We start from the raw sequence: 144,179 nt of genomic DNA on the forward strand, positions 1-144,179 counted from the left end.
TGGGTAACTGACTGCTAGTTAACAGGGAACAAATCAGTTACTAATATGAGTTAACCAGAGATTTAGTAAAGTAACTTCTAGTTAATCTAAGAACAAATTAATCTGCTAGCTAATGAGGGACTGAGTGTATAACTAGCTGCTAGTCAACCTGGCAAAGTAACAAGGGATGAGAAACTCACAGCTATTTAACCAGGGAACAAATGAGTAACTGTGAATTAACCACTGAAGAATGGGTAACTAACTGCAAGTTAATCTGGAAAAAAATAGTAACTAACTGTAAATTAACCAGAGAACAAATTAGTAAGTTGCCTGCTAGTTACCTGCTAGTCAACAAGGGACCAAATGAATTACTGACCGCTGGTTAAACTACAGCAGATTGGCAAAGTTACTAAAGAATGAGTTAATCAAAAGCTAGTTATCCAGGAATCACATGAATAACTATCACCTAGTTAAGCTTTACCAAATTGGAAATGTAACTTGGTAAGAAATGAGAAACTAACTGGTAGTTAATCTGGAAAAAAACAAGCAACTAACTGCTAGTTAATCTATGAAAGAAATGAGCAACTAACTGGTAGTTAACCTATCCTAAATTGACATAATTACCAGGTTACCAATGGGTAGCTATCTGCTAGCTAACCTACACCAAATGAGCATAGTACAAGAGAACAAAGGAGTTACTGATTGCTAGCTAACAAGGGAACAGGAGGAGTAACTAAGAGCTAGTTAACCAGGGTGGAAAAGTAAGAAACTGCTAGTTGTGCTATACCAAACTGGCAAGTTACAAAGTTAGAAATGAGTAACCAACAGCTTGTTTATCTGGGGAAAATGTGTAATTAATTGCAAGTAAACCTACTCCAAATGGGCAAAATTACTAGGTAACATGTGAGTAACTTAGGCCCCGTCCACACGGAAACGAATTCAGGAGTATACACAAAAGTTTTTTGTCCTATCAGTGTTCCACACGGAAATGGCGTTTCGGGTGACTGTAAACGATACTCCGGCCAAAACAATAATGGCCAACTACAGCGTTGTGTTCTTGGTGCAGAAGGTACTGAGCTTATTATGGCTTTTACAGCAAAATCTGATGCTCTTTTACCACCACTGTGAAACACACACACCATATGCTCTTAAATCCAACGTGGAGAACAACCAGAAGGGCAACTAGAAGAAAGTTTGTGTCAATTTTCTGTAATCTTCTTCTCTCTTTTGGTGCATTTCCATGGCAGCAATACACCGCCAAGTACAGGCTTGGCATATGCACTACGTTTTCAGTCGTTTTCAGTGGTTCAGTGTTAACTCAGATATTTCCTGAAACGATTCCGTCTTTATGGAAAACTTTTTCAAAACAAAAAGGCAGTATACCGTTTTTGTCTCTGTCTTCCCATAAGTAAGGCCCTGTGTGGACAGGGCCTTAAGGGAATTAGTGACTAACTGACTGCTCTTTTGCCCTTAACAAATTGGCATAGTTTTTAGGTAACAAATGAGTGACTAGCTCAGTCTTAACCTAAAACAAATGGGCAACATTACTAGGGAATGAATGAGTAACTAACTTATTGTGAACCAGGCAATGAATCAGTATCTAACCACTAGTTGACCTATATCAAATGAATTTACCTCAAGTTAATCAACACCAAACAGGCATAAATACTGGGGAGTTAGTGACTTCTTGCTAACCAGGGGACGAATGAGTAACAAACTGCTGGTTAACCAACACCAAATGAGTATTGGGGTTATTCACTTTACATTCAACACATAAATAACTAGTAATAAATCTGAGTACCCTTAGTTATCTATTCAGTAATCAATATCAACCCCAAAAATCAAATAAAGACTAGCTATCCATCTGCATGTTAACTAGCCTTACGGCTAACTAGCAGTCAAGCATGGATCTGCTTCCTGGCTGTTTCTTATTTATTTATTGGTCAACTAGCAGTTATTGACAATCCTTACTTGGTAACTGATACTTCTTGTGTACTTTATTGTGAAGTGACAGGATAGAAAGAATGTTTTAAGCTATATTGAAATTTTAAATGTTTCCAAAGGGCTCCAAAATGACAAAGAATTACTTTTTTATAGCACCAATGCACTGCAAAATATTCTTATTCTTAACTGAATGTGGTTGCATAACTGTAGGAATATGGAGAGTAAACCCACACCGAGCAGCCATCTCCACTGGTTATGCATTATATATTAAGCTGGCCCAGTGCTGCACCTCCCACCCAGCACTACTGTCAAAGCTTCTCTCCGCTCTCCTTTTCCTCTCACTTTACTCTCTGACAGAATAAGCCTTGACTGAGGAAAACACCAACATGGAGCATGTTTGCAGGTATTTTAAAAACAACTTTGTGTTCCAGTTATTGAGTGCACATCCTCTGTTTCCTGAGGGAGAGAGAGTTAACGCTTGAGTCTGCCCTCAGGCCGCTGACAGTGAGGAGATTTGTTTTGTGGATTGATGGATTGTTTGCGTTCGTGCAGCCACGGGATGCAGGGGTGGCAGAAAGTCAACGCTTTCTTGTTCTGCTGCATTGCAAGAGGGGAAAACGGGGCTAAAACAACAGGTAGATAGCTCACTTTAAATTTGCATGAATGAAGTTCCACTTTTTGAAATGCAGCAACTTTAAGAACTGGTCAGGATCATATTGAAGCATTGAATGACATGGTTATCCTGTGTAAGCACATTAAGTCAGCAATGTAGATCATGTTACACTGCCATTCAGTGTTATGTAATGCCAACTCTCTTGTGACAGAGCCCCTGTTTGCACACTGGCTCTGTTGTTGTCGTCTGTGTGTTTCCCATTCCCTCTTTTCTTCCTCAGCATCAGCAGCAGATGTGTTGAAAGATGCAGCTAATAGCAGTATCTTTTTCTACAGTGACCACAGTTTGATGCTGAAATCCTCTACGTTCATGAGATGGCAACAGGAAGCAGATTACTGAGGGATTAAACACAAACACACGGAGAGGAGCACAGTTCCAGGATTTGTCCGCTGTCCAACTGTGGATCTCACGCTGAATGAACTCGTCTGACTGATTGAGACTCTCTCTCCGGTATCATGGAAGAAGAGGAGGAGCCCACAGAGCTTCATTGAATTTAAACTCACATAACCCCACCTCCTCCTCCTCTTCCTGCTCCTCCACTGGCTCACTATCGAAGGCTCCGACTGGTCGATGAGGATTACGGACTTATGACAAACACAGCTGAGCGTGCAGAGAATGAGCGAGAGGAGCACAGTCCGTCTGCTGCTGCTGCTGTCCCATGATGCATTTACACATGTAAGACCAGGATCAGCCACACAGAGGGCTGTTTCTATGGATACTCCTGCCCTGGTTGTATTAAAAAGACCCACTGATATTCTCACTTTTTGTGCATGAAGAAGATACAGTGAGAGATAGGAGGTGCATCCCTGCTGCAGCAGCCTCAAATAACATCAATGGAGCAGAGAGATATCATCAAGTGTCAAGAGGAACAGAAATAGTTATTTTTAAACACATGAGAAGCTTTACCACTTATTTAAACCTGCAGCAGCAGCATCACTGACTCAACCATTCTTTCAAGATTTTCTACATTTTAATCCAATTTTTAGAAGTTCCTTCTCTTAATAACCATACATGTTATGTTCAGGAGCACATGTTGGTTTAGTAAAAGGATGATTCGATCAGAATCAGCCCACGCAGGAAGAGACGAGGAGGAGAAGATGATGCACAAAGAAACTTATTTTGCCTGAAGGTACAGTCTCAGTTTCTAACCTTCCTGCAGTGAAAAATTCTGCATCCAGTTTGTGCACAGAATGAACTTTTTCTGGGCTTCTTGACCTGCCAACACCAGAATATTTCTGGTACTTAATTCTGGCCTTATATACATAAGAACTGAAATCTTCATCACCAGCTAGCCAGAGAAAAACAGTTAGATTTCTGCACTTACCAGCACAATGTAACATCCTGCAACTAAAACAATAAAAAGAAGGATATATAAAGCTGCAGGAATCAATTTATCAGCCTTCTAGAGTGAGCTATCATGGCAAAACCCCTCTTTCCTCACGGCTTTGACCTAGGCGGACACTTTGTAGACCTCAGACCTCTCGGCATGGGCGTCACAGGCCTGGTGCTCTCAGCCGTGGACCAGCGCACTGGGCAGCGGGTGGCGATTAAAAAGCTGGTGATGCGTGATTCCGTGACGGTGAAACACGCACTGAGAGAGGTGAAAATCACCCGGCGACTGCACCATGAAAATGTGGTGAGGGTTCACGAGGTTTTGGCGCCATATGGACGACCCCTACCTAGAGACCCCACCCAGCTGAGCGCCCTGTACATCGTGCAGGAGTGCATGGAGACCGATCTGGCACGACTGCTGGAGCAAGGACCGCTGCAAACAGGTCAGAAAAACAAGAGCTCAAATTGTGTCTAAAACCATGATACAATATACATATTTTTTTTCTGTGTAAATCAGGGCTTTACTACCACATGGCAACGTTTACTGCTATGTGGTTGGCTGTGCTTTTGGCTCTGTTTACACAGTGATTCACTGGATTTAGTAGCATCCTTTTGAAAAAGTTTACTGAGACATCATCCACAACTCACACATTGAGTTACATTTGACATTTATGCCTTTGCTCTTTTGTTTCCTCTTTAAAATGTGATTTTGGTTTTGTCAATCTAACATGTCCAAATAGTGACTCAGTTTTTTCATCATCTAAAAAATGTCATAAGCCACTTAATAACCACAACATTTTCTGGGGCTTGCATATTTGCAACACTCAAATGTTTCAGGTCATAAAAGAATTTTGATTATTAGGCAAAGATAACCAAAGCAAATAAAACGTGCAGTTTTTGAATGATAGTGTCATTTAGTTAGGAGACAAAACTATGCAATCCTACCTTGGCCCTATGTGAGAAAGTTATTGCCCTTTTGTTAAATCCTGAATTAACTGGGATTAACCATATTTTTTTGGAAGGCTGAGTTCAGCTTCACTAGCCACACCCAAGTCTGATTACTGCCAGACCTGCTGAATCAAGAAATCCTTAAAATAGAAGCTGTCCTACAAAGTGAAGTTGGCTAAAAGATCTCAAAAAGCAACACATCATGGCACCATCTATAGAAATTCAAGATCAGATGTGAAACAAATTCCTTAAGATCTATCAGTCTGGAAAGAGTTACAAAGCTGTTTTTAAGGCTTTGGGACTCCAGCGAACCATGGTGTGAGCCATTATCCACAAATGTAGAGAACTTGGAACAGTGGTGAACCTTCCCAGGAGTGATTGGTCCACCAAAATTACTCCAAGAGCACATCAATGACTCGATGACACATCGGTCACAAAAAAACCCAGAACAACATCTAAAGACCTGCAGGCCTCACTAGATTCAGTTAAGGTCCATGTTCATGATTCAACTACGAAAGAGACTGGGCAAAAATGACATCCATGGGTGAGTTCCAAGGCGAAACCCAGTGCTGACCAAAGTGAACACAAATGCTTGAGTCACATTTGACCAAAAAAAAAACAAAACATCTTGATGATGCCCAGGATTTTTGGGAAAATATTCTGTGGACATACGAGACAAAAATTTAACTTTTTTTGGAGGTGTGTGTGCTGCTACCTATACCAACAGTCAAACATGTGATAGTCTAGGGCTGCTTTGCTGCTTCAGGACCTGATGTCTTGTTGTAATTGATGGAACAATGTGTTCCGCTCGCTACCAGAAAATTCTGAAGGAGAATGTCCGGCCATCAGTTCGTGACTTGAAGCTCAAGTGTACTTGGGTTGGAGTGGCCTAGTCAAAGTTCGGACTTGAGCATGACCAGGCTGTTCATGCTCGAAAACCCTCCGATGTGGCTGAATTAAAACAGTTCTGCAGAGAAGAGTGGGACAAAATTCCTCCACAGCGGTGCAAAAGACTCTTTGTCAGCTATTGCAAATGCTTACATTTACCAACAAGTTATTAGGTTTAGGGGGCAATTACTTCTTCACATCAGATGGCTTTTTCCCTTAATAAATGAAATCATAATTTAAACTGCTTATTTTTATTTACTTGGGTTATCTTTATCTCAGATTAAAATCAGTTTGATGATTTGAAACATTTAAATGTGACAAATGTGCAAAAAATAAGCAATTAGGACGAGGGCAAAGGTGCTTTTTTCATAGCATTGTATATCTATTTAATAAATCGAAAATAAACTGTTCAGGGTATATCTGTATCCTGCTCAATGAAAGCTGCCCAAAATGGCATAGAGGGATGGATTAAGGGATAAATCGAAACCATTTTTGATAATGGGTCAATGAAATATAATACTTAAGGAATGACTGCATTAAACTATCACTTTGAGCTTTACTCGAGTACACATAATTATTATAGCCATAATACAGCATATACTGTACTTCTGTCAGGATTTCAATGAAATCAAACAAAAGTAGGACCCAAACGCAAGGCACATATGCAAAAAAAAGTTTACCCAAAAAAGGCAAAAATACAACAAAACTAATCCAAAATCAAAATGCACTAAAGGTTATAAAATAATAACCCTAAAGCTCACCAAAATAAAACTCGAGGGAACACCGGAGCAAAATCACGATGTGTTTTCAAGCTGGGGATTCACGGGCAGGATACACAGACGAACTGACAAAGACACAGGGAAAACACAGAAACTAAATACACAGGGACTGATTAGTCACAGGAAGACAGTTAAGGACAGTGAGACACAGGTGAGGGCAATCGAGACACAGGTGAAGGCAATCAGGGTGGAGGGAAAAACACAAGGGAAGGAAGAAAGCCAGAGAACACACATAAAGAGAAGAAAACTATAAAATAAAATAGGAAACACTGAACAGGAGAACAAGGAACACATGGGGGGATGAGGATTACAAAATGACACACAACTAGAAACTTAACTGGAAAACACAAGGACTAGAGAACACAGGAGGTAGAAAATCAAACACAAGGAGCACAAGAAACCTAAGAAAGTAAAAATTAACACAACAAAACCCAAAACCATGACAACTTTATTATTGCTGAATTTTACAAGTTGCTTTGGTGCCAATGATGGGACATGGTCAGAAAAAATTAAGCTAAGCACAGAAAAATATGTCACGTGAAACAGCAACAGAAACTACCCCTTCGAGCCATGAAAGCTTCATTACAAGTTGTGAGATAGTTTCTGGTGCTCACGAGAAAGAATTGCATGTGCATGGGAAAGGTTTCTTGAGACCACTAGAAAGTTTCTGCCCTTCTGTGTTATAGGATTAGCTTTATGGTCTTTGGACATCTGTGTGAGCTTGGAGTTTTACTTTATCACAAGTACACCAAACTTACTCATGGGAATGTAAATCTTTCTTGTGAGTACAAAAAAAAAATTGTGAACTAATAGTACATTAAACCTCCTTGGGGGTACATATAATTGCTCATTACTACACAGAACTGCTGTTGATCTGTTAAACTGGTAGTGAGCACACAGCATTTTTTCATAGGCGTGTAAATCTTAATCATGATGATACAAAACTTAAGAGAGCCTCTTGTGATCATGTAAATTTCAAGCATGTAAAAATGCTCACATAACTTCCTCATGAGCATATAATGATATATATCAGTCTTTCTGGTACGCACACGAAACCTTCTACCCACAAGGATGAAGTAGTTTATGTAGTTTGTGAACAGGCCGGTTCAAAAAGCTCTAATGGATCTTACATGTAAACAATGGGAACGGAATCCTGTTTGAGAGTCATGTTTTAGTTGTTGTTGATGTAGATTGACAGAATAGAGATGATCTTTTCTCCACACTGCTAAACCACAGCCATACCGCACACCAAAGACTCATGCTTGATGGTGTAACTTTAATGTTTTACATCAGCAAAGGGGGGGGGTTTTATCTGGCCTACAAAAGATTTTGGGGGGAAAGGATTTTTCAGAAAATAACTCATTGACGTTTTCATTCATTAAAAAAATATACACTATTTGAGTGAAATGCCAGCGCATATATCATAGATCAAAACATTGTTAATTTGACTGATCTAATGAAGCCAAAAACTGAGCTTATAGCATTAGTTAAGGCAGGCCACAGTGGCAAGTGCTGCCATTTCATTGTAATCAGCTGATCTCAATAAAAGTCCTCATTGGCTGATTGCCAGCTTATTCACATTAAGCTTCCTATTGGCTAAATGCACTCATGCAGCCATATTTAAGCAGCTCTGGCCTGCCTGCTCCCTTTGCAAGCTGCTTTTACAACCCTCCTCCACCCCAGCTTCTCCATTATGCCAGATCTGACTTAATCAGTTCTGTTGCAACTGATGCCTGCTCTGCACTGGGTTTTTGCTGCTTCTCTCGCTGCCTCAGGCTTTTTTTTTTGTACAGGAAGGGAAGGAACATGTGCTGTTCCTGCTGGCAGTGGGATCCCAGAACAGCTTTACTGCCAAATATATATTATGGTAAATGCATGATAATAGCTGCAAATAAAATTAGAATAATAATAACTGCAAACTATATGTTTCTTTAATGCAGTGCCTATAAAAAGTATTCACCCCCTTGGATATTTTACCCTCTTATTTATTTTATAAATCAATCATGGTTAATATAATTTGTCTTTTGTGGAAAAAAACATATTTATGTCCAAGTGAAAACAGATTTCTACAACATGTCAATTAAACAAAAATATGCAATGTGAAATAGTTCTGCCTAGATCAGGTCGCCTTCACAAACTGTAGGATATTCCGTTCTCAAGTGGAAGAAAGTTCTTTGGTCTGATGAAACCAAAATGATGCTTTTTGGCCATCAGACAAGATGTGATGTTTAGCAGACATCAAACACTCTGCATCACTACAAACACACCATCCCCACTGTAAAGCATGGTGGTGGCAGCATTATGCTATGGGTATGCTTTTGGCAGCTGGCCCCAGAAGGCTTGTAAAGATGGGAGGTAAAATTAATGGAAAATCCTAAAGACAATCTTATTCAGTCTGCAAGAGAAGATTTATTTTCTAGGAAGACAATTACCCAAAGCATACAGCAAGAGCGACACAGAAATGGTTTAAAGACAGCTAGATGAGTGTTCAAAACCTCATGAAATCTTTCTTGTGAGCACAGAAGACCTTCATGTATGAGTACAAGATATTTTCTTGTGCACATAGGTTATTCATTGGTGCCCATTAGAAACGTCTTTATTAATGTTTCTGTCCTTTTCCCATCAGGGTGTGCATGAATTGCTGGTTTAGGATTGAGCTTGTTTTTACAGTAAACAGATCCATTCACAGTGAGTGGGATCTGAAGCAGTGTGATGTTCCCTGATATGAATAATTCGACCTTGAACAGGTCATGCCACTCTGCTGTTCTACCAGCTGCTGAGGGGACTGAAGTTCATCCACTCAGCCAACGTCCTGCACAGAGACCTGAAGCCGGCCAACATTTTCGTCAACACTGACCAACTGCTGCTTAAGATTGGAGACTTTGGGCTGGCCAGGATAGTTGACCCTCACTACTCTCATAAGGTAAGAGTGCAACACAGAGCAACTTCTAGAAACATTACTATTCGAAAATAGATATGAACTAAAAAAATCAAATGATTTGAAATGCTCATGTACAAGAATGACTTAAAAAATTGAACTTTTCAAGCATAAAACCAAACATTTTAAGTTTACCTAATAACACCTTTTCAGGGCATGTGCAAATGTGCCAGATGTTCTTTTAAGCAGAGGCCAAAATATGCCTGTGATCATCATTCTCTCCATGATGATGTTGATTAATAACAAGTTTTATATGAATTTTATAATTCACAATCATCAGAGGACGAGCCAGCATAAAGTTTTAGATCTCTGTCTGCCAAGCATGGGCTGCCCTGATTTAGTCTTCTTTGATTCTTGCTCTATAAAGATTAATCAAACCATAAATATTCAAGTCAGCAGAGAAGAGGAGGCTTTTTCCATTGCTCTGACTCAGCGTGGGCTGGTCTGCTGCTGATGGATGAATCTAGGGAGAGTATTGTAATATTAAACATTATCTCTGCTCCCTCCCTTTGAGGCAGAGCTGTTATCAGGGAGGAGACAGCAACTCCTCGAGCCCTGACCCTGTGTGGTTAGCAGACGGCAGAGCATAGACCTTTGAGCTGCAGGAGAAATGGATACACTGTAGGATAGGATCATCAAAGAATCATCCTGTAGTTAATCAGGAGGTTTGCTCATACATAATCTGCTTTACAGCTGGAGCATGGATTAATTTTCTCTCTCTGGCCATTTCCCTTTGAATGCTTTACCTGAGATGAAATCTTAGAAGTTGTGAGTGTTGAAGAAACCTGCAAATGAATCGAATGCAAAAGTTCAAAAAGCTGGAGTTCCTCAAGTGTCCGTTTGAGAATGAATGCAAAAATAATAGAAATTCCATTAGGCCGGTAATTAATATAGACATTTCACAGCACAATTAAACATGTCTGTTGCAAGCCGTACCATGCACAAGCATGCTTGACCACCAGTTCACTAGTGCAAGAGCTTCACAGTGCCCTGTGCACGGGACACTTCTTGACCCCGCACTGACAGTTGTGGTGGGCATCAGCATGCTTTGGTTGCTCATGCACTTTGACAACTGGATCTTCAGCTGTCATTGCTCTATGACTAAACCCCTACACAACCCACATTAACACTCATTCCCCTCTGTCTACTCACCCATTCACTTATCATTTGCATCACCATTTAATCTCCCCTAGTATATTCGCTTAGTCTGAGCCAAGCTGAGTGAGGAGAACCATCAGAGAATAGTAGCTATGTTTACATGGACCACTTGTAATCAGAATAAATGCGTGATCTGAATAAAAATGCTTCATATGAACACTTCATTCATAATAAAATCCTCAGATTCAGCTCATTTGGAAAGAAATCTAATTCCGATGAAGAGGGGTGGTTTATGCCGGTAGCTGTTCGGATCAGCGGCCATGAAAACACCCAGTCTGATCACCTCTCTCTGTTTGGGGTGATTTTTTTCTTACTGTGCATGTCTGTGCATGCATGTCACACAAAATAGTAGAACAATCCATTATTTTGCGCAACCAGAGGTTAAAACAAATGAGTGGGTGCGATTTATTTACAACAAAGGTGAAGAAGAATTTCTCCTTCTATGCCAAATGGTTGGTAGATTTGACAGGTGGGGAAATGCTGTGCCTGTCAGAGCAGTCTTATTCAGATCAAATATATGATGCATGAAGATGCAAATCTGAATCAGATTGCATCTTTTAGCATCCATGTGAACAGAAGTTTAAATCTCCAATCATAATAAATTCAGTCAGATTATGAAAAAAATGCTCATGTAACCCCAGCTACTGTGTCTGTGTGGGAGCAGCAAACTCACAAAAACAAAGTGAGGTTGTTCAAACCCTTCCACGTTTCACCCTAACGCTAGCACCCACCTTCTTGTCACTTGAATTCCACAAAAACCTCTGAAAATCCTGACATGGATCCCAAACTTACTGTACTGGAGAATGATGGGCTGACTGACTCTGAGAAAAACAACAGAAAGGTTTTTGGCTGCAGTGAAGTTTAAATTTCATTACTTTTGGAAACATTTTTTATTTATTAAACTGAAGTTAACCAAACCAAACCGTATTTTTCCCATGTTAACAATTTCCCCTTCTTGTGTCAAAATGTAAAGACACAATAAGTGGTGGCAATACCTGTAGAGCACCCACTGATGCACAGGGAGAACATGCAAACTCTGCACAGAAAGGCCCTGAACGAGGATCCTTCTTGCTGTGAGGCAACAGCGTGCCACTGTGCAGCCCTACTGACCATGATTAACTTATAAAATCAATAAAAGGTAAAACTTCCAAGGGGTTGAATACTTTATATAAGAACTGTATGAACCATGCTCTGTTGTACACCCCTGGTCAAATAAGCCTTAATCCTATACTTATCATCTCTCTTACTGATAAGATAACTTAGTGTCAAGTGATGCTCATGTCATTCCTGGTTTTACAGACTTTTACCTCTCACACAAGGCCTCCTCTCACTATCACAAGCCAAGCTGACGTTTTTAACTCTTCTTACTAAGCCTGGTTTCAAATTTTGTGCTAATCAAACCTGTTATTAGCTCATCTATTGTATCTGAAAGCTTTAAAAGATGAATGTGACAATTTACTGCTTCATTGTGCTGCTCTATTATGCATGAAGATCCCACAGCATTACTGTAACACAAGCTGGGCAGGACACACTGCATGTGTGTGTTTGTGTCCGTCCGTGCTCGCGGAGAGGAGCTGTGGTGAAAGGCGATCTTTGTCAGGCAGAACACGGGACCGGGGATCAGCTGGGTGCAGACACAGGAGGTGCGCTCGCAGAGGTGGGGGAGGAGGGGATGATGAGAGGGGGAGGCAGAAAACAGATGAGAAGAAAGAGGGAGAGGTGAAAAGAACAAAGGCAGAGGAGGGGATAAAAGAAGGACAGAGAGCTGAAGTCTGAGAGGGGAAACAGAGAGAGGGAAGGAGGGAAGGTCAAACAGAGAGAGAGAGAGGGAGAGATGAAGGAAGTTTGGATTGTGCAGGAGAGCAGAAACAAGGTTTACTTCTTTCTCACTTGTGTCTGTGTGTGAGTTTGCTGCTCTTACACTGTGAGAGAGTGCAATATTCATGTTGTAACTACTCAACTGTGCTGCACTTTCACAGAATATAGATAGATAGAAACTAATCAGAATTGAAAGTGCAGATAACTCATGAGACAAAACAATGCAATATGATAGAGTAACACATGATGAGATCAAATATGTTATGAAACTACATGACATAATACAGTAGATCAAGATTCAATATGACACAATATGACACGAAAAAATACGATACAATGTAATACAATACAATGTGATACGATACAGTACAGTACAGTACGATATGATATGAAATTCTCATATGGAACCCCACAACACTACAATACAACACGATACCATATGAAACAACATGCTTAAATGCGATATCAGATACCTGGCTCAATATCATGAAAATTTTAAAAACATACAAAACTAGAAGATATGATACAATTTAACATGACATTTGCAGATTGCTCATGATATGATCCCATATGACAGAACAGGATACTATACGACACGATGCAGCACCGTGCAACACAATATAATACAATAAGACACAACATAACGAGACACGACACGATACGATAAGATGCAATGTGATATGATACAATACAATAAATGGTTGAATGCAGTATCAGATGCCTGGTCAACTTCATAAAAATATCATAACATACAAAACAAGACGATATGACACAAATTGACATGACATTTGCATCTTACTCATGATTTGATACAGTAAAACATAATAAGACACGATACCTTGCGCCACAATGCGCCATGATACGATACCATGATATATGGTATGATATAATATAATATAATATGATACAACATGATACAATACGATACAGTACAACATTATATATTACAATACAAAACAATGCAACATGATGCAACAAGATACAATACGATAAGACATGATTTCATACCATAACAACATACCATACAATATGATTCAATGCAATATTTGATGCTTGGTCCAACATCATAAAGATATCAAAACAAGAAAATATGACAAAGTTTGACATAAAATTTGTAGGTTTCACACATTATGATACAATTCTATACGAAAAGATCCTGATTCAATACAGTTAGATACAACATTTTACAATATGATGCAATACGATGAGATATAACACGATACAACGTAATGCAATACAATATGACACGATACAATGTGATACAGTATGACACGATACAATGCGATACAATATGACATGATACGATGCAATACAATATGACATTATACGAAAAAATACAATATGACACGATACAATGCGATGCATTATGACATGATACGATACAATATTACATGATACAATGCAATAAAATATGACATTATACGATGCAATACAATGACATGATACAATGCGATGCAATATGACATTATACGATGCAATACGATATGACACGATACAATGTGATACAATATGACATGAAACAATACAATACGACATGATACAATACAATACAATATGACATGATACGATGCAATACAATATGACAATATGATTCAATGCGATAGGATACAATGTGATGCAATATGACACAATACGATGTGATAAGATAAAACATGATACGATGAGATACCATATGATACGATACCATATTACACAATATCATATGATACATTTGAAAACAATATCAGATGCCCTGTCCAACACCGTAAGGATATCAAAGCATATGAAACAAGAAAAAATGATACAATTTGACATGACATTTTCAGATTATTCATGATACAACACAATACAGCAGTAGTCAAGCTCAGTGGCATCTTTTTTTGTCCAGTTCTTTCCCCCCATGGTTATACACCCAGAGGCTGCCGCCTGTTTTAGGGACCTTGGGACATCCGCAGCACAACCAGGGGCTCATGGCAACTCTTCTATCCAGGCTATGCTTACTTGTCACATCCACCCCTTACTCTGCCCTAAAGGTGTGGATTTCACAATTTTCTTCAACAGATCATTTTCCCACGCCCCTGATAAAATGCAAGGCCATCTAGAGCATGGCAGGCGTTGTGTTAATCCTCATTCCCACCTGATGGTGCCCTCTGGTAGCTAATTGGCCACATCTATTGCCTTACTGCAGCCTCAGTTTTTGCCTTAAAGTTCTGCACATTACTGAACATTTGGAATGATATGAACAATACAATACTTGGCCAATACATACACAAATTCTGTGAATGCCTTTCTGATTTAAAATACCTTAAATCCTGAAGCTAAATGTCTTGGATCTTTTTGTTACTGGTCAATTTAAACTCTGAGATGGCGTGGTAGACTTCTATGCTCCCAAGTCTCCCACAGTCAACCCTCCATCAACAATCACAATAATTTTTACCGCTGTTTTAAATTTGACCAACAGATAAATTTAATTGTCAAGCTTGTTTCAGCTGCAATTCCTGGTAAAGGCCTTTCTTCCTCCACCCAAATCTGAGGGAGCCATCCACATATTTATAGATATTTTTAGATCATCATAACTCCTTGTATTTTAGTGTGGATCAGTCTCAGCTGATCCAGAGTCGACTGCAGTCATTCAACCAAGAGGAGTTGATGTGATCCTATCTCACCTGTAGTGGCTTCCTGTCCACTCCAGGATCCAGTTTAAGATTTTATTAAGTGTTTTTAAAAACTTGCATGGACTGGCAACACAACACTCATTTAAGTCTTCGCAACAGCATTCTCCAATCAGAGATGGATAATGCTGCGTTGATATTTTCTACCACCTCTGGTGATACAATACGATACAATATGGTTGAAAGTACTCCTCAGCTCTGTGTAAAGGTGTCTCATATGTTCATATATCATGCCATTACACGTGTTTTTTTCATGTGATGACATTGTTGGTTTATGGGGTAATGAATACCACAAAAATGTCTGCATCATAGCTCCCACATGTCGTATTTTCCCTGCATTGTTGCTGCAGCAAGAGCCCCTTCCTCTCTCAGAGACTCACAGCTTTGATAGCAGGGCTGCATTAATAACCAATAAGAGTGCTGGCTGCACATTACACTCCTACTCTTTCAACTGACAACCGATCGTTGGTCGTCTGTCCCGGCTAATGTGTGTGTGTTAGCCTGCAGAACATTACGTTGTCATCGTTCATTACCATAAAATCGTGTTACCAGGGTTATATGTGTGTGTAAAGATGAGTGTGTGAAGTTGATGCTGGGCTTTTTGCAGTGTTGACACCAAAGCAGATGCCTGCAGTGAATGTGCTAGCATTATCTCTCTTATTTAATAATGCAGAGCCAAAGAGCTGCTTTTTCCAACGTTTTGTGGTAATGGACGTGGGCTGCATTGGACTCAGCTGAGAGGGAAATTCACTGATGATATCAACCCTTACATTTAGTCTTAAAGCAGTCCTGTGCCTCTGTTTCTTGTTGCCTTTTCCTCTGTTTATTACGCTCAAACAGAGAGATGCATGCAGGAGCGGGTCTAGACTTCTGGGACTGGGGTAGACAATAAGAGGCACCAACAAATACAGTGGTGGAATGAAGTTTGTGTGCACACATGCAAGAATGATAGCTTTTATTTGCCACTTCTATCTCTCTTTATGATACCTACTTTTACTCCGACATCATTATCATTAAAGTACCTAAAATATGTTACATGCTGCTGTGCTAGGTAACAGGACTGACTGGCAGCATATAAATCTTCTAACTTAATTCTTTAAAAGCCATGAAAGATTATGCACATTCAAAGAGCCAATCTTAAGTGCTTAGCATAGCTAATTATGAGCATTTTCAAACATGCATGCTGGAAATTTCTACAAAATTTCCAGATGGCTTGCCCCAGAAAACCTGTTTTTGTACAGTCCTGTAAAAAAAAGTATTTTCCCCTTCCTTATTACTTTTTTGGTGTGTATTTTTTTGAACTTGAGTATTTCTGATCATCAAATAATTACTAATGTTAGACAAAGATAACCCAAGCAAATACAAATGCAATTTTTCTGAAAAAATGATCTCATTCATTGAGGGGAAAAAAAAGCCATCCAAACCTACCTGGCCCTATGTGAAAAAGTGATTCCCCCCACTTGTTAAATTAAGGACTAACTGTGATTACCCACATTTTTGGAAGGCTTAGTTCAATTTCACTAGCCACACCCAAGTCTGATTACTGTTAAATCAAGAAATCACATCATTAGAACCTGTCTGACAAAGTGAAGTAGGCTTACAGATCTCAAAAAGCAAAACATCATGCTTTAGAACAGATGAGAAGATGAGATGAGCCTCACTAGACTCAGTGAAGGTCAGTGCTCATGATCCAACTAAGAAAGAGACTGGGCAAAAATGTCATCCATGGGAGAGTTCCAAGGACGAATCCACTGCTGACCAAAGAGAACACACGTTTGTCTCACATTTGACAAAAAACATCTTGATGATCCCAAAGATTTTTGGGAAAATATTCTGTGACTGACAAGACAAAAGTTGAACTTTTTTGGAAGGTGTGTGTCCCGCTACATCATTGTATAAATAACACCACATTTCATAAAAGGAGCATGATACCAACAGTCAAACATGTTGGTGGTAGTGTGATGGTCTGGGGCTGCTTTGCTGCTTCAGGACCTGGACTACTTGATGTAATTGAAGGAACCGTGAACACTACCAGAAAATCCTGAAGGAGAATGTATGGCCATTAGATCATGACCTGAAGCACAAATGCACTTGGGTTATGCAGAAAGACAATGATCTGAAACACACTGGCAAGTCCACCTCTGAATGGGTTAAAAAATAATTGAATTAAAAGTTTTGGAGTGGCCTAGTCAATGTTTGGACTTAAATCTGATTGAGATGCTGTGGCGTGGCCTTAAACAGGTTGTTCCGCTCGAAAGCCCGCCAATGTGGCTAATTTAATACAAATCTACATAGAAGAGTGGGATAAAATTCCTCCACAGTGATGTGAAAGCATCACTGCCAGTTATTGCGAATACTTGCTGGCAGTTGTTGCTGCCAAGGGCGGCACAACAAGTTATTAGGTTAAGGAGGCACATTTTCACACAGGGTCAGATTGGTTTGGGTGCCTTTTTTCCTTTAATAAGTGGAATCATCATTTCAAAATGCATTTTGTATTCATCCAGGTTTGTCTAATTTTAAAATATGTTTGATGGTCTGAAACATTTAAGTATGACAAATATGCAAAACAAAACGAAATCAGGAAGGGGCAAATACTTAGGTAAGTAATAATAAGTTCAGGATTTTGGGGTAGCAAATTCATTTTAAGGGTGCAGCTATACTCCTGCTTGCAACATAATTCACTTAAATCAGATTATTTTTTATGTTGTATGTTGTATTTATGTTTCTCACCACTTATAGTTATCTCCTTCCTCACTTTTTCAGTATTTTACATGATCCATGTTGTTTTTCAGCCCACTCTGACTTCTCTACATCAACATGAGGCTGTTTGAGGAGCTGACAGCATGTGCTCCTCCGACTGCACCTCTAAACATTTACTTAAGAGACGACAAAAAGGGAAACAGAGGCCACAAAAACATTATTTGTGATGTTGTTTACGGCCTACAGAGGGAACTCTGAGTTTCTTTCAGTGTGTATGACTGCATGTCACCTGCAGAGGCAGAGCAGAATCTGCTCAGGAATTATTCATGACCTGGATGAAGGACAGAGGGGGAAAAGGAGACGAAAGGTGGATAAGGAGCAAAGAAAAAAGGATGAGAAAGAAGTAAAGAAGCTGATAGAGCACACAGGTGAGACTGAAACTGGAAAGAAAAGAAAGAGGGATGAAGAAGTGAGAAAGGAGGTGAAGCGAGCAGAAGGGGAGAGACAGATGGGTCGAAGTGTGAAGAAAAGATGAGAGGGAAACAGTCTTACTATAGCTGGTGTTGTGTTGAGAAACAGAGGTGAGCTGAGAATAAGGAAGGAAGAATGGAATGAGGAGTAGATGGAGAAAAGGGAGAAAAGGGAGAGAGTTAGAGGAAATTGGCAGTAAAAGGTAAAAGAAAAGTTCAGCTTGATTAACCAACTGGCTACACTGACAGTTGATAACATGAATGTTTACCTCTTAAAGTTGCATTAGAGCATTCCTACTATGTTATAAGCTTTATTGAAGTCAGCTGTTTCAATCAGACCAATTGCCACATGTGTATAAAATCAAGCACCTAGCCATGCAGTCTTCATTTGCAAACATTTGTGAAACAAAATGTGTCATTCTGAAGAGCTCAGTGACCTCAAGTGTGGTACTGTAATGGATGCCACCTTTGCAATTAAGACAGCTTGTGGAATTTCATCCCTGCTGGATATTCCACAGTCAACTGTAAGTGATATTATGAGAAAGTGGAAGCATTTAGAAACAACAGCAACTCACCCACAAAGCGGAAGGCCATGTAAAATTACAGGTGAGGGTCGCCTGCTAAGGCACATGGTGTGTTAAAGTCCCCAACACTCTGCTGATTCCATAGTTGAAGAGTTCCAAATTTCAACTGGTATTAATGTAAGCATAACTGGGAGCTTCAGTGAATGGGTTTCCATGGCTGAGCAGCTACATGAAAGCCTCATATCATCAAGTCTAATGCCAAGCAACGAATTGAGTGGTGTAAAGCACATCAACACTGGAATGTAAAGCAGTGAAAATGTCTTCTATAGAGTGACAAGTCACGCTTCTCTGTTTGGCAGCCAGATGGGTAAGTCTGTGTTTGGCAGATGCCAAGAGATCGTTACCTGTCTGGATTGTGCCAACTGTGAAGTTTGTTGGTGGAGGGAGAATGGTATGGGGCTGTTTTTCAGGGTTTGGGCTAGGCCAGTCTTAATGCTTCAGCATAGCAAGACTTTTTGGACAATGCTATGCTTCCAACTTTGTGGCAACAGTTTCAGGAAGGTATAGTGTTTTTTTTTATTACTGACATTGTATATATTTGATACATTATATTAGTTATAACAAATGATGAGACAACTTAAAGCTGTATGTGTGTGCTGAAGTTCTGTTGAAATAAGTGACATCTGCCATGAACTTCTAGATTGAGACCGTTGTTGTAACGAGATACTGTAACCATGGCCCTTTTAAAGTATAACAGGACTGTTGAAACCGTTGAAAAAAAGCTGGTCGCTCTGTATTGCAACCTCAGTTCATCTATAATGATCAATAAACCTTGACCCTGCTAGGCTGAAATTTTGGCACAGGTCTCTTATTTTCAAAACTATTTCCAGAACAACATAAATGGCATTGTTGGCAGGATTGGAAATCCAATGGGCTTCTCCATGCAGGTTTTTATTCTGCCAACAACACTATTTCTGTAGTTTCAGAAATAGTTGCAAAAAATAAGTCTCAGCACACACATACAGCTGTCAGTTGTCTATCACAACATGCATCTCATCATTTGTTAGAACTAATATAATTTGTCAAATATATACACAATGTAAATATTAAAACTCACCACAAAAACCCTTGTCTATTCCAACATGGCTGTGCCTCAGTGCACAAAGCAAGGACTATAAAGACATGGTTTGATGGGTTCGGTGTGGAAGAACTTGACTGACCAGGAGAGCCCTGACCTCAACCCCATTAAGCACCTTTGGGATGGACTGGAGCAGAGATTACAAGCCAGGCCTTCTTGTCCAACACCAGTGCCTGACCTCAGAAATGCTCCACAAAATGAATGAGTACAAACTCCCACAAAAACACTCCAAAATCTTGTGGAAAGCCTTCCAAGAAGAGTGGAGGCTATTATACCTGCAAAAGCAGGAAAATCTCTATATTATTATACATGAATCTGACATTTACACAGTCATGACAGTCCCTTTCTCTGTAATAGTCAGGCGGTCGAATTCTTATGTCCATATAGTGTAAGTCTTCAAACAAAAGTTGCATCCTGTCTTCTATTAACTGTCAGATACATTGAGAATATTTGCTGTTAAAAATGTGAAAAGGTCCTTTCTGGCAACTTGCTGTTCGTAACTATTTGTCCTAACCCCCTCAAATGGTTTCAAACATTACAAATAACATAATAGAACTAGTCCATCTTTAATATGATGTCATGTTTTATTCTAAAGGTCATAAAGATGCATTAGCTTTGACTTAAGCCATCAAAAAAGCTCACAGGAGCTTTAACTTCAAAAAGTGTACATGAGGGATTGTCTGGTGTAAGATGAGGTGAGTGTTTGTTGGTCAGATCATCAGTGAGCACTCAGCATCAGTTTCTGCTTCGTCATCTGCTGACATACAGGGAAGAACACGGAGGATATACTGTATAGTCGATGTGTGGGGGACAGACTGTGAGGTGCAGAGAGGCAGAAGTGATTTAATGTGTGAAAGAAACCTGCCATTGCATCATTTTGTAATAATTTCATCCAGGCTAATTTCTATGTAAGGGCACAGAGCTGGAAGTGATGTTCTGTATAAGTGGGAACTTTGTCGTGGGTGGCCTACAATTGAAAAAGACTCTGAGTCATGTCCTGAACCAGTTGATCAGCACAGTACTCACTGTAAAAAATACTCAACCATCTTAAAATAAGAAGGAAGGACTTGCTTTTCAGTGGATAAAAAGAATGTAAAATCAGTGTGAGCAAGGCCTAGATAATCACAGGGTGGTCCACACCACCTCTACTGGTGTCAAAATGGTCTCACACTGAAAATGGCACCAATTTAGGGTGTGAAAACTCCCCTGTGCTACAGTGAAACCCATGCTCTCTGTAGGGATTAAGCATGTATTGAGGAAGTAAGAGATATAAAGGGACACAGACCAGTTTATCACCATAAAAATCAGTGTGCCGTTAAGGAAAAATTAGATCCACAGTCTCCCGATGAGGCAATTTGCAGCAGTCAAATGGCAGTGCATTGCAACAATCTAACATCATGACTGTCAAGAAGTTCACCCGCCTTGGGGAGAAAAATAAAGCCCAGGGGAGATACAAGGCTAGGAAAAGAAAAGAAATATGATGAAGTAAAGCAGCATAGTGAAGCGATTATGGAGAATGAGATGTGGAAGTGTCATAAAAATAGGGAATAAGAAAATGAATGAAGGCAACAGACAGATAGGTCTCATTTCACATAAATCTGGTTTGTATGCTAATACACATGTCTGTGGCTCGGTGTCATCAGTGTTATTCTCAAGGTGAGAATTTGCAAAAGTGAAAACAGACTTGTAGGAGCAAACCTAACAAGAAGATGTTTGTTGTTACACAACGGAGCATCAAAGACTTGAAGAAACTCTGGGAATATTTTCACTGCAGCGTGTTTCCAGAAGTCAGTTTCTCTCCATCCCCCCAAATAAACCATGAAAAAAGTCTTTTTGGTGTAAACCAAAACAAAAAACAACCACCTATGAGCTCAAGTTTCTTTTTAATAGCTGACATATCTGAATTCACGATACATTCAACTCACTGCCAAGTAGAATGTAATGAATATAAGCAGCCTGTTTACCTCATAAATATGCAAGTGCATGCAGATTTTCGAGTCCATAGCTTATTGTTGACAACAGGCCAATCTGTTGCATGCTCTTCAGTAATAAAACTTAATTTTTATTATCCTAAAACTCCTCTTTAACCTAGCTTTTCATGCTTTTTCTCCCTCTCCTTCTCCTCCTCCTCCAGGGCTATCTATCTGAGGGTCTGGTAACTAAGTGGTACTGTTCCCCCCGTTTGCTCCTGTCCCCCAACAACTACACCAAGGCCATTGACATGTGGGCCGCTGGCTGTATACTGGCTGAGATGCTCACCGGACGCATACCATTTGCAGGTAAACCCCAAACTCTCTGTCATACAATCTCTGCTGATATACTGTTAATTTGTTCTCAGTGTCGAGCAGGAACTGATATTACCAATCATATATTCCTTAATAAAATGGAAAATGATCAGATCATTAGTATTCAGCGGAAATGTCTTGTTACTTAAAGTTCTGCATGATCTTTCTGGGAAATGTTTCCTAAGAGCTGGCAGTTTTTCCAGTCAGTTTCTGGCAGTTTTGCTGATTTGTTTTGGCTCAGATGAAGGACAAAGCATGTTCAAAATATGATAAGGATTTAACTCATTGTTATTGTGATGTGACAATAAAGACTAAGATGCAACGTATTTAAGGATAAACGTAGTAGTCTTTCACATAGACTCACTGGTCACTTCATTAGGTACACCTGTGTAACAATTCAGCAATGCAAAAATCCACTTAGCCAATCATAATGCAGCAATTTAGGGATGTAGATATGGTCATTATGATCTGTTGAAATGAGAGCATCTGAATGGAGAAAACGATTTAAGTGATTTTAAACATGCCATTGTTGTTGGTGCCAGCCTGAGAATTTTTCACAGTATTGATCCACCGGGATTTTCACCCACAACCATCTCTAGGGTTTGCAGAGAATGATCTGATAAAGAGAAAATATCCAATGAGCGACAGTTGTCTGGGCTAAAATACCTGTCTGATGGCAGAGGAGAAACAAGACAAGTTGAAGCTGAAAGTAATGCAAATATCTCAAACAACACCTCATTACAACTGAGGTAAGCAGAAGAGCATCCCTGAATGCATCACATGTCAAACCTTGAAGCAGATGGGCTACAGCAGCAGAAGATCACATAACAGGAAACTGAGGCTACAGTTCACACAGGCTCACCAAAATTGGACAATAGAAGATTGGAAAACATCGCCTGGTCTAATGAGTCTTGATATCTGATGCAACATCCGAATAGGATGCATTTGTTGCTGTTGTTTGATTGGCTGATTAGATGTTTATCTTAAGGCCTGTCCAAGCCCATTTTTTGTGTTGGCAGCACTCATTTTCAAACTAAAGCTGATGTTGTCTAGTGGTTTCAGCGCATATATCACCCAGGGGTAGGATTGGATGGTAGTCAGCGGAACAAATTTACCTCGGTATACAGTATTGCTGCCAAATGTTTGTTTAAAAACAACATTATACAGGTTGAACAAGCAGTTGCTGGCATGCATGTGCAAGTACATTCAGAGTGTGCCACTGCACTTCATTTACTCCTTTAAAAAATTCTTAGAGTCTGAAAAAATTGAAGTGATTTATATTTGCAGGCTTGCAGCACTGTTTTCAGGCTACACAGGTAGTCCTTTTTTTCTTCTCTATGCATAATGCCATATAGCGCTCAGTCTGTATTTGTATAGCACCAATTCATAACCAAAGTTTTCTGATGACACTTCAGAAAGAGGGCAGGTCTACGTAGACTGTAGTCTCTGATGTGTTCTTATAAGACCCAATGCTAATCACCATGAGCTCAGCACTAGCTTTGTTACAGTGATGAAGAAAACAAGAAAATATGAATAAATGGATACTACAAAGGAAAACAAGTCAATTTTTGTAACTTAGCAACAATAAACCCCAGTGAGAAGTGCTATAAAACTGAAGTTGTGAGTGCTGTGGACACAGACCCTTAATGAGCAGCTAAACAGGTATACCTAATGAAGTGGTTGATGAATTTATGTAGGTGTAGGTCTAACATTGGAAACAGGCTTCTTTGAAGGCCTGTTTATACCTTGCATTAGCATTCCTTTTGGGTGTTCTGCTAACAAAAGATTAGCTTTAATGGTAGATGTCAACACATTCTACTGCTTTCTAAAGACAGACTAAGATCTGAGAGCCCAGACCACATACAGAGCTGATCTAGGGGTGCATTCACATCAGACAATAAGTACTTTGCCCAGCACATTTGACCCCAATAGTCTGGCTTGTTTGACCAGTGTGAGTACTATGTATTGCATGGTACACTTACTTAGCTCTGGAACAAATGGAAGAGGTGGACTTCAGCACAATACAAACTTAGCAGTACAAGTGCATAACGTGAATGTGATGTTTGTGTCTCTCAACAATCATTTTTAAGAATGATTGCATGTTAGAGGGCTGTATCTGACCATAACAACTAGAGTACAGCTGCTGTCGTGTTGTCTGTGTATTTCTCTGTCCTGCTGACTCCATTTGGCTGTGTATCTTGTGACTGAGTGTAGCTTCTCTATATGTGATGATGCATCCTTACTCAGGCTCGGTTGGATTTGTAGCGATGTGAGTGCAGGCCAGCAGGGAACTGGGGAAGGGGTCACAAGTGTGGTTGAGAATGATACAGGGCATCAGCCTTCACCTACACTGGTTCTGGAAGAATTAAACCTCATCCCGGGCAGCAACAAAGACCACCCCTCTTAACTGGGAGAGCAATGCTGTCTTCTGCCTGGTGTAGAGGATGTTGCATCCAGTCTCTCCAAACCTTATTTACTTATTTGTATGTGAGGCAGGGACATGAATTTTTGATTTCAAGTAGCAATGAAGATGCATTGTTAATGCAAAGTGTAGATGCTTGTATTCATGTACTGTCCATTTGCTACCAGATCACTCAAAATGAATGTAAGGCATAAACATCCCTGACTGGCCAAGTCAGAACAATTATCCAATAAATTAAATCAGATTAATCCAAACATTTTAGTGTTGTTTGTTTATGCAAAGTTCTGTCCTGCAGATATGCAAAACAGGTGCTTAAAGTCTCCATCACAAGGTGACATCATCTGAAAGCAGAGGAGAGCTCACGTTGCAGTGTCCTCCTCCAAGCATCCTTTATTCTCTTTCTGCGGGCTACTTCTTTGCCTGACCAGAATAACAATGATGAAAGAGAGAATCTTGCTGTCTGAAGCTGATGTAGTAGTTCCTGACAGGCCTGATATGACCTCCACCAGTCCTCCACACCACAGGAGACGAGATTCTGTAAACTCCTGGCGTTATCCGTTCCCTGGTGTTCCTCTCTGCCAGACTTTCACACGTCTGCTTTTAGAGATGCTTGTCTTGCTTTTCACTTTGCAGACAGAGTTACATGCTGCATCATATCTTTGTTTACTGAAGTGGAAGCAGTTCAGCCTCATCACAACACACTCCACTTCTCACTGCTGTCTCAGCTGAATTTGGTTATAAAGCGCCATCTGCTGGTAGATAGAGGAATGAGGGAAATGATTAAAGGAGAATTCTACACTAGGTTGTGAAAATGCTGCATTTCTACTGCTGTCTTCTATTCAGGTATGCTGATATTCTAGTTGTAGCACATGCATGGAATGCATTGAAATATTTTTTTCCTCGTCGTAACTAAAATGCAGAGTTTAGCTTGGCAGCTTCTCATTTAGGGCTGTGCAAAACTCACAACTTGATCATTATTGCAATACATGCATGTGCCCTAAACTCACTCACATTATTTTATGTAAAAAAAAAAAAAAAAGAGCATTTCTCGCTAGGAATACGTAGATTTGGCTACTGGATATAAAGAGTATATTTTCACACTATTTCAATGGTGTCATATAAAGCTCCAAGTGATTATCTGCTGCCCTCAACTAGTGCAAATATGACACAAAGGATCTCTGGGTTTATTTCTGCACAAACAGTGTAAAATACAAAGAACAGCAGAAAGACATTCATCATTCTTCATCATTGCATATCCATCATGTCATCAATTCATCGAAAGTTATTCTACATTGCATGTTTTTTTTTTTTTTTTGCTTGCATCTTATGTCTCTCGAGTAAGGTTGTCAAAACTTTTTTTAAAAGTCTTTGTTATTGTAATAACGTGTAGTATACAAAAATGCCTGAACTTAAAACTTTTCTACATAGACAGCTGGGTAGAAATGGAATAAATCTATGAAACTATTGCAGACAAACTCCTGCATGCTGTCCAAACTGCATCAAAACAATGGTGCTGAAACTTTGCCAATGTGTTTTCGTGCAATGCAGACAGTGTGCAGGAGTTTGCCTGCAATTTTTGATAACTAAAAATAAAATAGTACCCATTGAGCATATAGAAATTCATTTTGTGTGGCCTTGCAGCCTTCATCTGACTCGCCAGATAGACTTTTTTTTTCATATACCCATTGCATGGATATAGTTCACTTTCATCTTGGAAACCTCCCATAGAAAGCATTTGGGAAGGGCAGGACTTTTCAAATAATTTTCAGAAGGAGATTGGACAAACGTTCTTTCCGTCACATTCATGACAGGCCAATCAGAGCAACAAGACAAAATGAGGATGTAGACATTTGAAGCCCCAACCCTGAGCTCTACAGGCTAATACTGCTGTAGTGTGTGAACAGAACAATTCACAAACTCATGCCAGTCAGGAGATGTGCAAAAACATCTTCTCTGACAGGACACGCTTCCTATGTGGCCCTTTAGTCTTGTTTTAATAAAGACTGTTTTCCAGTTCTGCTGCTATACTGCTATACCAAACTGCTGCTATACTACAGCCACATCTGAGCTCATAGCTTCCATGGCAGCAGCCACTGGATATACCCATAATTATTGAAATTTCCCTCGGGATTAATAAAGTATTTATCTATCTATCATGATCACAAAGTCATGCTAAATCTGGCTGGATGAAGAGCGAAAACATCTTTTCCATCATGAAAAGCTTTCAATGTAGTTTTTTTTATCTTGTTTTAATGAAGAAGTGTTTCCACCAAACTGCCTCCGTGGCTACATCTGAGCAAATCACTCTACCAGCAGCCATTGTTCCCATACAACTTCCCCCTTCCCATATCACTAACTCAAGAAGAGCAAAAACATCTTTTCCTTCATGGGAAGCTTTTGTTTTTACTATTTGCATCAAACAATATGTGGTCTGGTTTTGATAAAACCGCTGCTTTACTAAAGCTACATCCAAGCTAATTGCTGCACTAGCAGCAGCAGCCATTGTTATCGGTGTTCAGTACAACTAAACCGCGCCGGTAGCTATTGCCCCGTTCTCCTCCAATGATGCTGATTTTCTAGTGTAGACGTTGTAGATGACAGGCTGTCAAATCCATATGCTTTGCAAGGCTAGTGTAGCCTTTCCCACAGATTGAAGCTGCCCTGCGTTGTTCTTTATGTTTAATTTTTCATCGTTCTACTATTTTGACAGGATTCATCAACAGTATGTTTTATAAAGATGCTCATACAACATCACTCACCTTTTGAAATATTTGGATATTTGGTAATCAAAGCTGGTTCAGATGCATGTAAAGGCTTGATGACGAAGAGGAAGCTCATTGCACCCTGGCAGAATAATATTGGCAGCAAGGAGCAGCAAATGCTGAAATGACTACATGAGTCATCACACTTCAATTAGTACATTTACATGAGGAAATGTCAGGCTGATATCTCTTTCATGCATACAGATGGTGAATATATGCATTTAAAAATATAATGGTAGATATTTACTGTATATTTAAACCAGTAAATCTACCTCTATGGCCCACCCAAGTATATTTTATGTGGGGAAAACACTGCCATGTTTGTGAAGTATGTTTCAATATTATTTTCTTTTGTTAGAATCATATTGAAAATCAAAATTCTGCTATTGTGACAGCCCTACCTTCTCTGCCCAACTCTGACCAAAAATGCTGCAGTTTTCCTGTGGTTTAAAATTCAGTTTGTGCTGCAGTTATACTAGGTGTATGTTTAAATATGTTGGCTATTTTGCGGTCATTCCTGCTCATACTTTTCTGATGAAAATCTGCAGAATAGCAGCAGAATATTTTTGATCCCCCTTAACTGTGCTACTTCTTTCACTTGACAGCTCAAACCTCCTAGGTATTCCTATTTGACTCTAATTGGTCACCTCTTCCTCTACTTATGTAACCAATTCTCTGCCTGTCCTCTGCTCGTCTCCGATTGGTTGCTTTCCTCTCCCAGGAGCCCATGAGCTGGAGCAGATGCAGCTGATTCTGAATACGGTGCCTGTGCTGAGAGAAGAGGACAGACAGGATCTGCTACAGGTGATGCTTCAGTGTATATGGAGCAGGCTATTGCTGTCATATTCTCTTTGCTGCTTTAGACCAGAGAAGTGTTGTCAGTAGACAAGGTTAAACGTGAACACAACTCTTTTAAATGAAGCCCCTGTCTGTTGCTTTAACCACAATCTTATTTAAAGCAGGAATCCACTAAGGTATATGTTTTAACCCCACTGTTATCCTCTCCCAGGTGATGCCTTCATATGTCAGTCATGGATGGAGAGTAAGGAAACCATTTTCTGAATTGCTGCCTGAAGTGGACGCTCAGGGTGAGCAGTGGGAACTGAGTAAAGGGAGGGGGAGGAAGGTCAAGAAGTTTAAGATAAAATGTGGACAAATGGGATTAATTTTAGAGAAGCCCTAAGAGGATATCCAACCATACAGTACATTTTATCACACCTCCATGCTGGGAGTAGACAAGGCAGTATGAATTTGTCCATCTGTCCGGGGCATTCTTCTGAATACATTCTTCTGCAGGTCTAGCACCTATAGCTGATGTTTAAAAAAAGATGAAAGAGAATATATTTATTGAGGATCACATTTTTATGGACATGGGCCCTGTTCTCTTCTCAGCTGTGGACTTCCTCGAGCGCATCCTGACGTTTAACCCCATGGACCGGCTGACAGCAGAAGCAGCGCTGTCTCATCCCTTCCTCCAGCAGTACTCATGTCCGGAGGATGAGCCCACCTCGTTACATCCGTTCCGAATAGAGGACGAGCTGGAGGACAGCCTCGTCACTGAACAGAGCCTCAGCAACAGCAACAGTCAGGCCTCCAGCATCCACTGGGACAGGTGTGTAAAAAAAGCAGGTTTCTGTTAATTTTGGTTTACACCGCAGTTTTTCTCCAAACAAGCAGTCCAAGTGAACAAGAGGGCAAGCGCTGATAAAAAGTACCACATTACAGGAAAGGCCTCTATGTGTATCACTCTACTTCTGCCTGGTATTTTGTATGCTGTTAAAAATGATTAGTAGTGATTAATTAAAGCTGGTACCTCTGAACCACACAACATACTCTTATCTCCCTATTTGCATGGTAAGTTAAAAGATACTGATACATGTACTTAAACTCTCTGGTCTATGGTTACCATGGAAACAAACACAGTAGCAAGAGTGCAGTACAATGTTTCAGTTGCTTATCAATAATCTGGTTTCAGTTAAGCTGAACTAGTAGAGTTGGTTGAGTAAAATATAAACTGTTGCTGTTCAGATATGACCAGTTAGACAAACCCTGGTCTTTTTCATGGTCAAATGTATGAGAAAATGATGATGCCACAAGTAGTCATGAACAAAACATTGGTACCGTCTCCTAAATTGTTATTGTAAAGATTGGTAATCCATCACAAGTTTGCTGTCAAAGTCTTAATTTGATTAGAACATAAAATATTCAGTTAAAAATAAAAATTGTGCAGACCAAGATGCTGGCTTATTTTTAAAAATAATGAACAGAAGCCAAAAGGCTCCCAGTAAACAGTTCTGAAATCGAATTTCAAGCAAAGACCCAGCTAAACAGAAACATTTTAAACAAAACAATCTGGTACAGGAGACGAGACTTAACACACACTGAGTAGTGAGATACAGATGAGACTTACTAGACACAGTGGAAAAACAATAGAGCTGGGCAAACAATCACAATGGAGGACAAAAATACACAAATCCAGATGAATCCAAGTGATTTCTTCCTTTCCAAAATTCACTTTTTAGTCTATTTTACAGTAAGATTACATTTCCCGGTGTTGAGCTCTTCATTATTCACTACAAAATGATTGGAAAACATGAAAGTAGAAGATAAGATCTAACTAGAACAATGCAATGAAGCTTAGCGTTAGTTCATGTAGGACACGCTAGTCATATGCCCAGCTGATCCTAGCTATCACCTCCCAGCTCCTACAGCTAATCACAGTGTTTCCTCTTAACACAGCTGTGTATTTAGATATGACATACTTCTCACTAATGCTTGTATTAATGCTGCTGTTGCTGCTGGCAAAGCTTAACCTCCACCACCCCAGCCTCCTCCTTTATAGCATAAAGCTTATTGCACTCTCATATTGAGATGCTACTATGGATTAATTGCTGAACCAATTCAATTGTATTCAGTATAGATTGTCATTAATGTATCCATCATATGGGGTTTCTAGCCATGCCCTCCCTGAAAATTCAAAACATGCTGCTTGACTAACCCAGGGAGCATCTTTAGAGCAGAGCCTTCCCCGCCAAGTAAAACCCCTATCTATTTAGCAATAAAATGGTAAAATGTATGACGAGGGTTCCTGACTGAAACATAAGCAACTGAGAGAGATTGCTGTGGCTAAACATTCCCCTCTGAAGTTTCTGCCCAGCGCTTGTATTAAACATTCAACTTTCTGCCCTTGCACAGGTACGAGAACAGTTTATCAACAGACGTGTCCTGGCAGCAGTCAGGTGGGAGGTGTCGCTGCATGCCTCCCAGTCACAACACCTCTGATATGGGAGACACCACGGAGGAGGAGGAGGTGCAGAGAGACCCACGGGCCAGTTCCACCTCACAGCTGGAGGAGGCACAGGTTAGATTTGTATTGTCAGTTTCCCCAAACACAGTATCCATGTTATCCTGATGCAGCAAAAAAGCTAATTACACTAAAGGTGCCATGACAGTCAATCAGTTCATGCATGAGGTATTTTGTAGCCTCACTTTCAAAGCAATGCTGCTATTAACGATGCTACATGTGAAATGTAACTACATTTCTTATAAATCATGCTGTTTTATAACTAAAGTGGACTGGTCTTCTTTGCACCTGTTAGTTTCTTTCCATGCACCTTTATTCTAACTCTGCTTCTGAGAAAGTTATTGCAAAAATTGCATATTTCTTGCATCATTAACTCACTGAATATGCTCCATAGTTGTCTTTAATAGTGGCTTGAACTTCATGTAATATATATTTTTATATCAGTTTCATCACCTGTTTTTTTTTGCTTGTGCCAAACTGAAAAAGGTTGTATAGATATAGATAAGGGACAGTCAGCATAGTTGACCCATAATTCAACCCAAGTAAATGTTCTACTTTCCTTCCTTCCCCATTTATCACCTACTCCCTCCATGATTTTTCCACTTATCTAGGTTGATCCACGAAAATATTCCCACAGCAGCTCAGCTGAACGCTTCCTGGAAAACTCCCACTCCTCCCTGGATCGGGCCTGTGGTTTAGGGTACGGGGATCTGGACTGTGGGCGCTCCTGTGACTACAAAGTGGGCTCTCCTTCTTATTTGGATAAAATAGCCTGGAGGGAGGGGAAGCCTCAGCACTACTCAGAACCAAAGCTGATCCTGGATCTGTCTCACTGGAAGCGTAACACTAACAGCCTCCAGGTGCCGGCTGGGCCGATTGGAGGCAGCGTGGAGGATCTGGGAGACATGAACGGAGAGGAGGCAGAACAGGAGGAAGAAGAGGAAACGGGGGATTTGTTCAAAGAGATTTCTCGTTGGGTGGAGAGCACCCAGTCTCGTCTGCACTCACCCAGTCCCAGCCCATCTTTAGAGCATAACTCCCCCTCCTGTTACACCTCCTCTCCCCCTCTTCCCCTGTCCCCGTCTGACCTCCCTACTCCTGTCTTCCGCTACACTGAAGTCCTACAGCAGCCTTCAACGGATTATGATAGAGATGCACTAAGCCCGCTTCCACCTGCGTTGTCTTCCTCTCTTCCATCACTTCTCCCCTCCTCTCCCACTTCTCTGCTCCCCTCTCAGTCACCTCAAACAGCATCTCCCCCCATCTCACCCCTTATTCCTCCCACAGACTCTCAACCTCTATCGTCGACTTCTTCTGTCACTCAGCCAGTAAATGATGACTGCGTGGAGTCACTCCCTGTCAAACAAAAAGATCGCCTGTTTGATCTGGACATGTTCATATCCCGAGCTCTGAAACTGTGCCGGCAGAATAGGGACAAAGCAGACGGGAGGAAGGGGAAAGATGCCGGATGGAGGGAGGAAAGCAAACAGCAGAACATTAACAGAAAGGTGCCCAGACTTCCAGAGCACAGGACTCCTCCACCTCCACAGACACCCAACTCGTGATGCTGAATGTCAGCTACATGTCCACCTCAGAGCAACATCATAAAGGAGAGCACCTCCTTATGCTCATAGTGCTTTACATAGTGACAGATGTCCATGGTTATATACCAGTATGCTGCTTTGACATTAGACCTCAGTGTGAGCAGCTGTTGTCCTTCCCATGCGATGACATGCTGTTGCTCAAGCTAGCACTTAAACAAGCAATCCTGCAGCTTTGTCAAGAGGTGTTCTCAGGCAATAAGAGGTCAGAAAGCAGTTTGGTTAAACACAAATAGCTATGCTTAGCTTTGCAAATATAGCAAGTTTTTGCTCTGAATGAAACTATTTAAAAGCGATGTATAAGTGATTGTACGGTTTAGGGTCAAATTTCCATTTGGTAGTGTCTTTACTGACATCTAAAAGGAGAGAACAGTCAGCTTGGTCACAACACCTATCCATGCTATTTACTGAAGACTGCAAAGTGGCTATTTTCTCCTAACATCATGCCCAAGGTTGGAAGCTGCAAAATTGATGTCCTGCTCCTTTCACTTACAAAAACATGCATTTTAATCACAATAAAGAGGCAAAAGTTCCTCAGGTCAGCACAGTCCACAACAGAACAGATTCTTGATTTAAGTCCAGAAGGCGTTCATCGTCACCATGAAAACATTTTTTTCTGTTTTCTTAATGACAGGCTATCAGAGATTTTTATTCTCTTGACATTTTTGACTGCTAACTTCATTTTTCTGTACAAGAGTCATGTGATGTCTTGTCAGCTGTCCAGTAACTTATTGAGGACAGCTTCCCAGGTATGGGGCAGTGTTAATTTCGTTGACTAAAACTATGACTAACTGTTTCTCGACAGCCTTTTTTTCCATCACTATTTACTGTTTTTCCATCACTGTTTAGTTTTCGTCAACATGACTAAAACTAGACTAAAATGTAATTTAGTTTTCGTTGGACATTAAAAATCCATGATATTTCTGCACTGTGGGTAAATCTGTTAAAAAAACAGTGCATCTTTATCTCTTTTGCCTCTTAGCAGTAGAAAGCAGGGACCCCATTTTGGCAGGGTGCAAAGAACACACAACCATGACTTGGTACCAGATTTAGGCAAGAGAATAAATGCTTGGACTAACAGTAAAGACTAATATATGAGGACTTTCAATAGACAAAAACTAGACTAAAATGTGAGGACTTTTATGGACTAAAACTAGACTAAAAGGCTAGAAATGACTCAAATGTGACTAAAACTAAGACATGTAATCACAAGACTAAGACTAAAATTAAAAATAGCTGTCAAAATTAACACTGGTATGGGGCATTATGTAAACCCCCTCATCCCTGTTCACAGCCTAATGGAACCATTTCTGGATCTCAATGACCTACCTGATCCATTGGCTGTACTTGTTGCTCTCTGAACGAACCACCTTGGTGAAAAATTGTCTAATAAAAGGTGAAAGCCTAGCCTGTCAATAAGAATTAAAGGAAATAGGCAGGTTCTAGTGTCTGATTGTGACTCGCAGTTAAAGAAAATTCAATGACGCTTGCGTTAGTGTTAATTTGTGTCCTCTGCTAATCTGTTGCACACAGCAGGACGGGAGCCTCACTGGTCAGCTGAGCTGTCAATAATGATGATACATCCGTTCCTAGAGCACTGAATTACCAATTGAAACAAAGCTTCTTCGAAAGGTGAATAACATTTTAGACAGGAATCAGCATGGTACAACTCTGATGACAGAAACCAAATTTGAAAAAATACTTTTAAATCTATTCTGATTTTACAATTTGACCATCTGTTATCCAAGGCTGGCCACACACATGATTTTAAGCCTGATTCTAGACCAAATTGGCCTCCCTGACGATCATGGGAGCATGTGCAGATTGAAGGCTCATTGCAAATGATAATCCTCAGATGTGTTGACACGACCTTGAATTGTAAATATTGAGGGACACTGAGCCTTATTTCAAGTAAAAAGAACTTTAAAACCTCTTCGGTCACATTTAGACAGCTAGGGCTTGCGCTGGACATACAGTAGATTCCTTGCTAATATTACCATGGGGAAGCTAGTTATTGGCTCGGCGTTTAAGGACTCACTAAATGCTGAAATAATCTCTCAGGTAATTGCTATCTGCCGTGGCTATTATTGGTTATGGCTAATGTTAGCTGATGTCCTACAGAAGGAAATGGATGATGAAATCTATTATTTTAGCTTCAAACAAAGCATATGTCTCTCCAGGTGTCACGGTTAGTTTTCTTTTTAGTTTCTGATCAATTATGAAGCATTACTGTAACGATTGGGCAGAAACCCACAAATAAACTTCACCCAAGCTTCTCACATCACACATGGGTTTAGAGGAAAATAGCTTCTGTGAATTGAAAGGGATCACTTCTTTCAAATTTGCTTTATATAACAGATCATTCGAGATATATCAGTTAGCCTGTAATTTTCCACAATGCCAGATAGTCTTCCAGTGGTGATCTGAAGAAAATGGTGTATACAATGATATTTTCCTAGCCTATCTGAATGTATTCACGGGAAAATACTGCATCAAATGATGCTACAGGATGACCCAAAAGGATCTGTTTTAGTGCTGTTTGAACACACAGTGACTTAATGAGCTCTGTCACTGCTACCTGCCTTGTAAACTTGTATAAAACAGTTGTCATATTTAATTCTATAGTACATTTCTCAAGATTGTGTTAATAATATTCTTGTGTCTAAAATATTCTATGTTGAAAGCTAGAGCGTGCTATTATGTTAATTTGCGTTTTGTTTAAATGTGGAATGCTCTGTTGTAATAATTTATGATTCTCCTGAATACTTTACTCTAGGTTGATCACAAAAAGTTTTATATTCTGTCGGCTTGATGCACCTAACCAGCGCAAAATCTGCTGAATGCTCACTGAAAATGCTCTGTCCCATCTGTGCAAGAACAACACTGAATCTCTTACCATTTCACCCACTTAAATATTAGCTACAGAGAGCTGTAATGCAGACAGCTAAAGCCAACATTTTGGAGAATGTGGATTCACTGCAACTGAAAAGATTTGTATGCAGAATGCTTAAATGCTGCCCAATAACTATAATAGTATATATAAAACAAAACAACCAAAATACAGCTTGTTAGACAGTAGTAGATCATTAGCATGTACTGTAGTTTACTCTGATATCTTATACCTCCCATTCAAGCTAACAACTCAGTTAAAAGACAGTGTTGTTGAAGTAATTAACTTATGAAAGCTGTTGGATTTGGCTTTATTCAAGAAATGCAAGAAATCAGAGATGTCAGAGATGTCTAATATTTACACAACATATCAAAATATTCAGGTAACTGTGAGCATGTGGTAACAGCAAAATTACTCTGTTACAGCTCAGACACAACAAAACTGCAAAAAAACTGAAATCCTAGCAAGTGTATTTGGCTAATTTCAGATTTATATCTCATTATAGTTTGGATCGTTGGTGCACTTACCCCTATTTTTACTGATGTTAATTGAAAGGCAAGAGCTTTAATGCTACACTACAATACTTAATAATTATACTAAATGCTATAATTCTTGATTTTTATTTTAAAACTAGTCTCATTATGCTGCTTGTTGAAATAAGAGGGCTGGTGATGAAATGTGAATGGCTGGTAGATTTTTGAATCTTTTTGGCAAAGTGGCAGGTAGGCCAAAAAGTTATCTCTCACCCTGCTTGGTATTATTATGTTCTGTGTGCATAAATTGTATAAAAGCAATATCACACCGAGGGTCAAAATGTTCTGGATTTCATCACTGCTGTAATTATCTTCAGCACTGAACCATGCACTCAGCACAGCAGTGATAATACTCAGAACAACATCACATCCTCTCAAATGTTATTACTTAAGTCATGTGACGAAACCAGATACAACTTATTTTAAGATATTAAAAGCAAAAGAGACCTGAATTTATGAGGTAATAGGTTAAATGTCTGCCAATGCTGAAAGCGATATCTTAAATTTAAATATTATGCATTATACCTTGACTTTTCCCATGAGTGTAACTCTAAATAAGTTTAATTACATATTTCTCATTGTAAATTTGACAGATACACTTGCAAAGGTTTGGAGTTTTGCAGTGAATGTAGGAAAAGATTAACCTTGCAAAGCAGATGGATATGCCCGTTTTTGTGTTTCTCACTGGATGTGAGAAACAAATCCATCTGGCGTGCCAGGTTAGGAAAAGATCCATCCCTGACTCTACTGTTTGATATTCAATACTTTGCTGGCTGGATGGGCGAATGCACTTATAGGCACAATAGTGAAATGCTTAAAAATACTGCCAGCACAGCTAAAACAGAGAATAATTCAATTTAATTCAACTTTATTTGTATAGCACATTTCATACAGGTGTAAACTCAATGTGCTTTACAGAAGATTAAAAACAAACAGAAAAGCAGTCAGCAATTCAAGCGAACCCCCCCACCCCCACCATAAACACATACACAAAGACACACACACATATATGTACAGTATATATATAATAATTTATCTGTGGCTAAATGCACCTTCAGCTGGTTTGCATTTAACTTTAGGCACATTTAGAAGGCCCATACCTGAAGATCTGAGCAACCTGGTTGGGTGATAGTGAGTGAGCATGTCAGAAATGTACTGGGGTGCCATACCATTCAGTGATTTATAAACAAGAAGTAGCACTTTAAAATCAATTCTCTATTGGATGGGAAGCCACTGAAGATTTTTCAGGATGAGTGTGATGTGTTCTCTTTTCTTTGTTCCTGTTAGAAAGCGGGCTGCAGCATTTTGGATGAGTTGGAGGCGATTTATTGTCTTTTTTGGAAGTCCAGCATAGAGAGCGTTACAGTAATCTAATCTGTTGGATATGAATGCATGGACCAGTTTTCTGAATCAGACTGAGACATGAATGATTGAAGTTTGGAAATATCTTTTAAATGGTAGAAGGCTGTTTTGGTGATGGCAGTTATATGTTGTTGAAAGTTTAAGTTTGTATCGATGATAACTCTAGGATTTCTGACATGCTCACTGTACTTCAAAGGAAATGAAGATGAAAGCAAAATGAATAAGACATGCTTTATCACTGACCTTCTGTGAACGTTCTTACTTTTCATCAGTAAGCAAAAAGTCTTTATGGCATCTTGCATTTTCAGTGTAACTCGCACTACACAACCCATACGGAGAAACTCTTTGTGAATTGCATAGGGAGATATTTTTTTAGGTTACATCTAACAGACTTTTACCTTTTCTTTGTGTTTTAAAGTTGGCAAAACTGATTGGGCACTTTAAGTTGGTCAAAATATGTCCAATTTGTGAATATCTCAGCTTCTCTGTAGACATAATAGAAAGGTACAAAGCAAATAATCACTAGCACAACATACAGTATAACCAGCCATACGTGACAATTGCTGACAGTACAACCTACAATACAGCAAAGCCAGGTACATTCTGTCATATTCACAATAGACATGGAGCACATTTAGAGTCAATAGCACATCTGAAATATGGATTTTCCTCAACAGCAAATGAAATAATATCAGCTCAACAATACTATAACTCTGAAGCTTTCATTTCCAGTGACATGTATCAGCTGATTTCAGTAGATTAAAGCTGTGCTTCAGTGAATCATATCAAAAAAAGTAGCTTTAACCTATCAAGGTCCTTTGATTGTATTAGGCTTCATACCATTTCTCTGCTCATTACCTTCTCCAGCAATACCATTAGTTAAATAATACGAGAACACCTTAACAAGTGTGGTTACTGAGCTTTCATTCCTTTTCCAAGTGTGTGAAGCAGTGTACAAAATGTGCCTCATTACACTTAAATGCTTCCAGCTTGCTGAATGTAACATATCCTGTCTCTACTGCATGGCTTTCACAACTAAATCCTAGTTTTGTTGTTTTATTTGATGTCACTTTGTTGAAAAAGTCAGATATCTGTGGGCTCTGATGTCTTTTGTATACTCATGCTGCAACAAGGCCTCAGCTTTTCATTTTAGAACAGCTGAGAAGTTTTTAAATGCTCAATGATGATTGATAGTATCTTTCTGCAGCTTATGTTTTTGCTGAATATTTAATAAAACAATACTGAAAGTTTTATTTGGTCTCGTGTTTACAGCTGTCGGGGCATACTCAGATAAAACTAGCTCTGTATGAGGTTTCAAGGGTGTTTTGTATGAGAACATTATTTTTATATTCACACAGAATTTGTCAGACCAGAGCATCATGGCTAAAGATAGTTTAGCAATGCTTTCTTCTCAAAGGGCCATGGCACATACAACTAATATAGAAAAAGTGCAGAAAATATATTAAAGTTAAGTAAGAACCATTTATGCTCGAGGTTGAAACATAAGGAAGTTTAACTTATATAGCAATAATATAACAAACTAATATCGCAATAACCTAAATAAAAATATGTAACACGTACATTTTAATTAAAATTACTAAAGCTACCCCAAAGGTTTTGAAACCTTGTCCAATTCAAACCAAAGTTCTACTGCCCTCTGCTGAACACCTGGAAATGTGTTAAATGCAACAAGATGCTCTTTCCTTGTGCTGCTTTCTCTTTTGCACACAGCATATGTAAGTAAATGAAAGATGAAAGTAAAAGATGGCAGTCTTCTAGTTTGTTAAAAGGGAAAAACAAGGTCTACAATATAATTTACTCCGAAATCTTTTATATGCCAACTGAATTGATAACTTACAAAAAAACATACTAAATGAATTATTGTTTCCTCAAGGGTAAAAAGCCTTAAAACCATGGAAAAACATAAATATCAAAGCTATTCAAAACCTTAGAATTTATCCTCCTTTAAAACTAACATACTTAAAGCGAAATACCTTTATTTTATTTTAACTACGACTGGTAGATATCTCTTTAAAACTCCTGCGCATGTTGCAGTTATTACGGTAACCAAGAAGGGAATCCCCACATGTGATTGGCTGAACGGTCAATCTTCTACAGCGCGTGAGAGCGCCCTGTCCTCTGCTCACCAGTACTTTACTGCATCTGTGGCTGCCGTGAAGGGACAAACCAAGAGGTCAGGCGGCACTTTTTTAATATAAACCTTGAAGAAAAATGCTTAATAGGCATTGAACTGTCAAACGGAACGAACAGTGAGGGTATAATATTCAAGAGCAGGTAAGAAGAGACGTTAATCTCTTTGAAATTGAAAGTCTGTGTCATTTAAGAACTTCTCGTGTCTGTGCCAGCAGTAAGCGAGTGAAGGGGGGACTGAATGAATGACAGCATGTAACTCATCAGGCTAAAAACTGCCGCCTTGGAGTCTTGTATCAGCTAAATGTACATTTGAAAACACTTGCTCTACGTTGAGTTTTTTTGTCGTTGACATTTTCGCTGAAACAGGTGCTCCAGTACCGGTAGAGCTCTGCCTGTTGTAGTTGTAGCTAGCCAGTGTTAGCTTGTAGCAGCAGGTAGCTGCGTTATGTTTATGGTTGTGTGTCAGAATGCTAGGCTAACTAATTAGCTTACCACTACAGCCAGTTGCAGTGATAAGATTTTAACCTATTTTGCCATGTGTATATAGTGGCGGTATATAGATTCCTCCTGTCTTCTCCTATATAGAAACTGAAGATGGAGGCAGAAATGCTGAGGGGTAAATGTCATTTTATAAGGAAATGTGGCTTAAAGACATTGGTTTTACTGCTCTTTCCTTCTCTTGTCATTTCTACATTTAAAGCATTGTATTCAAATGGCAACAAGTCCTGTAACATTTCTCCACCAAATGCCTTCTCCAGAAAACCCTACATTCCGCCTTGATATTTCTAATAGTTTGTTACAGTTGCTGATAAAGAAAAAAGATGGTCCAGTTTGTTTTCTCAGAGATAAGGAGAATAAAACACCTGTCACAACAGCCACACCTAGACGTTCACACTATGTATGACATGTGCCTGTGCTTACATTTAAGGCAACATTAAAATCAGGGATGCATCAGTTTGACAGAAGTATTGGCTGATATCGCCCCCTTTTAACCAATATGGGTCATCGGGAAAAATATGTGCCATTGACAGATATTGGTTACTAATATTTATCTGCTGGCATCTGGTTTTAAGTTGCTGGATTAAATGAGATTTTTTACAGAGCAGAAGAAATTACCAGCTAAAAACTGATCTGATTTCACAGCAAAATGTAAGAGAAAATGTTGGCGTACTTAAAATCTTACACCAAAAGAAGTCATGAAAACAGCATCAGCATCAACTAAAGTATGTCATGGCGCTAATATTGATAATCAGTGCAACTCAAATTATAATATTAATCTCTGTTTATTTGTTTATTTAATCTGGATCCCCATTAGCTGTACTGTGGAGCACAGCTAGTCTCCCAGGGGTCCAGTACTTGACTTTGTTTTACCTTTGTACTAGTGCACTCTGATCCCTGGAAAATTCATCTCAAACACCATGAGAAGTAGAAGCATGAAAGCATGTGTGTGCATCATCATGGGTGTGGTTTGTTTGAGTTGGAGTGATTGAGTCCATGTTATACTAACAGAGGATACATGGTGCAGCCTTCATAAAAGAGCACTGGTGCTCTGCTTTCCAGAGTGAAACCTTTTGTTATTGCATTATTTCCTCTCAGTCAGTGTAATCACTGTTTAAACAAATAGTACTTCCAGACCTGGTAATACAAGATTTAAGTGTACAACTAGACTATTCTGTGTTTCAAGTATGCCTGCTTTTTTAGACCTAAAACCTTACTATGTAAAAACAACTTATGTCAAGGGACTTTTCCAGTTTCATTTTGTGTAGAGGTATAATTTGCACAGCAGTTGCCATTAAACCTCAAGTGTATCCAGTGAGTTTCAGTGCATATTATTTAGAGTCCAACCTTTGTAAATTACTGCATTTGTGCAGAGAAGTTAAGTGCATTCTAAGAATAAGCAGGAAGCTATCATTTTGTTGAGAAATTCACCCAAAACAATCATTTCTAGGGGATGTGTTTACTGCTTAGGGTTTTTACGTCTGTTATAGTCCTGCCTAGTTTCTTTTAGTTGAAAATGCCCACATTGTAGTTCCAACACTGCTAACATGCTTGCATGTTGAGATTTCTATGCTGGGATTACTTTGCTACTTGGCTGACTTAAAAATTAAACAAGATGCATACATGACATAGTGAAACATAACAGTTTAAAATCTCAACTATGCCATTTGATATCCTCATCAGGCTTTTTATGTTCTTGAAAGAGGTGAGAAGCAATTGAAGAAGTAGAAGACTAGACTACAGTTGTGCAACATGATGACAGGAAGTCAGAGAGGCTGCATCAAAGCCGTGTCCCCTCTAAGTATCAGAGCATTAAAATGTCTGCTCATTATTTGTGCTGCTCACACAGCCTGTCACTTTGGCCCTGGATTAAAGGCTGCTTTCTAGGCAGTGTTTCCTGGATGGTTATGTCGTAAATCAAGACTTTGCCAGCTGGCTATGCTTGTAATTTCTCTCATCAGATATTATGTATGAAGATAAGGGCTGGTGTTCTTCTTCTTGGCCTGTTTTTTTAACAAGTAAGAGCTAATGGGAAAAATCACATCCTGAATAAACACAGCAACTGTTTTAAGGTAAGACTTAGCCTGATCTGAAGGCATGTTATTGAAAGGGTATATTTTGGTTTGTGGGTCATTATTACTATGAAACCACAGGCAGACAAGCAAGAATGGTTAGGGTAGGAATGGAGAAGGACAGGAAAGTGTTGACAGCAAAGATTAGTGCTAGTTTATCCCATAAAATGGCTTTATGTTTGTTCTTTTGCCACCTGAGCTCTGTTGCATGTTCTAGGCTATGCAATCATTCAGGAGTTGGATCCTTTACTAAGCTGTTTTCTGTGTAATAAGCACAGATGTTTCTGTTATACCGTCAAATAGGCTTTGCTTTTAATATCTATGTAGCAACAGACTACATTTCAATTCAGTTTCCTTATTTTATCTTGTATTTTTGAAGGAGTACTACTTTTAGAAGCCTCGTGTAGTAACTAAACAGGAAACTAAAATAGATTCTGCGTGCAATAATGCTCACGTTTCAGCCTGTTAAACACAAAACTTGCTTACAAGTCAGCTTGCATTTCCTCTTGGCCAGGTCTTAACATCAGGAAAGGTCATAATGAATTTGGTATTGATTAAAAAAAAAGAGAAAAATATGAAAGAGGTGATTTAAATTAAGAAATAATTACTAAATATAGTAGTTTGTTTGAGAAATTATGTTAGCTGCTTCATCTTTGTTTCACCATGATGTTTCAGCAATGTTCTATTAACTTGATAAGCTCCTAAAACTACTTCTGAGGCAATTTTAAGTTCTTTCTGCACATTGACTCTGCAAGTTTGGTGTAAATGTAGCGTAAGTTATACTTTGCAGATTACTTTTTGCTAGAATGATTATCACAAGAAGGGACGGTGCTACTTTTAATTTTATTTAGCTCACAATGGAATCAGAGTGGATTTAACTGGCCTCTTTTCTGTAATTGCCACAACACAGCATAACACAATATAGCAGTGAATCACAGGTCACATGCATGACATAGCTCTTACAATGAAGATACTATTCCTGGCTGCCAACAGCAGCTGAAAGTAGGGTAGGGGCCCTTGTGAAAGTGAGTGTGCAGGATGGGTCGTCAATGTTGCATCAATTCAGGAAACTCAGTCTTAGAATTAGGATTTTTGCACATCTGTGAGATTCTTTCATTCTCTTTACTGGAGAGCAGTCGTTGTCTGACTCTCAGACTGTGACTTCCCATCTTTTTTTATCCGTAGGCTGATGTCACCATGATGTAGCTGGCTCTTTGTCTTCATGTGGTGCTTATTGCAAAAAGGATTAGGACCATCTTTCAAAGCTTTTTTTTTTTTTTTTTTTTTTTAAACTCTCAGATTGCACACTAAATCACTTCTCTCCAGCTCTAGATTAATGAGAAACCCCTGCTGTCGACATCTGTGATCCTTGAATGTGTAACAATCCTTTAACATCATGTGATTGAATGTGTGTCAGAAGACTGTCATACCAAAGTGCATAAAGGGTCTGCTGTTGTCATGATTTAGTAGGTTGGCATTGCTTTGAAATAATACCAAGTACGGTATCCAAAATGTTTTACAAGCATGACTCCAAGCACTTAGGCTTGGTCTCTGCACCTATACTGGTATCATACTGGTAAACTGATATCAGTGCATCCCTAATTTCTAATTTACAAAATGGAGGCATACTCGGGTACACTGTCCAAATAACAAAATTGCATTGTTAATGTTTTGGTGCCAGTGTTGCCAGCGTATTTTTGCAATTGAAACAGCATGCAGGAAATTTCTATGCAGCCTGCAGTTTTTAAAGATTTATTATTTGGGTCTTCTATGCCTTTTTTTTGAGAGATAGGACAGTGAATAGAGTTGGAAACTGGGCAAAGAGAGTAGGGAATGGCATGCAAAAAAGGAGCCACAGGTGGGACTATTACCATACACTGTTTAACATGTCCGCTACATGGAATATATTTCACATCTATCAATGCATCAGGTCAAAGTGTGGTTTTGGAAATGGCAGAACCTTTTAAGAAAATCTTAGAGGGTGATTGAACAGAAGTTTTGTCTGCCATTGTCATTTATTTTGGTCAAGTTAGAGCGGCAAAACATTCTATGGAGTGAGCAGGAGTAAAGTACATAACTGGAGCCAGCTGGTGAGATGTAGCAACAGTGACGCTACTTTCTTCACTGGTTGCCATTGTATACTAGCTTACAGTGAACTGAACCCCACCTGTAGGTACAGCCTCGTTCTCCTCAAATGAAGCATTGCAAGATGGATGTGTCTGATGACAGACATGGAATCTTGCCAACCCATTGGCTTTGCAAGCTTAGCTTACGTTGAAGACAGCAGTGTTTGTACATGAGGTGTGTGGACATAACCACAAAGCCACCCCTTGCCTGCAAATTTTGATGCATTCATTTTTTCTCCAGTGCATCTTTATCATGAATCAGAAGCTTTAGTTCTTTTTTGTTACTGCCAATTATTAAAATAATGTCAATTAATTTAAATAAAGTATGCAGTATCTGAAAGTATGAGAGTGTTGAACATTTGGACAACCTTTTCACCAGCCTTTCCTTGCTAGAGCAAAGTTTTGCAAATTGAACGATTTCCTCAAAAGCAAGAAGATGATGATGTTTTTCTTGTCTTCTGTTGCAGCTTTCCATCCGTCCAACCAGTGAGCGTCCACCATGTTGTCCCGGTTGAGAGCAACCTGGTCCTTGAGACCCTGCATCTCTGTTTGCAGATGGGCACACACGAAAGAGAAAGGAAAGCCCCTCATGCTCAACCCTCGCACCAACAAAGTAAGTGGATTACAGACGTTGTGTGTATGTGTTAGCATTTTAAATGGCTCAGTGGTTTACCAGATGGTAGCATTATTAACATGTGTTTCAGCATGTCAGCTTATTTGTGCTGGAGCCATGCCAGTTATATCAGATTATAAAGTGGGCCAATTGGCGTTAGCATTTTGTGCATCTGGGTGAAATATGTAATGCATGTCTGAAATTCTCTGATTTTCTCTAGTTTGTATGAAGTTTTACACAGTATAATTCTCTATGGATTTTGCTGTTACAAATAGCTATTTTTCTTTATAATCATTCCTTAAAATTTGACCTATATCCCCAGAGTAATTTGGTTACCCTTAGAGTCAAATATGAGACTTGTAACTTGTTTTTATTCCCTGATATTCAGTCGTGCAACAGCATTTAGACATTACAGTCACAGACAGATTGTTACCTCATACAATACTGCAACATGTAAAAGTGAAGGGCTGCATCAGTTAGTTCTAAGGTTGGACAACTGATCAGTACCACTAAGAACTCATCTATCAGGGTTTTCCTGGAGCTGGTTGGTGGGAATGTTAGTTTTATTTGCAGTTTCTCTAACAACACTTGGTATAAATCAAGTCCCTAATGTGATGAATTTCAAGTAAAACAAGGGAATGTTTTTATTAAACAACAAATAAGTAAAACAAATAAAGCTGCCTCTTAACTCAGGAAATAATAATTAAGATAAATCGTATCATGGTATATCTTTTAAAGTTCAGTTGAGGATTGCCTTTCGTGCAGCTTCAGAGAATCAGTTTTTTTATGAGTTGCTGAATTGTTTGGATTGGTTCCAGTCTGTTAGGATTCTGTCCGCACCCAGGATCAGGTATTTTGTTGTTTAACATCGATGTTAAGTCACAGGCAAATATTTTGATAAGGTTTATTTGCTTTTTTATTAAGTTTGGGCTTACCTATCCATGCTCTGTACTTTCATCATCCCTCTCTGTCTCAGGTCAATCTGCTCTTTATTCCTTCTCACTTGCCCTTGCCCCACTTGCTGTCATGACGTTGAATGCCTTGTGTTGAGCACTTTGAACTCTCACGTTTAAAAGGTGCTTTACACGTCAGTATGTATTACCCCGACATGCACGTGTACCACACCCAAACAGTGCTGACACTTACAGCAAAAAGGCAGAGACTTCAAGTGACAGAAAAGGATTAAATAACAAAACCAACCATATTTTTCATATTGTGCAGGTTTTGCTACATACCAGAATCAGACTTCATGGTTGGTATGAAGAGGGCATTGTTCACTCTACAGATTGTGGAGCTGTAAAATTTGTTAAAAAACACTATCTACCAGAGGTTTGTCAAGGCTTTCAGATACTCTCAAAAGTCCCAACCCTGGCAGTGTGTATTCAGGCTGTGATTCATCATTTGGGTGTTTCTTGTTTGGTTTCTGTAGCTACTGCAAGTCACAATTGACATTTGAAACACGAAGCTTTGGCTTCTTGAAGTGACCTGATCTAACTTTGTGCCGTTTGTACTAAACTTAGCTTAGACTGCATATGTTGTGCTAAACATAGATATTGTAACCTACAGTGAATGTAAACAGGTCACAGGCCAGCTGGCGGATGAAAACACTGTATGTGAAGCAGCTACATTGCCTTGCTCTCCTAGTCTGACTCCTCTTTGTGTTAAATGTTCTGGCCTTATTTAGACACTCATTCCAGGATTGAAACCCACTGAGGCTGAAAGCTTTTAATCCTCTTCTCAGGTGGGCAGTGTTGCCCTCTCATTGTTTTGCTTATGCTGACATGTCAGTTTAACTGTAGCATAGGATCTTAAACTTTAAATCAGTTCACAAAGCAAGCAGAAGACTGCAGCATTCTGCCTCCTCATCGTGGCTTACATAAGCATCATCATAATCATGATTCTCATGACCGATCATCAACAGTCAAGCTCATAATATTGCAGGCATGCATTGCTTATTATATTACACTGCCAGAAAGATTAAATTAAGTAGTGGAAATAAATATGATCTGATAAAAACATGATGCTCTTGGCTCTGGGATTGCACTTTCGCCTTCTCCAACAGTCTCTGTTAAATTACATTAAAGTGTTGAACAAATTCACATAATACAGAGCCAGTTTTTAAAGATTGAATTAATTAGCAGTATGGGTAATAATTTTAGCCCATTAAAAGTTAAATAGACATTTTTAATAATCAACCTAAAAGAAACAGTAACCAACAACGTTCTGTACAGCTTAACTGTACAATCTCAAAATAATAGTTTCAGATGATAATTCATTGTATAAAATCTAAACATTGTATATAAAAGTCATAGGAAACAGACATGTACTTCCAATTTCTCAAAGAAGATTTTAAGTGATATATGAATAAATATACACAAATGGTTATATATTACATGAGCATTTCAGGATGTACATTTCTTAGCCTTTTTTGCTTTAAATTATTTTATCAGACCACTTTGTTTCATGCAATAAAAAATACTTAAAACAACTTTTATAAAAGCTTAAAAACAGAATTTCTCAGCAAAAGAGAAACAAAAGTAGTAAGTATATGTTTCATTACTCAGAGAGGAACTGAGCTATGGAGCAGAAGTGAAACGCTCCATCAGCATGACTCAGCACTAAACCAGTGGAGCCCCCACTACACTTCACTCTCACAGAATAATCAGACCCTCTTCCAGCCCCAGACATTATGGCCTCCATATGTTACGCCCATATTTCATTCAGAGATTAGCTTGTTGTAGCCCAACATACACACACACATACATTTCAGAAACTTGAAATCACTTTGTTCTCCTCCTCTAGTTTGTACATTGGGGTGTTTCTTCCTCAACTTCTCTTCATTGGCTTCGTAAAGGCTACACCCCTCTCATACCTTTTCCCCCCACTTCTTCAGCTTTCATATGGTCTCCCCCTTTCTTTCACTCTGCTAATTCTTTTCTGCTGTTTGGAGTCAAAAGGTCAAGTCTAAAGAGTCAACGGTGCTGTTGTGTGCACTCGAGGTAAAGACTGCATCACAGCATTTGTGCACTATCTGCAGCAGAGCTCATACACCTTGTTTCACTCATTTTTTGTTTACATGAGATATATGAATTATGATTAAAGCATGAAATTTGTATCTTGAAAGCACAGAGATATGCAGCAAAAGAGACTTTGTTAAGTTGGGTGGCAGTGGCTTGTTGTTGTCTCTCAACCAGGTTAGGGGTTTGATTACCCCACTGCTATCAGCAGGTTTTGCTGTCAGTGTATGAATGTGGTGTAAAGAGGTAACCACGATAGATAATTTAAAAGTCCATATTCACTTATTATTCCCTGTTAAGATTTGAAATCTCATGAACATTTTATGTTGAGTCTATAAAATGTGTACATTAAAGTTGATTTATCCCATTCAACAAAAAACGGAGACTTCAGGAACATTTTTGACATTTGTATTGGGTCTGCAAGGTATGGGATGTGCCATAAAATTTCCCAGTGTAGCAGCTTTGCATCAGTATTTCACAAACTTTTTTTGATGACCCACTTGTACAAGGTACCTGCCATTGCCACCCAGCAGCTTTGTTTTTGGTAACTTATTGCTTATCAAGTCTGCTTTCTGCTCTGTCCTCGGCTGGTTGGTTGAGCTGTGTGCTAGTTTGGATAATGTTGATTCTGGGCTCAATCTGACGCTTTCCATTTAGCAAGCCTGGAAGAAGCCACTTCCCCGCCGTCACGTAGGCCTTCTCCAGATGCTTGACCCCTTTGGCCTTCAGTGGCTGTCTGGTCTTGAACAATGTGTTTCTTTTTTATTAGCCAAGCATTAACTGATTTGACAACCCCCCAAAAATCTCCTGCAACCCAACTGTGAATCCTGACCCAGACTTTTGGAACCAATACTTTACATGATGCAGTATTTTGAGGTGCAATGTTAACAAAACAAATTGTGCATATTGGCCTTGACCCACAGTAGCTCAGTTTTATCCATCAATCCATCCATCCATGTTGAATGGATGGTGACCTTGATTTGAACTCTTAGGAAGCCCACTGGTTTTTTATAGTAACAAACTATATGAAACTCAACATGCACAAACATCCAACTTCCGTTATCACAAGTAGACACAAGTTGGATATCTGTCATCTTTTTTTATCTCCTTGCTTACCCCTTTCTTTTTGTTTGTGCTCTACAGGGCATGGCCTTCTCTCTACAGGAGCGACAGATTTTAGGGATCCATGGCCTCTTACCTCCTAAAGTTGAAACCCAGGACACTCAGGCCATGCGCTTCCAGAATAACCTTAAGAAGATGACAGATCCTTTAGAGAAGTAAGGGCATATTCTTTCTTAAAATTGTGTGAAGTAAATAAAGGATGATCTTTTGGTTGCCATTAATGAAGCCTTGTATTCTATACAACGTTTTTAGCATCATTTTATCCCTCTGTAATGCTTAAGTTTCCTTTTCTTTACTTTCATTTTTCCAAACAGGTATATCTATTTGATGGGCATCCAGGAAAGAAATGAGAGGCTTTTCTACAGAGTGTTGATGGGAGATATTGAGGAATTAATGCCAATAGTGTACACTCCTACTGTAGGCCTAGCCTGCACACAGTATGGGCACATCTTCAGAAGACCCAAGTAAGAAAGAAGTAAAACTGTTAAGTCAACATCCTGATCAGGAAGTAGAAAATCAACAAGGACTTCTTTACTAACAGTCTAAACCCCTTCAACTTGGATCCTACTATTTCTGTAGCACTCTCAGAAATTAGTATTTAAAACAAAGTTTGAGTTAATTTCAAGAAATTGTATGTGTTCGCTGTTTCTGCTTTTAAGGAGAAATTTGTCTTATTTTGAGTGTCAAAGTATTCATTTGTCATCTTTATTTCTCTCATCAGGGGCTTGTTCATCTCAATTCGGGACAGAGGACACATTAGGTCCATCCTGGACAACTGGCCTGAGACTGATGTTGCAGTAAGTACCTGAAAAAATTCATCAAAGTATGGAAAATTATCAAATATCTTATGATAGCTTACAGCATGAAAAGAAACTTGTAGTTACAAATATGGTTGGCAGAATACAAGAATTTAGACCTTAATATGATACTAGCAAAACTCAAACAATATTGATACCACAGCAACAAAATTATGGTATAAATTATTAGGGGTGTAAATCACCAGTTTCGTTCCGATAGGATATTGATATTTTGGACAACAGTATGATATTTTCCGATATCATAAAATCTGCAATGATATGATTTCGATTTGATTCAATATAGGGGCCTACGATCAATATCAGGTGATTTTATGCAAAAATTTCACACAGTTACAGAAAAAACTCTTTCTGCAATTAAATTATTGACAGGTCTCTGTCTTTAAAAAAAAAATATCTTAAACTTACTGACACATGTGGACTTAAACAGACATTTCTGTTCTATATCAGCCCTTCATACTTTACACAGGGGCCTATTAATGTGGCAGATAGTTCATTTTTGTAGTTTATTCACCTTATGAGATTTAAATAAGGTAAAATATGTGGCATATGATGTTATATAACGATTCTTTATCCTTTTTTATATATTGCAACCTTGATTTTAATAAATGAAAAGATTAGACAGAATACTAGAGCAAAGTTTTATTATAAAAGATGCTCCTGTGATGTCAGGCTTCATAACCAGAACGAGGGGTTGGGGGTATACAGAGAACAACTGTCCTGCTTGAACCGCTTTAAGTTTGGACATCTTATATTTTCATTATAAATCTTATGTGAGATGGCAATGTAAAATAAGTGTATCAAAGGCGACATGCAGCAGCGGACTTTTCCCTCTCTGTATATCTGCAATCTGCTGCAGACAGCACTCGCTACCTCAGCCATAACGAGTGGTGATTTTATCCATGAACGATCTAATGGTAACCTGACACACCAGATGGATTGTTTCACACATCCATCTGGGAAAGCTTCAATAGGAAACATTTGAGAAAAGGCAGAGGCTTTGAAAAAAACTCTGAGTGTGATTGGGTAAACGTTCTGTCTGTCACATCTCCTGGCCAATCGGAGAAACAAAACACGTGACGCGCGCGTGCAGCTACTGAGAATAACACAAAACATGACGACTATAGACATGTAAGTGCTCGACTTTTGTCGTTTTTGAAAAGAAAACAACTCACTGCTGTTCTTTGTTCTTCTTTTAACAAAGAAATGTTGTCAAGTTCTGATGAAACTAGCGCTTTAGCAGCATCCACGCTAATCTCTTCCTCCATAACTACACCAGCTCTTGCTGCTGCTTGTTTACATCACGACACTGCTGCGCCTGAAAGTACTGCCCCTTGTCGCTGATTGGTCCTGTCACTTTCTAACCGGGCCCAAATGGTTCAGATGGGAGCTTTGCAAGATGGATTCGCCAGTGAAAAACAAGGAAACAGGCGTATCCATCTGCTTTGCAAGGTTAATCTCATGCAGCTGTTATATACAGATAAAGACGTAGAGGTAGATGTAGTCAGCAAACTAAGGGGAGAGATCCACCCTGCAGTAGCGTCTGTCTAAAATATGTCCACACAGTCGAGAGAGGAGAGGATATCCTCTTTCCCTCAGCCGCAAAACTTTAAGCCACTGCTGCTACTAAGTTAGCTTGCAGCTAGCTTGTTGAGGACGCTGCCTGGGGCGGAAACTGTCAACAAGCGTTCAGGGGGAATTTCAAAATAAAAGCGTAGCTTGAAGCATCGATTTAGATTGATGTTTTGACTTTCCATCGATCTGATTGGATCATCAATCAACCAATTGATATATCGATGTACATCGATGAATCGTTACACCTCTATAAATTATTAGACCTAGCTATCCAGTACCAGGATATTCTTGTTTTTAATTCCTGCAATTTTTACTGCAACTCAGGCACATTGTTTAAATTGCACAAATACATTATAAACTTTTTGGTAATAATGTGTTTGTATTATTTAGTGTGTGTACTCTCTTCTGCTCTCATTTTGTTAGAAAGTATTTATAATCTAATGGTAAAAGTACTAAAAGAACTCAAAAATGTCTGTATTTGGCACCCTATGATTACAATGCCTTTTTGCAGCTTTTGATGAAACGTATGAGTGAAGACCTTTTTCACCTTTCCTGGTTCTACTTAGCGTTAAAAAAACTGAAAATGTAACATTTTTTAAAAAATTAATATTGAAAAAATATTGATGTATTAAAAACTATGACAGCTATAGTTTTAAATGGCACAGTTATTTTTGAAAAGTCTGTTAACATTTATTCATTACTGTGCACATTTTCTACATCTGTCTGCAAAGTTCTTGTTAAGTGTTCTGCATAGTTGAATGGGATTAATATATTGTCTAATCTGCTGACTAACATTCTTCTCTCCCTCCCTTTCTCTTCCCCTGTCTCTCTCTTTCTGCAGGCAGTCGTGGTGACTGATGGAGAGCGTATTTTAGGATTAGGAGACCTGGGTGTTTATGGAATGGGAATCCCTGTAGGAAAGCTCTGTCTCTACACCGCCTGTGCTGGCATCCGACCTGAGAAATGTCTGCCTGTGGTGATAGATGTTGGCACAGACAACGAGGTACAACAGCGATGTCTGTTTTCATTTTTTCCTGTTTGTGTATGTGAAAATCTAATCATCCTCGACATGTTTGTCCTTGTCCTTTAATCAGACTCTCCTCAAGGACCCGCTGTACATGGGCCTGTACCAGAAGCGGGATCGCTCACAAGCCTATGACGATCTGATTGATGAGTTCATGGAGGCTGTGGTGGACAAATACGGACAGGACACACTGATCCAGTTTGAGGACTTTGGGAACCACAATGCCTTCCGCTTCCTCAGGAAATACAGGGAGAAGTACTGCACCTTCAATGATGATATCCAAGGTTTGAGTATAACTCTTGGCATAGCACTGAACAGTTGTTCTTTTGTTATGATGCCAGTTTACCGAATCAGTTTAATTCATTTGCAAAAATGGTGCTGCTCAAGAGAAACATACAAAAGGTTTTGGATTTGTCGGCCCATCTCTAAAAGTGAGTTGCCTGTTCCTAAAATTGTTACAACTTTGGAGAATCTTTTTAAGAGCTTTTTTAGTTTTTAGGAGGAATTTCTTTTAGTTGGTTTCAAGCGCCTGAAAGTAATCCATTTCAGTGCACCTATGGTGACATTTCAGTCATGTAACTACAAGGTGACACAATATTGAGCAAGGAATTTTTCAAAAACATACCTGTGATGTATTTAAGGAACAGCTGACAGTGCTCCACAAATATAAGCATGTTAAGCAGAAAGGTAAGAATGCAGATAAGCTAAATTAACATTTTAAATCAGTAACATTTGAGTCACCCACATTTGGCATGTTAATAAATTCAAGTGAAATCAGGAAAAGCTCTTCAATAGACATGAGCTTTAAGAAGAAATCTAAAAATTATCAGTGCGTCTGCTGCTCTGATTTCCTTGGACAGATTTTTGGTCTGTCACCTGTATTTGTCAGCCGAGTCTCAGGAGGCTCTCATCCTACCAACGGTCAGATATGTAGTAAGCAGAGAGGCCATTGAATAACCTTAAGATCAGCAGTGAGATCTTTAAATTGATTGTTAAATTGAAAGAGAGCTGGTGCCATGAGGCTAAAGCAGGCATAGTGTGGTCATTTTCATCTGTTATCTGACTGGCAGATTATTTGTGTAGTCTGGTGTTGATTATTGGATTTTTTGTTGCAGATGAAGAAGCTGAAGCAATGATCAAGGCGTGCTCAAACAAAAAGCACATAATTTCATTAACTTGCTTCAAATACCATCAATGCTTCTTTAACACTGCAACAAACTGATTTATCTGTTTCCTTTGGCAGGGGCCATTGAAAAAGATGGAAATAAATGTAGATTTGTTTGTTGTGTATGTATAGAGGAGAATCTCTGTGAACTGATGTTCCTCTGGATATTTGCAGGCACTGCATCTGTTGCCCTTGCTGGTTTGTTGGCAGCTCAGAAAGCTGTTGGTAAACCCATCACTGAACACAGAGTGCTTTTCCTGGGAGCTGGAGAGGTAAGACACTTTCATCCATTAAATCAGTTTGAGATCTTTGAGTCTTTTTTTTTTTTTTTTTTTTTTTACCCCATCGGCATTAAATCAAAAGAAAACAGGCCTTTGTCTAAGAGCTATGCTGCCACCTGCTGACTAAAAGAGCTAATTTGAGTTTTACAAAACAAAAATCATTTGAATTTTGAACGTGATCAGGCGACTGTCTCCACAGGCTGCTCTTGGTATTGCCAGTCTTATTGTAATGGCGATGATGGAGACGGGAATGACCCAAGCTGAGGCCAGAAAGAAGATCTGGATGTACGATAAATACGGCTTAATCGTTAAGGTCAGTGTGTGTATTTGTGTGTGTCACAGACATTAAAAGCTAGAAATTACATTATACTTCAGTCTGGACTCTCTGGACAGGAAACCAGACAGTCTGTATAATGAGTGAAAAGTGGTTTAAATAAAGTTTATTGATTCACTAAGCCATCAATGTAATGTCTGTGACTGCAGGGCAGAGCACAAGAAATAGACACAAACCAGGAGGCGTTTGCCCACGACAGTCCAGGAGATGTACAGAGCTTCCTAGATGCTGTCAACAACATCAGACCCACAGCTATAATAGGTAGGGTTTATCTGGTTTCTACATGTAACATCACGTCAACATCAAAGTTTTTTTTTACAATGATTTATTTTTTTGTTTGAACCTTAATCAAAAAGCAGGCCCTTGTTTGCTGTATATTTACTGTTGTGCTGAATGTATTAAATTCTGTTAAAATGTTAAAGTGGCAAAGTTAGAGCAGCTATTTCTTTCTCCATAACTCATACTTGAATGTTGCATCAATAAATGCTTAAAAATTAGTTGTTAATTTGCTCATCTGGGCTTATGTTAGTTTAGTTTTTACTGTTGATTTGTGCTTTGACAGTAGATCACAAACAAAAGGTAACTGCCAGATATCTGGTTTTCCAGGTGTTGCAGGAGCTGGACGTCTGTTCACTCATGAGGTCATCAAGGCCATGGGAACCCTGAACGAGCGACCAATCATCTTTGCCCTGAGTAATCCAACCACTAAAGCAGAGTGCACGGCAGAGGACGCTTACACACTCACTGATGTATGTTTTATTGGTTTGCTACCTGTAGAAAGACTGGCTCCCTTCCTGCATGAATCAAAAACAGAAAATCAAACAAACTCAGCCCTGGCTGCAAATTCTTCTGGTGCATAATGTGGCCAATGTAGAGGTCTAGAAAACAAGGCTACCTGGTTGATCCTGCCAGTTTGCTTGTCTCAAAGATTAAGCCATGTAAGTCTTTGTACACAGGGCCAGTGCAGTGAAATGGCAAATGGCTCATTAAATCAGTGATTATGGATTAGAGTCAGTCAGATCATTTTAACCCCCCCCCTTTTATTAATTAGTGTGATGAAAATGTCCTTGACGTAACGTGCCAAAAACAAAGGAGCTTATTGTTGATATTAGGAAAAACTCTGTTAAAGAAAAAGCCAGCTCTATTCATGGTAAAGATGTGATTGTTGACTCAGACAAGTACTTAGGAATGGTGTTCGATTCCCAGCTCAAGTTTGATGTGAAAACTGCGAGTATTTTTAAAGGCTGGCTCAGACTGTACCTTTGGGAACTAATGTGTACATTTTATTCTATTTTTATTATCACATGCATGCCTTAAGTTCTATCTGAAGGAGAGTTGTATTGTCCTCCTCTTGATACATCCATAATTATTATCCTTAATCCAATCATAATTGTTTGTTTTCTTCTTTGACGAGCAAAAGGACTCTCTGTTGTAGAGTGACTGACACTCTTTTACCCTGTAACACCACTTCAGAAACCGATGGGTAACATCAGTTCGACTATAACCGTGTTTTATACAGACTGTGGTTGTTGCTGTAGTGTTGTATAGCTCATCCTGTTGTGTCCTTTATTTTTCCTCATCACTCTCTCTCTCTCTCTCCCATAGGGTAGATGTCTTTTTGCCAGTGGTAGTCCATTCGGCCCAGTGACTCTGAGCGATGGCCGCGTCTTCACTCCTGGACAAGGGAACAATGCTTACATCTTCCCCGGTAAGCAATATAATCAGATCAAATATTAATGAAATAAATATGTGAGGACGAATTAAGAACAGATTCCTTGGATCTGTAAAATGGTTTCACGAACATTTAACAGAAAAGCAGTTTCTGCTCATGACTGATGAAAACCCACCAGACAATTATAAGAATGCGAAAATTTGCCGCAGTATTTTCAAATCAAATTCTGTTGGATGTGTTGCAGGTGTGGCCTTGGCTGTGATCCTGAGCGGAGTGAGACACATCAGTGACACAGTCTTCTTAGAGGCTGCAAAGGTCTGATGTCTTTACTCAATAGCAGCACATTTTCTGAAATTTATCTCTACCTCGCCCTCACTCCATCCTGCACTTTCTTGCTGTTGTGTTTGCTGTGTGTGGTCATATAAACCTCTTTAACCCTCTGATGTCTCCTGTTCCCTCTCTTTCTAGAGTCTGCCTTAACAACTAATAGATGAGGAGCTTTTAAAAGGCTGATCCTGCTTTGCACTTCTTCCATATGTGTTCTTTCTTCTTTCTCTGGCCTTCATTTGACTTAATTACATTGATTAACAGAATTATTCACATCATGGTTTCTTTGTTCAGTATTTACATTTTTTGCATGGATTAGATGCAGTTATTTTTATTTTGGTATTTAGATTAGTAGTTTTGGTCAAACACCTTATTTTCTAATATCTTGCTGCTCATTTTTTCCTTTTCAAAAACACATATTTATGATTTTACAGTAGCACAAATATCAAACAGGAGAGAAAAATGCTGTTGGTAAATCCTATATATATCTGTTTTGGACCTTCATATTTCATTATAAGCCTCTAACATGTATATTTTTTATTCTCCCCAGACCCTCTCAGAGCACCTGACTGAAAAAGATCTGGAAGAAGGCCGACTCTATCCTCCTCTGTCCAATATCAGAGAGGTTTCTGTCCAGATGGCTGTCAAGGCAAGTGTCCTGAAATTTCAATATTCCAATTAAAGTAAACGCTCCAACTTCAAATGAATGTATAAATCTTTTGGTCAGAGTTGGACCAGGATTCCTGCAGATCCTTAATAAAAATCAAAAAGTCGTATTTTTACTTTCGAAAGGTTTTAAATGTTAAGTTCTTCATCTTATCTAGTCACTCCAATTACCTTAGTATGTTTTTTTAATTTAAGATGTGTTTGTGTGCCTTTTTTCATAGGGGAGGGCAGTGGATAGAGTCAGAAACAGGGATGAGAGAGTAGAGAGAGAATACATTAGAAACAAAGAAGATTATAGAGTAAAGCAAGCACACCCAAAACTTTTTTCTTACCCAAAACTTTCTCCTGACTGCCCTTCTGGTTGCATTCAGTAATGGATCTAATAACATGTAGCAAATGCTGTTCTCCATTACCAGTTGTTGCTCACAGTGGCAGTAGAGGCGCAGAAGGCATGAACACAATCATGTAATCAGCCATTATTGTTGTTGTTAGCTGGGCTCGCGCATGCAGGGTAAGTGGGCTATGACAGATCGTTTGACAAAATGGTTGCCATATACAGATATAGATTTGTTCACTCTGGGACCCAGTTACAGAAGGTAGTGTTGTTGGACTTTGGGTTTTGGGCTTGACCTTGGAGCCTTCCACATGCCTTTTGGCAAACTCTAGTGGAGATTTGATATGAGTTTTCTTCAACAGTGGCTTTCTCTTTACCAAAAAGCTTTGAGTGCTGAAGAACCCAGGCAACAATTGTTGTATGCCAAGTCTCATGCCAGGCTTGGGCAGAGAATCTAAGCATTAACAGGATCCTGTTAAAAGAGATTTTTGTATCTCAATGGGAATACTCCTAGTTAAGTACCAGTTAAATAAAATAAATAAATATGACATTTGGCATCTTTCCCACATGTTATTCCCCACTCTCTCTCCCCAGTTTCCATCTCTTTCCCCTGTTTCATCTTACTAAAAACACATACACTGTGTTAGCTGTGCCAGTTTTATCTTCAAGCTTACAACCCTTTCAAAAGTTCTCAGGTTTTGTTTTTGATGATTCAGCATCGCCTACCTTCAAGATTTGATCACTGTCATCTCAGTAGGTCAATGATAATAATTCTCTCTGTTGCTACAGGTGGTGGAGTATGTCTATGCTAAAGGCATGGCCTTCCGTTACCCTGAGCCTCTGGACAAGAACAGCTTTGTCCGTGCAACTGTGTGGAACACCGACTATGACTCCTTCCTGCCCGACACCTATGACTGGCCTGGTGTCAACTTCAGCCCCAAAAACTAAATAGAAGTGTAACAGATCCTCACTGTGCTCCATTTCAAGATGCCACTCCCCCATTGTTTTCCACCTTACTCCCTATCACAGGTCTTTTAAGATGATTTCTGTTGTCCCAGTGCAAGCATCCTCCGAGGAAGTCAAAGCTTCCTGTTTTCTTATTGATGCATTAGCACTAAATCAGTCTTAATAGATCTGTGAAAGTGTAAATTAGTGGATTTGAAGGAGAATGTTTGAATGGAGATGGCTATTTTCACTCCATATCCATCGCTCTGATCACTCCTGCAGCACATATAAACTTGAACAGCAACTGGAGGGCCCCCTAATGGTAGCAAAAAGGCAGTGTGAAAATCTGGTTTCATTGTTGAAACCTTGCAGTACATTATTATCATCTGTACTGTTTTTGAATGAAGATAAACAAAATTAATATCAGAAACAGTAAAAACATAATTGACCAGTAGAAGTTCTAAGCAGTGGTTTTATTCTTAAAATATAAACCAGCATTTTGATCACTTGGTACTGTAGATAAAGCTCAGATTAAACTAAAAACTGAACAGGATACTGTTAAATACCACTGCTTAGGGTTAAAATGGTCTTATGAAGACAGGTAAATGAAAGACATGGGGTGTTTTTTATTATTATACCACAGAATCTGTTACCGTTTTTTTATGAAAAGCCATGTTATGCTCTTTTTCACCTACGTAAAAATAAAGTCACCCCAGTGGTAATGCAATGATGGCTGAGAACAGTTAGGTTATACACTCCTGGAATATACCGCTAACTCCTGCTGTTAGCTTTTTTCCCTTAAAAATGTAAAGACATTGCTTTTTTCACATTACGACGCCCTCTGGTTGCTTTACTGATAACTCCAAAAGCTGGTTTAAGACTAACTTATAGATATTAAAACTTTGCTTCAATCTGTTTATGTTAGTTATCAGTAACAGTTTATTAGAGCAGAGGGTGAAAGAACTTGGCCATTTAGTTCAAACGGTGAGGGAAATGCAAGAAACATGTTAGTCAGGAGAGAAATGGTAAGTTTTTGTGAATGAAGGACCTTGAGAAATTATTTGAATTTATGAAGGGAAATTATATTTATATTTAAGAATGTTTGGGCAAACACTTTTCACTCCAGAGTGCTTTTAAACTTCGTGTTTATTTTCCTGAATTTATTCTATTTTATGGGATGTTTTGACAGTGTTGTATATTAACTTGAAACCATGTCATCAGCACTCCTTAAATGAGCCCTCTGCCCAAGTATGACATGTAAATGAAGAGTAAACTATACCCTTGAATATCTACAGCAAATATGTGCAGCTTTAAATGATTTGATAAACAGTATTTTCTATTGTAAATCTGTTTTGTTTAATGTACATTTTCTTTTGTGGAAAGTGAGACTGTCTGCTGAAAGAATATTTATAAAGTTAAGTGCATCCATGATTGTGTGTATATGTGTATGTGTGCTGGCCAGTGTTCCTCTACTGTAGTTATCTACTCTGTGTTGAACAGTTATAGTAGAGGAACAGTCCCATAACTCAAACACAAGAGTGTAGAAAAGCTTTGCTACACCTGCTTTGCAAATACTTGGAAATGGAAATTTAGGCAAGGCAGGTTTGTTTGTAAGGTTCCCTTTAGAAGTCCACTGCTGCGCATAACACAAACATGGCCTCTAGAGCAAGAAGTGAATAAATAAAATACTAGTAGATACATGAAAAGCGCACTTTAAGTCAGGACACAAACTGTTTTAGCAGTAAGAAACTTGTATTGAGAGGTAATGACAAAAGCCTTGGTGGATTGGACAAAAAGCGTCCGAAATCTTTAAGGGAACCCTGCATGTAAAGATTATTAACATTTATGTATTTTACTTGTGTGGTGTTTAAAGACACATCATGGACTTCTGTATTTTGGAGGACACTTTTAAAATAGACTCACATGGGCGCCAGTTTAGCTTGGTTGGTAGAGCAGGGGCTGATGTAAAAATGCTCCAGTCCTTGACACGCTGGTCGCAAGATTTAACTCCAGTCCTGGCCCTGTTTGACGCATGTCCTCCCCCACTCTCTAATCCCACATTTCATGTCTTTCTTAGGCTATTCTATTAGCTAAAGGCAAAATGCTCAAAAATGAATCTTAAAGATTTGCATGCAAGCTGCCATTGTTTTGCAATGCACTTGTTTTACAGTAACTTATTCCTTGTTTGCTTTACTAAAACTCTAAAGTTTACATTAAAGTGATGCTACAGATGACACTCCACAAGAAAAAAAAACGTAGAGATATAAGGCATCAAGACATTTATTTGTTTTTGAAAAATTCTACAAAATGTAGAAATCTATCCTGTTTCTTTATTGGCATACATGTACAAGACATAAATGTTTGTCCAGCAAAGAAATATGTCTCAGAATGCAGGGTTTCCTTTAAAGATTTGCCTTTTGATAGCCCTTTTTACACATGCAACCCTGACATCTGATAACTTAGGGGTTATGTATCCAGAAAATTTCCTGACTTGCACACAGCAAGAAGTTGTCCTGCAGTGTTCCGGTCAGGCAGTGGAGGATGGGGTTTGGGGCAAGTCTAGGAGACTAATGGGGAAAATTCAGGGGGATATCTGGTAAAAAGTTCTGCCCTATTTGTACAGAACCAGTGCATATAGGGCATAAAAACATCCCTCAGAACAATTGATCAAGTATACAGTATGTTGTGATGTGATTTTGCAGATGGCCACATTGGTAAAAGTAAGATGAGGGTCTTTTGTGATTATTTAAAATGTGTTGTAAAAGCTGGTACATACAGGACATCCACAGTCCATGAAAGTAGCCAATAACGCCCTTTCATGAAACACATCAGCAGCATGACACGCTAGTTTTAATGCCAGGCCACTGTGTTAATTTGTAACTTAAGGATATTCTAGCCACATTGAAGTGCCTGCTCAGTGTTCACTTTCTATTCATACCCACCTCATGATGCAGACCTCACAGCAGCACTGTCTTTGTACTAAATGATGTTACTGTTTTATTCAGTGTGCAGCTGTGTAGACCATGTAGCTTAAAGTTGTGAACACACTGTGTGTTGTTTAATGCCGGGTTAATTTCGCACATTTTTAATTCTTTATTTAAAAGAAAAAAATTTATCCACAGTCAAATTTGGCTACTGTACCTGTCTGGTTATTATTGTTGTTTACTGTAACCATCCCGTATGTGGTTTACTTTGAGTCTTGTCTCCATAAATAACATGTTATGCAGCTTCTTTTAAGTGTGCATTTATGTAGTTTTGTGTCCAGTCTTGGTGTATGTTATATATTTTTGTAGCATCTTAATATTGCCTTAGCATTTGTACTCAAAAACAACATGTGCTGCTTCTTAATTACTCTATGCTAATGAAGTGAAGAATAAAAACTGTTTTATACCGGCTACACTGGCTGAAAAAGTCATGTTTTTTTTCATAAGCTGTCCTCCTCTATGATTTCATAAGACTTTTTTTTGCTAAATTATGTTAAGATTCATGGACTTAATTTAATATTGTTAACAAAAGTCTTAACTTTTCTGAGGGAAGTCTGTAGTGACCGTCGTTAACAAAACAAACATGGACCAGGGGTTTTGGATGTTGCCATTATATACATAAACGTATATCATAGCCACAACTTAAAATAAAGCAATAGTTAAATCTGATAATATTTGAAATAAAAAAGCTGTAGATACGTATATTTTACACATACCCGTTTGATTGCTTTTCTAGTTTATGTAAAATGAATGAACACAATTATGCTGTGTTATTTATTTTTCAAAAATAAAAGTAAAATCGGTTTGTGGTCAGAAAAGTAAAAACTAAAAAGTCAGTTTTCGCTCTGACTACAGCGTTGCTCTGTCGCTTCACTTACGTCATCATTGTGTGACTGGGGAAGGCGGGCATGCATGGCAAACCGCTAGAGTTGTGTACAGGCTGACTTAGCCACTTGTCTGGGAAAATGACCATGGATATGACTTTCCTGGGGACCGGTTCGGCCTACCCGTCCCCTCACCGCGGGGCCACAGCTCTGGTGCTGAGGACAGACAGGGATTGTTGGCTGTTTGACTGCGGGGAGGGAACTCAGACCCAACTAATGAAGAGTCAACTCCGAGCAGGTGAGTCAGTTCTCTCTGTCGCTGGAGTCTCTTTTATTTTCGTCCTAAGGGTTTCAAAATTTGCACGTTAAGCAGGAGAAGTCTCGAAAAATACTGTGAACGATCCTTAAACTTATCATGTTGAACTACCTGTCTTAGACGCAGCATGAGCTTAAATCACCCTTTCAAAAACTAAAATTCAAGTAATTCAAAGTCCATATAATTGAAGTTACATTTGAAATTATTTCAAGATTAAATTGTCACATTTAAGCAGGCCTACTTATAAAAGTAGTGGTGAGTTGTTAAAAGTTATAAAAGTGACTGCGTGTATTCTGATTGGACAAGAGGGTTAAGCACTGCAGAGTACAGTAGGTACAACATCACCGCGACTTTTCACCACATCCGCTTCAGCCTTGCGTTTTAATACATGACCAGTGTTTGTCTTTCTAATCTGTTACCACAGAACCACAGAAAATGTGCAAAACCTTTATTTTTAGGGGGGGTAGGCCATGCCCTACCAGGCGGGGTAAATTCTTGCCTCAGTGAGGGCACCCTAAGCTCTGACCCCCCCCAAACTGCAAGCTCTCCCTCCCTTTTCAAGTTTTCTCATTCTCCTCTTGTTTACTTTTGCTGTTTCATACACAGTGTTGGCACTAGGAACAGTTCTCTTTCTAAAGTTACAATTATGAGTCATGCTAGGGAAGGTCTATGTGTAAAGCTTGGGTCTGTTGAGGTGGCATTGCTGTTTGAGCTGTGATGGCCATGTGGTAATGTTGGTAACATAAACAAGGTTGTGTTGGTGTGGTGGTTGGTGAGAGCTGGCATGTAGGCAGATGGGTCTGGGATGCTGGAGATCACTGTTCAGCCCTCCCATCATGTCGTGGAAATGACTGAACGAAACAAGAAAAGACATCTTACCATGTCAAAGATGATTTCCTGTGCTGTCTTAACTTCCCAGGGTTGATGTAGAGAAAATATCGCCTGCACTGTCATTATAGCTTCTAAAGCATATAATAATTTTCCACGTTTTTCATTCAGGACGAATTACCAAGGTTTTTATCTCCCACTTGCATGGAGATCACCTGTTCGGCCTGCCTGGTCTCCTCTGCACTGTAAGCCTCAACACCAACCCAGACCCTCAGCAGAACCTAAACTGTGTGGAGATCTATGGGCCCCGGGGCCTTCGGCACTTTCTACGAGTGACACTTGGCCTCACAGGGTCACAGCTGCTTTTCCCTTATGTAGGTAAGTCAAAAAGTGGAGGTCATTGCAGATCTTTTTTTTCTCAGACAGTCTATGTATACAGAACAAATTGAACAGGGTGCCTTAAAAATATTAAAAGTTGATAAATCAATTTAGGAAAAATAGTTCTTTTAAAAAGAAATAAAAAATATTAAATGCAAGAAAATAAGGTCTTGGGTGTTCTCCTTTTAAGTTTAACTGCAGTGCAAAACGTGTTAATAGGTACTTCTAGATTGTCAGCTGCTTTATGGTGTCAAACCAATGTCTTTTTTCTTAAAGTCTAATCACAAAATGCTCCAAGAAAGTCTTATTCATATACCACAATAAGAAATACTATTAACAATTTCTTTTCCATGTTGTCATATGTTCATTTTAAAATCAAATACAATGTAATGGAATAGAAATTGTATATCAGTGGGGTCTTAAATACATGGGGAGGGTTTTGAAAAAGTATTATATTTAATGTCAGATTTTTTTTGCTGAAACCCTGTTAAAGTTCATAGTAAAATATTTTACCTTTAGTCACTGTGTTGGCAAACTCAAAACAACTACAGCTTTCAATAAACATAGAAAATAGATTCATAGTTATGAAGAACACATTTTTACAGTAGAGCAAACTTCTCCTGCAGACTTTGTATGCTTCATAATGGACTGCTACCCATACTACAAAATACATCTATAAGTTGAACACCGTATTTTTGCAGGTGCCTTCCAGGTTATGAATCTGCATGAAGCCTTTGTAGTGAAGACAGCAGCAGTAACATGGTTTATGAAGTTTTAATCTAATCAAAACTACAAGATTTTGGCCTGACTTTGTCATTGTGTGATTGTTACTACTTCCTCTTCTCTGGTAAATTCAGATTTATCCATGTTGTCTTATTATGCTTTATTGTAATATATTAATTGCCATCTATATTAATGTGTTTTTTGTTGTAGTTCATGAGCTGGAGCCCACAGCAGACCAGAGTCCAGAAGAGGGACAGCTCAGACAGGAGGTGTGTAACAGATTTTATTAAAAAATATTTTTCAGACCAAGAATTCTCACATTGTTCTGTGATAAAACAGGAGCTTTTAACCTCAAATGTTTACTTCTCAGTTTTTATGTCTCTTCAGGTGACAGCAGACCACGGCCCTTTGCACCCACAGGAGCAACCAGGCAGGACTATCTCTCTGGATGTCTCCAGCGACTCTTACCTCCTCTTTGAGGACAAGAAGTTTGTCGTGAAGGCCTTCAGGTTGTTTCACCGCATCCCATCGTTTGGTTTCTGCATCCAAGAGCAAGATCGACCTGGAAGACTGAAAACTGAAGTGCTAAAGGAACTAGGTAAATCTCCTACTTGCCTTTCTATGATCATCGTATGTTTGGATCATTTATGCAAATAAATATCAAAAGATGAAATATACCTGAATGTCCCCGTATGGAAAATTGACTTGGACTCTGTCTTGCAAAAAAATACCTAGATTTTGCAAAAGTACAGCATTCTTTATATCAGCAAGCTTCCAATAATAATCTAAGACTGGTGTTTAACGCAGACAAAACACAAGTATTGCTATTTTCAGAGCAGTTGGCTGAAATTATGTCAATATGATTAGGAGAGGTTTTGAATTGAGATAGTGACACATTATTTAGGCATGCATGTTATAAAGTAACATTTAGCTTCTTTATTTATATCCCTTTAGACTGACTCAATCAAGAAATCATCTACTGCAGATTTGGAAGGATCTTTCCAATGTTTTTATAAGAAAAGTGTTGTTGTTGTGGTTCCTGTGACAGTCTTGGACTATGGGGACATAACCTATCACCAAGTACCTTTGGAACCCTTAAACACCTTGGGCTGTTTATGATTATTAAGTCTAAAGAGTTGCGTCCAAGAAATTTCTCAGAATCAGAACTTTTTCTGAGAATTTCCCTCAAAGTTCAGATTATATATCCTTAAGATCAAAGCCATCCAGACAGCATCTTAGTCTTAAGAGGGCTGCTGAAGTGACACAGATTTGGGTGGAGTGAAGATGGCTCTTGAAACGATAAGGAGTTTTTCAAGCAGAGAAAAAACAGAAAAATGTTCTCCAAACACCAAAGGAAGAATATTCTTGTTAAATCGTTCACAGTCATGCATTCACTGTTGGTCAGACAAAAATTACTCACACAGGCGCTTCAGTCTATTTTGGACTTCATTCAGTGCAATTTGAGAGATGAGTCAGTCTAAGCATGTTTTACTCAACAGGTCCATCTGAGCATTCATCAAAGGCTCTACATATTCTGGTAGATACATTAGCATGTGGAGAACCGACTGCATGTAAGCATGTGCTATCCATATGAAGGATTTTATCAATCTTTTGTCCGTTTGTGTGACTCTATGTTTATCTTGTATTTGCTTTTATAACTTTTTAACTTGACATCTATATAAATGAAGGCTGAACTTAATAGTCTCTAAAGTTATTTTTTTTCGGATGTGCAACTAAAATTGTGTCTTACTTTAAGTACAGTGAAATTTTTAGAGAAAAAATAGTTTGTAAAAAAATGAATTTTGTGTTCCCCAGGTTTGAAGCCAGGGCCTCTGTATGGACGTCTGAAGGCAGGCGAGTCTGTAACCCTGGAGAACGGCCGTGTCGTTGAACCCGCTGAGGTTCTGGAAGAAACCATCAATGGGAGAAAAGTCTGTATTTTAGGAGACTGTAGCTCAGTTCTTGGAGAAGGACCGCTGAGTTTATGTAGAGGAGCGGACGTTCTGGTCCACGAGGCCACACTGGGGAACAAACACAAAGAAAAGGCAGTGGACCATGGACACAGTACGCCTGAGATGGCAGCAGCGGTGGCTCGGGCTTGTTGTGTGAGGAGGCTGGTGTTGTATCACTTCAGTCAGAGGTACAAACCGAGTTCCCTGCACAAGGAAGGGGATGAGGACGACATCTCTGAACTTAAGAGACAGGCTGAAGAAGCTCTACAGGACAGCGGTGTGGAAGTGACTCTGGCTGAGGACTTTCTGAGTCTGCCCATTCCTCTCAGAAGATGATAGAAATGATGCATGGGTTTAGTGTTTCTCCATGTTTGCTGCTCTACTTGGTGCTCATTGAACAGTGTTCATGCTGAAAATGGTTTAATCTTGCGATGTATTACTTTATTATACGAAACAAGCAAATTTGTTTTGCTTTGGACCTTCTTCATCATTGTATGTTGTTTGCGCTCATGTAAGGCGGCCTACATATGTATAAATGAGTCATAATTATGAAAACTTCTGAAGCAGGTCATCCATGTTGAACCTGAAAACAGACTTAGCCCGTTCTCCTCTTTCTCGCTCTTTCTGGCTTTCCACGATATCACACAGCTGCTAAAAGTGCCCAGTATTTCAAAGGCTTTATCAGGATATGGCTGATCTTGGTTTGGGAATATACTTTTAATGATCCAGAATCAGGAAACAAAAGTTTTTTGAAAAACTGGAAATGAGGAACCTTATCCTGGTCATGAATATTAAGGGATACTACTTCTTTGAGTGGTTGTTCGGACAGTGCATTATCATGGATTAACAATCCATTTTGGGCATTCAGCTACCAGTTTGACTGCATTTAAGTATGTGTCATGCATCCACACCATGCATCAAAAATGCAACTACAGCGTGACCTGATGTTGGAACTCACTCACTCACCTCCAGTGCAAACAACACCGACTGGTTTGTGTCACAGACCGCCCCATCAACTGACATGATCTGCTGGATTTTGCTAGTAAACAAAAAGCATTGCTTTATTTATATCAGTGCAGCCTTGTTTGCAGTGATGGGAACTGCACCCTTTATTAGAAATCAAGATTATTTGGCTCAGCTCTGTAGTTCAATCAGGAAAGACTCAATATCAGTTTAGCACAGATTTATTTTACAAGTTTGGAAATGTTTAAAACTATCAAATACCTTGGGTGACTCAATCGTGATGTTTTTATGAACTTGAAAGTGGGTAGTGAGGCCAACAGCAGAATGGGATACCCCCTATATGAAGTCTAGAAGTCTAGGTGTTGGTGGTGAGAGTAGGTGGATGTGAAGATAAGGAGGGACTTCTGAGGAGCTTGACCTGGACACCGATGAGATGACTTGGGAGTAGCAATGAAGGGATGCAGGATGCCTGGAGGAGCTGGACCTGAGCACCGTTGAGATGTAATGGAGGTGGCTGAGGTGGAGGAAGGTTGCAGCCGTTGCACTGAAACTACTGACTGCAGAGGAATGGAGGAATGGATTTTAAAAAAACGACAGCAGCAGGATGATTGGACAATGAAAGGTCTTGGCAGAAAGGGATTGGCTCAGAGTTGAAGTGAGTAGACGCCCATACTAGCTAATTACAAGAGCAGGGAGACACATGAGTGAGTGATTGTTCATGAAAGGAAATGAGCAGTCTTCAGCTTGAACTCCTTTGTAACTTGTGTTGAGTAGTCACTTCATTCCAACCAGTTTTTATCACATAATTTTGCCTTTTTGTCTCATAATTGTGACTCCTTCTATCTAGGGCTGAATGATTTGGGGAAAAAATTTGCATTTCTTTCCCCCAGCAATGTGATTGCAATTTAATATGCATTTTTTAAGTTCGTCTCTGATTTGTTTTTCAACAAACACTAGCAATAAATTATTCTCTATCATAGCCAACATAATTTTAGAAAGATTAAACAAAGGCTGAATGAGTTTACGGGAAGAAATATCTGTTTGGGATTATTTCGACTCTTGTTGCAAATTTGATATGAATTGTTGGACTGAAGGGAATTGTCCTTCTTATGTCATTCTTATGTTTAGTAGTAAAACATAGACCAAAATAAGGAAAGTAGTATTTTCTCATACTGTTTCAGAAAAAAAATGAAACTTGAATGTTTGTATGTGTAACACATAAAATCTCTGCTGCCTAAAAAAGTGTCAAACTGGTGTTCTGACACACAACTCAGCTTCTTTGATTTCAATATCGAAGAAGCCCAGATTACAATTTAAGCTAAATTTTGATTAATTCCTTTATTAATTATGATAGAAGCCTTATTTCTATCATGATTTTCACTTTTTAATTCTTAACTGTGATATTTTTCCTTTTTTAAATGCACCTTGTGTAAAATTTGTGTTGGTGTATTAGGGACATCTCTGTCAGATTGCAACATTCACTTCTGGTCATAACCTTGTCACAGGGTATATGCAGGAGTCTTGAAGTTAATTTTAATACCTTTTTAAGACTTTTTCAAGACCTTCTCAATTTTTTAATACCTCACCGCCACTTCAAGCTGTAACCATTTACATAAGTGATATAGCTCGCTCTTGCGCTCTCAGAGACAATTTACTAACGTACCCACAATAGCCTAGTTTTTTTATGTACCTGTTCATCTTTTGTTTTTTAATGAAACACACTTTTACGATGTTTCTGGGACTCAAACTCTTGGACAGCTAATTCAGAAAAAATGCTTTCAAAATTTAAGACTTTATAAAGTCATGGTAAGACTTTTTAATACTTTTTAAGGGTCTTAATTTTCCCAAAATTGATTGATCACCTTTTAATACTTTTCAAGACCCCGCGGATACCCTGAGTCAACCAGTACAACTAAAAAAATGCCTAACTATTATTTGGTCCCTTCTTTGGTGCTGTTGAAACATGGTGGTGCAAGATGGCAGAGTCTATGGAGGGGGACCCACCCTCATTTATTCAGCTGATTAAACTCTTAATTTAAACAAACTTTTAAATATGGTACTAAATATACACACTGTACCTGTACCTTGTGTGCAGTGTATGCTGTTACTCATTGCTCAATTTGGGTCAGCCAGTGCAGTTTTTGCTCAAGCTTTTACTGTAAAAGATGGATTGATGTATTAAAAGAAATAGGACCAGTCTTATGAAAATGCTGGAGCTTTGTTGATCCCAGTCCTTTACTGCATCAGATGCTTTCAAATTTTCTTTTAATTTCAATTAACTAATCACAGTGGTGAAAAATGTAATTAAAAGATGTATGCTGACTAATCTGGTGCCATCGCACAACCGGCTAAAGTAGCTTTGTAACTTTGATTGGAAGAGGTGTAAAAATTCTCTGTGCGCTTGATGTTTATCATTTAAAGGATAAAATCCATATTCTACAGATTAATACCATCCTACATTGACTAGTACGTGGACATTCTGTCCTTGGTCTTCTCTTGTTTCAAAAGCTAGTAGAAAGTTTTGATGCCATTCATTCACATGAATCCCTGAATGGCCTCACGTTTTCTTTGTGACAAAATAAAGATGCGCTCATGTCTGAACCTTTTCCAGCTTTATTTCTGGATCTGTACACAAGGTATTAAAGTACAACAGAAAATACAAAATAATGTTTAACAAAAGAAAAAAAAACAACTCAATGCTTATGTACAATTTATATAAACAATAAAGATAGCTTCTTGAACATTTCTCATAGTGAAGTTTTTGATTGTCTATATTTCTGGATATACATTTTTACGTTTTGTAGGTTTTTATTTTACAAAGGTGTTCTTGTTTTCATCAAAGGACTTGAGTTTTTTTCTGTTTTCAAAACCACAACTGCTATAACTTTTTCCTTTTTAAACTTCAAAACACAATACAAAATATAAAATAAATTTGTTTAGTGCTTCCTTGCACACACAAGTCTCATACCAGAGAGATCAATAAAATATCACATTTTTCGAGAGTTCACAGGGTGGTGAAAAACCTACGTCTACTACTTAATGGCCTTTACATTCTGACAGTTTTTCTGAGTCTTTGTACAAACCACAGGTGAAATAAATATCACTGCACTGCTAAAGCTAGAAGAGCTCGGAGGACCTACTGCATTATGCACATTGCATTAAAAGAGAAACTAGCTCTCCACATACTCAGAGCAGCAGCCATCCCTTTACCATCAAGACAAATATAGACGACAAACATGGAAAAAGATTTTTATCAGGAAAGAAACATGAGCGTCTTTTACACATGGCTGCAAGTTGTGAACGCAAGATTGCAACACTGAGTTAATATCAATACGTCTTTAGGTAAAGCCGTTTATCAGTGGTACACTCGAGAAACAGACCCGGCTGGCATGCGTGGTTTCAGCCGAGTCGGGGGGATTGTGACTTTCCAAAGAGAGAAAAATAATTCAAACACCAAGTCAACTGGTAAAATTCAAAACCCAAAATATCTGTACATATCTACAAATTATTGCCTTTAGACAAGGAATCAAATTAAAACCTTTGTATGAACACAGATTCACAAGTGTAAGAGGTCAGTTAATAGACTTTTTAAAGGCTATTTGCTAATTATTTACATGAAAAGCAGAAGTGAACATCATCTCTAACGCTGAGCGTGGAAACTGAAGAACCTGATCAAACTTAATGATGATTTATAGGCATGACTCCCATCTGTACACATTAAATGGTCAACTACTAAACCTATGGACATGACAAATATGATGCACCCCTGAAACAAACTAATTATTCATAGCACAATGCATAGATAAATTAAGTAAACACTACTACTGCATCCAATCAACCAACAATGGCCCGCTTTACATTTTACAATTCACAAAGATGGACTTCAGTCAAAAGAGAAATCGCTCCATTTCTGCTACGAAAACCCCAACAAAAACTATGGACCACAAAGTGCCCCCCCATTCATGTCAGGCAGAGGTTGAATACAAAGAGAAAGACGTAATACTGCTAGAAAGGTTTACCCAAGCTTGCTAAGTGGTCAAAAATGGCAAAAAAGTTAATTTAGGAGCATAATTTCCTTTTTTTTTTTTTTTCTTAAACTACAACTAAAGGGCATGCACAGCTAAAGCTGCCTAAAAGTTGCACGAGTCAAAGAATGAGTTCAAAAGATTTAAAAAAAATCTACAAAAAAAGTAAAAGTTAATGCAATAAATACATAATTTATGATGCCTGATGATGTCATTGCTTAAATAACCCAACTTTTATCTTTGCATTGTTATATGGCTGTTATGGTCTGCTTGTCTAAGTGATGTCCTGCAAAAGGGAAAAAAGATCAAAACAAATCAAAGCCAAAGCAAATAAAGGTGATTTACATCAGTTTAACTAACAAACTATGAACCAGGGTCTGTAACTTAGGTTTGACTGCATGGGATGAAAAAATTAACAGTTGCAAACATTCAAATGTTCCAGTTTGGCAACTTTGAAGATTTTTAGAAGTAAATAAGCAGACAAACTACAGACAAGCTTCCACAGGAGAAAGGAAAAAGAAAAAAAAAAAGAGAAAAAAAAAAACAAAACGAAAAAACTGGAAGGCCTTAGCAGCTGAAGCCGCAAACACTTCCTGGTCTCCACGCTAGTGTTGCTCTTCATACAATTTCTAGCCAGGTTGAACAAAAAAAGTTAATTAAACCATTTGCACCAGGCTGGATACTAAAAAGTACCTGTAAACCAAACACTAGTTTAAGTCAATAAAAGTACCACTTCAAATAACAAAGACAAGCAACTAAACACGAACACTAGAGGCAGAACATGTAGCCAACTTTGGCAGCTGGAAAGAATGGCAGGATAACAAACTGTAGCTCTGAAGATGTTGTGTGTAGCCGTGAGGGAGGAAGATACACAACTCTCCTACTGCAGCCTCTGGGCCCCACTGTACATGGACGTTACACATCTCAAGACCGTAAAACGAAAATAAAATAAATGGCTATATAAACTCTTGAGAGAAATCAAGATTTTAGTTCTATATGGTAGACATCACTGATGTCATATTACACAAAAAATGAAAACAAAAAAAGTATATTCATATACATATATATAGATATATAGATATATATATATATATATATATATATATATAATAGAATTTAAACAAATTGGATTCTCCAGTGAGGTCAGTCTTATGTACACGCAGGATAAGGGGTCTTAGAAGGGAAGAATGGGGGAAGACGATGAGGAAGATCACTCTGACTGAAGTGCTGCAGTGTGCTGTGTGTGATGCCGCGCATGTGCTCCCAGAAACCCGTTGGGCTCCCCGCTGCCAGCCAAGCTCCCAAAGTCTGTGACGGACACTGCCATTTTTGCGCCAGTGATTCGGTGGTGGTGCGTCGCTGTCCGTCGCGCTTCAAAGTCCACTCCGAGGTTACCCACGGACACGTCATTGATAAAGGAATCAGGCAGTGCCATCTTCAGTCTTTTGGAGGGCCGCTCGCAGTCCTTGTTGACGCACACTCCTCCTAGCTGACCCAGGTCTGAGTGGTAGAAACCAGCGTCAAGCATGTTGAGGCAGTCAGGGTCTGCGCCGTTAGAGGGGAACCCGAGGGATTCGTCATGGTTCAGGGACCCGCGATGGAGGCTTTCCAGAGGTGGAAAGCTGTACGAGTCCAAACAGCTCACCTCTGCAGGGCTGCACACTGTGGCCACAGTGTTACTCAAAGCTGCAAGGAAAAAGGAGGATTAGTCATCATTTCACTGGAAACTAGGCATGCATCGTTGCAACAGTTCATTGGAACTGGCTGACATTGGCCCTGTTGATGAACATCTGCCTTCAGTAAATAATGTGGCATGGACAGACATCGGCCGATTATGTTCACCTCTTGTGTCAATTTAATGCTGACGTCTGAGTAACCACTGAATCAAATAAGATCTTTTTACTGATTTTATTGTTCTAGTTCTGTTTATATTTTCATTGCTAATAAAGCTATTCTGAGTGAAAATTAAAATTAAAAAAGGAAAACACCTAAGAAAAGTGATCTTTATTGTTACCAAATAGTTATCATTTTGGTATTTCTGAGGATGTTCCTAGGCAAATTCATATCCCACCTGATGAAATGCTGATTATGATTGTATTTAGTGGACTTGGCTCAGTCAAGAAAACACATTTAATAAATAATACCTGTGAATGCTGACTCAGCGTCTACAGCAATTAACTTGACAACATCACAGTGCAAAGTTGGTATGTAATATGAGTAGCTGATGTAGCTGTTAAAGGTATCTTTTAACTAAGGATGCACATGGTTAAATGGTTTAAGTTAGGGATGCACCATAGTATTGGACTTGTATCGGTATCTGCAGATATTAGCTTATAAAGGCAAATATCAGTATCGGCAGATATCAAAATTTCTGCTGATATTTACATCCGATATTTAGCCTGTGTATTTCAGCATATATCAACTATAAATTTTGTCCATATAAATACAAATAAATTAGTGGAGTTTTAGGCTGAACCAACAGGCCTATATCAGTTGAGGTCTTGTTTTTTTTTTAAATTAATCCTCATTCTTTAGACGTCGAAATGTTTTTTTCCAAGAACTAAAGTTTGTTTCCTTGGTCATCCCCAAACCTTAAAGTGTGCCCAAAAGGACTGAAATTTTCTTGTCAAAAAAGCGTATATAAGTATCGGTATCGGCTAAAATGAATGTGTAAATATCAATATATCAGATATTGGCAAAAATCCAATATCGTGCACCCCTAGTTAAAATCGATCAAATTAGACGACCTATGAGTCAGTTAAACTAATTACGTATAATTTTTTAATAAGCACGGGCTTGACATCACGATCTATGATGCTCCTTTAACCTATTATGAACTTCCCGCCACTAGAGGCCACTGTAGCTTCAGTTAATGGCTGTTGTCCTCCTGTCTGAGCTTCCTCCCGGCACCGGGTAAATATGAGAAGGTATGATAATTTTTGAAGTAGTGAATGCAAATAAAGTGGTATGTAGGCTGTCGAAGGGTTGAACTCACGTATAATTACCTAAACTGAAAACAGGCCACATATCAAAGAGCGACATTAATCTGTAGAGAGGAACTTAGGCTGGCAGAGTTAGCCTTTTAAACAACATTTCACTCATCTTAAGTCCAAGAAAGTTAAAGAAGACTTTAATTCTGACATAAAATTGCAGGAATTGTGCATAAAACATTTAATTTTCACAAGTCGGACACTCATAATGGAGGAAAACGCTGTTTAACAATTCACTTCACTGAATAGACTCCAACTTAAAAACAATAAGCTTTGATTAGGATATCACACCGCATTACATGTTATTGATTGTTAAAATAAAGTGGTTGATGAAAAAGTGACTCACTGATATATTTTTAATCCAACTACCACAGTGGCAGGTAGGCAAAAAAAAAAAAGTTCCATTTCCAACCTTAGTTGGGACCCAACTAGGGTTGGAAGTGACCCAGTGGGTCGTGAAGCCCTGTTCAGGGGGTTGCGCATGTGTTCCTGTAAGCAAAAACGGTGCCTAAAAGCCCATAAATGTTTTTAAAGCATGCTTGCTTTCCTGTGTCTTTGATTTGTTTCATGTTTGCACTGCATGAGGGCCAAATAGTACTATTTTTCTTTAAAGAAATTTAACTGGTAAAAAAATATCAGAAATTTGGGTTTTTTTTGAGGAGTTGCTGGTGGGTCCTGAGGCTATACCAGTTAAGAACCATTGGTTTAGACAGAGCATTCGACTGGGGTTGTTGGTCGGAACTGATAGAAAATATTAGGAATTAATGTAACCAACTTGTGATTCTTGTGCTGACTACCAAGGGATCCGGCTTTGACTGTTTAGCCAGCTAATGATAATTACTGACCAGTGAGGTCGCTGGCAGTGATGGAGTTGAGCAGGCTGAGCTGTTGGTCTGTGGTGGTCTCCAGCCTTCCTCCTCCACCTGGTCCTGAACACACTGAGGACGAGCTGTCCACTGCCAGTCCCTCTGCCTCATCCACCAGCCGGTCCATCAGGTCGCTGGATAGAAAAATTACAAGTTTAATTCAAACTTACTTCCAAATTATTTTCACTTTTTCAAACATTACAAAGATAAACTCACTGAACATATGCATGAAAGTAGTGTAAACAGATCGACTGAATGTTCTTATGACACTTACGTTACGCCAGGGTAACTGCTGTACTTTTTCTTTCCAAACCGATTCTGCTGTACAAAGAAGTCAAAGCGCTCCGACTTTTTCCACATGTAGTAAAACGCCACACATTCTGCTACTGTTCGTGTTGTGACCTGAGGCAGAAAGCAGAGTGGTTAAGAGACATTAAAACATCTTTTCACAGCTTTATGGGCCTATGATCCCAAGCTTCTATAAAAAGAGACATTAAAGAAGACTCACTTTGTGTTTCTGTATGAGGTGAAAGTTCTTGTCGTACATCTGTAGTGCGTGCTCAAAGTTCTTACATTCCTCTTCTGACCATGGAGGGGATTTTTCTGAAATTCAACCATAAATGATGATTACATCAACATACAGCACACTTAAACTTATTACCATAAAGAAGTAATACAACATCACGTTGTAAAGACCTAATTTTTGTATTTTGATAAACTCATCTTTGAAGCATTTTAAGGGGCAATTTCTGGCATGGAATGAATATTTTTGTCAGACTGAATGTAATTTCTTGGTAAGGAACTTCTTTTCCCTTGTAAACAAGTAAACGCTTTCATGATAAAAGAAGCTGATAAGGTAAGGGTTTAAACTGTAAGAAGTATCAGATAATGAAAATCTCAAAGAAACCAATTCACCAAGAGTTTTGTGGAAAACAGTCAAATACTGAACAGAATGAAAGAAGGATACAGTTGCTATGACTGAACAAGGATTTTTTTTCTTATTTTCCTTTTGTGTTCTTTGAAGACCTTTAGTATTTGCAAATGGTTTACTAACATCTAAGTCACTGCCAACGCACTCAATTACATTTTACCCCGACTACACCTAGTCTAACTGGCAAAAATCATCTTTCAAATCCTCCATATTAAAGTCAGATTGTTTTCAGGATCCTAACCTGCAGATTTGCAGCTGTGCCAAAGCTCTAACTTAGGTTAGACGGACTGTAAGATCTGGATGACAAGTTTTTAAGTACATTATGGTACAGAAGAAACAAAGAAACTTTTTTGCTCACCTTTTACAGACTTCACACGGCTGCAGTATCTCTCTAGTGCCTCACGGGTGTTGTAGTTACACTTGACAAGCTCATGCAAAGCCTGAGTGAAAGGAGCAGAGGGTCAAAGCTTGAATACACAGCTAAACCTGACAAATTCTGTGTTAGGATTATAAAGACAATACTGACCAGCTCGTTGTCCCGGACGTGCATCCCTGGTTTATCACAGGCCACCTTTTCATCTGTTGTCCTTGACAACACGTCAGACAGAAAACTTCTAACCTTGTTTTCTGGCAGTGCACCTGGGCTCCACAATAACTCGTCTTCATCTTCGTAAACTGAATAATATAGAAAATCACAGTTAGAGAGGTCTCCTTGTCTTCCTGTATTTATTGTGGGTAATACAATGGATGTAATCACACTGAATCATGCTAGACGTTTGCTGAGTTAAAAAGAAAAAACACAGAGCAGCAGTTACCTTTCTCTCCATCTTTGTAGTGACAGAGACATGAAGGAACCTCTGCTTGGTACTCTGTTCCCACCATTATTTCCTATGATTGGGAAAGATGATCAGAACATGTATTCAAAATAGTGGAAATTTAACACTAACTAGATAGTAAACACTAAGTTATCAATCCAAAAGTTATTTTGAAATTGAAATATTCCATTTACCTTCCTGGAGTCCTCTGGGCTTGGGCCATCATCATCATACTCTGACTCTTTGTCACCATCAGAGATAGCGTTGGCTGATTAAGCAAAGAAAAACAGAACAGTTAACATATGTCTAAGAACACATATTTAAAGTATCAAACCAAGAGCCAGTTTTGCTCCTAAAATTGTAACTGACCAGAACTTAAAACACACATTTAATACATTACTTCATCTTAGTTGTTTTGAGGTGATATTTCAAAAAGAAATGTCATTTTACCAACACAATATGTCTATAATTCAGATGGAGACTGACCACCAACAATCACACATTAATGATCAAGTATATAACTTGTATTAACTAAAACAAAAGGATTAATTGAAATTAATTAAGAAAAAAAGTCACTTTCTGGTTATAGATTTAAAAGTTTGCTTATTTCTTTGTTTTATGGCATGCTTGCTTAATATTTTTAGATCTTTACATATAAAATAAGCACCTAACAAGGTGTAACTGGTCTTTTTAATAATTTTTCAGTGAAATTACTTATTTATCAAATTATCTATTGTTGTACTATGCTCAAATGTGAGAGAAAGAACGGCACTTTTTGGAACAAAAAATGTTACTCATAATTCAAATTTACTTTACAAATGTTTCAGTAAGATTCACCCTGCTGAGGATGTTTGAAATATATATTTAGATTCAAATATTTAACAATAACTATAATTAAAAAGTTTGTTAAATCTACACAATTTATTACTTGTATGTACGTGTTTTAGAAGTTGGGCGTGTGAAACTTTGACACTGACTGTCTAAGCAGCTTTGTTTGTCTAATCTGATGCTGAACTGACTTTCTTAGTTTTGGACTGATGCTTCCAGAAAAATTAAAGACATCAAACTATGCCTCTATGTGGATTATTTTTTATGTATTTTTACAAAAAAAAAAAAAAAAAATAAATAAATATATGAAGTATCTGATCAAGAAATATATAATTTTATTTAAGTACTTCTGTGTTTTGATTATTGCATAGCCATGCATGTCTTCTAGTTTAAAACATCAAGATTCAATGCATTAAAGCTACAAAGAAGATGTTTTTCAGCGTGTGTAACCTGTCACTCACATCGAAGTGTTCTTGGGAAAAAATCAGTAGCCTCATGGGAGGTGACTGAAGGGGTCAGATCATCAGCTGAGGACTGGGTCTCTTCCTCATAATCTCCAGACAGAAGGTCTTTGGCAATTTCCTCCTACCAAGACAGAACAATATCTATTAAATCCATCTGGTAGAAAACAGAATTTTCTCCCAATATATCAAAGACAAATAGAATTGCTCCTTATTGTATTTGCCCATGTTAACAGCGTATTCACCTTGTCCAAAGTCATGTCAGGCAGCTCATCAGTCAGGTCTCCAGAAGAGCTGTCTATACTGGAGCCTGCTGAGGCTTCATAGCGATAGATGGCCAAAAGTTCCTCCAAAGGCATGTTCCCCTCCTGCAAGAACAAAAAATGTGGCATAAGTTAGGATATGATTAAGGTGCTTTGAATTTTAAAAAAGTTTAGGTTGAAAATTATTTAAAAATACCCTCAAATATCATAATTTCTAAATGCCAATTTATTAGTTCACCTTTTCTAGATCTGCAATCTCAGAGCGGAAATTCCTCCCTCCCTCCAGGGACTCTTCCTCCTCTAGAGTCCTCTCATCATCATACTCATGAACTAACATTTCTGCAGTTGGGTCAAAGTCATGGTCCTCTGACGATAAAGAGCCAACTTTGTAAAAGAGAGAAATATACATAAGAATTATTACAATCAAAACAACACGTCATCCAATTATGCTCTGAAAATGAATAATAAAGCTTCAAAGACAAAAACAAGTAGGTATATGGGTAAAATTAAAGCCTTTTATTAGTTTATAGGCCACTCAGATTATGTTAAAATATAAATAATGAACACATATATTCATAGTTATATTTAACAGTGAAAGTGCATTGCAATTGTGGTGCATTTCTTCTAAACTCAAACAGAGAAAAAGCAAACAAAAAAGAAAAAAAACAAAAACAACAAACAAACAACAGCAAACAACAAATATGATGATGGTAACACATGAAATATACACTTTACCAAAATGATACTATACAAAAATATGTAAAGGGAAACGCTGTCGACTAACAAATGGAGTTTTCTCTATCCTGGCTATTCTGAAGAGTTATTTTACAGCTTACTCACGTAATATAATTTAACACATTTCCCACATTTCATGATTGCACTGCTTTTGCTAAATGCTACCTTTTAGGTAGTTTATTTCTGATGAAATCTTTTGGACTGTGTTGTTATGAATAAATATGTATCACAATTATCATATGTATAACCTGTACTATTCTAGTGCATTATATTCAATTATATCAACAGTATTAATGCTGAATTTCTGGTTTTCTTACCTGGACTTGAACTCCCTAGGGAAGCCTGCAAAGGAATAAATCAAAGCATAAATGAGTGACACAGATGGAAACCGGCATCAACAATTTCAACTCCAATGCAAGCGGTTTAACCCGGAAGAGTCACTAAGTCACTGTAAAATAAAACGAATATCATTTTCTGTATCATAACAAATAGCAAGGATTACAGTGGGGCTGTAAAGCTTCAGTTACCGCTAATGTTACCTGAAATAGGAGGCTAGCCCAACGTTAGCCGTGAATAAAGGCAACTCTCTAAGGACAATTGTCGGGAAACGAAGTTAAAAACACGGTAGTAGGAGGATCCCTTTCGTTAAAAAACATGATATAAAAGCAGGAAATTATTGAGGGTGGACAGTTTGATTTACGCAGTGTCGGCTCTTATTAGAGTTAGCTAGCCAGCAGGCTAACCTTAAAGCCGACAGTTAACGCTATGCATCGAAAAATGTAAACACTATTTTCTTTTGCGCGGCACCGCAGTCGCCAGACTTTCACGATCTTAACAATTAAGGCGCCACTTGTTACGACAAAACAGAAAAAATAAAATTCAATTCACATCAAACGCGATAAATTCTGCTATTTCCTTAAACCAGCAAGCTAACGTTAAATTTACGTATCAATTTACACAGCCGCTACACCAAAGCAGCTGAGAGAGCGAAGGCGCAGCGGCCTTGTAGTGAAGGATCAGCCCGGACATTCAAGCATTTTTTTGAGGATTAAAACTCACAACTATGACCCAAAACACGCTGTATGGAAGGCAAAAACCATTATGTCTACAATCGATAGCTTAAAAATAAGAAATACGCTTGAAATTATCTAAAAATATCGATTTAAGATTGATCGCTTCTCCCCTGTTTTCCCTCTTACCTCCGCCATATTGGTACCTTTAGCTAATGGGCTTTTTCTCGCACAGTACCCGGATGAGCGATCTGAGCCAATCAGATTTCCAGGTGACCGTCCTAGTCGTGACGACGTTCAAACCAACCACTGATCAGACTAACGGTAATCATTTACAGTTGGTAAATCAAAGATATATATATACATTTTCATTTACGCATTCAGTAAAACCCCCATATATTCATAGCTTGACATGGCGTTAAGCATGTTCGAAAAAAATCGTGTCATTTTACTGGGGGCTTCCTAGAATGATCCCAGCTGATTTCCTGTACTGACAGCTGAGATTGTTCACTACCGCTATGGCATTTTAAACGCCAAGCCTTTAACACTTCTTTTTCAATGTATTTTAAAAAAAAAAGATTAATTGCAGTGCCCATTCACTTTAAAATAAAAGGGGAGGTCTCATTCCATTGGATAACACTGGAATATTTATCGTTTAATTGAGTTTTTAATTTCACATATTGGTCAGCTTGCCTAAATATCAAGGTAAACATTTGAGTCTTTAAAATTTGACTGCTTTTATACTGGGGTCATACATGCTGTCTCCAGAAATAAGATTTTATTTGATTTATTAGATTTGACAATGTATCTTGTTGTGTTTTGTATTTGTAGCATATATATTTTTTAAAACTTACAGCTTCTTTTAATTATTTGACAATTTGCATTAAATTATTAAGACCTACCACTAAGCAAAAATACAAAACTGACTGAAGTTTTCCTGTTATTCAACTATTGTGTTAGAGTATTATTGACTTTGTAGCTTGTGGTTGCGATAAAAATCAAAATAATATTGGTTATTAAATACAAAATGTTATTTCATTCAGTTGTGGACAATTCAGTTTTTAATATTCAATTAAATGGAACTTACATGCTGCATAATCTTCAATATATCAATATCAATACATCCAGTAAAATCAATGGTGATTGCACATATCACCATTAATAAAAATATTAGCTTTTTCATTAAGGCATGGTTAAAAAAATAGCAGATTTTTTTTTTCCAGAAACCAATTCAAGTTTGAATATGTCCATGAGTGTAGGTCTACTGGCCAGCAGAGGGCAAAAGTACACTTTAGAAAAATCTATCTTCTTCACACCCAGTCCGTGTTTTCCTCCTCCTCCTTTTACTTTCTGTTGTGGATGACTGTGAAATCTCAGCATATTTCATCATACAGCAACATGTGAAACAGACTGTCTGCAAACTGGGGTAAAGCCTGCCTTTAATTTTGCACTTTCTAACACCAGCAATAGATTGTCTATTTGTTTAACTGTTCGGGCTTTTGAAATGCACATTACAAGGTTTAGTTATGGTGTATAAAGAGCAGCAGATGCTACAGTATTTGTTCAAGGTAAGTCCTACTCTAGCTGCTTTGATTAGGGGATGTACAGATGTGAGGGCTCAAGATAAACTGTTTCCTGTTTCAGCAGGATCCAGGACAGAAGCTGGGTACCTTTCCTGCAGCAGAACAGATTATTAATCATGTGTTTTTACTCTGTTGAATACATAGAGGTAATTAAAATCCCATTTGGACATTTAGGTACAAGCCAAAAGTAAGATCAGACCTTTAGAAATGTTTTTCTTTGTTAGACCTCACTGGCACCTTAATTGTATTTGAAGCTCCAGAGCTGAACAGTAAATTAGGGTTTTAAGATATATTGATGTACAGTTTTTTCAAATAGGATATATGGGGTAGGACAATGTAATTTACATTAATACAATTATGTTTGAAAACTGAAAAAAGAAACCAGGCCTTAAGCTTAGTAAAAGTAAAGTATATAGTTAGAACCACTTTAATACATGGTAACTGACAATCAGGATGATCTATTTAAAATGTTGTATATACTATTATTATGTTTTATTTCAAAGCACAGTAGATATGTTTCTCCTCCAGGGGTCTCTGAATCTAAAGAATAACAGAGTAGGATGAGTAGAGTCCAGCACTACTCAGATCCCATCACACACATGGCTTATTTCTTGTTTTGAATTGAGGATTCTATTCAACAAAAGTGGCACTAAAATGATGGATGAATTTTCATATAAGGAGGGAGAAAAGCTGTTAAAAGTGGAAGAAGTAAGCTGCGGAGGTAGGCACACTGAGCAGCCCATCTGATCTCACCTTAACCTGGAAGGTGGGGGTGACAGTGTTGTATATTACAGGGGTGACCCTTGGTGATTTAACTCACATCCAATTTCAGAGAATAATCCTGGTCTATAGCAGGTAAGCAGCACAAAACATCATGACAGCCACCACAGCGAGCCACGTCTTACTACAATTGTGAAAATTAAGTACTTCTCTGGTTTTGAAAACTGTTGGAAAAGGTACTAAACTATTTTATAAAAAAAGAAAATCCCTCGCCTGCCTGTGTCTCCTTCAAGCTCGGGTCCTCTACCAGAGGCTTGGGAGCCTGAGGGTTATGTGCAGAATCTTAGCTGTTCCTAGGATTGGCACTTCTGGATGGAGATCTCAGAGGTTGTTCCCGGTATTTTCTGGAGCCATCCACCCAGCTTAAGGGTTACAGCCCCCAGTGCCCCAATCTCTCTGCATATATCCCCTCGCACTGGGGTTACTAGTGTAGTAGTACTCCAGTAGTACCCTATCCTCCACCCTACTCCATGTATGTCTTGCTCCAGTAGCCTACTTTTCATCAGAGTGTTCTGGTTCCCTAACACCTGACACTTGTTGACCCAGGTGCTGTCCGAGCCGGTTTGGCGCTATCATTAGTTGAATCACTCATCCTGAAGGCATATAGCATTAAGGACCTTACCCAAGGGTCTGCCTGGATTTTGGCAAAAGTCAGTGTTGTAACCCACACACACACACCCACACACCCCCACCCACACCCACACACCCACACACACACACACACCTATATATATACAGTGCTTAACAAATTTATTAGACCACCACCCAAAGTCAGGTTTATGCCACAGCTGCCCTAAATTAACAGCACTGGTAATTACCAAAATCATTTTTTTATGTTTCTGCAATGGTTAATACACCAATATGTCAAAGCTCTTTAACCAAAATGATATTTTTAATGCTAAAATATAATTATTATTGTTATCCATGAATTTTCAAATTTATTGATTTACAAAAAACACTGAAAAAATAGTAAAGCACATTATTATTTCTTGATTAATATGTCAAATTATAGTTATTTACTTGCATTCCTGAGCAGAAAAATGAGTTTTAGTGGTTGAATGTTATGCTTGATTAATTTCTGACTTCTCAGAGAAGCCCAGTGAGCTGGCTCAAATTTGGGTCTTAAAAGGTGAATTCAGTTTGAAATTCCTCAGTCCTGTTGAAAATGGTAAAACGTGGAGAGCTCACTGAAAATGAAAGAGTCCGCATTAAAGCACTTTATGATGCTGGATGATCTCTGAGACAAATAGGGAAAGACATAAAGTGTTCTCACAGGTTGGTCAAGTATGCTTTGGAATCAATTGCCGAGACTGGTACTTACAAAACGCGCCAAGGAAGAGACAGGAAACCAAAGTTAACTGAAGCAGATGTCAGACACCTCAAGATTTGAAGTACTAGAGACAGAAGGAAGACCACTGCTGATCTTCAGGCAGAGATGAATGCTTCTAGATCAGAGTCTGAGAAAGTCTCCAGAATGACCATAAGCAGATGACTGATGGAACAAGGCTTAAAGAGAAGAATAGCTGCTAAGAAGCCATTATTTGAGGCCTGCAAACATCCAGAAACGCCTCAGATTTGCCAGGGAGTACAAACACTGGACTGTTGATGACTGGAAGAAGGTACTCTGGACAGACAAGTCCAAGTTTTAACTCTTCGGTCAGCATCGTTGTGTTTATGTCTGCAGAAAAGCGGGAGAACGTTTTGATGCCAGATGCATTGCACCCACAGTGAAACATGGTGGAGATTCCATTATGGTATGGGGTTCCATTTGTGGATACGGCGTGGGCAAATTAGTGAAAATCCACAGTATCATGAAGAAGAAGGTCTACCACAACATCTTAGTGCATCATTGAAACCCTTCTGGACTGAAACTGATTGGTCGTGGGTTCATATACTAAAAAGACAATGACTCCAAGCATACTTCAAAGCTGTGTAGAGACCATTTGACCAAGAAAAATGAATCTGGATTACTGGAACTGATAGACTGGCAAAGTCAAAGTCCAGATTTGAATCCTATTGAACAAATTTGGAATTTAGTAGATTCACACAAAAGTTTGATCTAAAGCAAGTCTGTGGGAACAGCTAGAAACTATTTGGAACTCAATAACAAAAGAGACCGTGGAAAAGTACAGAAAAAAATGCCAGCAAGAATGCAAGCTGTTATCAAGGCCAAAGTAGGCCATACAAAATCTGAAGTTTTTTGGTTATTATGTGTGAAAAAGGACTATTTAGTTGTTTCAGTTTGTGATTTGCCAAATAAATAATATAATAGAAGTTTTTGGAAGATTTCTAAAATATTTATGTTTTCTCTTTTTATGACTGGTGGTCTAATAAGTTTGTTAAGCACTATATATATATATATATATATATATATATATATATATATATATATATATATATATAGGTGTGTGTGTGTGTGTGTGTAACTTTAAACACTATGTTTTTTCACACACCTGTTTATTTATATATTGTGGGATTTCTTTACAGACAAAATATGAAGGTATGTATATATCATGTGATCACCATTCAGATGAAAAAAGAACACAAGATACACTTAAATGTATCAAATTATCAAACTAATTTAATAGCAGTAAAAACAAATGCAGTTTAAACAATGACTTTATGCATTAAGGAAACAAAGACATCCAAACCTACCTGGCCCTGTTTGAAAAAATAAATGCTCCTTAAATCTAATAACTGGTTGTGCCAACCTTGGCTGCAACAACTGCAAGCAAGCATTTTCAATATATGATAGTTTTGTGTCACTGTGGAGACATTTTGGCCTTCTTTTCTTTGAAGAATTGTTAAACTCAGCCACACTGGAGGGTTTTTGAGCTGTTTTAGGTCATGCCACAGCATCTCAGTGGGATTGAATTCTGGACTTTGACCAGGTTACCCCAAAACCTTCATTTTTTAAGCCATTCAGAGGTGGACTTGCTGGTGTTTTTGGGATCATTGTCCTGCTGTATAACCAAAGTGTGCTTGAGGTCATGAACTAATGGCTGGATATTCTCCTTCGGGATTTTCTGGTAGAGAGCAGAATTCATGGCTCCATCAATTACGACAAGTGGTCCAGGTCCTGAAGCAGCAAAGTAGCCCCAGACCACCACACTACCACCACCATGTTTAACTGTTGGTATGATGTTCTTTTTATGAAATGCTAAGTTAGTTTTACACTAGATGTAACGGGACACAGAGCTTCCAAAAAGTTCAACTTTTGTCTTGTCAGTTTAAAGGGGACATATTTTACCCTTTAAGACAAGTTTATAAAGGTCTCAGAGGTCCCCAAAACATGCCTGTGAAGTTTGTTGCTGAAAAAACAATCCAGAATAGGATTTTTACATGTCTAAAAACCCCTTTGTTTCAGCCCTGCTCAGAAGGAGCTGTTTCTGTGGCTTTAAATCTTAATGAGGTGTCTGACTCCACCCCTGACCACGCCCCTCTCGAGAAGTGGATGTGATACTCCAGATGTTACAATGTTACAGACACTTTTATCTAAAAGATTCAAACCATCAATCTCCCAGACAAAAGTCAGCTGGGTAACCCACTGAGCTATCCAGGAACTCAGCCACTAGCTAAGAGGGCTAACCAGACGTGGGGGTGGGTGCTTACTCTCCATGTGACATCATGAGGGTAAAATCTGAGAACAGCTCGCTTTAGCACACATTTTGTAGAAAGAGAGGGTGGAAGGGAATGGATTTTTCTGGTATTTGAAGGGATTGTGGACAGACCAGGGGAACATATTTTTGTTAGAAAAGCCTGAAAAAGTGTTTTTTTTTTTACATAATATGTCCCCTTTAAGAATATTTTCACAAAAGTCTTGGGGATCATCAAGATATTTTTGGCAAAGTGTTCTTTTTGGTCTGCACATCTTCAACTTGGTTTTTCGCCTACTCTACCATAGATGCTATTTTTGTCTGATCTCCGATAGTCCGATGGTGTTGAATCATGAACACTGACCTTTACTGAGTCAAGTGAGGCCCACATGTTGTTCTGAGTTCTTTTGTGACATCATGGATGTGTCATTGATGCGCTCCTGGAGTCATTTTGGTAGGTTGGCCACTCCTGGGAAGGTTCACTACTGTTCCAAGCTTTCTCCATTTGTGGATAATGGCTCTCACTGCGATCTTCTGGAGTCCCAAAGCCTTCAAAATAGCTTTTTAACCTTTTCCAGACTGATAGATACCAATGACTTTGTTTTTACTCAGGCTATCTCTGTTTAATATAGTGTGCTTGATGATCTGAAACATTTAAATGTGAAAATTATGCAAAAAAAACCCAAGAAATCATGAAGGGGGCAAAAAGTTTTTCATAGCACTGTCTATACCTGCGAAAATAAGAACCACAACAGCACATTTATAAACACATGCAGAAACACTGCAGGTAAAAAAGTCGACTCTATAGGCTCTCGACTATGCTGACTCCGAGAGTGGTGGGTGGCTGTCACATTCTTCTGTCAAAACAAAACAAAGAGTCACAGTCTGTGTTGTTCACATGTAGTGTTGAATATTTCTTTATAAATGTCCAGAATCATAGACTTTATTTCTATAACACAAAAACTTTAAATATTGATACCTTTTTTTGGATCCCATGGCAAAAAGCAGCAGTCCAAGGCACACAATCCTGAGTAATTTCTCATTTTTAATTTACAAAAACACGGTCTTAAAGTGCTGTCTTAAAATAACAGAGGATGTATAATTTTAAAACATAGAATCAAAAAATATAAAAGTATCATAAAGTCTGACATATTTATAGATCACTGTGATCATGCATATTTTTTTCTAACTTGTCACAGTTAGTAAACACTTCTATGTTTGGAAAACAGAAATCCCCCATCAGGCGTGGGAGGGCGGCGTGGGCTTCGTTTACAGGATTCTACAAACATATGAGTCACAGACGATTCAGACGCACATCCATCTACAGGCCACTCCTGTTTTGGTCTTACCTCAGCTAATTCCACAAACATAATGACCATTACTCGTATCAGATATGATTAAACAAGCTTTAATGCATGCACTGCTTACACTTCCATTAGCTACACTGAACAGCTGCCCAAGTTTCCCTCTCCTCCTTCGAGTCGTGGCATTTTACTGTTTGTTTGCACAGGCGGCCTTGTTTTCAACTAGAGCATAATAAGAGCAGCCATACTATCTGTCTCTCTTTATTATTTGAGCGCCTGTTTGAAGCACACTTGTACAGAACAATGTAGTCAGGAAGACGTGGGCCCTCACTTAATGAGTGAAGCTGTCAGGTCAACAAGTTATCCTGTGACGTACATGATGGAAAGAAGGGTGACAGAGGGTCACACTCCATTGTTGCAGCGTAAAAACGGATGCGGCTGATTAACACTGCCCACACCTACACTACTTCAGTGACTGTCCAGCAACTGCCCACTCAGCTGATGTGCTGTGAGAGGGATTGAGGAGCAGGAAACCCATTGTAATACTAATAACCCACTCATTATTATCAATTATATTTGAGGGAAAATGACCACATCAGCTGTGTATTTATTAATATTTGTATGCTAAATTGCTGGAGGATATTGAACCAAATAAACTCTTTGCCTGGAGAAAGTTTCTGTGGATTTCGAGTTTTCAAATGTGTCAGAACATTATAAACCAAACAAGTGTAACCTTCAATCAGTGATATCAGGTAATAAATCAGGTAATTTTAGAAGAAAGCTATGTTTGAAATATAATATTAACTGTCAGAGGGGAATTCATTATAATGAATGAAGACAAAGATATAACACAATACACAATACAGAACAATATATAGATTGATGCACAACACAATACATGATAAGGTATATAACATAATATTATACAATATACATTACCATGATCTGAGATATGATACAGTGAAGATTTGATACAGTGTTTGACACAACAAATAATACTTAAAAGATGAAATCTACGATGTGCTGGGATATGATAATGTCAGATACAATGAAGTATGATATAATGCATTGTGATACAATGTGATATTCAGCTATATGATACGATATGCTATGTTATGGTACAGAACTATATGGCACAGTATGGTACAATACGATATGGTATGATACGGTACTCTTTGATATAATATGCTAGGATAGGATATAATGAGAAGCAATAAAGTATGATCTGATGCAGTGCGATACAAAATGATATGCTGTGATACAAAAATGTGTACATTGCACTATTAAATGGTGCAACACAACTCAACATGTCATATCACAGTACGACACAAGATCACATGTGGCATGACAATATGTTGTGATACCACACAGCTTAATAGGATATGATAAGATATGATGATGCAATAAAGTATGATACTGTATGATATAATTTAATACAATGTGATACATGATTTAATACTATATGATACAGTATTATTGTGAACATGATATATTTCATATGGTGTTTTGAAAAACAAAAGAATATGATGTTGCAGTATGATTCGAGATGATATGATGCAGTATGATACAGTCTGATTAGATATGATATGCTTTGATTAAACAGGAGATGTCAGATTTGATATTATGTGATGACACAATATGACTCTGTTGATTTCATAGGGAGGATCTGTCTGGGACCTCAGTGCTGCACACATTTAGCTGATTCCACACTGTTATTAGTACATAAATCAATCAGTCTTGTTTGTATAACACCACTTTATAACCAAAGGTATCTCAAGACACTTTGCAAAAAGGGGAAGCTTAGACTGTGGTGAAAACAAACGACCACAATACATATGTAAAGAAGCACAAAGCCATAACAGCAAAAAACAACACACATTGCACTACCCTTATTGTGAATTTTCTGTATAAAACACAAAATAAATAAGAGAAGATAGGTACACCATGTGGCCATTGCACAGCTCCAACAGCTTCTAGAATTATCATTACAAACTGACTGACCAGACACAAATGAGTTGAGTTATCATTTGAGTTTTTCAGGGAACTCCATGACATCTACCACACGGTAAAACTTATACTTAGAGAAGGATTTAAGATTGGTAAAACAGTACTTTCTTTTTCTATATAGTTTTGATATAAAACAAAAACCTTTGCCAATATGAACGAACCCTTCCAGTACTGTAAGATGTATAAATATTACAGTATTACTGGGCAAGTACTGATTGCACACATTCAACCAAATGCTACAGAAGTGATAGCGCGATGCTTCACAGTGCAGACAGATGATGACTAAAACATACAGCAAAAGCAACCCATGAGTCACCTGATATAAACCCAACAAAGCAGTTTTTAGTTCTTGAAGCCAAAAATGTAAACTGTAGACTTTAAGCAGTCACTTACTGTATATGACTGTGGATGATTCTGTTTATAATTATTAGTCCCTGATAATGGATGTACTCTGAATAAAATAACTGTGATTCCTAAAGGGTAAATGCCACATTTTCCATAAAATTAAAGCTGAAAGACTACACTTCAGTCATAAATTATATTGAGAGTTTATTTAAAACCCATTGTGGTGAAGAATAGATGCAAATTATTAAGGGGTCCCTTTCACTTCTTTTTCTCTGTGGGCTTACAGTTGTCTCTGTATTTTAACATAAAAAGCATTTGTCTTAATAAAGCAAAAATGACGTTTCTATGCTAAACAGTAATGTGTCATGCTGTATTTTAATTGAAAATGAATTAATTGTTTACTGGAAACATGTTAAATAGTGTCTTTTTTGTAAGTTTAACAGTACATGACAGATTTATTTATACACAATGAATCTAATGAATAATAGTAATAAGCTGCACACAAGACAGCTCTTTGTTTTCTTCACTTTTCATTCATAAGTCAGTGCTGTTAAAATCATTCTCTCTTCTTTGAATTTGTCATACTAGACTGTTTTCATAAAGCATGCCAGTCACCAGGTGGCACTGTGTGACAGCTGTGACTTCTTCATGACTCAGCTTTAACATTAAACTTTCCTCTGAGCTGCAAACACCACCCTCAGTCAGCCTGCAACAATGACTGTGTGAACACACACTGCCTGCATTTTGGGTTGTGTTGATTTTACTGGGTGACTTCTATAAAGTCCAACATGTGGAGTGTGTTTACAAGTGCAGTGTTTATCCCTACATGTGGATCTCTAAACAGTCAGCAGCTGTGGAGCTAAATCTGCAATGTCAACAAACCTTTGCGAGGGAATTAGGCATTTTTATCACCAATGAGCAACAGAAACAAGCTGTTGATTCAGTTAGTGAAATTCTAAGGGATTTTTTGCTCCTATGTGAACAGTAAACCATGCCTGAGAAGTATTCCCCCCTTTGGATGTTTTACCCCTTCAGTGATGTTATAAATCAATCATGGTCAATCGAGTTTTTTTTTTCCTTTTTCCAAAAAAGTGTACACAAAAACCTCTTTAATGTCCAAGTAAAAATGGATTTCTACAAACCAATGTCAAAAGATACAGCCAATTTGTGCTAATAGTCTTACAATTAATGAAACAGGGATCATCTGAGTGCAGTGAATGTGTCTCAGTTGATTATAGTATAAAGAATCCAGTGTCTGGAAGGTCCAGTCACTGGATAATCAGTATTTCTGGCTACCATTACACCATGAAGACAAAAGAATACCCCAAGCAATTCAGAGAAAAGGTATTAGGAAGTATAGGTCAGAGGATGGATTCAAAAAAAATTACATCCCCAGTGAGTTCAGTTAAATCCATTATAAAGAAATGAAATGAATATTGCACGTGTTCATCTGCCCTCACAAACTGAGTGACCATGCATGAAGCAGACTAGAGAGTGAGGCCGCCGAGACACCTACGACTACTCTGAAGGAGTTATAAGCTTCAGCAGCTGAGATGAAAAAGACTGCATACAACAGCTGTTGGCCAGGTTCTTCACCAGTCGAAGCTTTAGTGGCAAAGAGAAAGCCACTGTTGAAGAAAACTCCTATTTAACCTTGCCTAGAGTTCACCAGAAGGCATGTGGAAGAAAGATCTTTGGTCTAATGAAACCAAAATGGGGCTTTTTGGCCACCAGACAGGACACTATGTTTGCACATCACCACAAAAACACCATCCTCACTGTGAAGCACAGTGGTGGCAGCATCATGCTGTGGGGATGCTTCTTGGCAGTCCACCCCCGAGGGTTTGTAAAGGTAGAGGGTAAAATGAATGCAGCAAATAGAAAAATCCTGGAGGACAATCTTATTACCTCCGCCAAGGAGGTTATGTGATCGGCAGGGTTTGTTTGTTAGTTAGTTTGTTTGTTAGCAACATAACTCAAAAAGTTGCAGACAGATTTTGATGAAATTTTCAGGAAATGTCAGAAATGGCATAAGGAAGAACTGATGAGATTTTGGGAATTTTTGAAAGGTTTTTGTACTATTGGGAGATAGGGCTAATGGCAAAGGTCTGCGCTCTCCGAGTACTTTTCTAGTTCAGTCTGCAAGAGAACTACAGCTTGGGAGAATATTTATTTTCCAGAAGAGGCATCCATCCATCCATTTTCTATACCGCTTATCCCGTTCGGGGTCGCGGGGGGGCTGGAGCCTATCCCAGCTGTCATTGGGTGAGAGGCGTGGTACACCCTGGACTGGTTGTCAATCAATCGCAGGACTGACATATAGAGACAGACAACTAGGCACACTCACACTCACATCTACGGCCAATTTAGAGTCACCAATTACCCTAACGAGCACGTTTTTGGTGGTGGGAGGAAGCCGGAGAACCTGGAGAGAACCCACACATGCACGGGGAGAACATGCAAACTCAGCACAGAAAGGCCCTGACCAGGAAGTGAACCAGGGACCTTCTTGCTGTGAGGCAACAACGCTAACCACTGTGCCGCCGCGCAGCCCCCCAGCAGAGACAATGACCTGAAATTTTATTTTAATAAAATAAATTAAAGTGTAAAACATCAAAGGTGGTGAAATTGTTTTTATATTCACCCCATATGTAGCTTTCCTTGTCAAACCATATTGGCATGCTCTAGAACAGGGGTTCCTGGGCTTTGACAAACCATGGCACCCAGCCTCTGGGGGAGACTTCTCTTGATAAATTTCTTGTAAATACCAATAGCAAATATCAAAAATTAAAAAGTACAGCTTCTTTATTAATTAATTTATTTTATAGTCTGTCTTCAGAATAATTAACAAAATCAACGGTATTTCTTTTTCAGAATTCCCCTTACTTGTTTATCCTTTATTACATTTAATATGCCACATTATGGCCATTCTTACCGGCTGCAGTAAATCCATACTTCATGTATGCAGGCTCATATTGGCTGGTATTATATATGGAAGCCCAGGTGGTATTCAGCGGCTGTTGCTCTTTCAGCTGAGTCATAGTCCGTCTGGTGGCCCTTTTTCCTTAGAAATGTTTCCATTTTAAGAGGAGGTAGGTACTCGAACAGCAACTTTCCAACATAGTCATGTCACTCACAGCAGCTGCTCAACTTTGACTGGCTAGAGTGCTGTGTGTTATTTTGGATTGAAGACTGGCATAGACAAAAGAACATAGATTGTAATATGGAGTGATATAAACCTCTATGATTACATGTATTAAAATACGACTATCTCAAACAATGTTAGTAGGAGCTATTTTAATAGAAGTGACTGATAGGAGGATGCTGAGGAAACTGCTCAGTGACACTGACAACACTTCTAACAAAGTCTCAATAACTGTAGACCAAGAACACAGAGGAGAAAGATAACACCACCAAGTTTTTAAATATGTATATATAAGATCATATATTATAATCATATTCTATGGTGCTGCTTATACCGGTCCACTTTTGCTTTGATGCCATAAAATGATGACAACATGTTTGTGGTGGAAACAGAGGAAATACTTACATTTAAAAGTGTACTGAGCTGTCAGGGACCAGGCTTCCTCCTGTATATATATGTGCATCCTTGAAAATTCTCTGCTGGAAGGACTCCGTCTATCGAAGAATTCGGAGAATCCTCGACATTGGAGCAGTCCTCCAACTGTATGACATAGTATCCTTCAAGAACTACTGTTGTAGGACGCTTCCTTGGCTTTGAGAAAGGGCAAGAGACAGACACAAGGGGATATACAAAACAGCAGGCCCTGCTGGCAGAGGCCATCACAAAAGTTTGAAGAGAATCCCTCAAAGCATTCATGAGATATCACTTTCACAAACAAGGGATGAGCATGACCTCCAATGACCTTTTGTACTGATTTAACCTCATTTGTACTGGTTTCATCCTTGATTCAGAGTGGATAATTGTGGAAAGTTCGAAGAAATCCCTAAAAACCTTAAAAGTGTTCTTAAGATATTGCAAGAGCAAGATATCAACATGAGCCCAAATGACCTTTGACCTTCAATATGTAAGCAGTTTATCCTTAAGTCAGAATGGACATTTGTGCCAAGTTTGATGAAAATGGTCATTGAGGCATTATGACATTGACCTTTGGCTTATGACCTCAATGATTCTCGCTGTCATGCAGTAATGTTGAACATTAAATGCAGCACCTGTGAGATGTTACAGTCTGAAAAGACATGCTTCATGTACGAAGACATTGCTTGCTAATCTCCCAATACCCTTTATCTAGCTGATTTTAAAAGACACCTCATGACAGATGAATTAAAAAAAACATAATTATTAGGTATATTTTTTTCACTTGAATGCTTCAGTCCTGAAAGAGCTGCCATAAAAGGGTACATATAGCACAGCATGCATAGAGGCCATTGCTGTAACAGCTGCACGGAAAGTGTTATTCTACAAGTTATGTCAGAGATGCAGTAATTTGCCCCAGAAAAGCTCCTTTATGTGCTAAACTATGTTAGCATAACTACCATTGTTACTGTAATGGAAAATGTTCAAATCTACGTGAAACATTAGAGTGCTTGTATTAGAGTGCGTATATGTTCAAGGGTCCCAGCTTAATGAGACCATGAGTGTTATGTAAGGGACTTTAATGAACCTTTGCAGAGACTGTAGACAGTGCTGTTCTCAGATGTACTGCAGGTTCTCTCCTAATTGGCTCTTTAATGTGATTAACCCATCTTTAGTAATTATGCCATTTTGTTTGTACCTTTTAAGTCAAGTGTTTTATCTGTTTTCACAAGGTGAATCAAGGTGATATGTGTCTCCTAATATGTATACTGAACAAAAAGACTAACTAGATATCTGCATTCTGAGTAATTTGAGCTTATAAACTCACCGGGAAGTTGCCGTGTTTTGGTCCATACTGGTAATGTGACGCCATTTGGTCACAGTGCTCCAGGGCTGTGCCAATACAGTAGCTGGCCATTTCAGACTGACTCAGTGCAGTTCTCTTTTAAGTCCAGGCCCGCCCCTGCCTATACACAAACTACGCATAGCGCGTAGGGCCTCATCACCGTGGGGGGCCTCACTTTAAGCGTTTTTTTTTTCCTTCTCTCTGTTTCTCTCTCTGTGCACCAGTCCGGTGTTTGCATGATAAATATGATCCAGGTAATGCATGTACAACATTGACCAAATGTAAACCTAACCTGGCCATCACACATTAGTAAATTAACCCTAAAGATATCTTTCTTTGGAGCTCTGTGCTGTTCATGATCAATTAAGTGCGCGAAGCATCCGCTCACTCTCCTTCTTTCTCGCTCGCTCCTAGTTGCAGCTCAGAAACTCTAATCGCGTCTGTCACCCATTGTTCTGCAACCTTTCTTGTAAGACATTAACTTCTACCATCATTTAGTTTGTGAATTTATGATAAAACTTCATAAAGTTCCCGCGCTGGTTCAGGAATTCATTGATATCGTCTAACTTCCTGGCGCAGATCGGCTGTTTTAAAATAAGTTTGTGGGTATAGATAAATAAAGACATCCTCTATTTTTACAGTGATTTAATAAAAGACAGACTACTGACGATAACACGATACACTGCTTTCCACATTATTAAGCAAATTACATTTTTCTCTTATTTTCCAAAATATTAATGCAAATGACAGAATATTTTTCAAGTCATCAGCCGTTAGAGCATAATTCAAATGTTTTTGAACAAACCTCATAATGATGATCTTTTTTTTTTTTTTTAAATAAAAACCTCAGAATGCACTGTTCCACATTATTAAGCAGGCCACAGGTTTCAAGCAATATGGGAAAGAAAATGATCTCTCTGCTGCCGAAAAGCCTCAAATAGTGTAATGCCTTGGAGAAGGAATGAACACATTAGATATTTCATGAAAAATTAATTGTGATCATCGTACTGTGAAGAAATTTGTGGCTGATTCAGAGCACAGACGGGTTCATGCAGATAAAGGCATAATTAGGAAGGCTTCTGACGGACAAATTCATTGGATTAAGAGAGCAGATGATAAAATGCCATTACAAAGCAGCAGACAGGTATTTGAAGCTGCTGGTGCCTCTGGAGTCCCACCAACCTCAAGGTGTAGGATCCTCCAGAGGCTTGCGGTCCTGTATAAACCTACTATTCAGCCGCCCTATTCAGTGCTCACAAGCAGAAACGGTTGCAGTAGGCCCAGAAATACATGAGGACTCATTTTCAAACTGTCTTTTTACTGATGAGTGTCGTGCAACCCTGGATGGTCCAGATGGATGAGTAGTGGATGGTTGGTGGATGGCTACCATGTCCCAACAAGGCTGGGATGTCAGTAAGGATGTAGCGGAGTCATGTTTTGGGCCGGATTCATGAGGAGAGAGCTGGTAGGCTCCTTTAGGGTCCCCGAAGGTGTGAAAATGACCTCGGCAAAGTATATAGAGTTTCTGACTGACCACTTTCCTTCATGGTAAAAAAAGTGACTGACCACTTTCTTCCATTGTACAAAACGAAGAGCAGTGCCTTCTGTAGCAAAATTTTCTTCATGCATGACAATGCACCATCTCATGCTGCAAAGAATACCTTTGTGTCATTGGCTGCTATGGGCATAAAAGGAGAGAAACTCATGGTGTGGCCCCATCCTCCCCTGACCTCAACCCTGTCACCTTGTCCAGGGGCGGCCCTGTTTGAGTCGGTGTCATTTATGTTGTTAATCAAGACCTTTATTGAAACAGTGACTGCACTGAAAGTCATTAAAGCCCCTGTGAGAGTTTAAATGGAACTCAGACATGTTGAAATCAATAGTTTTCTCTGTATGAAATACAAAAGCAAACAAGACAGTCAGAGAGAAGATTGCTTTTTTCTGTGTAGTTATTTGATGTGTTTGTGCTCCCTGTCGAACGATAGGTGTTCTATAAAGCTATTAACAGCAGGCTGTTAAAACAGCCCTCTTTTTCTAGACACATCTTTTTATGCCTTTATTGATAGAGGAGACAATGAAGAGAATCAGAAGGAAGAAATTCAGGAAAGGAGCCGCAGGCTGGACTTGAACCCCAACCACCTGCATACATGGGGTGCAACCTAACCAACAGGCCATGTCTACCCCATAAACAAGTTTTGTAAATTAAGGCAAAGATTCACTGTGAGTTGCACATTAGCTGTATAAACACAAACATACTTAAACAAGCACATTACCTACATATGCACAAGGAAAGATTAGCTGACAGATACATGATCTGGTTTGTCCACTGAGGTTGTCAAAACAACACAACTAGAAAGTTCTTTACGGGCTTTAATAATGTAGTATTCAATCAATAAGTCACATGACTGATTACTTCTCTCTGGTCTTGCTGCTCTTGCCAAAACAGCGTCAATAAAGGGTGCATGGTGTGTTAAAGTCACCAACGCTCTGCTGATTCTATAGCTGCAGAGTTAAAAACTTCCACTGGCGTTAACGTAAGCATAAATACTGTGCAGTGCTTCATGGAATGGGTTTCCATGACCGAGAAGTTGGAAGGAGTGGTGTAAAGAAGAGATTCCCAAAGAGGGGTTCGCTAAATGGATATTTTCCCTTTATTGGTCCATTTTCTGTAAACCCTAGAGATGGATGTGCATAAAAATCCCAGTACATCAGCAGTTTTTGAAATACTCAGACCTACCTGTATGGCACCAGCAACCATGGCACTTTCAAAGTCACTTAAATCTCCTTTCTTCCCCATTCTTATGCTCTGTTTGAACTTCAGCAAGTTGTCCTGCTGAAATACACTGAGTTGCTGCCATGTAATTAGCTGATTAGCTATTTGTGTTAACAAGTAGTTGAACAGGTGCACCTTATAAAGTGGCCGGCGAGTGTACATCTATGCATTTATTCTGTTTTCCTAAGATGAGTTTCAGTTTCAGCATATTTATTTCATTATCTTTAGGTAACACCATGACAGTTTCTCAGGTCTTGTTGACTGAAATATAAGAGTTGTTGTCCATAAGCAGCATTGTTTGTGCCGGCAGCTCTGGTATGCAGTACAAAACCAATGCAACCCAGTGGTTTTAGCAGTGCCCTAAGCCCAATAACTCCTTTGGCATCCGCTGTTTTTTGTCAGTGCACTCACATAGCTTTCAGCTGAAAATAGTGGATGAAGAGAAACTAATCTGACTGATCTTTGGAGGTTACAGTTGACAACAGGCCCACTGCTCCCTATGTGCAGACCATCATCTTTGGAAGGCCTTGCTTTGAGCAAGTGTTTTCTGTCTTTAGGATATTGGAAAATATTGCATCGATGCACAAAGAATTAATACTGTATTGTGGTTACTGATTATTTACGCCCCTGGCAGTTTCTTATGATGGTAGTAACAAGTTAATAATAATGTTCCATAACTTGCCCATCACTGAGGGAAGCAGAGGTTGGTCGAGCTGATCTGAAAGGGAAGTTGTGGGCGCCTCCAGACAAAAATCCATTAAAAAACACAAGGCCTGGCTCACTATCAGGAAAAACCACTGTGGCTATCCCAAGTTAACAGAATAAGTAAGTCAAGATCTTAACAGTGCATGTCCTCTTCTATGCTGCAGCTATATTCCTGTATTATTTACACCCACTCAGCCACAGATCATTTGTAAATCTGGTTAGATTTCATTCATTGTTAAGCAGGCAAACTTTGAATGAGCCATGTTTAAGGGGTTATTCATTTAATCAGCCCACACAGCACCCTTCACTAGAACATTAACGCAGTCATTATGAGCTGGTGCACGATCCCCTCGGTCTGTTAGGGATCTGTGCTGTTGTCTTATCATGTTGTGGCTGCAGAGCAAGAGGGCATGCAACAACCAAGAGTCTGACTATTAGCTATGCTCCATCTCTCTCTGACCACAAACTCAGTCCAACTGCACCGTGCAGTGTAGTTTAACTCAGAATGACAAATAGATTGATACACACAGTGATATAAAGATAGTTACTACATTGTTTATCTGTGCACAGCGAGTGTCGGAAATGTTTAAATCCTGTACTACAAACTTGGCAGTGCTTGCCTGCGCTCTGCTCATTTTTCACTAAATGCTAGGAACAGCGAGAGCTCACTTCAAGGCGGAGAAACTGTGAGTGGGCACTGTAATTTCCTCTCTTTCTGTAGTCACACGCAGCTTCGGCTCATGTAGGTGTTTGTATATATCTGTAACTTGCGTCATGCTTGTGAACTCGCATGTTTTATGTGAGATTGCCTCAGTTCAAGTGACTTGTTTTTGAACAGCTGCTGTGGAAATGCCCATATTTGTAAGGCTGACGCAGAGGGAATACTTCAAAGATGAAGATAAAACTCACATTAGTTTATAGGTTTCTTCTAAAGGTGTGCTTTAGGGAGGAAACTAGACAAAGAGCTGCTAGTTTCAGAAGAAAAGGCCTTAATGGAATCTATTTTCTTATATCTGAGGCTACTCATGGGTTATGATTTCAGACACATTCCTTTTAAAGCTCATAGATGTGATGCTCTAAGTTAAAGCATGCCAGGTGAAGCCTAGTAGCACTTATGAAATGCCTCATCTTCATGAGATTCTCACTTTTCTTTTCAGCAACATCTTTAACACTTCAGCCAGAATGTACCGTTCTAAAGCTGCCTCCATTCATGTATTGTGCACAGTATGCAAAGTGATGCGCAACGTGCCAAATGTGAAGGATGGAGGAAACAGCTGTGTTGTCAGGGATAAGAGGCTTCTCATGACGAGACATGTGGGTGATTCTGTCTCCATGGCAACCTAAGATCCTACCACAGGAACAGTTTGTGAAGGAGAAGAGAGAAACAGAAGATGTAGAGGCTGAAAAACTTGAGATATTCTCACTTTTTCTCCTTCTTGAGTACACACATGAATTCAGAAGTCAACCAACCAACTTCATCTAGACATTCTTACAGTTTCTAGATTACAAAGGAGTGCTGTCACTCTCTGCCTCCTACACACCGGCTCCCAAAACGAGTGAAGAAAAAGTGAGTGGGCTTTCTCATAAGAGTTTATTCAATGGTTAGATCATCAAAAATCAGACAAGCATCTTCTTTTTAATGGCATTCATGCAAAGTGACAAGTTAATTGTTTCGAATGATTAACTGTCATGGCTTTGTGGGTTATTGGACAAATAAGACTACACCGTTGGCCTCATTATTTTTACTCTTCTGATAAGCAAATACAAAGCTGAACACTTCACAATGTTTAGATCAAGATCCAAGGCTTTTTGTCAGTGTGAACTAAACAGCAATGCTAAGCAGCATAATTCAGAGCAATATCAAGGCAGCATTGGAAAATAGGTAAAACAAGACAAAACAACACATATAAACCAAATAACTCATACAAATATGTGGAAACAATCTACCTGAAACAAACTCAAATACACACTATGGACAAAAGTATTCTGCCAACAGGGACAGTAATGATATCATTTTCAAATACTTGCACTTCAATTCCATTGGAATTGGCCCCCTTTTGTAGCTATAACAGCCTCCACTCTTCTTGGAAGGCTTTCCACAAGATGTTGGAGTGTTTATGTGGGAATTGGTGCTCATTCATTCTGTAGAGCATTCATGAGGTCAGGCACAGATGATGGCCTGGCTTTCAATCTCTGTTCCAGTTCATCCCAGTTGTGCCGGATGGGGTTGAGGCCCGGGTTCTGTGAAGGTCAGTCAAGTTCTTCTGCACCAAACTCATCAAACCATGTCTTTATTGTCCTTGGTATGTGCACAGGGGTAGTCATGTTGGAATAGAAAAGGGCCTTTCCTAACCTGTTGCCACAAAGTTGGAAGCATAGCTTTGTCCAAAATGTCTTGGTATGCTCAAGCATTACGATTGGCTTTCACTGGAGCCCCATACCATTACCCCTCCTCCACCAAACAGTTGCCATAATGCAAAGAGTTGTGTATTGTTTGGGCTTTTTCTGATACCGGTGCTAAATTGATACTTTTTAAAAGGTGCCTGTGCCTCAATAGTACCTGAATCAATACTTTTAAGAGAAAAGAAGTGTTTTAAAAGTTGTCTCAGTATTGTAAATGATTCAGAAATAATATGCCAATAGAAAATATAAGCAGGAAAAAACAGATGTACAGTAACTTTTTCACATAATGTTTTTTATGCCTGTTCTTTTGAGTGATGGAGATTGCATTGGGGTGGCAAGGTACCGAAATGAAGCACCAAAATCTGTCTTGTAATTTGGTATGGTAGGTATCGGATGTGTTGGTACTGGATTTGGATATTTATCCCTACAATACAGTCCAGTCAGGCAGGTAACATTCTCCTGGCATCTGCCAAACCCAGACTCGCTCATCCGACTGCCAAACAGAAAACCTGTGAGGGAAACCAAACTGGGCACTCTCTGAGTGCGAAGTAATCAGTGCGGTGCCAGTTGAGTTTTTTGCTGATTGGCCCTGATTGGGGCTCGGTGTGGCAAGCTTATTTATAATCTTGAGTTGCAGCACTCTGTGCTGACTCATCTCATCACCAGTAGAGCATCTCTTTGAGTTTTTTTTGGGTTGTAGGTGGATTTAAAAATCTCCTTAAGCATTTCAGAATCTTCCTGTGAATATTTTCAAGGAATTACCAGTGAGTGCTGGAAAATATTACCCAGCATTGTTGTTTCTCAAAAGCAACACTCAGGTGGCATTAATGTTTCCTTTAGGATTAGTTTTCTCTGTCTCCCTAGAGTTGAAGGCCTCTAGTCTGCTGCACAGCTGCATGGCAGTGGTGGTTTAGTTTGCCCTTTTTGCTATTTATTCACAACTGGACTTTTCTGATTTTGGCTTTTGCCAGAACATGTTTTCACAGTGCAGTGTTAGTGTGCTTTGCACCCCTCCATCAGACACTTGGCATTGGGTCAGATGATATGAAGCTTGCATGCAGCTGATCAGCCATGGAAACGCTTTTGTGCTTACATTATTACCAGTGGAAGTTCAGAACTCTTCAACAATGGAATCAGCAGAGCGTAGGCATCTTTTACACACCATGTGCCTTAGCAGTTGTTGACTTTGCTCTGTGACTTTACATGATCTTGTACTTTGCATTAAGCTGCTGCTGTTCTTAAATGCTTCCACTTTCTAATACCACTTACTAGCTTGTTTACTTTAAAGTTGTGCTTGACTCTGAGATTTGAAGGTTTGAGAGTGAAGACTGGTTGTTGATGGATGAATCTGTTAGTGTGTGGTGTTCTGTATTGGTCATCTTATTGCACACCACATAGCATGAGAACAGAACTGCTAAATAGGTCATTAGTTGTCACCATTATTAAGCTTTCTCACATTTTCAAAATCTGTCAAGATTTTAGAAATCTTTTAGTTTGTCTCAGACTTTAGGCCCATACTAGACAGGACAGGGCTGCAAGGATGTGGGTTAGGGGGTTAAAAGGTCGATGCAATTTATGTCCAGGCATGATTAATACAGAATACTTACTACTTACACTTTTTGACTGGTTAAAGTCCTGTTTGTTCTGGTAGTATTTATGAAAACTGTGATGAAAAAGACTGGAATGAATATTAATGACTCTACACAAGTTAAAGAGCTTAGGAAACCATCACCTTACTGTAAATTATTTCATTCAAGTCACTTTTAATGCTGTACTTTAACATTAATAGAGAAAATGCATAAAGGTTGTGGATGGAATCCTGGAGTGTTCATTAGTCCCGTTTTTGGGCATGAAAACTATGTTGGTCATTTTTTTGTGTGTATTTTGGTTCTTCCCTCTTTAATCAGATTTGTTTTCAGAGACATTATGATGGTCTATTTCTGGAAAAGAAAACTCAGATAAACCCACTGTACACTCCCAGGCCGCCAGTCCAGTAATAGCTGACAAACAAAGTTAGGGAGTAGACAGTAAAGAGTTCAGGAAGTGGAAGAGCAGGGTAATTCACTAATGACTTTAAGGAGAGCAAGTAAACAAAAAGTGAAAGCTGACCAAATATTCTGACCGAAACAAAGCTCATTGTGATGGCTGTTTCTGCCTGTCTGCTGGATAAAAATAAAGCATATAGCGTCTCTTTCCATATTCATAAAAAGCCTACATGGTTTATATCCTCTTACTACCTTTATAGTTTCTACATTTATAGTTGGTTGTTATTGTGCAGGTTGATGTTCATGTGTTGATTTTTTTGTCGAGGTTTAAAGAAGGGCTGGAGTGTCATAGCTCAGACCTGTCCACTTAGTTCACAGCCTTTTACTGGAGTTATTTTAGTATGCAGCATTTATTATAATACTTTTCAACATTATTCTATCAAGAATTTAAAAAACCCAGAAAAGTCCCTTTTAGCAACTTGACGACATGCAAATGTTCACACACAAGGATCACAGTTCACTGGTGTTTTGTGTTTTATTGACAGAAACAATTGCACTCTGCATGCTCCTGGGTCCTGACACAAATATTAACTTTTAAAACTGTCTCCTAATTATGACTTACCAAGGGATAATTATTATTTTGTTTTGTTTTGTCCAGGCACTTTTCAAATAGCGCAGGTAGGCCATATAATATTAACACTGATTGAATCCTGCCCATTACTATGGCGTTGCTTGGCAGACGTGGATCTTCCTCACTCTCACAATCAGCAGCAAACTGGGTAAGGGGCTGAAACTGCTGCACGGGAGGCTGATGGAAATGTTTCATACTCAGTTCATACGTACATTTCTTTGATCTTTTGCAATGAGATGTTATATGGTGATTTTTAAAAATACTTCCTATGCTCTTATATACACTGCCCAAAAATATAAAGGAACACATAATCATCATAATGTAACTCCAAGTCAGTCACACTTCTGGGGTATCAACCTGTTCAGTTAGGAAGCAACACTGACTGTATAACGATTTCACTTGCTGTTGTGCAAATGAGACAGGCAGCAGGTAGAAAGGAGAGGCAATTGGCAAGACAACCCCTATACAGGAATGGTTTTGCAGGTGGTGGCCGCAGACTATTTCCCTTTCCTCATCCTTTCTGGCTGATTTTGAAACCCACAGAAGTTGCTCAGGTAGTGCAGCCCATCCAGGATGGCTAATCCATGTGTTCCATGGCAAGAAGGTTTGCTGTGTCTCCCAGTACACTGTCAAGGAGGAGCAGGACCACTATCTGCTCCTTTGTGCAAGGAGGAACAGGAGGAGCACTGCCAGGGCCCTACAAAATGACGTCCAGCAGGCCACTAATGTACATGTTTCCACTCATACTGTCAAAGAGATTCCATGAGGGTGGGGCCTGTGCTCACAGCCCAGAACCATGCAGCCCGTTTGGCGTTTGGCATTTGCCAGAGAACACCAGAATTGGCAGGTTCCCCATTGGCGCCCTGTGAGCTTCACAGATGAGAGCAGGTTCACAGTTGGGGCTTTTCCACTATGGCTTTTGGCCCTGTCGAGCCAAACCAAGCAGTGCTGATTTGCATTTCCATCACCATTGTGGCCGTGCCGAGCCACACTCAACTGGCCCTGCTCAAGAGAAGGGCCAAAGCAGGCCAGCCCCACCTTCAAGTGCTCAGCGCTGACGTTGTTTTTGTGCACACTACAGCCACATAGTTGCGCACCGCTTCTCACACTTATGAGTGAGATCAGGAAGGACCAGGCGCAGAACCAGGATTACAACTTTTTCTGCACATACTAATAACAAAAGTTTGACCCTGTCCCCTTCTTACAGACAAATGAATTCTAGACTTTTAAAAACAAAATGCTGAAGAAACATTTTGCCCATGATGGAATCTGTCTTTAATTCATGCTAGTAAAGCATGCTATTCTCACTGCCCAATCCAAAATTATTATTGTGTTCATTTTCTGCTCTTTAGAGACCCACAAACCAATCATCAGAAGACTGTTCTTCAATTGATATGCAGGAAAATTCTCTCCTTTTGATGATAAGCATGAATTATTGTTTGTTTACAGATCGCAGATAGAGGGAGAGAGAGAGCAGCTTGCAGCACTGTCGGTCTGCAGTTTGATTTTTGCCTTAAAACGATGTAGAGTCATTCAGACCAGACAGTGCAGAGGCTCAAAACACTGCGTTATCAGTTCTAGACACGCCCTCAGATGGGTAGCTCGGCTGTGGTGGAAAAGCAAACCCCCTGCTGAGCTGGGCTGCCGTGCCAAGTCAAGCCGTGCTGCATCATGTAATGGAAAAGCCCCGACAGAGCACATGTGACAGATGAGAGAGAGTGTGGAGATGCCGTGAAGAACATTCTGCAATATCCTCCAGCATGACCGGTTCGGTGGTGGGTCAGTGATGGTCTGGGGAGGCATATCCTTGGGGGGGCCACACAGGCCTCCATGCCAGAGGTACCTTGACTGCCATTAGGTACCGGTATGAGGTCCTCAGACCCATTGTCAGACCATATGCTGGTGCAGTGGGCCCTGGGTTCCCTCTGATGCATGACAATGATCGGCCTCATGTGGCTGAAGCGTGTCAGCAGTTCTTGCATGATGAAGGCATGATGCTATGGACTGGCCTGCCTGTTCCCCAGACTTAAATCCAATCAGGCACCTCTGGAAAATCATGTCTTGTTCCATCCACCACCTTCACATCGCACCACAGACTGTCCAGCAGCTGAATGATGCCCTGATCCAGGTCTGGACACCATCTGTTATCTCATCAGGAGCATACCCAGATGTTGTAGGGAGCGCATACAGGCATGTGGAGGCCATACACACTACTGAGCCACACCAGGAAAGTGAAAAAATTATGAGTAGTTGTATTTTAACACTGGCCAAGGTCTCCCGCTTAATGACACCTCAAACGAAAGATAGGGCCAAATTTGTTTCTCTGTGCCCTCAAACATTGCTGCTACTTGGCAAAAGAGTTGCACAAAACAGCTGTTTTCACAGGAAAACACTTCCCCTGCTGCAGATGGGGACACTAGGAATAACATAGAAAATAATGGGGATGATGGCTTGGATGTGAGGTGGATGGCACCTGTGTGAGGTAGGATTTACAAAAAAAAGTTCAAAGAGTAAGAGATAGCTTACTTCTCATCAATCTTCTTGATTTACAATGCAACAAATGATTCATTGACAATTCATTGACAAATCTTGCCTTCAAATTTGGTTATCAAAATAAACCAATCATTTCATTCCTACTCGCCACTTTATTGATATCTTAAATTTGTAATCTGGTTAGCTGAGAAGCCTGAGCATTAATTTCCCAGCTCCACCATCTGATCTTTTTTTACACATGCCTAAGCTTGAATTTTCTAAACAGCATCAGGGGGTTCTAGGGCTTAATTTTTGCACAAGAGGAGGTCATGTGCATGCATCATCCATCTTTATATACTGATAATGGTCTGCACAAAGTATGTTTCATGCAGCTGAAGTGACAGAAGCCTTCACCATTTGTCCTCTTGTGTCTCTAACTTTTCTACACACAAACTGGAGCCGTCAGATGTTTAATGATTTGCTGACTCTTCAATTATTGTGCATGTTTGCACAGATTGCTCTCATTACAGATTCTGCTCCTAATATCCATTTAGTACAAACTGTAACATGACTCGGTTTGCTTATCACAGCATGGACCAAAAACATGAAAAAAAAACAAAACAAAACAAACAAGTCAAATAAATCTTTCATACAAACATAAATCTTCCTGACCAGGACAGACTTTTAGCAATAAATATGAGTGGAATTAAACTTTCCTCATAAATGTAACTGCACCATTAACAAAACATTTCAAAGGCAGAAGATCAATACATGGAGGAATAAGATAAGGATATACAACACTGTGAAGTTCTGTAATTCTGGCCAAAACACCATAAAATGGATTTAGGATGAAAAGTGTGAGTTTAAGAGGAGAGGAGAACATTAGGATCTTATTTTAGTGCAATAATTAGTTCTGGCTGACGCTAACTTTTGATGTTTGGCCATCTGGCTCCGGTTCTCTGTGTTAGTTAAGTAACGATTAAAGGATGAAAGCCAAGCATTGAGTGGACCTTTGCTTTAAAAGACTCTTAGATGACTGTCGGTATGGTGCACTAACACCAATAATAATGCTTCATATTCCAGGCAGTTGAACTGATATGATTGAATTGTGTTTTTTCCCCCTTTTTTGATGATTTTGACTTTAAAGGGACCAGAAATAATTCCTCCTATCTTCACACCGACACACTCCATTACATTCTGCATTCAAATCACACTTATCTATAGTGAGGGGGCCGCCTTTCATCATTATCTCCTCTGCCCTGGATAGGAGGTCGGTTATGTAAAGAGAAAGTTCGGATGTATTCACAGGTGTGTGTGTGGAAGTAAGAGCCGTCTGTGAAGTGCGATAAGGGACCCAAAAAAAAAAGAAAGTCTCTCACTGTTTCCCCTGCTGCAAAGTTTTGTCCCCTCGGCTGAAACAGCACAGCTCTGATTGGTGCTGTTCTCTACTTCGCCCACATCAGATGTCTGATGGGGGATGATGCTGCAGAGCTGATATCAGATTGTTCTACAGGAACGTATCTCTGCATTGGAAATTTGCCTCATTTGCACAACTGAGAGCTGTGAACAATATTGCTGTGTCAATTATGTTAATATATGTAGAAATCTGTCAGGAAGAATCCGCCCAACTTAGAAATCTGGAACAAACATGAGTCAGTGGAGGCAATTAATAAACATGATCCAAGGACCAACAAACTGTCCACTATCTTTATCAGTTCCTACACAATTTAACGCTGCTAAACACCCCTGAGCTCTATCTACCTATCTATTGTTAGACCTCCATCCATTTTAAGCAATTAAGAACACTTTACAGTGTAATAAATAAATAGCTAAATCTATGATGAAAGTGTTCCTTATCCAAATATACAGATGAATATGAAGAGCTAAGCACCAAAACCTAGAAGAGATGCACTACTGCCATGTATAAAAGCATGATTCCATGTATGACTGCACAGCATATAAACATGTTTTCAAAAAATGCTGTATTGGAAATGCACATCACCACAAACACACCATCCCCACTGTGAAGCATGGTAGTGGCAGCATCATGATGTGGGGATGCTTCTCAGCAGCAAGCTCTAGAAGGCTTGTAAAGGTAGAAGGTAAAATGAACACAGCAAACAGGAAAAACCTGTAGGACAATCTTATTCAGTCTGAGAACCAGGGCTTGGAAGATTTTTTTTTTCGGCAAGACAATGACCTGAAGCATACAGCCAAAGCTACACATAAATGGTTAAAGCTACCCATACATCAGAAGACTTTGAAAAGATTTGGAAAAAACTCTTGGAAAACTATCAGCTCACACCTGCTCACATCTAAAGACAAGTTTTTAGAGTTTTTAGTTGCAGCCTAGTCTCAGACTGAGATTTTACAAAGACTGTGAATCTTGCAGGGTCACTATTTACAAGAGGACTACTAGATTCTTTTAGCAATTTTTTCCCACCATGAAATTTTTTTCAAAGTTGTGATATGTTGGACAATTCACATTGAACAGGCTGGGCTGATCTGCCCACAGCTCCACCAGCCGCTCCTCTTTCTGGGCGGTCCATATTGATTGGGACCTTCGATGTTTCACTGTCGGTGATTCTTGTTCCTCCATGCCACTATGTCGCTTTTGTGGTTGTTTTGACCGGCAGGTTTCCTGTTTCCGGTTTTGTCAGAGCTCATCTATTGGCTGTTGATAGTGTTACGTCACTGTGACTTGCGATAATATCACACGTTTGATATGATCGCAAGTCCAAAACTAGGAAAAGACTGATATAAAACAGCGCAGATTACCACCTTAAACTTAACGATAGAGATGACGGGAGCGCATTGTGACTCCAGTAAGACTCCTAAAATTTACTAAAGACTTTCAGTTTTTAGTCTGTGACTGTGAAAATCTTTTGGTGTAAGCCCAGCATTAGAGACAACAAGGTGAATGTTCTTGAGTGGCCGAATCCAGACCTCAATCCAATGTGTGGCTGTTCACACCTGATCCCTGTGCAACCTGACAGAGCTTGAGGAGTTTAGCAAAGAAGCGTGGAGTAAAATTGCAGTGTCTACAGCATGATTGACCTATCCACACAGACTCAGTGCTGTGATTGGAGCCAAAGGTGCATCTATGTAATACTGGCTTGAAGGAGATTATACTATCACTCACTTTACCTTACATAAATTGTTTATTTGACATTACTGAGAAATCTGTTTTTATTTTGACATTGAGTTTTAAGTTGAGAAATATGGATGGATATTTTGGAGAACTGGTTTGGAAATCTTCTACAGTTTTAATGGAAATTTTGTGATCACACTTGTATGTTTATTTTCATTGGGAGTTTGGGATATAAAACAAAGCCTGCAAGTTATTTCTGTCAGTAATACTGAGCACAATCATTCACAACTGAGATGCATCTTAATCGAATCATGCGACTCCTGTCCTCCTAAACTAGAGGGCTATTAAAGCGGCAAGATTTCCGGTCTCTTCCTCTGCTGCATCGCTGTGCCTGGATCAACACTGTGCTCTCGCCTTCAACCAACCTCCACCCCAGCATCCACCTGTTGGCTCCGACTGGGGGGTTTAAACTGTTATCTCATCAAACTTTAAACTCTGTATGTAAAATCGGTGAGGAGTGATTAAGTCGGAGCCTGACGCCAAACATATAATGTTGCAATAATAAATGCTTGAACAAAATTCTATGTGAGATTTTTGGCTGATATGGATTTTGAGTTTTCAGGAATTTTAAAGGGATTATTTTTGGGGGCGAATTTTTAAATTTTCAAGAATCTTAATACAAATTTTTAAGGAATTTGTTTGGAGGGATTCTTTTTTGTCATTTTCACGGAATTTTGGGGAATGTATTGGTAAATTTTGAGGACTTTTAATGAGACATTTTATCTGGATTTTGCTTCGATTTTTTTCCAAGAAGTGTAAAGGCTTTATAATAATGTTTCACAGAAAGATTTGGGGAATATTTGAAGACATTTTGGGGAACTTTTCAAGGGAAAATATGTTTAAGAATTTTTACAACAACAAGACTGACCTATCAAAGCTTTTTCTGTGTTTATACCATGAAACTGCACTGCCATGCTACAATGGTGTAACCTGACATGCCAGATGGATGTGTTTCACTCATCCATCTGGGAAATGTTTGGGAAAAGGCAGAGGCTTTGAAAAAAACTTGGAGGGTGATTGTCACATCTCTACGAGCCAATCAGAGCAACAAAACACGTGACGCAGCAGCTATCAAGCTGTAGACTGTAGACATGTAAGTACTCAACTTTTGTCATTTTTGAAAAGAAAACAACTCACTGCTGTTCTTTGTTCTTCTTTTAACAAAGAAATGTCATCAAGTTCTGATAAAACTGGTGCTTTAGCAGCATCCACGCTAAGCTCTTCTGCTTTAATTGCACCGGCCTCTTGCTGCTGCTTGCTTACGTCACGACTCTGCTGCGCCTGAAAGTACTGCCCCTCGTCGCTGATTGGTCCTGCCACTTTCTAACTGGGCCCAAATGGTTCAGATGGGAGCTTTGCAAGATGTATTCGCCGGTGAGAAAGGTATCCATCTGCTTTGCAAGGTTAGCAATGGTGATGAAAAAGGGGAATTATTGAGGAATTGATAAATGTGATATGCAATCATGACGATAAAACTGCAGAAATACGCAGTGAATGTGCAGTACTGTCATGAGTGTGGAGCTGGAGAGGAACAGCGGATTTTTTAAAGGAGTCTGAGAACGAGTTTTGAAGTTGGTGATGCTGCAAAAAAGAGGAGTACAGAAATGACCAGATGAATGATTTAACAACATTGGCTTGAAGAGAAAAAAAAAAACTCTAAATGTGTGAAAACTGACATTAACAAATATCTCATTAGTCTGTTGTCAACCCAGAGATACTCTTACAGCTCTATTCAGACTAGGTGACTCAACAATCACCCTAAAGAACAAAGTCTTTGAAGTTTGACTCTGTTCAAAATGTGGGACCTCCCTTTGAGTTTTCTAATCCTGCTTTTATCACACCTCTATTTTTGAGAGCATTATCAGGAGGCCGTAGGTGGTTCACTTGGAAAAAGAAAAAAGAGTGGAAATCAGTGGTGGAGTAGCAGTTAGTGTTAAGTTGCGTAACTGTATTGGTTTTTCGAGCTGTTCTGCATCTGGCCTACATATTTTCATTGTCTAAAATCCCTCTGTGCTGCCATCTCTTCCTCTACTCCCTTGTTGATACACTACTGGAAATACAGAGCTTGAATGGTGCTTTAAATTAGGCCCTCAAATGCTTTTTCTCTCTCTCACTATTAAAGTCAATTATTTGAGGAGCAGTCTTCAGCAGCAGAAAGAGGCAGATTTAGAGGCAGTTCTTATCAACAAAGGATACAAAACAGGCACAAAGCAGATTATTATATCTCAGGGAGACTAAATATAGATCCTGTGCAACATCCTGAAAACAACAACGAGGCTGTAAACTTCCACCCGCCTCGCTATTCTCATCATTGTGAAACGTGAGAATGCTCATGACCAAGGTCTACTTGGCAGAAAGCCTCAATACTCAGTGACAAAGTGTTAGTGACAGGAAATCATGAGCAAATGTTTGCTACATTATTTTTGTTAGCTGTAATTAGCCTTTAATGCATTATATTGATTTAATCCTGCAGGAAAGCAGACTGCTCTTTAGATACGATAAAATGTATGCACTTCAAAACTACATGATTAACTTTTATATATCCAAAATAGCACAGCTTTAGCCTTATCAATCAAACACTAAAAATGACAAAAAATTATTTGGAAAATTAAAATTGCTGCATCGACAGTTCATGTGAGACAAGAGAGCAACACGTCAGCTTTTATTTCCAGGTATTGGATCTGATACACAACTTAGGAGCATATCCACTTAAGAATAGTGCAGCTTTTTGCATGTTATTTATCTCCAAAAAGGCAAAAAGACAGCATCAGATCCACAGCGCACAAGCAAAGAGGAAACCCATGCTAACTGGACACAACATGCACATAAACTGCTTAATGGGCTGGGCTGGAAAAAATTGTGGTGGTTTTACATCTGCATATAATCAGCACATATTCTTTAGTGGATTAGTTGCAAAAGAGGAGCTATTTGTGGGTGCAATTCTCATGCTGAATTCCTAAAATTATGCAAAAAGATTTTAGTGGATCTGCCCCTTAGAAGACAGCACTATTTGTTTGAACCCATCAATTTTTCATGTGAGCAAAAGTATTAGAACATGTGACTAACAGGTATGTTTTTCTGCCCAGGTGTGTCCTATTACATTGATTATTTCAACAGTTATTATGAATGAATGTCTACGGTCAGCTTCAGATTTGGGTTTTGCCTGTACAGACTGCATTTATAGTTAGAGATGTAACCAACATGAAAACCAGAGAGCTGTCTATGGTGAAAAACAAGCCATTGTGAAGCTGAAAGAAGATGGAAAATCAATCAGGGCCATTTCACAAACATTAGCCATAGCCAGTACAACCATTTGGGATGTCCTGAAGAAGAAAGAAACCACTGGTGAGCTCAAGTCACAGAGGTTGAACAGGTAGACCAAGGAAAACAGCAGCAGTTGATGACAGAAAAATTGTGAGAGCTGTTAAGAAAGACCCTTAAACAACTGTTAGTGAACTCAGCAACAACCTCCAGAGGGCAGGAGTGAAGGTATCACCATCTACTGTTCACAGAAGACTCCATGAACAAAAGTATAGAGGCTACACCAGAAAATGCAAACCACTCATTAGCAAGAAGAACTGGAAGGTCAGCCTGAAAATTGCCCAAAAGTACTGAGATGAGCCCCAAAAATTCTTACTGATATCAACCTTTATCAAAGTGATGGAAAAGCTAAAGTTTGGAGACAGAAATGATCTACTCATGATCCCAAACATACAAGCTCATTTGTGAAACACAGTGGAGGTAATTTCATGGCTTGGGCTTGCATGGCTTCTTCTGGGATGGGATCATTAATCTTAATTGATGATGTCACACATGATGGCAGCAGCAAAATTAACTCAGAAGTCTACAGAAACATTTTTTTCTGTCAATTTAAAGAAAGATGTAACCAAACTGATTGGGAGATCCTTCATCATGCAGCAAGATAATGACCCAAAACACACTGCCAAAACAACAAAGGAGTTCATCAGAGGCAAGAAGTGAAAGGTTTAAGATTGGCCAAGTCAATCTCCAGACTTAAACCCTATAGAGCATGCATTTGACCTGCTAAAGAGGAGACTGAAGGGAGCAACCCCCTAAAACAAACAACAACTGAAAGAGGCTGTGGTGAAAGCCAGGAAAAGCATCGCAAAAGAAGAATGCAAAAGTTTGATGATGTCAGCGGGTCACAGGCTTGATGCAGGTATTGCAAGAAAAGGATTTGCAACTAAATATAAAGTTTTTCTTCCATAATCTATTTTAAGTCTATCTTTTCCACTACTTTTGCTCACCTAAAAAGCTGGTGTATCGTTACAAATAATGCTGTCTTCTAAGTTATTTATAGTTGCAGTTATCTTCTTGGTTGTGCGTTGCTGTTTCAAATGCTTTAACTTATCCGATGGAAGCGCTGTCATTGAATAATGTCTGTGCTACTTCTGTTCTTGGAGATTGTTAACTGAGGATATTCAAGCTATGGCTAGTGTTTGCTGTGGCTGTGTGGTTACCAGGATGGTGTGAGTTGCGCTCCCATTTTCCTGTTTGTGTATGACCTTCGCTCTAGATGTATGGTACACATTTACACTGTACCGGAGGATCGTACCATCGTACTGAATCCATACACCCCTATGGCCTAGGGTACTGTCTGGGCTGGTAGTAGGGTTGCCACAAGCCCCTGGTCATGCTATGAATGTCCCAAGGGCCCAAAAACCACTGGCTGTCTCTGGGTGTATTACCTGGGTTGAAAAAATGCCTGGAAAAAACAGATGCAATCAAGCTTGACCTTGGCAGTGACGGATGTCACTTGATCCTGCATGTAAATGCAGTGACACGTTACTGACACTTGCATGTCTTGTGCATCCTAATGAGACACAAACGTCAGTATTTGCAGAACTGTGAATCTGAATGTACTAACTGTGACGTCAAGAGGACTGCAAGCAAACAAAATCAAGCACATTCTTACACATTTGTGAAGAGATGTAGGTGTAGAGTAACCTGGCACTCCAGATGGATGTGTTTCACACATCCATCTGAAAAATCACTCACGGACAGCGTATGGAAAAGTGCAGAGCCTTTGAAAAAAACTCAGAGGGTGATTGGATGAACCATAGACATAATATGTCTATGGGATGAATGTTCTGTCTGTCACATCTTTACAGCCCAATCAGAGCAACAAAACATCCTACCTGCGCCCCTACCTAAGGAGTAAACTCCATAGAGAACTGTATAACGTGAACCAAGGCGACTGTAGACATGTCAGTATACGACTTTTGTCATTTTTAAAAAGAAAGCAACTCAATGCTGTTCTTTGTTCTTCCTTTAATGAAGAAATGTCGTCAAGTTCTGATAAAACTGGCGTTTTAGCAGCATCCACGCTAATGTCTTCCGCCATAACTGCATCAGCCTCTTGTTGCTGCTTGTTTACATTACGACTCCATCACGCCCCAAAGCACTGGCCCTCAACGCTGATTGTTCCTGTCACTTTCTAACCGGGCTCAAACGGTTCAGATGGGAGCTTTGCAAGATGGATTCACCAGCGAGAAACATGTAAACGGGTGTATCCATCTGCTTTGCAAGGTTAGTTGGAGAGTAAGTGCTGTAAAACAATGATAAAACGATTACTTATTTCTTTGGTTTTTGTTTTAACCCTTTCTTCACTAAATATCACTTGACAACCACTACTCTCTCTTTTGGTTGTGGCAGCTTTTGGCTCAAAAGCTGAACAGCAGTATCTGCAGGTGGCTATGATTCCAGGATGGGAAATGACATTTTTAATTCATTTAATGTATCCATGTGAGGGACTGAAAAATCAATATAGCATTTAGATGCTTTGCTGTATTGATTTTTATGTACAGCTCTGTTAGGTAATGAATTGAACAAGTAATTTGATGTTTTCAGTTTTCTTTTGAAAACAAATGTCTCGTTACTATGTTGATAAAAGAGCTCTAGTTCATGCCTAAACATGTTATGTGATGTTTAACAGTCACACCTGCCAAGTAGACTTCTTTGATTTCTACACAAAGGCCAGAGGAATGAAGGTGTTCCAACAGGAGGTTCCCGCAGCTCTGACGGGACGTGCTTAGCTCACCTCTCTGCCCTCTGATTCACAAGCATCTCGCTCCCTAACCTGGGTGGTGGCTGACTTTCACAGCATTGTTCGAGGCCTCCCAAACTCCGCCATTTTGTTTCCTGTTGGAGAAAAGGAAGTCCTGCCTGCAGCTGTTCCCAGCGTTGTGAGCTAAAGAGCTTTTGCAGGCACACTAAAAGACACACACAGCCTAATAAACACATCCTCTTCCTTCGTGTTTCCCCTTGGCTTGAGCTCAGGATGCCTCCCTGAGATGTGAAGATGACCCCAAGGGATGATGGGATCAAGTCCAACGCACGTCTGCTTTCCTTTTCAAGACAAAACCCTTTCCGAATGTAAGATTCACGTGTGCAAAAGTTTTCCTAAAAGGATGTTGCAACATGCAGAAAATTTTGAACAAGCTCAAACAGGACAAACGGTTGCTGCCGTTGTAATTACACACATTTAAGTGGTGTACACACACATACTTGTGCTAAGTAATTAGATAAAAGTCACGTCAGGTTACGAATGTTACATAATGAAGATTGTGTGCTTATATAAAAGGTTTCAACCGAAAAATTAACCGTCACCTAGTTTTACAAACAGTAACAGCTCTTTTTTCCGCAGTGAGCCTGTTGTTCTCGCCAAACATAAACGACAGGTCCTCATATGAAGGTAGAAACACAGCCGTGGGAAAACACTTAATAACCCATTCTTACTGATGCCCTTCTGTCTGATTCTGAAAAGGGCCTCCTGAATGGATGCTGATAATTTTTGGGCATCAACAATTACATCACAGATAATACAACTGGTGCCATATCTTATCTGCTCCGGTTATTGTTTCTGCGCACTGAGCCTGATAATCCTGGAGCCTTTTAGCAGATTTGAAGTCTACTTTAAACCCACTCACAGAGGATTGAACAAGCACAGCAATAGCAGGTTGTGTTTACTAGGTGATGCAGATGAACAGTGACTTTCCTATGTACATTCTAGCCATATATTCTAATTTTAAGCCATGTACAACTTTTATTGCAAAAGAAAAACTATGTGTACATTTTTTATCAGTACTGAAGTAATGATAGAGTTACTTTAACAAGTAAAAATTAGCATTATACATTAATCACAAAGCTCCATAATTAGTACATTGATTTTCTCATTAAATACATGCTTACTGTCTCTTTCAGTAAACTTTGGCTAAGCCATCGCAACATTTCCCTGTACTCACAGTGACGTGCAGTATGACACTATGGCACCTCAATGTCTCATTTTTATGGTTTACACACAATTAGAATTTATAGTCGCGACTAATCTTAGAGTTCATGTAGTTTATGTGATTAACCCCTTAATGCCTAAAAACAAAAATATTAGCCAGAAAATTCTCACTTTTTGGAACTGCAATGTTTTTTTTCTCTTTCTACTGAAATTAAAAAAAATAAAAAAAATAAAAAAAGCCATAAAATTTGAAAAATTCATTTTTAGTATCTCATTTCATTCATTAGGTGATTTTGGTAACTGATAATCCACCTGAGGGCATTTTTGTCATTTATCAGATTGTATTCAGAAGTTTTTTGGGGTAATTTATTGAGCATATTGATTAGATAGAGCTATCACAAAAGTATGTATCAAATATGATACAACAGGCGTTAAGGGGTTAACCTTACCTTTTTGTTGTATTTTCATATTTTACAATTTTGTATTTGGAACTTTTTTCTTTGTTTACTTTTTTCATCCATCTTAAACTAAGGGTGATGGGCTTCCTGTTTGGATATGGACCTGCTTTTACTTTGAATGAAACTAAGTAACTTTGAGTAGATAGTCAATTAACTTATCCATGGAAAAAGAACTTGTTATATCTTGAAAGGGGAATAAGGGGATATTTAAGAGTAAAATGATTGATATCACAATGTGCAGATTTTCACTTCACAATTATCGTAGGCAAAAAATGTCGCGATAACGATATTATCACAATTTCAATAGAAAAATTAAATAATAATGGGACAATTGATCAAATTTATCTTTTGGCAGATGAATTACACTCAAAATACCTGTCTAAGGAGGTACTGCAGCTGCTGTGTCATTGCGGAGGGTCAGTGTTTGTGTAGGGTTGTTGGGGTGCTGCGGGAGAGAGACGAAGCAGGACGGAAGAAAACAGGGGCAGATGTAGAAAACAAACTGTGTTCAAGTGGCACTGGATCATTTACACGATATTATCATATGCACATTTTTACTTTTGATATTTAAATTTTATTTTTTTAATACCACGACTATCGTCAGTATCGGTATATCGCGACAGCCCTACTTTTGACTTGTCCACTGAGCTATCTGTGAGGTGTTTTTCTTTTTTATGTGAATCAATCAATCAATGTGTTTCACATTCTCCAGAAAGGAGAAAAAGTGACGGACAAACAAAGACAGTGTGCAGACACTGGGTATGGGCATGGGTTTAACAATGGCCATTTTCAGTGGTGGACAACGAAGGTTTTAGAAGGTTAGTGAACACGCTGGAGCCCAAGTATAAAATAGGTAGAAGCATTGAGAATGTTTGAAAAACTAGATCTCATACAATAGGTATGTGTTTTTATTAACAAGGTCCAGCTGGTGCAGTTTTTATTTTAAAAAAATAACTTTTAGGTCTCCCATATCACATACTCTGTCATATTTCCTTTAACCCCTATTTGTTAATAGAGCTTTCAAAATGTTCAACCATTTGTAAGACTATGGACACATACAACACTTTTTGCACAAATTGTTATACTTAAAGTGCAATTGTTGTTTAATTAATGCCAATGTCATTTTTTTTTTCAAGTCTTCATCTGTTGTTCTGATTTTTTTAATACCACAATAAATACCATATGGCGAGATTTTGATACTCTACTTTCTTATATCACTTACAGCTGTCTGTGAAATATCCAGCAGGGATGAAATTTTACCAACTGTCTTATTACAAAGGTGCCATCCATCAATACCACACTTGAAGTCACTGAGCTCTTCAGAACCACCCATTTTGTATCACAAATGTTTGCAAATGGAGACTGCATGGCTAGGTGCTTGATTTTCTACACCCCTGCAATGGCTCTTATTGAAATTTGCCTTATTTTTCTGTTATTTCTTTTTTTTTTTTTAATCTTAAATAAAATGTTTATCTTTACTTGTTCAATGAGTTTGCTTGGAATATGATGTTGTGACTGGAATAAACTTGGTAAAACTTGTAGTTTGCAGTGCACTTGTTTGTACATTTAAAAGGATGGATTTAAAAAGCTTCCTGATAGACTGAAATTTTTTTTCCCTGTTACCAATCTGCAGCATATTCCACCCGTCTGACAAATAATCAAACAAGAAATCAGTTGCAATTGCTCTCAGTTTGCTGGAGCCTGCTGGAACTAATTTCAATGATTGAATGTCGCTTTAGTAATTGCAGTTTCATTAGATCTGAGTTGGCCCACTTTTCCCCAAGGTCACTGACTGCATGAGTTTATCCCTGCATGCACCGGGTGGGAGGCAGGAATCTACCCTGGACATTTTGTTAGTCCATCAGTCCGAATGTACGCCTTCTCATTTACCCATGAGCAGTTCAGACAGCAGCTCACTTCATGGTAGAGTGGGAGGAAGGCTGAAAGATTTGGAGGAAACCCATGAAAAAAAGAAGCTGGATATTTCTTACATTTGATTTTTGCATAATATTAATGATTCATTTTGTAATTTCAGTAGGAGTTTTGATGCTAATTAACTGAGGCGTTATTCACTCTTAAGAACATCGTGGACTGAGAAATAAAATAAGAATCAAATGTTCTGTCGGCGATGGATGATGGAGGTGTTTGTCATTTATTTAGAACATTACAATGTTGCTATATGTAGAAACTCTGGTTTGTGGGATTGACTGACAAATGTTAAACTTATCTCATGTCCCCTCCTGCCAACAAAATATATTTAGAACTACCGATGTTCAATACCACTAGTTTCCTTGTTGATAACACGTTTATTTAAAGTCAGTCCAGTTGAATGGTCTAAAGGAAACAGTCAAACTTGAGGTGTCCTATTGATTTGGTGAATGCAGCTAATGTTCACAGTGTTAGCAAACCTAGCCTTGACTCCTCCTATAAGGTCAACTTTTACTTGACCGTGCTTGTTTGGAGAGGTATATGCCAGTTTTACCTGACACAGTATTAAAACAACTTTATCTCCATTTCCTAGATCCACTCACAGCCAAAGTGCACTGCTCCAAGGAGATTGGAAGTCTGATCAAAGATAATTCTCTAATCTTCTTGCCTTCTTATTGATTAATTTGTGAACAAGATATCCTTAACCTGGCATGTCAGATGGATTTGTTTAGCACATCCATCTGGAAAACCACTCATAGCGTTCGGGAAAGGGCAGAGCCTTTGAAAAAAAATTAAGAGGGTAATTGGATGAACATTCTGTCTGTCACATCTTTATGGACCAATCAGAGCAACAAAACATGACGTAGCCGCTACCAAGCAGCGGCCCTACAGAGGAGTAAACTCCATAGAGAACTACATAACACAAACAATGACGACTGTAGACATGTCAGTACACAACTTTTGTCGTTTTTGAAAGGAAAACAACTCAGTACTGTCCTTTTTCTTCTTTTAACAAAGAAATGTCAAGTTCTGATAAAACTGGCGCTTTAGCTAACCTCGCATAGCAGATGAATATGCCTGTTTCCGTGATTCTCACTGGCGAATCCATCTTGCAAAGCTCCTATCTGAACTGTTTGGGCCCAGTTAGAAAGTGACAGGACTAATCAGTGAAGAGGTGGAGTACTTTCTGGCGTGGCAGAGTCGTCCCGTCTGAACACCTATTAAAAAGTCAGTTTTTACTCTAGAAATAAACTGGTTTACAGCCTGGTTTAAAAAACCAAACAGGTCTCATTAGCCAATGTCTTCATGTGCTCTCACTGTACTGGGGGTGATTTTTTTTTGTACCACAATGGTTTAGATGATATTGAGGAAAAACCTCACTGCGGACTGATTGGCAAGTCTTGTTTGATTGACAGATAGCTCAGCAGGCAGAAGCTCGCTAGCTAGCTGACAAGTTGAGCTTAGTGGGTGGGCCATTAGGTTGATCCAAAGTTCAGTTGAGACTGCAGTTTTAATATGGAGCCTGCCGCAGATTGGCTTCAAGAATAGTTTGAGCTCTGCCTATTATAAACAAATATGCAGAGCTCATAAACATGCAATTGGTCAAGTGTCAAGAGAGAGTATCAAGTCTAAGGTGTGGCATGAGCTCATAATAGGAGTGAATCAGTGTGGGACAGGTAACTTGGTCTGGTGGGCCAGACCTGTCCTGCGGGCCGCCATCTGGGGATGGCTGCACTAGATGTTATTCAGACAGTTTGGACAAACCCCATGTGACGTCAGTCGTCTGCTTACAGTAGGTGGACTCAAACAGCTCTTGAAGCCAATCTGTGGAGGCTTCCATATTGAAATCGCGGTCTCAACTGAACTTTGGATCAACCTAATGGCCCACCCACTAAGCGCAACTTCCTGTCAGCCTGCTAGCTAGCATGCTGATTGACAGAAAACGGAGGCTCTGCCTGCCAAGCTATCTGTCAATCAAATGAGACGCGCCAATCAGCTTTCATCCTAAATATAATCCGAACAATTGTGGTACAAAAGAATTCATTCACCCCCCCCGTACAGTGGGAGCACAATAAGACACTAGCTAATGAGACACGTCTGGTGTTTTGAATCAGGCTGTAAACTAGTTTATTTCTAGTGTCAAAACCGGCTGTTTAACGTGTGTCCAGACGGGACTTCCGGTGTTTCTGCAGCCAGCCTCAGATGGATACTCACAGTATAGCGATTTTTTGCACTTCTGCATCAGCTTCATTTTTCAGGACCGGAGGTTGCCGCTTGGCTTGACCAAATCCAACGGGAAAGTAAAGCAAATCACATGGAAGTGCAACAATGTTGCAGTTTCAGCCCCCAATAGAACAGAGTCCCCCGGTCTATCAGGTGTGATCTTTTCCACTTTCTAGATTTGCACACAGTTAGGTGGAGAAGGCATTTCTAATGCCTCCTCAGAATGACATCACAGAGACTACGTCTATGTACTGCAGTCTATGACTCAATCACGACTTCCAAAAATGCTCCTCTCCAGTGATTAAATAAACTTCAATAGCAAAAGGATGTACATTTAAGGATAAGCACATCTAAACCTGCTCTCACTGGCAGCTTAACATGATGAGCAATCACAGTGACTAATGGAATTAAATGACTCTCCAAGTGTTCTTGTTTTAACTGTCATATCAAAAAGAGAGAAAAACTGACTTTAGGTGGTTAATATTCTGAAACACACCTCCATAAAGAGCACAGTTATATTGTGTTTGTACAGCGTAACTAAGCACCTTCACATTCTTGTAATTAATTAAACTTCCTCTCCGCATCCTTCTTTCTGCCCTCTGGAGGAGCTTGCTTCCTCTGTTGCACCATATGCTTCCTTTAAGGAAGGATGCATCACACCTCCTCCACTCTAAAGGGTCCACCCTTTCCTCACACTAAGCCCCTGGCCCACTCAAGTTTAACATGGAGGCTTGGACTGGGTGTGCAGTATCAGTGCACCTATTTGTACATTTAGTTCTGATCACGTCGCAGTGTGGAGTACAATGCATACATTTATGTACATTATGGGTGTACACATATACATTCTTTGTGCATGGGTTATGTATGTGTTTGGTGTGGGAATGAGACTGTGACCAAAGAAACCTCACAATTATTAAAAGAAAGCAACCTCTGAGACAATGTGGCGTCTCAATATTGCCACCAGCTATATTGAATTCTCACATAATCTCATGTTACGCAACATGGCCTGAATTTTACATCATGTCACTAAGATGTTACAGCCCAGGGAGCAAGGCATGATGTTGGAGAGATTGAATCTGTGCATCTGTGTGTGGTGCTTGCACCTGCGAATTAATATCTTATTATTGACACTCATGGAGAACATTAAAACTGCATATTACAATTCATAGTTTGGTTAAAATGAGGACAACCTGCAGGAGCTTTCTTTTTCATTGTCTCTAAAGGAGTCTGGATGAACCTCATGGTTGCAATAACATCAGCCGAGCATTGGGGGCACCATCCGCCCACGCAGGGCAGCTATATCTGTGGATTCGTTTGTGACTCACCGAGAATAAAGCAGTTTCTCTCTGACTAAGGGGGGAGAGGAGGAGGAGGAGGAATGTGAAATGTTGGCCTGCACAAGCACAGAGAGGAGAGGATTAACTTACCCAACAGCAATGGAGCGGGTTTGGTGAATCATGCCTGGGATTCCTTCAACATACAAGGTGCAGGAGCCTCCCTCGTAACATGTCCAGAGGAAGCCTCTCCCACGAGGTGAAGAGGTGAGAGGCAGGGAACTTCCTCCTGCAGGGGAGAGAATCAGGACAACAGGATTAGTAAAGGTGTGGACATAGTGTGGCCTAGTCATGCCATGCAGCATTAATTGCTGTCAATTACCAAAGGATGCGGCTGTTGTATGTTCAGTCATTAAAAGTTAATAAAGCACTGATGACTCATTGCCTGAAAAGCAACTGAATGTGTAAATAACCAGATGATGACTTACAATATTTTCAATATCACAAAAATTCTTTGACAAGATTTCAATTGGAGCCTGAGATTGATACTGAACTATATAATGTACCTGTTCATCACAATCAAAGACAAAAGCCTCTTTTTTCCCTTTATCTATGAAAATAACTATGGACATACACTATATGGAAAGAGGTATTTGGTCACACCTGTTTATTTTTGATTTAAGGTGTTTCAATCAGACCTGTTGCCACAGGTGTATGAAATTAAGCACCTAGCTGTGCAGTCTCCATCTAAAATGGGTCTTTCTGAAGAGCTCAGTGACATCAAGTGTGGCACTGTGATGGATGCCACCTTTGCAATAAGACAGTCATGAACTTTCATTCATTTCAAAGTCAACTGTCAGTGGTACTATTTGGAAGTGGAAGCATTTAGGAACAACAGCAACGAAGCCTAAGACTACGTATAATCACAGAGTAGGGTCAATGAATGCTAAGGCGCATGGTTGCATTGCTCTGCTGAGTCCATAGCTGAAGAGTTCTGAAGCACAGTAACTTTGTAGTGGGAGCTTCATAGAAAGGGTTTTCAATGCCCAGCTTGCATGGAGGGGGCAACTCCAACTACATGTAGCCTATATGAATTTAATTTCATTACAATTCCCATTTTTGTAATGGTCCATCCAAATACTTTTGTCCATATAGGGTATGTGTTTAAAGATTTTAAAGAAAGACCAATTATTTCTTTTTCTTTTGTTTCCCTATAGTCTCCATATTTCCCTGTATTATTAAAACACCAAAATTTACCTTCTTTTGGCCTCTATTTCATATTCAAAAATTTTGAATATATTAAAAGATACCTACACACATGTGGACTTAGTTGATCCCTCACTCTTCCAGCCCTCCCTACCTCCCATGTAGTTTTAGTTAGTGCTTGGATCACTTCTAGTCCAGGCAGCTTGTGATAAATTTAACATAAGACAGCAGACTATGCCGGAGCTGCTTAATCCAAATTCACCCCCACATCATTTATTGTTTGTCGAAGTGAATCTTAACGAGCCGCTCTTCTTTAATTGATTTAATTACCAATCAGTCCTCTTTATTTCATTATCATATTAGATGCTGATCCTAATATTAGAATGTTCAGTCTTCTATCATACATGTTTGTCTCTGCTAATTCTTCACATATTGTTGCCTTCACTACTAACATTATAGCCATATCCAAGAAAACTGAAGATGGATTCATGCTGAAATGTAACTCTTTCATTGTTGCATTGTTACTTTTGGCACCTTCTTCTTCTCTTTTAATTAATTTAATGTGAGGTCAGGGCTCCTTGCCAGCCAGTTTTTCCACACCAAAGTTATCAAACCATGTCTTTGTAGCCCTCACTTTGTGCACAGTCATGTTGGAATAGAGAAGGGCCTTCCCCAAACTGTTCCAACAAAAATGGAAGCATAGTATTGTCCAAAAAATCTTGGTGTGCTGAAGCATTGATCGGCCTAGCCCAAACCTTGAAAAGCAGCCCCATACCATTATCCCCCCTCTGTCAAACTTCCCAGTTGGCACAGTGCAGTCAGACAGGTAACGTTCTTCCACCATATGCCACTCAGCTATGGAATCAGCAGAATGTTGTCAACTTTGTTGGCAGTCACTGACCCCGCTTATCATGGTCTTCCACTTCATGGCTTAGTTGATGTTCCAAAATGCTTACACTTTCTAATAATATCAAACAGGCATGCGAGTATGGCCTTCTTTGATTTCATTTGATTCAATATTTGATCAACCATTTGATGTAGCATTTCACATGGATGCACCACTACCCCTAATGTAGCGTAAGAAATCTACCTTCAAGGCTCTGAGTCCCTCCACTCAAAAAACATGTATGGATGCATTTTCCCCTGTTTTTAATAGCTGCATCACAACATTTTCTGGCATATTTTTAACATTACTCAATACTCTCTAGTTTTTCACACTTGTGTGGGAATGTCCCTGTGAATGTGACTTGGCTTGCACAACCACCATCTGACTGAGTGCGTAGTCTTCACACACCTGTGAATATCTGAGATTTACATGGGAAACCAGAAATTGTAAAAAGCCTTATAAGTCATTTCCAGGTGTAGCTACACGTAACAGCAGAGGACATGAGTGGGAGAGTGATGACATATTAAATCAAGGACTTTCTTGTGAATAGATTCAGCTGGAATCTAAAGAAGTACCAATATTTGCTGAGAACATAAAATAAGATCTGCAGTTTAAATAGAAGTAGGGCAGTGCCAGGAAGTTTCAGTAGGCTGTTAACTGAATTAATACCATTCTGCTTTTGAATTAGGTGTTAACCAAGACAGCGTTCCATTTAAGCACAGGTGTCGAGTCACCCTCTGAGAGTGCATGACGATTGTGTCACTCTATTGGCATGAACACCAGCAATAGTGTCACATTCATAAGGCAATAGAATGTAACAGGAAGTGTGCACCCTCGTCTGATTCATAGGCTTTGTACAAAAGGACTCCCTGCTCCCACACAAAAGTACATGAGCAGCCTCACAATTTATACCAGAGCTTTCAGAAGGATTTTAAGCAGACAGGGAACAGTACAAGAATGAATAAATGAGGGAAGATATGCAGTTCCATAACCAAACATTCTGATATTCAGTAGTTAAAGTTTGGTTTCTCACAGCTTTATGCAAAACAGCACAGACTGTTAGGAAAGGTCAGGATACACAGCCAGTTAAAGCTCATATGACAGCTATGATCTAACCTCTGTAATCCTAAAGCACGATTGCCAGGGAGCTAAAAACACAGAGTACTTTGTGTGGTTACAGGAATTTTCGGAAATGCTCTCTTTAGACACAATCAGTAAACACACTTGAAGATAGCATATCAGATCCATCATGCAGCACAGGGATTGGTCCAGCTTATCTTAAAGCAACAATTATCCTCCTTTAGACAACAAAAAAATTGTTTCTACATCTACAAAGCTGTCCTCCATAATGCTTGTATCTCGTGCATTTACATGTCCTGTAAGCAAAACATCCCTTGTCATCTAAGGGGCTTGTTATCTGTTGTAATGTATATCTTGACCATCCATGAGGTTTCCTCCAGTTGTGCAACCCTCTCTGAACCCCATGACCTTTGAAGGCTGGTTAGATGGGAGTTATGTATCCACTGCTTGAACAAAACTGGATAGCAAAAATCTTTCTTTTACTCAGTGTCTTTAAACAATGCTAAAAAAGCTTACTTAATTGTGTCAGGGTGCTTTCACACTAAAATCTCATTTGTTTTGTTCTGACTCTGAAGATAAAAATGATCTGATCATCTGATCTGGCAAGGATGTTGTATTTTTACCTTGGGTTGTTTTTGTTTTCACATTGCAGTGTTGTAAAATGGGCCAAAACTCACATCTAAAACAGGCTGTCCTTTTATCATTGCATGACAGCCTGCCTTTAAGATAGACAAATGCCATGCATAGCCTACTAAACTTAGCACAAAAAGTAAGGACATTTGTGTTTGGTGTATCTTTTCTTTTTTGTAACAATGCTTTTTGACAATAAATCTTATACTGTTGGAAAGCCTGTTTATTTCCCTTTTTAAATGGTGCCACGTTTGTAAGAAACATGCATTTGTGGGATGAGCAGCAGAGCTGAGTATATGGGTTGAAAAATTTGCTCACCCCACAGATGCATGTTCCTTACAAATGTGGCACCATTTAAAAGAGAAATACATAGGCTTTCCAACAGTATAAGATTTATTGCCAAGAAGCATTGTTACAACAAAGAAATAATCTACCAAACACAAATTTCCTTACTTTTTGTTCCAAGTTAAGCTGCAAGTTGCTTGTTAGTTAATTAACCTGCTAACAAACTCAGTTATGGGGAAGCTGGGCCATACAGGGTTACAGATAATGTTGGCTTAATTATATGCTATGTCCAAAAATCTTTAAGCATTTTATTTTTCACCTAGAAAACCTCTGTGTTTGGCACTTTTTTGACACCAACTAGAATACTAGCAATTTCAGCTCAGTTTTCCACTTTACTCTATGTTTTCGTGAAGTAAACATAGCATGCGGATGACAGCTTGTCATGTTATCAGACAGGAGAAGAATAAAGCAAACTTACCTGGATGACAAATTTCCGTTCAGCTTCCTGGGCAGAGTCAGTTTCTCCAATTTATCTCTGGAAAGTTGAAGAAGGTCCATTAATCATTTGTGTTCAGTAAGTTAGGGAACTCTGAATGGGAAGTGATGTAGGCTGCAGATGTCTGTGAGCCTCAATCCTTAATCAGAAATGTCCTGAGGAAGTGTTGTAATGAAGTCTCATGACAATAGTAGTTTAGTGGGCATGAGCTCACAGTTTACCCACCTACCCCAGCAGGTTACTCTATCTCTCCTGCTAACTAATCTCCACTAACGTTTCTCCCCTCTCTTTCTTACTGCTGAGTCTCCATCTGTGTAAGTGCCTTTGTGTACTCCAGGTCATAAAAGTATCTTCTTGTATCCACAGTAAATGGTATGTCAGTCAGCGTCACTCAAGTCTAAATTGCTCATTTTAGTTTTGTTTTGGCTTGGTTCGTTTTTGTTTCCCTCAATGATGTCCGCAGACCCAAACGGTTGATCAGGAGATGTTAATATGCTAAGGCAGAAGATGACGGAAGGCAAAAGTTGCATCACAAAATAGTGCCAAAAACAGAGGCTTTTTTCGAGGGGAAAGGAAGTGCTTCAAAAAATTTTGACATACCGTACATTTGAGCCATTACTGGCTTTTGGCCATTTTTTTCATACAACTCACTAAATGACATGGAGTTGTCTGTTCACTGTGAAGCCTAGCATTGCTCTGGTACTCAGAGCTCATTCATTTTTAAGGGGCAGCACACACTGAAATTACTGGAGGCTAATGCATCTACTATTGCCAAGTACCTTATTCAACTTCGGCAACTTCAAAAATACCAAAATATCCCTTTAAGATATTGACTGAAACAGATGGATTTTGAGCCTTTAGTGCTCTCAATCATGCACGTACAGCATGTGGATGAAGGCTTTGAAGAATCATGTATAATTAGCCAAGCAATCATGTAGCAAGCATGAATCTACAGTGATTCAAAATTACACCCTTCTGCAAGATTAGAAAAATTCAGCAGAAGGAGTAGTCTGCAGACCAGGTAACAACAATTAAAAAAATTGAAATTAATCATCTGTAGAGTTTAAATCTCTGTCAGTCTTTTCTGATACTGCAGTAATCACATAATGTTCTGAAGTGGCCTGTCAGAGCAGTAAAGCATATCATTACAAACCCTTTGTGACACACGCTTCCCTCTGGCTCTGCAGGGTCATTTTCACATATCTGTGCAGCAGCTGAGGTCAAAAACTCCTGAAGCAAAACAGGAAAAGGCTCTGTTGAATAGATGTTCTGTTTGGAAGTAGTTTTTTCATGAAAGCTATTTTTGAAAATAAAACTGCACACAGATGCTGACCTATTAACACTTTTTGTAAATTAATCCAAGCACCAGATGTTGTCAGTGTCACGATAATTCCATCTTCACCTGCTTATAATACACTTTGATGGATGTACAATTTATGTTATTTTCCTGCCTGTTGTTTATCTTTTGAATTTTAGGTTGTGTTTCTGCACATTGCACTGCGCATGTTTGTGTGTTTGTTGGTTAAACTGCAGCATCCAGACTTTCAGTGGTAGTAATTCACCATCACTGCTGTGTTTCCCACCAATAAACACAGTCACTGTTGACAAGATAGACACAAAGGTAGACGTCATCCAGTGTGCCAGCGTTTGGCAGTGTTACAGCACTAACCCTGTAAAACAATGGATGAGGTAACTCCAAGAAGCCTAAGTGGCTTTTCTTCTAGGGATGTTTTGAACACAGAGGAAGGGGGCTAGAGGCGGTACAGAGAGGAGAGGAAGAGGAGGATCTTTCAGGCCCTGGTTCCCACTAACTGTGTGCAGCTGCAGGAGCAAAAACAATACTGTGAAACAAACAGTGAAAGGAATAAACAAGACCACTCCCTCTGGGAAGTCCCTGTGGTACCTGCTTGACATTTTGACGGCTGGTGTTTGGGCAGAAGTGATCACCTCAAACTGTCATGACTTCACAACTTAAGTACGAATCTAATCACCATCCCATCAGCTTGTCTAATGTAGGTATGCTAACATGCTCATTTAAAAATAATTCGCTAACATATCAGCACTAAGTTCAAAGCAATGTTGTGCCTCCAGCACAGCTAAAAAAAAGGTTTTTCTAGGAATTGTCAGACAGAATGGATGATACCTTAGTGTTATACCCGTGCATTTGAAGTTTCTGTGTTTTATGAAATATTAAGTTCTTTTTCGTTATATCAAGCATGCTTCGGTATGTGAAATAATGTGCCAGCTACATTGTAGTACTTATCCCTTTCCATACCCATTTTAAAATCCCATCCTCAGATGGCAAAGGCAACAAAAAATCTGAGTACACAAGTGTCTTGATTTGTAACATATTACTCCCAACCAAGCAGCAGCCTCCATGGCGTAAAACATATGCCAATATGTAAATACACTGCAGAAGCACCGAAATTCAACCAGAAGTGAAACTGTTGATTTTTACAGGGAATGAAATGAATGAAAAATTATTTTGAGACTGAAAAAAGTCAAAATGACAAGTTCAAAAGCTCAAAATCTGAGATAAAAAAATCTAACTAGTTAGCTCAAAAGGTCAAAACATGGCATTTAAAGTTAAAAAAAAATGTTTTTAACAGGCAAACATATGAGATTTTTAATGGTCAAAATATGAGATAAATTTAAAATATTCAGTTTAAGACATCAAAAAGTAAGAAAAATGTTTTCATTTTGAGTTTTAAAGGTCAAAATATTGCTTAAAATTTAAAATTTAGGATACAAAAGGTCAAATTATGAGATAAAAGCTAAAATAAGGAGCTAAAAGGGTCAAAATGTGAGGAAAAAAAATCCGTTGTTGTTTACATTCAGGTTAAAGAGCACTGTGGCAACATGGCATTTGCCATCAATCAGAGCTACATTGGAAGGCATCTGTGATGCAGTATATCAAAAACATTTGACTGGGTTTGTAGGCCTAAACTGATAAAAAAAAAAAAAAATATATATATATATATATATATATATATATATATATATATATATATAATTACTTTCACACATACGGCCAATATTTACAGCCAATATTTACCGCTATTTGTTGTTAATATAGGCAGAAACTTTGAAAATTGCCTTTACTGATAATTAACTTTTTTAGCTAATATCTGCAAGTACTGATATCCTCCCGATAATACTGGCATCCCTATTAGTATGATAATGGTCATAATGGTTTTATAAATATCAGTTTTTCTGATATTGGCAAAAATCCAAAATCGTGCATCCCTACAAAATATGCAAGATGGTCTTTCATGTCTTTGTTTACAACACAGGCTAGTTATACTTTGTTGAAAGTACTGTGTAAAAATATGGGGATGAATTAGGAGTACATGCACTTCTCCAGTCATCACCTCTCCACTGCCTCTGGCCATCCAGGGATTCAAACTTAATAAAGGCACCTTTACAACCATTGTAAACCCTCAGTGAAATCACCAGCAGCTGAGGTACAGTTTATTAACTGTTATTGTTACTGTTATTCTAGCTCTGTTTCCAGCTGAACTTCCTGTGTGTTTTGAGTCATAAAAGGAGAGAGAGAGGTACCATGTCCTCCGCTTCAGTCACTGAAGTGTGATTATTTTCACTTTGTCACAACCTGTTATTGTTTCACCCTCTACACTCAATCTGTAATGTTTACTCATTTGCCTTTACTGGATCCAGATTTATTTGATAAAGGCCTTTTTTGCATGTTGCAGTTTATTTTTCATTTTTTACATCTGTTAAATACAATTAAATAAACATAAATGCACTACGATAAGGCACTGAATCACATCTGTGACTAATGAGCCAGTGTGAGAGGAGTTGTTTAAGGCATGCAGAGATGAAATACAGATCTAGATTTATCAAAATGCAGTTGCAAAAAATCCAGCATATGTTGCATCATCTATTCCCTTGTCTCTAATTTAAATGTTGAACACAACACTTGATGACAGTGCCTGAACATCTGTCGACGAATGCATCATAATCCAAACACAGTCGTTCTTTTCTTGATAGATTTTATCTTAATTGATTAAACATAGAGGTTTAATCCCCCCTGATATTGCAAGCAAATTTATTTGATTAATGGGTCGGTTTAGCTTTGTAAATATTTGTCTCCTTTTTACGCCTGATGTATCCAGACCTGCTCACATCATCGACAGGGAAAGAGCCGCCTCTGTACCCACAACCCATCATCCAGCTCCCACTTCTGTTTACCCAGCTACATCTGTACTCATTAAAATGTAGAGTGCAGCTTGGGAGATGACACGCCGGAGCTTGTTGTCCTGAACCCTGTGGTTAGTGGAGGAAAGTTCACCACATCAGAGAGCCAACAGTTCAGCCGAGGACCGCTCATGGTCAACCACACACCAGTTTGACAGGGAAGGCACGTGTTGGACCAGATGCAAAGGTTGTATTTTTGTCAAGGGTACTCAAGAGGTCAGAGGAGCATACCTGGATGTATTGGAGAAAAAAAAAACATCTAGCCATGTTTGCAAAAGGTGAGTCTCGAAATATTCTGCTGTTTTACCGCATTGCATGAAAAACTCTGCAGAAAAGGAATACATTCAGAGGATGGAGAGAAAAAAATCTGAGTGGGTGACCTTTAGAGGACAGGCAGCCATTGGAAAGAGCAGCACCATCTTTTGAAGCTCTCGGAGGAGGCAGAGAGGATTCTGGGCAGCTTAACTGGTAGTAATTACATGTTACCCCATCTGGATAAGAGGACAGGACAGTCAGCAAGGACAGAGTGTGAGAGCAACTGGCCCTGTGTCTGTCTGCTCTGTAAAGCAGAAGAAATGTAAGGCTGCAATCAGTTTTTTAAAGAGTAACTAAACTTAAGATTTCTGCTAAGGTGCATCTGCCCTGCTATAAAAAAAAGGCATTTTTAATGTCATAGACAGAACTAGGAGGGGGAGGGATGCAACATGCCCACTCATTCTTTTCTAATATCCTCATCAGCCACAACATCAGACAGTCTATGCTGCTCTAACAGATGTTATTATAAGCTTTACTGCCAGAACCATCAAAGGTAGACTTTCCATGAGCTACCTGAGTGTCGAATTATGGTATATGCTCCTTTAAAGATGCAAGATAATATCATTAAAACCTCATTTTAAGAAAAAACATAGTTAATTCTCAATCTTGGGGAGAAGAACTACACCATGCACAATCTGAGTGTCAAAGCCATGTCTCTGATTGCTGGCTCTCATCCGCAGGCTTCTACTGTATTTAATGTTTTTTTTTTTTCTTCAGATGATAGAAATGGGGAAACAAGCTTGTATATCATCAATGTTGTTCAGAAAAAAACATGATTTAAATACAAACTGTGGCAAAAGAATTATCTAATATCTGTAAGAGTATCTCAGCCTCATATGATTGGTGGAGCCAACCCTAACACATGACTGTGCGATTTTCAGCTATTGAGCTCTAGGGAGAAGGAAGCTGGCATCACTTTAAGGATGTTCCCAGGCTTTTCCTATTCAGCTAAACGCCCATTAAAATGGCCTCAACTAGTCTAGAGATGAGAAAATACAGAGAGAACAGTCAAAATTATCACAGGGTTGTTGTGTCAGCATGCATAATGTGAGCCTTATATACTGTGCAGAGTGTGGCTAAGAAGAGCTGCTAGCTCTGCCAGCCATTTTACAGAGTAATATCAAGCTTCGATATGTGGCCTACTTTCACTTTTGTTGAGTGGTTTAACTCTCAACAGCATACATAGCATTTTATTTCCATGTTCATAAAACTGTCCAACTAACTGCTAAACTACCGCTAAGCTTGTCATGATTAGTCACACACTGACATGTCTACAGCTGCCATGGTTTGGATTATGCAGTTCTCTATGGAGCTTACTCCTCGGTAGCGGTGCACACCTATGACATCACAAGGTTTTTTTGCTCTGATTGGACCGAAAAGATATGACAGACATAACATTCATCCAATCACCCTCCGAGTTCTGCCATTTCCCAAAATGTCAGTCTATAAGAGGTTTTTCAGATCTGGTGTGTCAGGTTAGAGGTGCGAAGCATTATTTTTCTTTCACCTCTGGCCCTAATCCTCTTTCATAACAAAGTGATTTGGAGTGTGTCTGTGTAAATTTTGCTATTTTGTTAAGTTGCAAAATCCAGGTGCAAACCAACTAAGTCTTTAAGATAGAAAAACAGCAGCTTTGTTCCTGACCAGTCCTCATTTTCAGACAAACACATTGATGGGTGCATGGGAGTTCATTTTGACTGAAACACAGCAAGTGCATGATGTAAAAATGATCATTATGTTAGACACTTTTGCTGCAACAAAACTTCAATACGTAAAAAAAAATCGCTGAATTTTAAACCTCTGTGAGTAAGTGCTGTGTGAGTACAAGAGATATGAACGGAGAGGAAGAGGGAAGTGTTGTTAATGAGTGTGACACGCATGTGCATGTGTGAGCCGATGTCACACTGTGTCTGTGTCCCTGTGTTTGAATGTGGGATATACAAAAGTGCTAAGGAATGGACGCATGGGGCAAGGGTGGCTGGTGTTGCTAAATGATTCAGGGTCATCTGTCTTTGTGTCTTTGTGTGTATCTGTGCGCATCGTGTGTTTTTGTGTAAGGGAGCAGTTCTTATTTGATTGAACTTTACCCTCAGCACTGACAGAGGCAAAATAAACAAATACTGAAGGCCACTTTACAAAAAAGCTTTTCTGTCTGAAAAGTAAAACAGATTTTAAAGGTACAACCCTGGTTCCATAAAAAGTTGGGGCATATAAAATGTAACAGAATGCATTGATTTGCAAACCTCATAAACCCATATTTTATTTACAATAGAAGAGAAAAAAAGCTCATTTTTAATGTCATGGGAGGAAGGCATCGCTTCTTTTAACAACAGTCTGTAAACATCTGGGGAGTGAGGAGATCAGTTGCTGAAGTTTTGAGGAAGGAATGTTGTCCCATTCTTGTCCGATGCAGGATTCTTGCTGCTCCAGTCTTGGGTCTTCTTTTGAATTTTTGATTTATGATGCTCCAAATGCTTTCTATTATCAAAATGTCTGGACTGTAGGCAGGCCACTTTAGCACCCAGAGTCTTCTACTATGAGGTCATGCTGTTGCAATGAATGCAGTGTTTGGTTTAGCAAACATGCAAGGCCTTACCTGATAGAGACCGTGGCTGAATGCATACACTACTCTAAAACCTCTACATACTTCTCAGCATTGGTAGTTCCTCTCCAGATGTGTACCCACACCATAAGCACTAATGTAACATCATACCATCAGATATGCTGATAACAAGCTAGATGGTCCCTCTTTATTTTAGTCCATGGTTTCCTAAAGGAATTTCAAATTTTGATTCATCTGACCACAGAACAGTTTTCCATTTTGCCTCAGTCTATTTTAAATGAGCTTGGGCCAGAGGAGACGGTGGAGTTTCTGGATTGTGTTCACATATGGCTTCTTCTTTGCTTGATACAGCTTTACCATGAATTTGTGGATGGCACAGCAAACTGTGTTGACAGACAGTGATTTCTGGGAGTGTTTCTGAGCCCATGCAGTGATTTCCAGCACAGAATCATGCCTGTTTTTAATGCAGTACTGCATCCAATACTGACCTTCAGTCTTATCTATTGTGCACAGAGATTTCTCTAGATTCCTGGAATTTTTTTAATGATATTATTACTGTAGATGGTGGGATATTCAAAGCTTTCACAATTTTATGTTGAAGAACCTTTTTCTGAAATTGTTCCACAATTTTTAGACACGTTTTCACATATTGATGAACCTTTGCCAATCCTTACTTCTAAGAGACTCTGCTTCTCTAAAATGCTCCTTTATACCCAGTCATCTTACCAACTTGCTGCAAATTAAACTAATTAGTTGATGAGATGTGTTGCTGCCCTCAAATTCATAATGAGCTAAAATCTTTCATGAAGTGATTAAATGTCTCAGTTTCAGCATCTGTTGTGTTGTTTATATTCTATTGTGAAAAAAATATGGGTTTGATAAATCATTGCATTCTGTTTGAGTTGGCATCTCACACAGTGCCCCAACTTTTTTTTATGAATTGGGGTTGTAGGATATTGGTAACAAATACTGTACAACTTTAATAAATAGCATGCTGTTTTATTAACTCTAGTCTATTAAATTGTCCTGCCTTTATTTTAATGAGGCACCAGTAAGACACTGGATGTGATTACTATTTCAACACTAAATGCAAAGGGGCTTCTAACCGATACCTGCCTTATGAAATTGCAATGGGCTTTTATTTAAAATTGTATGTAGTTAAAACAGCCAGAAATAAGAATGCAGTACCTCTGATTGTTTATTTCTCATTTACAAACAGAAACATGGAACATGGCAGTCATCTATGTGGCGGCTGTGGATCAGTAGGTAGAATGGGTCAACACATCATCGGGAGGTGTGGGTTCGATCCCCATCTTCTGCAGTTACATGTTGACACTTGAGCCCAATTTAAACACTGCTGTGTCAGTGACGTGTGGGTATGGAAGCCTATGAATGGGATTAGCTAATACTGATGGCAAATTCTCCAAAGCAGCCTCTGCCATCAGTGAATGGGTGTGAATGGGTAGGTGTGACCTGCAGTGTAAAAGTGCTCTCAGTAGCTATACAAGCTCAAGTCCATTTACCATCAAATGAAGGCTATATTGTTGATACCATTATGTTTATCACAGCATCTAATTAGAACTTAATAATCATCAGTCAACATCCACGAAATCTGCCTCAGTCATCACAGTGGTATTACTCTTTTTCAAACTCCATCACTGAAAGGCTTTTTAACAATACGAAGCATCAACATCCTGTTGTGTCCTTGATCATTTCATCTTATATAACATATTCATACCATCCATTCACTGTTAAAACATGAATGCGGTCTCAGTAAAATCAGCTGGTTGGTTCCTGAGGAAGCATTTTTGAAGCTAAAAGATGCTCGTCACCACACTGCAAATGCTGTCTTCACATCACTTGACATTTGGTAAGTGTAGTAACAGTCAAAGAGGTGGGGTAAAGCTGGGCCTTTAGAGTACAGGCAAACGACTATGATGCAATTACTTGTCAGTTTACTCCACTTTCTCTTATTATGCCCAACAAATGCATTATTCCTGTTTTCTTTAAACCAGCCTGTAAACATGTCTATTTCTGTTGGGAAAAATAACACAACTAGCAGAGAAGCAGTGAAACAGTATCTAAAAGTAGAGACAAGCTTACTAAAAGTGGAAGGACAAAATCCCCGGGTTCAAAAAACAGAAAAGAATTCTGGTAACTAAAGAAATTAACCAGACATTCTAGTTACACTGTTTCATATATCCACTGATATTTCACATTCACCATACAAAGTGATTTGGGAAGGACACTGTTGAAAAAATTCTCTGAAGGCGATGGACTAATGTTCTGTCTGTCACATTTGTTATAGACCAATCAGATCCACAGGACAAAATGAGGTAGTCAGGCATGAAAGGCTTTCAGTGCTTCTGTGCCAAGAGAAGCTTTCAGTGTCGTTCTTTGCTCTGGTTTTAATAAAGAAACGTGGTCCAGTTCTGATAAAACAGCCACTACAGTCCAGCTACATCCATGTAAATGCTACAGCAGCATTGTTATCTGCTTCCAGCACAACAAATCTCCACCTGTAGCTACTGCCTTGTTCTTCTCAAATGACGCTGATTAGTCAGATCTGTTTTTTAGAGCTGGCACAGACGTTTCAGATTGAAGTTTGGAAGATGGATTTGCCTGATGACAAACATTGAGTCTCAGCTTCTGGTGGACGCTAAAGGAACTACAGTTTTTGACATTATCAGTGCAATCATTTTCAACAAAAGTAGCCACTTGAACAGTATGTGAAACAAGGTCATATATCACACTAGCAGCATAATCCTTACCCACAATCTCCTATGCATAGCTTGCCCTTGGCATTGTTTTTCTAAATAAATCACACAATCGCTTTCATTTCTACTAAAAATGATCAATTTTACCTTATTCCTTTGCTGCAATGCATGCTGTAGAGACAGCAACCACAGGGTTTCATTTGATCTGTGTCGGCTGCATTGACAGGGATGACCTTAAGAAGGGCGCCTCAATACATCATCTCTGTGTTCAAGTGTCGCCATGGATACGCTGACAGAGACTAGATGAACCCAAGTTATAAAGATATCATGATGTAACTGACAAAGGTGGAGTGCACAATGGTAACAAGTATTAAAGTTATGTATGTAGAGGAAAGATGCTGTTGTTTGGCAGGTTTTTTGGTTGATAATAGTCTAAAGAGCTTTATAAATAACAACCCTGCACTTTAACTCTAATACTTCATAACTGTCTATTATACCTGAGTTTCTATTTGGCTGTTATTCTTTTTTTAACCTGATCTTCTTCTGGGTAAAGTTGGCTTGTTTTTCTCACTTTTAAAATGATCTCTAAACGCTTTAACGTCTCTTGTGAAGCACTTTGATTTGCATTGTTGCAGAAATCTAACACATAATGTCTCAGTTTTGCTGCTCCCTGGAATTTCTCTCCGCCTGGAATCGATTTTCCCTTACTCCTACAAATAAATGCTATGAATAAATAAATAACCTTTAGGAATGTTTCACACAGTCTAAACTCTTTGCATACTTAGGCCACATATTTCTAAGTGAACTTCTTCTTTTGTTCTCTGGAACAGAGAAAACAAAGACAGTGACTTTATGCTAGTTATGTATATCAGTGCAGCTGAAAAGCAATGTGTTAACTTTATTCCCCCCTTAGCAGCAATAGTCAGCCACCATATGAAAAAAGAAATCCATTGCAGTAGAAAGAGAGAGATCAGTTTCTTCACTTACAATGGACTCAGTGGACCATAATTTGCTCTCGGCTGGATTTGTGAACACAGCCTCGAAGCACAAGGATTCAGAAGTCTCTAAAGCCTGAGCCTCCAGCTCTTTTCACAAATGCACTTAAAAAGTGTGGAAAGTTTTCAGAGCAGCTTTAATAATGATGCTACATTTAATTGGACACATTCAAAGACTAAATCAACATGCTGGTGAGCAAAGAAGAATGGAGCAGCTTTAGTATTAAAGGAAAATTTCATAGTAGTCAGACGGTGGTTGTATGACTTTAACCAACATCATCTTTATTCTCCTCAGTATGGCCTGCTAGTCCCTCATCTCCTTTTCAGCTTATATTCAACTGAATACAGTACAAAGACATTATAGATATTTGATGGTCAAATTGAAAAAAGTTAAATGCATTTTGGGATTTTGATGCACACAAATTTTTCCAAAAATGTTGGGACAAGTGCAAGAAAAGACTGCATGGGAAAGTTGTGGAATGCTCAAAAAATACCTGGAACCTTTCACAGGTAAGTAGGTTGATTGGTAACAGGTGCTAGTACCCTAAATGGGTATAACAGGTATCTGTTGGAGTCATCCACCCAGCTTGGGGGTTACAGCCCCCAGTGTCCCAATCACTACTACCACCATAGTTGCCTTCACAACCCACATCTTCTCTAGCTCTTTCTTCAGCCCTTCATATTTCTTGAGCATCTCAGCAACTTCAAGCAACTCAAAGCAACTTCTTATTATGGATACCAGTGATGTGCGATACCACTGATTTCCTTTCCGATCTGATACCAAGTAAAATTCAGGATCACCGATACTGATCCGATACTTGTCGTGAATTCTTAATCTTATTTAGATTCAGCTATGTGTGTAGACTCTCAAAACACCCTACACTAAAACTAAAGAATTAATAGTTTTCATACACTTGCCATTATATATGAAAAGTTATGTGACTCATTGAAACTGCCAGTGAAATACATAATTTAATGAAAATAAAATAAATGTCATAATAACTGCTTAAGTTTGTCACTACCTACATTTTAAAATATTCAATTAACCATCAGTCAAAAGAAATAAGCCTGAAAATAACTCAACAGAAATATTTTATAGATACAATGTTATTATCTGTCTTATTTATAAAATGTTTTTCGGTTGTATCTTTGTTATTTTAAGCCCACAATGGCTGTTTTTTGCAAGAAGTATGTATATTTTAGTAAGACCTAGCCTATGTAATCCACTTTAAATGTCTTACTTTACAGGTAACCTTACCTGACTGAACCTAGGCCTACCGAATGGATATGAGGTGATCTCAGGGACATAGATTTTCACTCCAAGCTGAACTCATGCAGCAGTTTATTGTGGCAGACTGTTCCTGGATAGTATCTGCCCGCAGCACTAAAGGAGTCCGATGATTCTCAGATGTTTAACGGGGTTTGTGGTGTTGCAACAATACTTAACTGTCTTCTCACACACATCACGTGCCGCATCGTTGCTGTTTGTGGAGCTGAAATGTCCACGTGACTGCGTTTTAGCGAGCAGCAGTGCACTGTGAATCTGTGATGCTCTCACAGAGCCGTATTACACATGTGACTGACAGGCGGAAGAAGAAGTAGTTCCTACCAGCTGGGAATAATTACACGTTCGTGATAGTATTTTTACTTTCCACTGTGCTGCTGATAATGGTAAACAATACATTTGTCCACAGTTATCAAAATATTGTTTATTCACATGAGAATCAATTCTAGAACATAAATCTCTGGTACTGGAAGGATCGATATTTCAGTATCAATCAGCACATCACTAACGGATACTCGAACACTGAGCTAGTAGGTGTTTCTTAGTTAGGGTAGATATGGGATTTCAGAGCACCCATTCTTCCCAGATTCTCTGCTATTTCCCCTCTCATTAGAGTTGCTAGTGTATTAGCACTCCAGTAGTACCCTATTCTCCGCCCTACTCCATGTATGTCTTAGCCCGCTTTGCATCAGAGTGCCTTGGTTCCCTAACACCTGATGTGGACCCGGGCGACTTCCGAGCCAGTATAGCTCTATCATTAGTCGAATCGCTCATCCTGAGGTATGGTGTATAGCATTAAGGACCTTGCCCAAGGTTAAACCGGGATACACAACCATCTCTAGGGTTTACAGTGAATAATCTGAAAAAGGGAAAATAGCCAGTGAGAAGTAGAAAATGCCTTGTTGATGTCAGAGGTCAGATGAGAATGGGCAGACTGTTTCAAGATGATAGAAAGGCAGCAGTAACTCAATTAACCACTTGTTACAACCAAGATATGCAGCATACCATCTCTGTACGCACCACACGTTGAACCTTGAAGCAGATGGGCTACAGCAGCAGAAGACCACACCGTGTGCTGATCTTGTCAGCTAAGCACAGGAAACTACAGTTCACACAGGCCCACCGAAATTTGACAATAGAAGAATGGAAAACTGTTGCCTGGTCTGATGAATCTCGATTTCAGCAGAGACATTCAGATAGTGGGGTCAGAACTTTGCAACATGAAAGCATGGATCCATCCAGCCTTGTATTAACAATGCAGGCTGGTGGTGGTGGTGGTGTAATGTTGTGGGGGATATTTTCTTGGCACACTTTGGGCTCCTTAGTACCAACTAAGCATCGTTTAAATGCCACAGCCTACCTGAGTATAATTGCTAAGCCTTATGACCACAGTGTACCCATCTTCTGATGGCTACTTCCAGCAGGATAATGCGCCACGTCACAAAGCTCCAGTCATCTCAAACTGCTTTCTTGAACATGACAATGAGTTCCCCTTAGTCCAGTGGCCTCCACAGTCACCAGATCTCAATCCAGCAGAGCACTTTTGGGATTTGGTAGCACAAGAAATTCGCATCATGGATGTGCAACCAACATATCTGCAACGATTTCATTGGATTCAAAGAGATTGCCTGGACCCTTGGGAGACTAGCTGTGCTCCAAGGTACAGCTAATGGGGATCCAAATTAAATAAATAAACAAATCACAACAGTCATTTTCAGGTTCCATAGTAATATGGTGATATGCTGATAACAGTGAATAAAGGACTGACCTATCTAACACTTGCTTACAAAAGTTTTGCTTTATTAGGAACATTTGGCATAGAATTGTGACACAATGGTCAACGTACTTTTGGGGTCAGCCTTTTAAGGGCACTCCAGGAGTGAAGTTTAAGTGTCATCAGCATTTGCTTCTCTTGTTAGCTGCACAGATTTCTAGCAGGCTGAGAGAGTATAATCTAAATACTTTAATATTTCATTTCCCTCATTAAAGTATAACTGTTTATCCTACATTTTTGTTGAGAGCAACCCTACAATGTGTTCAATAAAATAATTCAAGTTTCAAATCAGAATAGCTGTGGGCTTGCATGTACTGCTCCAGGGTCCCATAATCCTGGCAGCCCTGTATTTATGATTCCTTGATGTATGTTTCCACAAACACAGACTGGAAACACCTGATGATCATTATTTTTCCACACACCAACATTCTGCTGAGTTATAGTCTCATTTTTATTCTTATTGAGGCACTGCAGGGATGTCCCATTGTCTCTGCCGCCATGCTTTTAAGCATTCTTTGATGTATACGTTTCGGCTATGTTTTTGCAAACATACACTGGAAACACCTGATAATAATTTTCCAGTGTAGATCAACATCTTTCCTAACTTTTAGTCTTATTTTGTATTCCTACTGAGGTGCTGCAGTGATGTAAGCCTCCAACAAAGATGAAACAATGGTAGTTCAAAGGAGCTTGTTGTTAATACGAATCTGAATTTCAAAGCTTTCTCTAAACCTTGGGAAAGACCTCCACACACAGATGAAGGGAAAGGGGGAGCTTCTTTTTTTTTTTTTTTTTTTACAACTTTTCTTTGGGGTTGCATAATTTGTGCCAAAGCAATGTAACCTGGGGGGCACAGGCTGTCGCAGGAGTTGCTATGTGACTTAGAAAGGCCATAAAAAAAGGATAAAATAGGGCTCTTGCACCACAAACCCAATCACAGACAAATAAAGACCTACCTTTGGTCATAGGGCATCAAAAATGTCCTGCCAACCAGAGAGCGAATCCTCAAATATGTCACATATCCTTTTTGTGAAACTGTTGCACCATGTGAACTCTCTTCACAAGAATGGCTGCAATGTTTGGAATCAATGAACAGTAGAGAGCACCTGCTCTGGTATTCAAAGAATGAAGTTCAGCAGTTTCACATGGAGGTGATCACAGTCTGAGTGACAAACCACACAGAGATGGTATGCTAATGCTCCTTGTTATCATGTAGTGTGAGCATGATGTCAGTCTGTCTCCTTTGTATGCAACCACATCTGCTACTTACCGCTAAATACTTCCACATCCCATCAAAGTGGTTTATTTCTGTAGTAGGAGCTGTTCACACAGCTACAACTGAGTTATTTAAATGTGACTTAGAATATATTAAAGGGATTAGATGTGATGTTTAAAAACTGGAGGAATAAGATAAGATAAGATAAACTTTTATCGATCCCCTGTCAGGAGAAATCACAATAGCTCAACAAGAGATGGACAGAAATGAGTAATATTTAACAAAAGTAAGAAATAAAATGTGCAAACAATACTTAAATACAATATAACAAGAATTGGCAATAATAGTATGAATAATATTTACATTGTACATGTACATGTACATGTACATTGTACATGTGTACACCTTGACTTGTGGAAGGACAAGACCAGATTATAAATAAAAACACACACAGAACGTCCTCTTTGAGACTGAAATAAAATACACTCTTGGGAAGGTGGTTGCAGCAACTTTGAGACTGTGGGATACATGCTTGCACATATCTATACACATTCACATCAGCATATACACATAGATACATCAATGTACACTAATGTTTATGAGGAGTAGTGCAAAAATCACCGATGGTGTTAAAAAATCTGACAGCAGTGGGGATGAATGGTCTGTGGCAGTGCTCCTTCTTATAGGATGGGTGCTGCTGAAGGAGCTGCTCAGGGCCCCAGCAGTGGCATGCAGAGGGTGATATATCTAAAATACACACGCACTTTTTCCCACACTTGAATATTTTCAAGGCTGATTTAATATGAACACAGTACACTATATGGGCAAAAGTATTCAAACACCTGTCCAATACACCAACAGAGACTGTGATGTCTGACTGTAATGTAAAAGGCTTTCCACAAGACTTTGGAGCGTTTCCATGGGAATTTGTACCCATTCATTCTGCAGAGCATTTGCTTATCATTTACTGCAAAGGTGCTTGATGGGGTTGAGGTCAGGTCTCTGTGGGGCCAGTCAAGTTCTTCCTCACTGAACTCATCAAACATATCTTTAAAGTCCTTGCTTTGTGCAGTGGGACAAAGTCTTGTTGGAATAGAAAAGGGCCTTCCCTAAACTGTTGCCACAAAGTTGGAAGCATAGCATTGTCCAAAATGTCTTTGAATGCTGAAGCATTAAGACTGCTCTTTACTGGGGATAAGGGGCCTAGCCCAGACCCTGAAAACAGCCCCATACCATTATCCCTCCTCCACCAACCTTCACAGTTGCCACAGTGCAGTCTGGCTGGGAGCGTCCTCCTCTGGCATCAGCCAAACCAAGACTTGCAGATCTGACTGCCAAACAGAGAAACGTGATTCGTCACTCCACAGATACAATATGAGGCTTGCATGCAGCTGCCGGACCATGGAAACCCATTCCTTGAAGCTCCTGCCACACAGTTTTTGTGCTTACATTAATTCCAAAGGAAGTTGAGAACTCTTCAGCTATGGAATCAGCAGAGCGTTGGTGACTTTCACACACTATGTGCCTTAACAGTCATTGACCCCACTCTGTGACTACACGCTGTCTTCTGCTTTGTGGCTGAGTTTCTGTTGTTCCCAAAAAAATTTCTAATAATATCAATAACGTTAAGGTTAAAATGGACTGCAGTACAGCGCAGGCTTCTCCAAATCTCAACATGAAATGTTTTGTTTATTTGGGCATGTATGCCATCTGACAGCTATCCCTTCATCATTAGGTAATGTTTGGCAAATGTTTGCTTATAAGCACGTCATTATGCTTTATTGATGAAGAATAGCTTGTGCTTCACTTCCAAAATAGATGCATTTTTGATCCAAACACATCAAAAATACATAAAACCAACTGCACTTTTGTAAACTTTTATCCTGGGGTGAAAGTCTTTTCTGGGGTTTTACAGCTAATGCCATCCAGCATCACATGTTGTGACAGGAAATGCAGTTTTTTTTTTTTTTTTACAGAGATCCAACTCATTTTTTACTGCTCAGTCCTAAGAGCCAGATGTTTGGCTCTCAGGACTCTGTTTTTTGTTTGGCCTTTTAAATGTACTTCAGTAACAACAAAAGGAAACTGGCATTCAAACAGGAGCAATCTACTGCAGTTCACATAAGAGCTGTTTTGTAGAACAGGCACATTCAAGAACAACACATCATTACTTAGTCGCTTACCCCACAGGGTTCATTTGGTTGATAGTATTGAACCATTTGTGACAAAACAAGGGTGAAAAAAGAAGGGACTCAGCTAGCTGCCTACTGCAAGACTCCTCAAGACTCTTGTCCTTGTTTGGCTGGACAACGCCATGTGATGTTGGTCACCTCCACACCAGGTAAATCAGTTAGTGGGGAAAATCACTTCTTTGTAAGTGTAGGGATCATAGTCTGTGTTTGTAGCAATTTTTTGATGATATCTGCAGTGTACATGTTCATTTACTGCAGGGGTGTCAAACTCATGGCCTGGGAGCCAAATCCGGCCCGTGGTACAGTTATACCCGGCCTCTACGATCATATCTTTCTTTTATTCTAACTGGCCCATGAGGTCTGCAGAGCTCCAGTATAAAATGTAACCTTAACTTTGATGATTTAAATATCCTTGTTCAGTCATATAAAATAGAACAAGGGTAAAAATAATTTAAAAAATAAGTCAGGAATATGGGAAAAGAAATTGTGTTTTCCTAATTTCTATTTGCATCTCACAATTCTGACTTAAAATAGGGATTTTGCCTTTTTTATTTCATATTTAGACCTTTTAGATTTGGAATTATAAATTTTAAGTTTTATTTTGACCTTTAGAAGTCATGTTTTTAACTATAAACCCATAATTTGACCCCTGAAAGTAATGATTTTGACTGTTATCTAATAATTTGACCTTTAAAAATCACAATTTGGAATTTTATCTCATATTTTGATCTTTTAAACTCACAATGAGACCTTTAAAAGTCATGATTTTGATTTTTATCTAAGGTTTTGACCTTTAAAAGTCATAATCTTGAATT

At 39.0% G+C, this 144,179-nt stretch overlaps 4 protein-coding genes across 6 annotated transcripts; 3 read left to right on the forward strand and 1 right to left on the reverse strand.

The window, feature by feature from the left end:
* Positions 1 to 4,013: 4,013 nt before the first annotated feature.
* Positions 4,014 to 32,278, forward strand: mapk4 (mitogen-activated protein kinase 4). The gene is made up of 8 exons (XM_041788181.1): positions 4,014 to 4,371; positions 9,291 to 9,466; positions 22,075 to 22,219; positions 28,131 to 28,213; positions 28,419 to 28,497; positions 28,802 to 29,021; positions 30,605 to 30,770; positions 31,325 to 32,278. Exons 1-8 carry the CDS (start codon positions 4,014 to 4,016, stop codon positions 32,276 to 32,278), a joined length of 2,181 nt encoding a protein of 726 aa, XP_041644115.1.
* A 6,900-nt stretch (positions 32,279 to 39,178) lies between these two features.
* Positions 39,179 to 61,227, forward strand: me2 (malic enzyme 2, NAD(+)-dependent, mitochondrial). 2 transcript variants are annotated; one of them, XM_041788077.1, is made up of 15 exons: positions 39,179 to 39,293; positions 44,417 to 44,562; positions 48,723 to 48,856; positions 49,016 to 49,165; positions 49,423 to 49,498; positions 51,933 to 52,094; positions 52,186 to 52,399; positions 53,455 to 53,552; positions 53,761 to 53,874; positions 54,045 to 54,156; positions 54,502 to 54,644; positions 55,501 to 55,603; positions 55,812 to 55,882; positions 56,445 to 56,543; positions 57,684 to 61,227. In XM_041788077.1, the coding sequence occupies exons 2-15, from the start codon at positions 44,449 to 44,451 to the stop codon at positions 57,840 to 57,842; spliced, it is 1,749 nt and encodes a 582-aa protein (XP_041644011.1). In that variant the 5' UTR covers positions 39,179 to 39,293; positions 44,417 to 44,448; the 3' UTR covers positions 57,843 to 61,227. The 2 variants fall into 2 exon arrangements, with proteins under 2 accessions (XP_041644011.1, XP_041644010.1); XM_041788076.1 differs by having other exon boundaries at positions 39,255 to 39,394.
* Positions 61,228 to 61,732: 505 nt separating this feature from the next.
* Positions 61,733 to 70,904, forward strand: elac1 (elaC ribonuclease Z 1). Of its 2 annotated transcripts, XM_041787197.1 has the most exons (6): positions 61,733 to 61,945; positions 62,963 to 63,169; positions 64,103 to 64,161; positions 64,280 to 64,490; positions 65,392 to 65,463; positions 65,708 to 70,904. In XM_041787197.1, exons 1-6 carry the CDS (start codon positions 61,789 to 61,791, stop codon positions 66,178 to 66,180), a joined length of 1,179 nt encoding a protein of 392 aa, XP_041643131.1. In that variant the 5' UTR covers positions 61,733 to 61,788; the 3' UTR covers positions 66,181 to 70,904. The 2 variants fall into 2 exon arrangements, with proteins under 2 accessions (XP_041643131.1, XP_041643132.1); XM_041787198.1 differs by lacking the exon at positions 65,392 to 65,463.
* On the reverse strand, positions 70,043 to 79,932 carry mier3b (mesoderm induction early response 1, family member 3 b). The gene is made up of 13 exons (XM_041787196.1): positions 79,921 to 79,932; positions 79,039 to 79,063; positions 78,225 to 78,370; positions 77,969 to 78,091; positions 77,724 to 77,847; positions 76,629 to 76,702; positions 76,435 to 76,507; positions 76,146 to 76,294; positions 75,978 to 76,059; positions 75,197 to 75,291; positions 74,963 to 75,090; positions 74,668 to 74,822; positions 70,043 to 72,518 (listed from the first exon to the last, which is right to left on the reverse strand). The coding sequence occupies exons 1-13, from the start codon at positions 79,927 to 79,929 to the stop codon at positions 72,043 to 72,045; spliced, it is 1,659 nt and encodes a 552-aa protein (XP_041643130.1). The 5' UTR covers positions 79,930 to 79,932; the 3' UTR covers positions 70,043 to 72,042.
* Positions 79,933 to 144,179: the final 64,247 nt, after the last annotated feature.

This window comes from Cheilinus undulatus, linkage group 5 (genome assembly GCF_018320785.1).
Source record: "Cheilinus undulatus linkage group 5, ASM1832078v1, whole genome shotgun sequence".
In the NCBI taxonomy this organism is placed as follows: domain Eukaryota; kingdom Metazoa; phylum Chordata; class Actinopteri; order Labriformes; family Labridae; genus Cheilinus; species Cheilinus undulatus.

Bases quoted from the DNA above. Each gene is read 5' to 3' on its own strand.
- mapk4 (XM_041788181.1), top strand. From the start codon at position 4,014: ATGGCAAAACCCCTCTTTCCTCACGGCTTTGACCTAGGCGGACACTTT. The intron at 28,498-28,801 runs GTGAGCAGTGGG...TTCTCTTCTCAG, and splicing joins GCCTGAAGTGGACGCTCAGG to CTGTGGACTTCCTCGAGCGC. The intron at 29,022-30,604 runs GTGTGTAAAAAA...GCCCTTGCACAG, and splicing joins TCCAGCATCCACTGGGACAG to GTACGAGAACAGTTTATCAA.
- me2 (XM_041788077.1), top strand. From the start codon at position 44,449: ATGTTGTCCCGGTTGAGAGCAACCTGGTCCTTGAGACCCTGCATCTCT. The intron at 52,095-52,185 runs GTACAACAGCGA...TCCTTTAATCAG, and splicing joins ATGTTGGCACAGACAACGAG to ACTCTCCTCAAGGACCCGCT. The intron at 54,645-55,500 runs GTATGTTTTATT...TCTCTCCCATAG, and splicing joins ACGCTTACACACTCACTGAT to GGTAGATGTCTTTTTGCCAG.
- elac1 (XM_041787197.1), top strand. From the start codon at position 61,789: ATGACCATGGATATGACTTTCCTGGGGACCGGTTCGGCCTACCCGTCC. The intron at 61,946-62,962 runs GTGAGTCAGTTC...TTTTTCATTCAG, and splicing joins GAAGAGTCAACTCCGAGCAG to GACGAATTACCAAGGTTTTT. The intron at 65,464-65,707 runs GTAAGCATGTGC...TGTGTTCCCCAG, and splicing joins ATGTGGAGAACCGACTGCAT to GTTTGAAGCCAGGGCCTCTG.
- mier3b (XM_041787196.1), bottom strand. The intron at 76,508-76,628 runs GTAAATGGAATA...TCCCAATCATAG, and splicing joins GCCCAGAGGACTCCAGGAAG to GAAATAATGGTGGGAACAGA. The intron at 74,823-74,962 runs GTAAGTGTCATA...TTTTCTATCCAG, and splicing joins AGCAGTTACCCTGGCGTAAC to CGACCTGATGGACCGGCTGG.